Consider the following 144,179-nt stretch of genomic DNA (forward strand, 5'->3'; position numbering starts at 1 on the left):
AGTTCAAGAAAAGCCTGTTGGTGAGTTAGGGTTAGGCCAGTCACAGGCAGCCAAACCTCTATGTGTTGTGACATCACAACCACAGCTTACTGGCAGTTTGACACACAACGTACCGGGATCGAGCCTCAGGACAAAAAAGGTGGATGTTCTGGTCTTCTTGGCCAAACAAAAAAAAAGCCATTTAAATTACATTCGCAACATCAGCTGGAAAAAAAAAAAAAACACAATTAGGCTTTGTTCACATTACCAGACTGCAGTGGCACAAATCTGATTTTTGCCCTAATGTGACTCAGAAATGACGTTCTCAGGGCTGTGTGGACACAAGTCCCATCTTTTCAAATCCGACCTGAGCCACTTTCATATGTGGTTGTAGATCAGATACGTATCTGATTTGTGGCCATGAGACCTTACTGTGACGCTCAGATCAGAATTCATGCGCTTTTTCTCCGTCATTCAGCGTTACCATGGCAACAGCACCGAACAGATGTTAAAGCCTACAAATCTCACCTTTTTCCTCCTTCGTCTGGCTCTAATAATGAAGCTGAGAGCTGATCAGAGTTAATGATCTTATCAGCGAAGCTCGTTCTGCTCGTCAGTTTGTGCTGATGACGCAGTGATTCAGTTACGTGACGTTACTGAGCAGGATGAGCTCATGGGGGTCATGACCGATTTAAATCACTGACCTAAACGAGTGTGAACTGTTGTGTCAGTGAGATCTGATTTGAGCAAAAACGTCGGATTTGAGCAACGAGGCTTGTAACGTGAACGTCTAATGTGAAGTGAAGAAGGATTCCGTGAAAGTGCAGCATTTCTCAGGTTCGGTGTAACAGGCGCTGACATGAGAGCCAACTTTCTTCTCATCACCGTCCTGGCTGCTGAGTGTGGAGCATTGGGTTATGTAACCACTTCAAAGATAAATACATCAAGGTGATGGAGTGAGGAAGAAGGCAAGTGTAATGCTGAAAATACTCTGGCACTTGTGTGGTAGCTTTGAAAAGGGATACTTTACCCAAGCTAATCAGAACCAGTGAGCATTATGCAGGTCAGCTAATGCCAACTCGTTCCCACCAGCTTTCCCCAGTCATTCTTGCACTGTTTGGGCAAAGCAGGTCTTAGGACAGGATAAAGCTGGCATTAACACCAGGTATAATTGGGTTCTGGCTGCTTTTCAAGTCAGCACAGGTTTATGGCTCCTAGGCAAAAAAAACAACCACTGGACTAGTCCACCACAGACTGCTAGCTACATTGTCGAGCTCGGCTACTGTCAGAGAAGGCCTTCATTAGGCCTGTTGAGCGTGCATAGCTTATTCACCAATACAATGAAGTCTAACTTGGTGTGACAAAGGCTTGAGGTTCCCTAAATAATGCATGAAATCTGATATGATACTTTGGCAGAGAAGCTAATTTGACGGTCTTCTCTGTGTTGCAGTGTGAAAAAAAAAAAAAAAAGAATAGGGAAAAAGCGAGTTCAAGCTGTAAAATCCCACCACTGATACGCTGTTGTCTAAAAAACAAAATATTGAGCATTCAGGCATGTCCTCTTCATATTGTCCTTCAGGAATACATGGTGGTGCTACTAAATCAAATGGCCATTGTCATAATAATTTAGTGTAATAATACCAAAACAAAATCCAGCAAAGTCCGTCTCCCACGAGCCCCGTGGCCTCGGGCAAGCCTTCGAGCGTCCTTTCCCTCACCAGTGCGGTTCCCCACAAAAGCTTGTTCAATTCTCTTGTTCTTTTTCTTTTTAGATTAAAAGCACCTGTCCAAAATATATATATTTTTCATTTATATATATTGTGGTGAGATGGAGAGTTTCTTTAAAAAAATGTTTTTCCATTTACATTAAAATTTCTCCAAAAGTCTAAAAGGATCAGGAGAGAATGCTGATCTCAGGGTTGATGTCCTGTTTTGAACCTTTTCTACAGTTTAAAATCAGACCCCACTATTGTCTGAAAGGCTGGCCTATGTACAGTGTGCTCCATGCGTACTGGTACGACGACACAGGTGTGAGCCTCTAACCAGCTGAAACACTGCCCGGTTCAGATACATAATATTTATGCTCACCTAGAAAAGGTTTGACCTCAAAACGTGCTACATACTAAACAAACCACACAAGCCTAAAATGTTTTGAGTGTCATTTTGACATCATTGTCCCAGTACGTACAGCGCACACTGTTTCGACAGATCTTCTCGGTTCCTATACCGTACAGCACCTAACACAGCACCTGTGGGGTCGACTACAGGAAGAGAACGCACACTGTCAGGAAGGAAAGGTGATTGCCTGGCCTGGCCTGGTGATGGGAGGTTGCAGTCCAGCTGCAGTGGACCTTCATATGCGGATCTGGTAACCATCGTTCAGGGTACTGAGCTCTGCTGGTTTTCTGTCCAGGGCAGCCGGCCTAAACGCAAACAAAACAAACACATGCAGAATTAACGTCCGTTACATCATCTCCAGAGACAAGATCCTTGCAGAGCTGCTTTTGGGCCATAAACAAAAAGCTGAAAACAGTTCTGCCTTCGTTAGAACAGACCAGAACATCTGTGTGCTATATTGTGTTTTGGCATCACAACAGATTGAAAATTAATGACTTCAGTCATCAAGACAGGGCTGAGGGATAAAAGTGGGAGAGAGAATCAGAATCAAGCTTCACTGGCCAGGTTTGCGTACACATACAAGGGATCTGGTTACAGAAGCCCACAGTGTACAGTATCAGACATTTACATGAAGTAAATAAAAATAAGTAGAACCTATAAACCTTTTCTTGTGCAAATGTGTCCTGTATTTCAACCCCAATTCCAGGAAAGCTGGGACACTGTGTAAAATGTAAATAAATGTAAATAGAACAGAATGCAATGATTTCAAATCTCATAGACTAGATTTTATTCACAATAGAGCATAGAACAAATATCAGATGCTGAAAGTGAGACATTTACCATTTCATTAAAAACACTTGATGGCAGCAACGCATCTCAAAAAAGTTGGGACAGGGGCAACAAAAGGCTGAAAAAGTAAGTGGTTTTAATGAAAAACAACTGAAGGAGCAATTTGCAACTAACATGACTGAGTACTCACATGTACTCACATGACTGAGTATAAAAAGAGCGGTTTAGAGAGGTGGAGTCTCTCAGAAGTGAAAAACTGGGTCTAGAAATTGTGGAACATTTTCAGGAAAATGTTCTTCAATGTAAAACTCTGAAGACTTTGGACATTCCACCTTCTGTAGTACACAATATCATCAAAAGATTCAGAGAATCCATAGAAATCCCTGTATACAAGGGACAAGGCCGATGGTATTGGATGGTCTTGATCTTCAGGCCATCAGACGGCGCTGCATTTAAAACACGCCTGATCCTGTAATGCAAAATCACTGCAAGGGCTCAGGAACAATTCCAGAAATCACTGGCTGTGAACACAGTTCGACCTGCAATGCATAAATGCAAGATAAAGCTGCATTATGCAAAGAAGAAGCCATTATGCAAATGTCAACACAATCCAAATACGCTGCTGTCTTCTTTGGGCCAAACCTCATTTAAAAGGAAAACTGTTCTTTTTGGAAACCATGAAACGCCGTGTCCTGCAGACTCAAGAGGAGAGAGCTTGTCATCCAGCTTGTTATCAGTGCACAGTTTAAAAGCCTGCATCTCTGACGGTCTGGGGTTGTATTAGTGCATTGGTGTGGGCAGATTACACATCTGGAAAGACTATCAATGCTGAACAATGGATGGAGGTTTTAGAAACATCTGCTCTCATCCTTGTACACTGCTCAAAAAATTTACATTTACGGCATTTGGCTGACGCTCTTATCCAGAGCGACTTACAATTTGATCATTTTACACAGGAAGGCCAAGGTAGTGTTAGGAGTCTTGCCCAAGGACTCGTATTGGTATAGTGTAGGGTGCTTGCCCTGGTGGGGGATTGAGCCCCAGTCTACAGTGTGAAAGGCAAAGGTGTTAACCACTACACTAACCAACCACCATAAAGGGAACACTTAAACAACACAATATAACTCCAAGTAAATCAAAATTCTGTGAAATCAAACTGTCCACTTAGGAAGCAACACTGATTGACAATCAATTTCACTGCTGTTGTGCAAATAGACAACAGGTGGAAATTATTGGCAATTAGCAAGACACACTCAATAAAGGAGTGGTTCTGCAGGTGGGGACCACAGACCACTTCTCAGTACCTTTCTGCTTTCTGGCTGATGTTTTGGTCCCTTTTGAATGTTGGTGGTGCTTTCACACTCGTGGTAGCATGAGACGGACTCTACAACCCACACAAGTGGCTCAGGTAGTGCAGCTCATCCAGGATGGCACATCAATGCGAGCTGTGGCAAGAAGGTTTGCTATGTCTGTCAGCGTAGTGTCCAGAGGCTGGAGGCGCTACCAGGCCAGTACACCAGGAGACGTAGAGGAGGCTGTAGGAGGGCAACAACCCAGCAGCAGGACCGCTACCCCCGCCTTTGTGGCCAACCTGCCCCCAGACCTGAATCCGATTGAGCACATCCGGGACATCATGTCTCGCTCCATCCACCAACGCCACGTTGCACCACAGACTGTCCAGGAGTTGGCAGATGCTTTAGTCCAGGTCTGGGAGGAGATCCCTCAGGAGATCATCCGCCACCTCATCAGGAGCATGCCCAGGCATTGTAGGGAGGTCATACAGGCACGTGGAGGCCACACACAATACTCAGCCTCATTTTGACTTGTTTTAAGGACATTACAAGTTGGATCAGCCCGTCAAGTGTGTGACTCCAAATCCAGGCCTCCATTGGTTAATAAATTTCCATTGATGATTTTTGTGTGATTTTGTTGTCAGCACATTCAACTTTGTACAGAACAAAGTATTCAATGAGAATATTTCATTCATTCAGATCTAGGATGTGTTAGAGTGTTCCCTTTCTTTTTTTGAGCAGTGTATATTTCAGCAAGACACAACAAGATCACAACAGCATGGCTTCACAGAAGGAGCGTGAACTGGCCTGCAGTCCAGACCTTTCACCAATAGAAAGTGGTGCATCATGAAACAAAAAATCCAGCAAAGAAGACCCAGGACTGTCACACATCAGACAAGAATGGGAAAACATTCCTCTCCCAAAGCTCCAGCAAATGGTCTCCTCACTTCCCAGACATTTACAGACTGCTGTTAAAGAAGAGGGAAGGCTTCACAATGGTGAACACGACCCTGTACCGATTTTTTTGAGATGTGCTGCTGCCATCAAGCTCTAAATGAGAATGTTTTTCTTGAAATGGTAAAATGTCTCACTTTCAACACCTGATTTGTGATCTATCCTCTACTGTGAATAAAATATGGGTCTGAGATTTGAAATCATTGCATTGTTTTTATTACATTCATTTACATTTTACACAGTGTCCCAAATTTTTTGGAATTGGGGTTGTAAAAGAACATGTAGTGGCAAAAAAAGGATAAGTGAGGTAACAGGTAAGTGGGGGTAATAAGGCAGGCAAGTGAGGTACTAGGAGAAACGCTGGTCTGAAACGGTAATTACAGAGGTTGGAATGTTGAGTGTTACTATATACCATTTACACTATAGACCAATATATTTAAGAAGCGCAGTTGGAATATTTGTGCATGTGTGATATTATATAACTGTTAAAGAGAGTGACGGCTTATGGGAAGGGGAGAGGGAGGGAGAGAGAGGGAGAGGGAGGGAGGGAGGGAGGGAGAGGGAGAGGGAGAGGGAGAGGGAGAGGGAGAGGGAGAGAGAGAGAGAGAGAGAGAGAGAGAGAGAGAGAGAGAGAGAGAGAGAGAGAGAGAGAGAGAGAGAGAGAGAGAGAGAGAGAGAGGTAAAAAGAGCAGAGGGATCCTTGCTCATCATTTTTTAATGCTGCAGGGTTTCCACCTCCTCCCTGCTAGAGACAGGCAGCCCCATCTCACACAACTGGGATACAGAAATTCACTTATTCAGCATTATGACATAACTGGCTTAAAAAAAAAGTCCTCAGAAGTTGTGAGGGGAAAAGGCTGTGCAATGGACTCTTGGAAGTTTAAAACAGTTTAATAACTCATTCTATATATGGCACTGCTCCATGACACCAAGATAAAAAGGCTTCTCACAAAACTTGATTCTTAGATGCATCGCGATGCGGACATGGACAATTCTGAATCGATTCACAAATGTCAAGGATCGATTTTCTAAATTTTATTTATAACGTGATATAGGGTTTTAGGTGGATGAATTAGCAGCATTCATCCATCTGCCAAGCAGTGTCAGAACTTACCCCCCCAACTCAGAAACAAATTACAAACTCCATATACTCCAATATACTGAGTTACTGACATCCTGCTGATATATACTATATTTCCAAAAGTATTCAGTCACCCATCCAAATCATTGAATTCAGGTGGTCCAGTCACTTCCATGGCCACAGGTGTATAAACTCAAGCCCCTAGGCCTGCAGACTGCTTCTACAAACATTAGTGAAAGAATGGGTCACTGTCAGCAACTCAGTGAATTCCAGCGTGGTACCATGATCGGACGCCACCTGTGCAACAAGTCCAGTCGAGAAATTTCAAGCAACAGCAAGTCAGCCACGTAAAATGATAGGGCGGGTCAACACTTCTCCGTCTGGCAATCCGGTGAACGAGTCTGGGTTTGGCGGTTGTCAGGTACTTGTCTGACTGCATTGTGCTGAGTGTAAAGTTTGGTGGAGGGGGGGATTATGGTGTGAGGTTGTTTTTCAGGAGTTGAGCTCAGCCCCTTAGTTCCAGTGAAAGGAGCTCTTAAGGCTTCAGCACCAAGAGATTTTGGACAATTTCATGCCCCCAACTTTGTGGGAATAGTTTGGGGACGGCCCCTTCCTATTCCAACATGACTGATCCATAGATCCAAGGTCCATAAAGACATGGATGAGCCAGTTTGGTGTGGAAGAACTTGACTGGCCTGCACTGAGTCCTGACCACAACCCGATAGAACACCTTTGAATTAGAGCGGAGACTGCTAGCCAGATCTTCTCGTCCAACATCAGCGTCTCATCTCACAAATGCACTTCTGGAAGAATGGTCAAAAATTTCAATAACTCCTAAACCTTGTGGAAAGCCTTCCCACAAGAGCAAGCAAGCATGCAAAGTTTATTTTATACAGTGCTTTTTACAACAGGTGCAGTCACAAAGCAGCTTTACAGAACAATCAGTATTGAAGAAAGGAAAGAAAAATCTGGGTCCAAGACCCCATGAGCAAGCCAGTGGCGACAGTGGCAAGGAAAAACTCCCTAAAGAGGAAGAAACCTTGAGTGTAACCAAGACTCAGGAGGGGAATCCATCCTCCTCTGGTCAACACCGGATAGCAAACATTGTTAGTATAAAGCATTAAAGTACAATGTAGGTAAAACAGTGGTTAATTTGATTAGTTAATGATTATGCAGCGGCGGCAGCAGCAGCATCTAACAGTTGAAGCTGTTATAGCTGCAAAGGGTGGGCCGACATCATATTAAACCCTATGGATTAAGAATGGTATGTCACTCAAGTTCATATGCATGTGAAGCCAGACGGGCGAATACTTTTATAAATATAGTGTATATGTATCAGTGAAAACACTGGCAGCTATGGACCAATGATCTGTAACTTGTTTTAAATGGTAACTGATTGACGGGCAACCATTCAACTTCTGAGAATTTAGTGGTTTTGTGCTTAAAAAAAAAAAAAAAAAAAAAAAAACATGCAACAAAAAACATTTAAAATTCATCCAGACTTCACATTTAGTATAAGGATAACACAACAATCACCACAGCACTGTATTATTTGTATTACTTAAGTTTCTACTTTCTACTTTGAGTTTCTACTGTTTAAGTTCAGCCTTCCACCCAGTGAACGCTGGGATAAGCTCCAATGCCCCTCATGCTCCAGAAGGCTTTTGTGTATTGTGAAACAGCAGTCAGAGAACAAAGTGATTATTTTACATGCTGTGCTCTAAAAAAAGGAAATTGACAGTAAATATAGTTGAAATTTGACTGAACTGGACTTTATTGGATCTGATATTTAGTTGTTGACTGTATAAGATGTTGAAATTCCTACTTGGATACTTCAGTAAACAGTATATGGCACTGAGTCAGGAGGCAAGTTAGACTATTATGGTGATCCAGACCTTTACATGAGGAAACTGTCTTTAACTGGACCTTTTGGATTTTTAATTAAAGACCCCTGCACTACACCAATAAGAGTCCTTGGGCAAGACTCCTAACACTACCCTCACCTACCTGTGTAAAAACGATCACACTGTAAGTCGCTCTGGATAAGAGGATCTGCCAAAGGCCAGTAATGTAAAATGTTTATATCAGTTGGACATTAAGCACTATAAATACATATATGTATGCATATAACTCAGAGATAGATTTGATTTGAATTACAATGCTCAAAGGCCTTGGAGTGAATAAAAACATACCTAAAAAAGTCTTAGTTTAGTAGAATGTATTCTTGTTATTTTACCAGCTGGTTTGGGAGCCTGACTGTGAGAAATAAAGACAAGCTTGCCAGGATCATTAGCATTATAAGCAAGGAAGGCTTTTACTACAGTATGACACAAGCCTTTACATTTACAATGACTTTACGCTATTACCTTCAGGACTATGATGTTGTTTTATGTAGTACTGTGACAGAAGGAGAACAAAGACACATTTCCAACTTCATGGACAATAAAGTTCTATTGTGTTCTATTCTAATCCACATAAAATGGCTTAATAAACTCTTTCTGGGCAGCAAGCTTCAGTTTATATGATGATCATGCTAGAAAGAAACCCGTTTGCAGTTCATCTGCTTCTCCCACTCGCTGAAGCACATTCCCTGTGCTAAATCTCACTGGGAAACCAAGAAACAGCCACACGGCATCAAAGCAGTCCATCACATCTTCTCTGACTGTTACTCACTCGCTCAAACACGCCTTCAGCTCCCTGCACCATTCTGCCTCACCTTATCCAAGTCAATAACTCTCTGTCTTCATCCGAGTACAGCAGTCAATCAGGAACAGACTGTCCAACACCATGAGGTGTTCATACCACCTACAGCCTTTTTCCTACCAAAGCCGGCCTCTTGCAAAACAGTTTAACTCCTTGGGACCACTGGTGTTAAGGGGGCAATTATTTATTTACATAATACTGGTATATGATCCCTAAATGTAACTAAAGCCCAGCAGTGAGGCGCTGATCTTTACCCTCCTCTGCTGTCACTGCAGACGGGCAGGGTCGCCTACAGAGCAGCGCTAGTAGCTGTTAATGAAGTGATGCTCTTTTTATTTGAGGCTCCCATTTCATAGAGCAAGAAAAAAAGGGGCAGGTATAAAAAGAAGAAATGGGATTGGGCACATGTTTTGGCACATGGACCAAAGGAACAGGGACAAAAAAAGCAAGACTCAGTGACTCCAGAAAGCCTGCAGTGATGCCCTTTCTGGCTCCAGCCTGTTCCAGACACAGAGAGACTTTGCTGCTGGGGCACCCAAGGCCCAAAAAGGCACTGTGAGGATGTGTGGGAGTGTGTGTGATATAAACTGAAAAAGCTGGGTGATGCCTGTCCTAAGGAGAAAGGATGCACTCGGACAGGGAGTGGGTGTAGAGCAAGAGCAGCAGCGGCTTTCACACTGGGCCAAATGCCAGAAGGAGACTCCCTGCGCTCTGCGGCTGAAAGGCGTGAGGACAAGAGGACACTGACTGTAAACCTTCTCACCTGTTCTGTAGTAATGCACTTATAAACAAGTTCTAGGCTGAAATAATCACTACCCTGATGATAATTTCCCTTTAGAAATAACTGAAGGGGAATTCCACTGACTTTTTCAAAGTTTCCACATAATTCAACACTGAAATGTGAAGAAAGTAATTCACATTGTTTTGATGTGAAATGGTTTCCTGAAAAAACCTTCAGACTCCTATTAACATTACAGTGGTGGCGGTGGGAACTCAAACACAATATAGTCACTCTATTCACTCTCCAAAATTTCCATTGCAAGTGCCTTTGAGTTTGTGTGTAATGTTAATGATGGTGAAAAATAAGTTTTCTTTGGAGACGATTTCACTAACGAACACCCTGCATGTACCCGCATGGACAAATTTTAAACATATATAGGCCAAAATCTTTTCAAAACCATCATAAAATAATCTCTCAATTATCAGACAATTCATTACCATGTTGTGGTACAACTTTTGTGAGGGAGTATCCAGAGGTTCTGGCTCCCATCATCATCACCGTGAACTAAATTTTGAGTCAACAAGTTTCTCTAGAATAAAGCATTTCACAGAATGGACTTCCACTACAACAGCTTCTTCTGGCCAAACCAAAACTAAGGCCCAGTCCCATTTCACCCCTCTCCACTACCACTGAACCCTTAGCCCACTGTTTTCCCGTTCCACCTTAAATAGTCCAGCAGTTCTGACACCTGAAGCGGCAGAATGTAACTGCTGCACCATTTCAGGGGGAACGGGAAAATCAGATTCTCATTCGACTTATCTGACTTCAGCTTCATATCACTGAAGAATTAGGGGTGGGTGATAACAAATAATTGTCCCCCTCTTTCATAGCTTATGATCCCTAAATGTAACTAAAGCCCAGCAGTGAGGAGCTGAACTTTACCCTCCTCTGCTGTCACTGTTAGCAGCTGTTAATGAAGTGATGCTTTTTTATTTGAGGCTCCCATTTCAGAGGGAAGATCTCAACCACTGCTTGTAACTCAGTAACAAGGGGCAACACTCGAAAAAAAGGGGTACGGGTAAAAATAAGAAATGGGACTAGACCTAATAATTACATTCTTACTAAAACACACTATAGTACAGAGGTCACTAACAGGTGGAGCACGGTCCAAGTCCGGACCCAGATGGTGTCCTATGTGGACCTGGACCTATAACCGATAAACTATGGAGAACTATTTAATTTCGATGGTGGGATCCTAGCTTCAGTTTTGCGGCCCGGGAGACTCACAGACCAATTGCATGCATTCTAAATATCAGACGTGATGCTACTCAGCCAATCAGATCTGTGCATTACAATGAGCACTGAGACTTGAGTGGGTGAGGCCACATAGGGGAGGGACGAAGCAAGAAACAGCAGTCAGAGAAAAAAGTGAGTCAGAGGGAAGTTACTCCACATGATGTGATCTAAAAAGAGAAAACTGGCAGTAAATGTCATTGAAATGTGACTGAACTGGACTTTATTTGATCTGATATTCAGTGGTTCACTGTATAATATGTTGATATTCCTACTCGGCTACTTTAGTAAACAGTATATGGCACCGAGTCAAGATGAAAGTTAGACGTTATGATGTTCCGAACCTTCGCTTGAGGAAATTCTCTCTAACTGGACCTTATTGAACTTTAATTAAAAACCCCTGCTACAGTTTATACACTGCTCAAAAAATAAAGGGAACACTTAAACAACACAATATAACTCCAAGTAAATCAAAATTCTGTGAAATCAAACTGCCCACTTAGGAAGCAACACTGATTGACAATCAATGTCACAGCTGTTGCGCAAATGGAATAGACAACAGGTGGAAATTATTGGCAATTAGCAAGACAGACTCAATAAAGGAGTGGTTCTGCAGGTGGGGACCACAGACTACTTCTCAGTACCTTTCTGTTTTCTGGCTGATGGTTTGGTCGCTTTTGAATGTTGGTGGTGCTTTCACACTCGTGGTAGCATGAGACGGACTCTACAACCCACACAAGTGTCTCAGGTAGTGCAGCTCATCCAGGATGGCACATTAATGCGAGCTGTGGCAAGAAGGTTTCCTGTGTCTGTCAGCGTAGTGTCCAGAGGCTGGAAGTGCTACCAGGAGACAGGCCAGTACACCAGGAACGTGGGGGAGGCCGTAGAAGGGCAACAACCCAGCAGCAGGACCGCTACCTTTGTGCAAGGAGGAACAGGAGGAGCACTGCCAGAGCCCTGCAAAATGACCTCCAGCAGGCCACAAATGTGCATGTGTCTGCACAAACCGACTCCATGAGGACGGTATGAGGGCCCGACGTCCACAGATATGGGTTGTGCTCACAGCCCAACACCGTGCAGGACACTTGGCATTTGCCAGAGAACACCAGGATTGGCAAATTCGAAACTGGCGCCCTGTGCTCTTCACAGATGAAAGCAGGTTCACACTGAGCACGTGACAGATGTGACAGAGTGTGGAGACGCCGTGGAGAGCGATCTGCTGCCCGCACCATCCTTCAGCATGACCGGTTTGGCAGTAGGTCAGTAATGGTGTGGGGTGGCATTTCTTTGGAGGGTCGCACAGCCCTCCATGTGCTCGCCAGAGGTAGCCTGACTGCCATTAGGTACCGAGATGAGATCCTCAGACCCCTTGTGAGACCATATGCTGGTACAGTTGGCCCTGGGTTCCTCCTAATCCAGGACAATGCCAGACCTCATGTGACTGGAGTGTGTCAGCAGTTCCTGCAAGATGAAGGCATTGAAGCTATGGACTGGCCCGCCCGTTCCCCAGACCTGAATCCGATTGAGCACATCTGGGACATCATGTCTCGCTCCATCCACCAACCAGGTCTGGACTAAACACCACCTCATCAGGAGCATGAGCAGGTGTTGTAGGGAGGTCAAACAGGCACGTGGAAGCCACACACAATACTGAGCGTCATTTTGACTTGTTTTAAGGACATTACATCAAAGTTGGATCAGCCTGTCATGTGTTTTTCCACTTTAATTTTGTGTGTGACTCCAAATCCAGGTCTCCATTGGTTAATAAATTTGATTTCCATTGATGGCTTTTGTGTGATTTTGATGTCAGCACATTCAACTTTGTACAGAACAAAGTAGGATGTGTTATTTGAGTGTTCCCTTTATTTTTTTGAGCAGTGTATATAATCAATTTACACCAGCATGGCACCATTATAAAACAATGACATTATTTAGTGTATTTTTTAATTTAATTAATTATTTAGCACTATTATAGAGCTACTTACAGCAGAAAGAGAATGCCTGTTGAATGGAAATGCCCTTGTGTACAGTATGTACAGTGCTCAGAAGTAGTCTAGAGATGCCTTTATCATCATTTGACTTTTTAGAATTATTTTACTTGCTATTGTATTATGGAAAATTTCAGCTACCCTACAACTGATCAGTCAATACTTTGGGTGCCACTGAACAGCAAAGCAGAAATTTCCCTAAATAACCATTAAACAAAACACCTGGGAGGCTAAATCTAAGAGATTTGGTCTAAACATGAGAGGTACGCTTGATTGAAAGTCTCAAAATTTCCTGAACATCTTTCTGAATATTTTAAAACTAAGATGGAGTAATGAATCAAGATGGTAAGAAAATGTCTGAGAAATATTAAAGATACTTTCACAATTCCAAAATCAATCGTACACTGAAGGCTTTATAGAGACAGGAAAGGTTTTGACCTGCCGCCGGCAAGAGACCGAATCCAACAAGCCTGGTTGAGCACCAGTTTTTTAATTAATGAGTAACTCTGGAGATTAATAAAATGAAAAGCCTGTGGTTTAAGGGGTTAAAGAGATTCTGCTCATGCTGCACTGCTCAAAGGCCTAAACTACAAGGACAGTTGGACAGCTGTGTGGTCAGGAGTTTTGTATAAGGCTCCCTGTCAGGTGACATGACAGCTGCCCACTCTTATATCTTCACTGAGAATAATGCATTATTCATGCTCATATCCACGAACCTGACGGCAAGGACATCTTTTCTGACGCTTTGATTCTTTCTTTCTCTCCATCTACTCTCTATCTTGCTGCTGTCGGGACAAAATCTTGTGTCTCAATTTTTCTTGTTTTTCAGTTATTGCTCCATCTCCATCCATCCATCAATCCATTTTCTAAGCTGCTTCTCCGCCAGGGTCGCGGGGGGTGCTGGAGCCTATCCCAGCAGTCTTCGGGCGAAAGGCAGGACACACCCTGGCCCTCCTCCATTTTATATATATAAAATGTACACTGGCGCTCTCCTTTAAAAAGCACTCAGGCTTGCTCACATTTTGCATTGTTGACCAGTACTAATTAGTAAAGCAGGTGACTCAGTATTGTGTTGGTACTGTGTGACACAGTCAGCTGGGTCATGTTAGCCAGCTGGTAAAATCAGCAGATGGAGACTTTTTGCAAAGATACTGTTAGCTAGCATTACCAATGGCTTAAAGCCAGTTTGCTGAATACATCTCTGCAGAGCATCAACTGGACTTTCTATGCCAAGCGCCACTTTCAGCCACTGCTCTCAGTTCATAAAACAAGGTTGAAGTTCTGCTTCTCTTCCAAATTTTCTGTGAAGCCTTAAACGGTGCTGCTGAGGCAGAAAGCGTCAGCTGCTTCGCCACATGTTCAATTAACTGCTTTCTCAGGGTGTTGTGTATAAAGACTAAGCATCACAAGTGGCTGTAGTTCTCCTCTTCACCTCATCTGCTGATGTAAGAGCAGCTATAAACCTCTTCGGCCGCCATGTATTTAGTTAAAGCCATTTCTGCTGAGCGTGCTGTTGGCCCCGCCCTCATGGGATGATTGACAGGTTGGGGGAAGAGTGTTGAGTGTGGTCAAATGCATTTTGACACAGAATGAGGTAAGAATGTGTTAGAGGAGAGTCGCTGTTTCCCATTTACGTCCTCTTTGATGATGCAATTTCAATGCATTAGAGAGTAAAAATGTGTAAGATGATTAAAATGTAATTTTCAAACTGACACCTTTACTGCATAATCACATTTAACATAAATATGCAGTTCTGGAAATACATATCAATTTAAATAAAGCATTGAAAAGCATCAAGTGTGTGAGTGAAGAGCTCACATATAACAGTGGGAATTTGAATGCAAACATACCAATAGATCAATCAATTATTTTACATATTATATATTAATTATGATACTCATATGCTTCCCATCTGAATCCCCCTCTAAAATCATGCCAAAGCTTTTGTGGAACTTTCCTGTTAGCCTTGCTCTCCGTCCGGGTATAAGGAACAGTAATTGTAGGTGTGGACGACAGTAAAATGGGTGGTGTGCTTCTGCTGCGTAGGGAGCCTCAGCCATACACTTCACAATTAACATCTCCAACCATGTGACAAGTTTGAGTAGAGGGTGTTAAAGGAAAGAACCAAAATAGCACCAGTGAGGAAGCGAGTGATCTAAGAACCATCTGTTTGCCCTGAGCTGGTTTAAAAGCCAGCAGTGTTAAGACCTGAGCATGTCTATGGCCACAGAACAAGCTGACTGGAACACAGTGTGGCTACAAGTCTCTGGTACTGTACTGGAGGGATGGAACATCGTTCATGAGTGTGGTATAACACGTCAGTCCAAAATCTCTCAGTGGCCAACTGAGTTGAGGTCTGGTGGTGTGAAGACCATAGCATTTGATTTACTTTAATTTCATATTCATGAAACCTGGTGCTCTGTCAATGGGGGCATCAGTATCAGTCCCCCCCCACCCCGTGCTGCTGCACGGTTTGTGTTCGTCATAATCTAGTCCTTCATCAGTGGTCACAGGATGCTGTTGACCGGATATTTTTGGTTGGTGGACTATTTTCAGCAGTGGAGCTGATAAAATGGACAATGAGCATAGAAACAAGTAGGTGGTCAGAATGTTACGCCTGATCGGTGTACATGCACTAGCTTCTTCTAAGAACTCCGACTATCATGCAATTAATTTCTCTTTCTCCTCTCACTGCATTTGATCTGAGCCGCTTAGAGCAGAGGATAAAGCTTCATCATTACCAGGGTTCAAGCTGTGACAGGACGAGACACAGCATGAACTCTGGATTCATCAGGCAGATTAGTGCACGGACCTCTCACAAAGTTTGACACTGTCCGTTCTGCCAAAATCCACATCTGTCCTACTGCATTCAGCGTGCCAGGCTAATGTAGAGGCTGAGGCCGGCAGTAGTCGAGAGCACTCAGGCTTATTTTAAGCCTTAGGAGCGCGACTGCTTTCTGAATTCCGCTGTTTACAAACAACAGGGCAGAAACAGCGTTTTGAGTAGGGAGACGTCCTGTACCAGTACATGTGCTTCATTCATGGTACCAGGAATTGACAGTTAAAGGACGAATATCCTACACTTTATTTTTATTTTGTTTCCACTTTTATGCAGATACAACTCATTTTCATGTACATGTTTACAATACTGTAGTTTTATGAGAATAAAAAAGTAAACAATCCAGTATAAACATGCCATGTCAGGTTTTTAAGACATTATTTTAGCACTATTCAGGAAGCATGCTTTCATTGATGTATTAATGCAAACCTATTAATTTTATTAAAGCAAGATGAAATATGTCCACATATGCAGTCGTGACTGACGCGGCTTTTTTCTGAATTTATACAAACACCATTTGATTTTATAGTAAATTAGTTTGGGCTGGTTTATGTTTATGAACAGAGACCTACAGATCAATATAGTAAAGGAAACTCATTTGTGATCCTGAGTTTAAAGCCAGTTTTTATTAAACTGAAACTTGGAACTAAGTTGTAAATAAATCTTAAACTGAAACTTTGCTTGTTTGTAAAAAGTGATTTCAGAGCCACTCGGTTCTCCCTGATGGAAACTGTTTACCTTCAGTGTTTTGTGCTTATGATCATTTTAATAGACGTCAGCGTCACTAATTAATGATGTTCTATTAATAGACTGGTTTACCAAGAGAGACACTGGAGGACTTTCATGAAGTGAGTCTTGTTATAAAAATGATAACAGGACATTAGAGCCATAGTGAATCTTTTAATACTTTTACTTTTGATACTTAAGTACATTTGAAGGTAAATACTTTAGTACTTTTACTCAAGTGGAGGTCTTAAGGGAGGAACTTCTACTTTTACTGGAGTAATATTTTACCTTGGGTGTCTCTACTTTAACTCAAGTACATGGTTTGTGATCTTCGTCCATCACTGATCAGTATTGCCCAGGTTACGTTCTTCATACCGTTGACTGTTCAATCTTGTGTTCAATGCTCGGCCAGTCAGTGAATTTTTGGTCTTTTCTGTCGTTTTTCTCATTACGTTCAGTCATTCCATCACTTCTCTGCATACGACTTTTTAATGTCCTTTTCACTTTCAATCCCAGTTTATGAAGCCTTATAATTCAATTGGCAAACTGTGTCTTTACATGCTGATTTGAGACCAGTCTGACTCTTTTATAATGACTAAGATTGATATGGCAAACAAGAATAAATATTCTTAAAATTATATTTAAATCTAAAATGATCATTTTGCAGCACTGTTGCTCTGCCTGGTAAGAAGCTTAGATGCTCTTCCAACAACATTGTAAAGTGATCCACCGAGCAGCTGTCAGCATAAGGTAAGTGCTTATTATACCGCCCCAGTGTTCAACTGCACCAGTGGAGCCAAACGGACGTGATTGCACTGGGTTCCTCATCAACTGTAACATGAGAAGTCCCGTTAGGTTAGTGAGCTCTTAGCAAAATGATCTTTGCAGTGGGTGCCTTCTGCTGTCTGTACTATGGATCAGGCACAAACCCTGTACTTGAGATATCATTTTTATAACAAGACTCGCTTCATGAACTCATTTTAGGTGAAAGTCCTCCAGTGTCTCTCTTGGTAAACCAGTCTTTTAATAGAACGTCATTAATTAGTGACGCTGACATCTATTAAAATGATCATAAACACAAAACACTGAAGGCAAACAGTTTCCATCAGGGAGAACCGAGTGGCTCTGGAATCACTTTTTACAAACAAGCAGCTCAGACTAATTTACTATAAAATGTAATGGTGTTTGTATAAATCCAGAAAAAAGCTGCGTCAGTCACGACTGCATATGTGGACATATTTCTATATTGTGCTCTATTTACACAAAGTTAGGTTAGTTCATCATTTATGTTGAACAGACTCCCCAAAATTTTACGCTGCTGCACTGACGTTGAACCCTGTGCTGCACTGGGTCGGTATGACCAACAGGTCAAAACAAGCTCTAAACAAAGTGACCGCTGGGCCCTGATTGGTGTTCTTGCTTTGTGCTTCTTTCGTTTTGACATGTTACGTTTTTATACACACAGAAACCAAAAGGAACAACAGATTTCTCAAAATGTAGTGGAGGAAAAAGTCAGATATTAGACTTTGAAATGTAGTGGAGTGAAAGTAAAAAGTCGCCCAGAAAAACTTCAGTACAGATACACAAAAAAATACTTAAGTACAGAAATTAATTACATTTACTTAGTTAATGTCCAACCCTGGGATCTCTACATAAAACTTGGAATAACAGCTAACAAAAGGGGGAGAATAGACGACAAAAACAATGAACTAAATTTAATCCACTGTTTTACAACAGAACACAACAGAATGAAGACGCCTTCTATCACCACTCATACAACACCTAACAACCGACAATTAAATTCAAGCATGCCACAACCCAAAATTACAAAGTCCTCTTCAGATTCTCTGTTCAGCGACAGACGGGAATGTGTTAAATATTCCACTCACAGAAAATCCAGATTCAAAAGGCTCGTTTCCAAAATGTTCCCTTTTTAAAAATAACGCTTTGATAGAAGCTCTTCAACTTTTAATTACATCTCCAGGGCAATAATCACCACCAAATAAGATGATGAATGAAAAGATGTCAGCGTTAAATGAAATGACATTAATGGATCTCATGTAATTAACTTCTGAGCCTATTGGCTGAATTGCTAAGTGATCAGAAACAGCAGATGAGCTCATTTAATGCTGTTTAATTTAATTTAATAAATGTTAGTACGCCATTCTGAAGCATGGCTACTTACGATTTGTCCCTTCTGTGAAGGTGCTGTCGTCTTTGGGGGCTCACACCTTGCCGTCGGCGGGGTGATAAGGACTTCCCTCTTGCCCGCTCCTTAATTGGCGACTGGGCGCTCGATGACTTCAGTATCTGCAATGGACGCGCTCATTTCAATACAAACCAGAAAACAGCATCTGGATACATCAGCGTTGTGCACTCGAGTCACATTATAACTCACAACTCCGATTTAAGAAATAAGAATCAAAATATAAGAGATTTTCCAGAGATTTCACCCTGGGGAAAAAAAAACGGATTGAATGAGAAGCGCCAAAATTAATGCAGCAAATTAATAAAACCTTTTTAACCATGTCCTTAAGATCTGCTATGATCTTTACAGCTTTAAATAATGAGGCTCTTATTCTGGAAACTCCTTCAGTCTGAAGGATGGAGCTAAGCACTATATGCAAGTAAAAGACAATATTTAAAGGAAAAAGGCAAAACAACTAATAAAAATAAGAGACTTTGAGAAGAAAGTGGTGCTATTTGGAGGATACAGTGGGCTAACATAACGCACTGGGGTTCCGATTGCTGTACTGGTGCTGGAGTTCCACTCCTGCTCTGCTGTTTCAGCCAATTCTTATACTAATACCAGGCTGGTGCTGATGTGCAGGAGAGACAGGGAGACTGAGTGTTTCTTTATGGGGGAATCGATATGAAAGTTTAGCTCAACCAACTCAACGCCCCTCATTTAACACGAGGAGGTGCTGCTTCACTTCGCAAAGGCTTGGGCCACAATATTGTGACCTGTCTTGGTATTAATGCCACTTTAATGTCGTAATTCTAAAATTTCTTTTCTCTAAACACTGCGACTATTTTATTCACAGTGGCCCTAAAATTCCGTTGTAGTAAGTATGATGTCTAAAATTACTCTCCTTACTTTGGAAGTAAAAACGTTTCCTCGACAAAGTTGGTAAAACCTACGGTGTTCCTTATACAGTTTCCCCGAATTTTCCCATTCCACCTTAAATTCAGCTTAAGCTGCCAGAATGTAAATGTGGCACCATTTAAGGTGGACTGGGTCAATTCGAAAGAGAAACTGACTTGAGCTTCACTGCTTTTTAGTGTTTGACAGTCTCTCATTACAGATTTAACATTACAGGAAACCGACTAAGCTGCTTATAAATGCGAATAAGGACCTGGATAAGAGCCACACTGTATGCAAGTTGTGTCACTAAACTAAAATATTGTGGAAACGACAAACAACAAAGAATGAGAAATCATATTAAATGTTTCCACCCATTTTCCTACTGGTTATACTTTTGTTGCCAATGATTTGCGTCCGTTCTTGGTCGTTGAGAACCAGGGCTTTCGCGCCATGATGGACACGACATAATGGAGCCGCGATATAGCGCCCAGTCTCGAAGATATTTTACTGACACAGAGACCCCCCCACCCACCCCCAAGTCCATCACCACCGGATCTTATTTCATCCTAACAGCGCATTTTATCACAGATGAGTGGCAGCGGTGCCTCATGTGCTCCAAACAAGAGCAGTGAATGAGAGCCTTCCAGTTCACTCTCCACATCACTTCCAAGTGAAGTGGAAGTAAATTCATTATGGATCACTACAGATTAATTATTTTAAAAGTACCAGGTCATCACACGGTGAATAAAAAGAAATCCTGTATAGAAAAGAAGATGCGCTGATAATCATTTTATAACTGCATCACAGCCTCTGAAACCTAAACTAATCGTGAGGTGCCTAAAGATTCACACCCCGAATCTGCTCACCGATGTGCAACTGCTGCCGCACATCTCCTTCGGCCAAACCACTTCCGAACAAACATTCCGTTTATATTATAAAACCGACAGAACTTTCACTGCAGGTGTCGGAGTCTGAAAGTACTGACTATCATCAACTCTGTTCCATCCAAATCAAATTGGATTCCAATCTTTTATGGACTGATGGGGCCATACGCAGTTTACTAAAGCAAACGATCTGCATCTACTTCACACCACGGGGAGTGGAGTCATTAAGGGTTCCCCACGCATCTCCTCTCAGTAACAGCCCTACTAGCAGATAGAGATGAAGACTTTGCCCCTAAAGGCAGCTCATTAGCCTGCTGATGCACATCAGCCTAATCTAGTCTAACCTAATCTAACCTGCCTATTCATTAAAAAAAACAAAACAGTCAATTTCCACATATACCTCTCATGGGAGGATAACAAGCGATGTCTTCAGAGCGGTTGCTGGAAGCTCAGAGGAAGGTTCACTTTTGATATCAACTCAAAACATACTGTATTCACACAAGAGATGCTGGGATTTCAGGATGCGATACATTTCCTGCTTTGAATATGTGGAAAAGGGAGGCATTTTCCTTTCAACATTTCTCCACTGTCAGCTAAACAGTCTAAAAGCAGCCAGTTGTGTTTTGTGGGCTAGTAAGTGTCAAATGTATAAACTTTAAAACATGTTGGTCCATATAGTAAAATATTTTTTTTAACTGGGCAAAGAACAGAAATTCCTCAGCATCCATAAAAAGAAACGTGCATTCCTCATAGACAGCTGGAGTCCAGTTTCCACTCTCTGGTCACGTGATCTACATAAACTATGATGAGTTAGATGACTGCGGTCAGCAGCACGGTTCTGATTTAGGGAAAACATGGCCTACTTTTCATTCCCTACTGTCGAGGACTGTTATAGTCACAGCTATCGATACCAGAACAGTCTGGGGATTTTATTCTTTCTGGAATATTAAGAGTAACGGAAACAGAGATAAACCAAACAGAGAATGAAATACATCTATTCGGTAAAGGACATGTCTGGGTAGATGTGGTCCAAATACCATGGCTGTATTTCACATGAGGGGTAATCTGACCTTAATTAGCACTGACAGCCCAAATGAAGGCGACATGTCGCCCTGCTTACTGTGGGGACTGCAGGGAAATTCACAGCCAGATTCACGGTCACAAAATAAAACACAAACTTCAACAACAGTTAATACTTATGGATACTTATGGATCCATAAAAAGCCAATAAATATAATGGCCATCTAGCATTTTATGAGCGAGATCAGGTCATTAGCTCCCACCAACTTTCATTCCTGTCTGAATGACCCAAGTGTATGAGATGACAACCTGAGCTCCTTCATTCAACTTAAAACTACAGAAAGCATTTACAATTCAAATTAAACACAACTTAATAAAACCTTCTGCAATCTAGTCTGAGCCTAGCAGACGACTGGGTTTCTCTATTCTATCGTAGTAGTTTGAGAGTTTGAGTGGTGAACCGCAGTATATCTGACACTCGCAGTGTAAAAGCATTAACTGAATCTCACACACCAGACAAACAGAGCCTCCTTTTAGGAGCGTTTAAACTGAAATCGGTGCTTTTTTGGTCGTGTTTGATCTACAGTATCATCAATTCACCGTGTTTTCTGAGCGACAGAGCGTTGCTTCAAGTTAGCCAGCTGCTAGAAACAGCTAGGCTGGGAAGCTATAGTGCTCTCCCGCTCTCCAGTGCCTCACAGCTTCCCCGGCTTACTTTCGTTTAAATCAGGGCTGTAACTCACACAAACTCTTCTTTCGTTGCTTGTGAAAACACTAATACTAAAATATGAGTGAGCGCTGTTACAGGGCTGTAGTTGTGAAGATCAGACATGATTTAACGCTGCTAAAGCTGGTTAGGATGTACAGAAAGAGGCGGGTTCGCTGTAGGTCAGTACAGTTACGCCACTCGCCACTCACACTTGGTCACAGGAGAACAGCCGGTCGCTCCACTCAGACAGGGTGTATATAAAACTCCACGTTTCAGACGCTGCTAAAGTATATCTGGAGACTCATTTTACTCCTTGATCCCCTCTCTTTCTAATCATGTTGAAAAACTTGGAAGTGCGCCCTCTCCTGGCGACCACACAGTAGTGCCGCTTTCCTTTCAGTAGAATACGCCACCAGGGCTGTCACTAGAACGTGGAGGTGTGAGAGTGAAATTTACACACAATATAAATGACAACGGGCACTTTCATGTCAAAAACAGAAAAAAAGACAAAAATTGAGATACAAGGTTTTCTTCAGACAACATTGTTTTTATCTAGGGCAGTTATATCGTGATAATTATCATTATTGTTTTATCACACAGCCCTACCTGAGGCCAAGTTGACCACCTGGTGGTTTCTCACCTTCATCCTCATGTCACGGCCGTGCTTCTCCAGCTCCTTGCGCATGTCTTCGCGGCCCTGCCTGCAGGGGTTGAGCACCAGGTACTTCCACTCGATTGGCTGGAAAACGTGTGGGTTGTGAGGCACATACAGGCCAATCTTCACTTTCTTCATGGTGTGCTGATAACGGCGGTATGAGTCCTCGAACTCGAAGACCAGCTCGCTGAGCGTGCGGAAGCTCAGCGCCTTGTCCATCAGGTCAGCTCGCCGGCTCATGCCCAACGTACCGTAGCGGCCATTGCAGTAGACACCCAGCACCACGTGGTGGAAGTGGTGGCCGGAGAACTGTGTCTTGAAGCTGATGGGAAAGCGCTCCACTGAGGTCAGGCCATTGGTTAGGTAGCTGAGGAGGAGGTCAAGGATTCTGTAGCCAGCTTCTAAAACACTGTTAGACCTGGGTCTGTGGTGGTAAGACACCTTCACTCTGACTCAGAATGGCATGGAGTTTTTCTTTGATGCAAGATGCCCATGCATTTGTCCACTCATCTTAGTGTTAAATGACTGGCCGCTTCATTAACACTTGCTCTACATTCAGGTTGGTATGTGCAGGTTCGTAGTAGAAATTCAATTATTAATTTTGCACAAATTATTTTAAAATTAATAAGCAAATTATCTAAATATTTGATTGTGGCTGAGCTTTAACAAGTGTAGGTATAGGTTAAGTGTACCTATACTCAGCATAATGATTGTCATTATCCTAAAAAATTATATCACAGTTTACTTTTCTAAGCATATTGTGGACATCAGTATTTAACACTGACCAACTGCATGTTTCATTATGAAGAGACCATAATTAGTTCTATTTAATCTGATTTACTGCAGTTTATGCAAGTTAGTTCCGGCTACGCGAGCTAATCGGTTGAGAGGCGATCTTACTGAGCTGTTATTTCACCATAACATCACGTTTTTTCACAAACGCTGTATCACTGCGCTCAGACGCCGTTGCTAAGCAACAACTTTGATAACTGTAGGAGACGCTCAAGCCATCTGAACATTTTTACTTCTTACTTTGCCACAAACAGATAACAGACACTTAAGATCACATTTAACTGACAACCGATTTGGTCCGACTCGAAGATGAGACTAAATTCCCAAACTGTTGTCACCACTGAGCAGCTTTTCAGTCGGCAGCTGTGACTGAAGAACAGCTAAACAACCAGGAATCAGCCAGAAATTAACCCAATACCATTCGCCAAACTAAATGTGCTGTAAGAAGCTTTACAGACTGGCTGGAACAAAACAACATTAGTACTGATCTGGAAAAACTGACCAAACTGAGCTGAACCTGATATTGTGCCAGTTTTATGGTTCAGTCTGATTTGGTCAGACTCTGAAGATCAGATAATAAGCAAATAAGTGATGCAAGTTGGGTGCAAAGTGTTTTGTAAATGCCTCATGAATGGACAACTGCCTTTTTGCCAGCTTCCCAGACATACCCTCATTGTCTTTTTCAGCATGCCTGCTTCATAAATGAGAAGAGAGATTTATTCTCAATGTTAAATTGTTAATTAAGAATGTCTGGCACAGATAATTTATCGCAGTTCTACATCGTTTCTGTCAGAACCAACGTGCCAATTTTTATTTGCGCTGTTTAAGCCAATCAATTCATTCAAATTATGCTCCATCCAAAGGCTTCGTCTGACTGGCCACTGCCAGAAAGAATCAGAATTGAATTAATCCATTTATAATTTTAATTTTCTGATCTGAGCTGCCAATCGCTTCAGACGTCTAACCCCAGAATTTCAGGATAAAGCCTGCTCCTCCATCTCAACATCAGAAGTAACAGGAATGGGATCGTAGTGGGTCAGCAGACACCAGGCTAGACGGCTCCTTCCCTTGGGCCCGGTGCTGCGCTGTCTGCCGTATCTTGCCTATGGTCTTATGTAACTGCTGTCAGTGCTCATTGCAGCATGGACGCACATGATGCGGCAGCCCTGCCACAAGGAATAATCCAGACACTGAGGCAGACTTATCAGAAAACATTCACGCCAAGTTTCCTGCAACAAAACAATGGCAAAAAAGCCAGCAAGGACCAGAGAAAGAGTGTGAGGAACATCTGTGAGGAACAAGACGTCCAGGAACATCTTAGCAGCAGCGAGATTAGCAGCAGCACCTGCCTCTACTTTCATACAGTGATTTGAACCAATGCTTCAACCAAAAATGGCAGCTTGAATTAAAGCCAGTGCAGTTCTGTTAGACTAGTCTTATTTATATAGGGCTGTCAGTCCATTAAGGGTGGGCAATATGGCCAAAATATAACATCATGATACTTGCAGGCATATTCATGATAAACATTCTGTATGATATTTTGTTTTGCTGAGGTTCGATGAGCCAGAAGACACAAATGCACTGCCAGATTTAAAAAATTATTATCAAAAACTACAAGTATAAATGATGTTTAATCAACATTTCACATACTACACTGAACTTGCAGTTGCTCAGTGTTCTTTAAATACCGATATTCACAATATGCTCAGAAAAGTATACCGTGATATAGGTATGGGTATATTGTACAGTTAACCTATACCTACACTTGTTGGCTATTTTAAAGCTCGGCCACACTGCGAAAGAGGTGAGCGTGGCAAATCGAACATTTAGAAAATTTCCTTATAAATTTTTTAAATTATGCAAAATTCATAATTGTATTTTTTGTATACTGCTACAAATTAAAAGTATAAACATTGATTCTAGTACCTTCTGTTCAATTGAGCTGAAAGTAGAGCAGGTGCTAACAAAGCAGTCACGCAGGGGTAACTATAACAAATATAGGGCCTTTAAAAAAAAAAAGAATAAATAAAATAAATACATACAATTTAATGCAACTTGAACCAGACAAACCAACCAAATTACATACAAATATATACAGTATAAATACCACTAGTCAAATGTGGCAAATATATCTGTGACCATAGCAGAGCAGCAAATATCATAAGAATGAAAATGACATATTTTGTTACTATATCCTATATAAGTATGTTGAGTCTGGCTAGCTCAGGCTGAAAATTATACACTTAAAATAGTGGCATATTAATGCTTTCTGTTCAGGGGTTGCATCTCCTATCAGACTGAAGGGAAACATCTTCTGGTGACAGTCAGAAACTATGACCCCCTCTTACAATTGGATTGTGATTGGTTCCTCTGCACCTCACGGTTGTAAAAAAATATGGCACTTTCAAATTGGATGAATCCTTTTGAATCACCCTGTATGTCTTGTCAGTGATGGTCCTATGATGTTCCCTTTCCGTTGATGGACAGGGTTCAGGGTGGCTAATAAACTGTCCAGCAACAAATTAGTTACAGTCAGTAACTGTAAACCTGCAACATGCACTTACATGGTAGATCTGCCTGATAAAATGGCATGATACAGGCAGGTGTGACTAATAAAAGGCCACTGAAGGCTGCAGTAATATAAAGAGAACAACAATTAGTTGATTGGTTCTCACATACTGTTTTGAATTCCAGCAAGTCAAATGCGTCCAGCCTTTCGGCTTCCTAAAGCTGCTGACGTGACAAAATGCTTCTCCTCCCCAAGCTGCAATTAACTGAATTACAACAGCGACATTTGTGGTCGGCTGTCAGTTGCTCTGCGTTGTTTTCACGGTGGTGAACAAGCTGCTAATTCAGGCAAGAATGTACACAGCAGATCTGTTGCGCTAGTCCACAACACATGGCCCTGGACGACTCTGCCGCACCGGAGCTCTACCATCTGTTCCGGCAACATATGATCCCCAACTCCCTGAGTGCCTACCGAGTGTCCACACACAAATATGCCTCCTCACAACTCCAAGGCACCACACGGAAGACTTTCTTAAAGCTCTAAATACAGCTTATCAACAACTCTGCACATTTACAGTCAGAAATATACACCAGTCAGGCATAACATTCTGACCACCTCCTTGTTTCTACACTCATTGTCTATTTTATCAGCTCTACTTACACTATAGGTGCACTTTGTAGTTCTAGAGTTACAGACTGTAGTCCATCTGTTTCTCTGATACTTTGTTACCCTGTTCTTCAGTGGTCAGGACCCCCATGTACCCTCACAGAGCAGGTACTGTTTGGCTGGTGGATCATTCTCAGCACTGCAGTAACACTGATGTGGTGGTGGTGTGTTAGTGTGTGTTGCGCTGGTGCGAGTGGAATAGACACAGCAGTGCTGCTGGAGTTTTTAAAACAGTGTCCACTTACTGTTCACTCTATTAGACACTCCTACCTTGTCGGTCCACCTTGTAGATGTAAAGTCAGAGACGATAGCTCATCTGCTGCTGCACAGTTTGTGTTGGTCATCCACTGATGAAGGACTAGAGGTCACAGGACGCTGTTGGCTGGATATTTTTGGTTGGTGGACTAGTCTCAGTCCATCAGTGACACCAAGGTGTTTAAAAACTCCAGCAGCACTGCTGTGTCTGATCCACTCGCACCAGCGCAACACACACTAACACACCACCACCACCACATCAGTGTTACTGCAGTGCTGATAATGATCCACCACCCAAATGGTACCTGCTCTGTGAGGGTCCATGGGGAACCTGACCACTGAAGAACAGGGTAAAAGGGGGTAACAAAGTATCAGAGAAACAGATTGATTTCAGTCTGTAACTGTAGAACTACAAAGTGCACCTACTTCTATAGTAAGTGGAGCTGATGAGTATAGAAACAAGGAGGTGGTGCCTATATATTAGCAGGTGTGCAACGACATGATAGAGGACGTGATCATAAAAGAGCCTGTTATAATACATAGTTTTCTGACTGGAGGCTATTATTGATAAAAATGCGTAAGTGAGGTCATTAGAAGCAGATAGAAACTACGGAGTCTGTAAATGTGTGGATTCAGTAGTTCTGAGACATTCAGCAGCACAGTAAGGTCACACACAGTCCTCTACTTGCTAACAAACGAGCTACAGAGGATCACATTACTGATCAGCAGAGCCACGTGGTCCGCAGGGCAGCACCACTGTGAATTTCAACAATCTTATCCACAGCGCAGGCATTCTCTCACCTGCTGGGATTTACTGTTGCCATAGAGATGGCACACTTGTCAAAGTGATTAACACTGTCTGCATTTACAAATTCTACTCTGTAGTACAAGCACCTTTTTCCAAAAATTCCAAGACATATTTAATTTCAGCCTCTATGCAGAATTTGGAAAAGCAATAGCTGTTTTGGTTCTTATTAGTGATGCAATAATAGGAAATGTATTCATATGCAGCGCTGTGCAGATGCCAGAGACATTTAATTTCCAGTCAAAATGGATTTAAGACTAGATTTATGATTATCCACTTACATACACAAAGGGAACATCAAATGAAAAATAAATAGAAAGAAAAAAAAAAAAAAACTCCAAAACTGGAGTAAAAATGCACTGAAAGATAAAGATGGGACTTCCAACAACCATTCCAAGACATGGAAGACCACCAAAGCAGTCATCACCTGATACACAGTACTTAAAGCTTAAAGGAGAAAATCAAGCTGCTTCAGATCTGAAAACATCCACAGGTGTTTGTCCATCCTTCCATGTGAAACTACAGCCAAGCTTACATGCAGCCAAATAATCTGTTAATAATCAGACTAACAGCTTAATCAAAATAGAATACACCCATGTAAACAACTCAAATCAGAATATTCTAGTCCAACTGAGGCTATTTGGAATACATTTTCTATACGACTGAATGAGGTGTGTAATCCTGTGAATAATCAGTTAAATAGAAGAATAATATCCGTGTACACGCCTGTATCCAATAACATTCCCTATCGGAAAGTTTAAGTCCGTTCTGCATGTGCGTTTATACAGTTCAACAAGGCGGAGCAGAAACTGGTCTGCAGAGGAGACGAAGTTTATGCTCTGATCTTTAAAAGACGGCGGTGGGACAGATGTCCAGCTTATGTGTCTCAGAACAGGAGCTTATGTGTCTCTTCCTCTCGGCCTTCTTTAATAAGGACGTTAAGGACATTTTCCTGAGTCTGACGTAATTTTAAAGCAGTTAAAAGACACAAGCACTGCTCACTGCTTCTCATCTCACTCTAACTGGATGTCCGTGATGCACGTTGTCATGGTAACGTCTACACTAAGCACTACTCCACGTATCCGTGTCATTTTGGATTGGATTACTTGTAGTGAGCATGAAAACAGAGATTTACCATCAGATTATGGAGTAAAGTAAGAATAAACACCTCAGTCTTCATCTATAATCGGAATGAGTCTGAAAGGATGTGTAACCGTCAACAAACCGTTACTGAGAAAACAAAATCAGATAAAGAAGCTGCTGGTGTTCTCAGAACAATGGACTGAGTCCAGACCTCAACATCACTGAATGTGTGTGGGGTTACTTGGATTGTGAGAAGCAGGAAATGTAGCCAGCTTCTATGACTGAAATTTGGAGGTGTAGAATAATTCCCCTGTAAAATTGAAAGCAACTCTCCTAAAAAAGATTGGCCAAGAAGCGAGGCATGAAGAATATATTTTCACTCAATCCAAAAGGTAAAGCACAGTGCTGTGTATGTAAGAAAACCACTGTAGTATTTAAAGAACACAGTTTTTCTACATACATTTTGGCAAGATGCCAGTTTAAAACTAAAGCCCATTTCACACCAGATGCGACATCGCACGTGTTCTGATCCAGAACCACTTAGTATTTCACACCGGACGCGACACACAAAGCATCGCAAAGCAAGATTGGTTGCTGTTTGTGTTGCATTTTCACTTAATATAAACGTCTATATTGTCCATTTATCTCATATAAATGTGGTTGGTATAGTGTTGTGGGTAACACATCTGCCTGCTATGCAGTAGACTGGGGTTTAATCCCCACCTGGGTAAGCACCCTACACCAACAGAGAGAATAAGAGTCCTTGGGCAAGACTCCTAACACTGCCTTCACCCACCTGAGTAAAATGAAGTCAAATTGTAAGTCGCTCGGGATAAGAGCGTCAGCCAAATGCCGTAAATATAATGTATAATTATATGTAAATATAAACTTTCTCAACAGGTGGCGCAGCTCTAGAGGAGGAGACGCCTGTGTGTTCACAACATTAGCCGACTCAAGGGATTTCAGTCAACCTGTCAGAGTTAAAAATAGATTTGGTGATGTGTTTATTAGCCTAGATCAGAAACAATAGTCAGATTAGAAAGTGAGTCAGAGGGAAATTATTTCACATGACGTGCTCTAAAAAGAGAAGATGGACAATATACAGTACTGTGCGAAAGTTTTAGGCATCCAAGCAAATTTTTAAACAATTGACCTCCAGTGAGCTTATCACAATATACATTAGAATAAAGTCATATTCATAATTCAAATAAACATAATAACAATAAAAAGTAACGAATTTCTTGGGTGCATATACATATATGCGCACACACACACACACACACACACACACACACACACCACTTTATTAGGTATACCCTGCTAGTAAAAGGTTGGGCCCCCTTTTACCTTCAGAACTGCCTTGATTCTTCATGGCATACTTTCAGCAAGGTGATACAAACATTCCTCAGAGATTTTGGTTGGTTATATCTGGAACCAGTCTGCCCATTCTCCTCTCACATCAACAAGGCATTTTCGTCCATACAACTGCCACTCATTGGATATTTTCTCTTTTTCGAACCATTCTCTGTAAACCCTAGAGATGGATCAGCAGTTTCTGAAATACTCAGACCAGCCCGTCTGGCACAAACAATCATGCCACGTTCGAAGTCACTTAAATCACCTTTCTTCCCCACTCTGACACTCGGTTTGCACTATATCAAATCATTAGTAACTGATATTCTATAGATTTTGTTTATTCAAATATTAACACTTTTCTCAGCGAATAAACACAAACTACACAAATAAATAGATCTTGAAAATGTGTCTTGGGTTCCTAAGACTTTTGCACAGTACTGTGTTATTGAAATTTGACTGCAATGAACTTTATTTGATCTGATATTCAGTCGTTGACAGTATTAGATGTTGATATTCCTACTAGGCTGCTTCAGTAAACAGTATATGGCACTGAATCATGATGAAAGTTAGACATTATGATGTTCTGGACCTTCGCTTGAGGAAATTCTCTAACTAGACCTTACTGAACTAATTAAAGACCCCCGGCTTAGATTGTATAGTTCTTACTGCATCTGGTGTGAAATGGGCTTAACAGGTTGACCCTAAACTACACTTTGGCCGTCAAGACAAACATCTTCTGCACTTATTTTAGTCGCTCCTTGCTTTACTATGGCTGAACATTTGCTGTAAACTGCAGTTCTGCTAAAAACATTAACGATTTCCAGACCGCTGACATCTCCACCCTGCATCAGCGCATGACCAAACAAGAACGGCATCCTGCGTTATCACAATTTCAAGATCGCCTGATAAGAGTAAGTACTTTTATTCATTTGCACATGATATATCATCTGATGATCTACTGCACCACTAGGCCTGTTATGTTTGTAAAACACACATTTTACTGAGACACCCTAACTGCAATTTACATCCCTTCCAACATATCAGTGAAAAATTAGGTCATACCAAGGCTTAACGTAATCACTGAACCAGCTGCTGAACTTCTGCGTAACAGTACTTTTTTACAAATCTAGGATTTTTCCTCTCAGTCATAACAGTCCCAATACCACCTACCCCTAAAAATAAACAGATTAACTGATCATTAGTGGAGCGTATCTCCATCGCTGTTCTTGTTGTGTTGTCCATAATGGTAAAATGCTGCCTTATCTCATATCTTCCCCAAAAAGCATTTGCGATATATAAACCTACTGGCCTGATCACTTTTTCAACAGTAACAGCTCCTAAAACCACTCGAGCTCCTGCTGGCTTTAAATGGGTCGGCCCCATCCACTGCACGGCAATCCCAGCTATGCCTTCCTATAGGAGCTGACTCTACCGTCACCCCGACTCCTAGTTTCCTAGCAACAGCTGAGCCTGAGAAGCCTGAGGCTGCTGTAAACGGGCGGGGGGTCCATGAAGAAAGCGGGTCTTGATGATTTCAGGCCTACAGTTTCCACAAAAAAAAAAAAAACACGAGACCTGCCTGCAGTGGTGGGTAAGATGTTATTGTTATTGTGAAAAATAAAATGTCTTTGCTTTTCCATCCTGTTCTTTGCTTTTCTGAGTATATCTTATTTTTCTAGGGCACAACTGGATTTATATTTAATAAAAACAGGCTTAAGGGAATTAGAGAGCCTGTAAACGCAATATGTTTACAATAACTGCATAAAAATAAGTGGATGATTTGTATTCAGCCCATTATGCTTTAAGCGTGTATTAATCATTTATTTGTATTAGTCGTTTGATTTTTTTTCCTGTTTCTTCTCAAAATCAGCATGAATCAAAAAACAATGCATTTTCCTTCCATGCCGTGATGTATTTCAGAGTCAAACATGTTGATAGGGAGGGGCTAGCTCAATGTTTTCGCTCACGATAGGGTGGAGTGGTGGGAAGTGAAACATGACATTACTGGTTAATATTATTTTTCTCCTCTCGCTAGTGATGTAATCAAAAATCAGAAGACTTTTTCAATGGAAGATTGTGGGAAAACAATGTGTCTTTTAAATGTTACAGTATGATGAATTATGCTTAATATGACCATGGGCATGACCTAACAAGGACAAATTACACATACATATATTACACACACACACACACACACACACACACACACACAATATTGCTAAAAGTGTTGACTCACCCATCCAAATCATTGAATTCAGGTGTTCCAATCGCTTCCATGGCCACAGTTGTATAAAACCAAGCCCCTAGGCCTGCAGACTGCTTCTACAGACATTAGACACCACCTGTGCAACAAATCCAGTCATGAAATTTCCTCACTACTAAATATAAGTGGTCGGCCACGTAAAATGACAGAGCGGGGTCAGCGGATACTGAGGTGCATAGTGCGCAGAGGTCACTAAGTTTCTGCAATCACTACAGACCTCCAGACTTCATGTGGCCTTCAGATCAGCTCAAGAACAGCGTAGAGAGCTTCATGGAATGGGCTTCCATGGCCGAGCAGCTGCATTCAAGCCTTACATCACCAAGCACAATGCAAAACGTGGAATGCAGTGGTGGAAAGCGCCGCCATTGGACTCTACAGCAGTGGAGATGTGTTCACTGGAGTGACCGGCTCGAATCCTTAGTTCCAGTGAAAGGAACTCTGAATGCTTCAGCACCAAGAGATTTTGGACAATTTCCCACTCCTTCCTATTCCAACATGACTGCGCACCAGTGCACAAAGCAGGTCCATAAAGACATGGATGAGCCAATTTGGTGTGGAAGAACTTGACTGGCCTGCACAAAGTCCTGACCTCAACTGGATAGAGCACATTTGGGATGAATTAGAGCGGAGACTGCGAGCCAGGCCTTCTCGTCCAACATCAGTGTCTGACCTCACAAATACGCTTCTGGAAGAATGGTCAAAAATTCCCATAAACACACTCCTAACCCTTGTGGAAAGCCTTCTCAGAAGAGCTGAAGCTGTTATAGCTGCAAACATCATATTAAACCATATGGATTAAGAATGGGATGTCACTTAAGTTCATATTCGTGTGAAGCCAGACGAGAGAATACTTTTGGAAATATAGCGTATATCTTGCTACTACTCTAAGACTTATCCTCCAGGCCCTGATGATGGATGCCCAAACTCCGAGCGAGGATGAAGGAGAGGGAGAGGACCGCAGCTGAGTGGGGGACAGAGCACAAAGCCGAGCACCACCAAAGGACGCGAGTGATGGCAGGAGGAGGTCAGCCGCGAGAGGGGAACACAATGATGGCCAGAGAGAGAGAGAGAGAGAGAGAGAGAGAGAGAGAGAGAGAGAGAGAGAGAGAGAGAGAGAGAGAGAGAGTGTGAGAGAGAGAGAGAGAGAGAGTGTGAGAGAGAGAGAGAGAGAGAGAGAGAGTGTGAGAGAGAGAGAGAGAGAGAGTGTGAGAGAGAGAGAGAGAGAGAGTGTGAGAGAGAGAGAGAGAGAGAGAGAGAGAGAGAGAGAGAGAGAGAGAGAGAGAGAGAGAGAGAGAGAGAGAGAGAGAGAGAGAGAGAGAGAGAGAGAGAGAGAGAGAGAGAGAGAGAGAGAGAGTGAGTGAGTGAGTGAGTGAGTGAGTGAGTGAGTGAGTGAGTGAGTGAGTGAGTGAGTGAGTGAGTGAGTGAGTGAGTGAGTGAGTGAGAGAGAGAGAGAGAGAGAGAGAGAGAGAGAGAGAGAGAGAGAGAGAGAGAAGAGCAGAGGGATCCTTGCTCATCATTTTTTAATGCTGCAGGGTTCCCACCTCCTCCCTGCAGCAGCGACGACAGACTGAAGAGCTGAAAAGCTCCAGTGATTAAAGGTCTAAGTAAGTCTTGCTTGAAGCCACTGAACGTGACCAGCAGAGCTTCGGTTTGGTTTATGACTTCTTTCTGTCACTAGCAAAGTTACTTTCTTGAGGCAGACAAAGCACTTTCTGTAAGTCACTCTGGATAAGAGTGTCTGCTCAATGCTGTAAATGTGTGTTTTGGTGTAGAAAATTAAAGAATACAACTAAACCTAAACCCTGCCTCCAGCATCCTCCCTGAGCCCGGGGTAACAGGGTGTGATACATAGTCTTTTGCTGGTAAACTCTGCCAGTTCCAACTTATCTAATGTAATGTAAGCAACCTACACAATGATGAAAGGATACATTCCAAGGATAACTGCTTCAAGGCATTTAATGGGAAGGGATTCCCTTATCATTTCTCTGGCAGTCTCCATCAGCCTGAAAGAAAGAAGAAAAGAGGGAGATTAGCTACTGCACTGACCTCCAGTCTTGTCATTAGGTAATCGAACAGTGGACAAGCACTTAATATAACTGTGATGAAAGGCACTCTAACGTAATTTAGACTGATATACCTCATACCCAATTCACTTAAGGCATATCCTGAGGAAAGGAGCCAAAACGCACTGATATCATCCAATGTTGACCGCCTTAAGCTGCAGGCGTGGTTTTAAATAAAAGGTCTCCAGACTGAGGTTGACATACAAGTCATCGGGAAACGGTAATCACTGTGACACGCTGAGAACTTGCTGACCAGGTCTTGGCCTTAACATTTAGCCAGTAAATGTTAAAGATCATATTGGGTTTAACATTTATAAACCAAGCAGCATCACATTTCTACACCTGGCTGGGAAAAGAAAAAGGATAAATGGTAAAATACCACACTAAGGCTGAGTGACAGGGTGTAATTAAATTTAAATGTAATTAAATAAAGCTAAGTGATAAAAGTGATTAACAGGTAATAAAAGACAATATAGAAAATAAATAGAGAACTAAGGATGGTGAAGTAAATCAAATAATATTAGCATGTAATGTTTTATTCTCTTTCACTATAATTTTTTAACACATTAAGGAAATAAATAAGACAAAAACACAATGTAAACTACTCCACAGGCCATATTTTATTTAATTTTTTCCCCAGTATGTTAAATGAAGTAAATAGACAGTACCTGTGGAATAAATGTTGATGTGGGTGTTACTCAGTGGTCTGCTGGACCCACCACATTATTGTTTACTTAAATCAATACAGCCACAACAATATGTAAAAGTACCAGTTGTCTAAAATATCAGTGTCCAACATGGAGGTCTACTTTAGCAGCTGTAGCCAGTCAGCAGCCTGTCCATGTTGTCCGCCCTTACACACACACACACACACACACACACACACACACACACACACACACACACACACACACACACACACACACACACACACAGCAGGCCACGTAGGAGGAGAACATGAAGGACATAGCACCTCCAGGCTTTTACTCAGCCCAACACCACATGTGTAATATAAATGTGTGGGGGTGAACAGAGTAAAGGCATTGAAAACAGATTATTTTGTATGTTCTTCATAGAAAATGAGCAAAGACCAAGAACCTGAGGTTGAAATAATAATAAATTACATTATTTTTCTTTTGGTCAACAGTGAAAATGAGTCCCACAGACCTGAACACCACACAAAGGTTAAGCGTGACTGTAATATTTGGGTGTAATCAGACCACAAAACATTAAAATACCATTAGAGTTATTTTTTTTACCTAGACTCCAAGTTATAACTCCACAGTGAACATTTAGAGTTACAGTGGTTCTGCTTTGACAGAAAGGGGGATGAGGGCAGGACAGGAAGGCTTCCACACAGGAAATACAGGATGAATGACATCACTTACCCGCACAACGGCCTGGTTTTCCGAATCTCAAAAAACTGTGTTCCTGTGTGGTTGTATCTGTTAGCGGTTAAAGAACAAGACTCATTCGGCAAGTGTTTGCTCACATGTGCTTTCACTGTGACTCACTCGTGCACAGCAGAGGACAATATCCTGTTCTGAAGGCCTGCTTTTCTCCTTCTTATTGTACTATGGAAAAGGAGACACTGGAGTAAAGTTAACCCCACTTTAGCCTTCATATTGTACATTGATTTTGAGTATTAAAATATTTGTATTAAACACGCAACTCAATTTGTAATTAAAAATAATGCCCGTCTTGCTGTGTATCATAGTTTTAGCACTGAGCCTAAATCCAAGAGGACAGAAAATCAATGAAAAAGTATGTCTGTCTTATGCTAATTATTTATTTTTACTCATAATAACCAACAGAATGAATCCCCATCATAATTCCTGCACTTTCAGCTCACAGACACTCCAGACTAACGAATTCTGAAAAGATATCTACGACTGCACTCGTTTTCTAGATCTCTATCATTTCAAAAATACAAAACATTTAATAGGCACTAGGTAAATACATTAAATTTGAAAAATTTGGAAAATATGTAATTGCGAATTTTCCGACTAACATCACGGCTGCGATTTAAATTGCAATTCTGAGGCTCGACCCCTGAACATAGTGCACCAAACTGCAAGTAATTCATGGTTGTGATGTCCCAACACATGGAGGTTTGGCTGCCTCCGATTGGTCTAACTGGTCTAAGTTCCCAAACTCTTACTGAGTTCAGTTTAAACTCAAAACAGTGTTTTAAGATGGCTCTTCAAAAGGTTATTTAGTAAAGATGCTGGTTCTACGTAGAACCATAAGGACTCAGCAGCCCTTTGCATGCATAAAATGTTCTCTGTGTGGTAAAATGGTTCTTGAGGTTGATTGAGAATGTGTTGTATGTGGTTCTATAGAGAACCTTTTCAAAAAGGTTCTCTATAGGACCAAAATATTCTTCTGTTGTAATAAGCTGGACATCAACAAGCAAGAAAGCAACAGCACTAGAACCCTTTTTGATGTTCTCCAATCTGAAGAACCTTTTCACCAGGCAAAGATATAATATAATATATCTTTCAAGAAAATTACAGCTCTTGCAATTTGAAAATTACACCACCTTAAATTGTGATTTCGATATTAAAAAAAAAAGATTAATCTTTCAGCCCTAGAAATTCATAACGTTACCAAAGTTCTGTTCGCATTTCCATATCAGACAATGGCGTATCTGAGCAGCCCATGGTCTCCTGAAAATAACAACACATGGCATGTGCTGTAAATGTGTGACTGTCACACGTAAATACTTTATAATTGCAACTGTAATTTTAATTACAATTTAATTTTTTTAAAATCCCCGAAATTTTTTATTTCTAAGGGTTAATTCTTTTAGTCAATGTTTGCTGGCCTCATCCTGCGTACGTGAGCTGAATAATGCAGTAAACAAATTATTGTTTTCCATCATATGGATTAATTATTTTTTTATTTATGAGATTATTTTATTAAGAATACTGACTTTTTCATCTACCAAAGAAACAAAAAGCACGCAGAATCACAGCCAGTGTCACATTAAACTAAACCAGCAGTCCTAAAAAGTCACTTCAAGCAACACCAGCTACCTGAATGAATTAAACACAGCGACACTAAAACCCAGCCACTGACACTCAAAGGCAAACGAGCACCCATGAATGTGTAATGAATGTTGGGGAGGCCACGTTTTAGGCGAAGAAGCATGAGCCTGTAAAGGATACTGCAAGTTCTTCATGTAGTTCTGGACGGCGTGGAGCCAGTCAGGTACTGACATGGACGGCTTGAAGTTGGGGACCGATGGCACGGGCTGCTGTGAAAGGATCAAATGTGACAAAAACAGCTGAGATGAACACTCAAACACAATCAGTTCCAAAGCAGTTGGATAAGCACGTGGAAGACTAATAAAAATAGAAAGTAATGATTAGTAAATTCTACTTGGCCTATTTAGAAACGAGTACAAAAACCTTCATTGTTGTTTCTAAATACAGGGTGATTCAAAAAGATTAATCCGATTTCAAAATGATTTATTTCATTTGTAAATCATTACAGATCAATGCAGTGAACTGTAAATGGTTTAAATGAGCATAAAGTTTATTATGTAATTATACAAGGTCTCAGTCTGAACCTCCTCCAGCTGTGCGTTTATAACAACGTTGACGGAACACAAAAGGTGGAATGTGGAAGTGCGGAAGTGCAGCGCCCGGACAGTCTGTGGCTGCACATAAGAAAAACACAGCTGGATGAGCGAGAAATCTGACCAGCTCTGCATTAAAGACAGGTTCGGTCAGGAGTCACAAGTCGTTTCGTCCTTTCAACAAAAATAAAAAAAACCTTGGGAGCCACAACATTTAGTGTACAGTGCGTCTCAGCGTGTGCTGTTGTCATATTATAGGATAAATAATATAAACAAAAACACAGACTTACTTTGCTCTGCTTTAAGGCTTTAAGCTTTAGCTATAGCCGCTTTCCTCCTGTCTCCATGAAGATATTGAAAGTAAATTTATTACAGATCATTACAAATACTTTGCTTTAAAACAACCAAGTCCTCACACAGTGAGGCAAAAAAGAAATCCTGTATAGAAAAAAAGATGCATCAATAATCGTTTTATAATTGCATCGCTGCCTCTGAATCGTAATTGTAATCGAATGGAATCGTGAGATGCCTAGAGATTCCCACCCCAAATCATTGTTCTCCGTTTTTATTTGCAATTTTACTTACCATACCAACTTTTTGGAATAGGGCTTGTACACAAACTGCTTGCTCCATAATAAAAGTAACAAAGACAGTGTGGAGGGTGTAAGGAAAGAGATCAAAAGAATGAGGGACGGTTTTGTTTTTCACTGCCTTTCTTCATTATTACACCCCAAGGAGTTAAAGCAATGAGTCAAAGGCACAACCAACTTCTAAGCTGATCCTCAAATATCCCTGAAGCAAAGGACAAATCTTTTCTGATGTTGTCAGAACTCCAACTGACTCATCGCCTGGAAGAATCCCTGATGGATCAACGGCATCCCGGCACTTCTGCACCTGGATATCAAAGTCTTGATCGCTCGTGAACAACGTTCTCAGATAAGGACAAGCTTGCATTGAAAAACAGAAGAAATAAAACAATTAGACCTAATTTAAACCTTAGGACCTGGCCAAAATGATGGGTCAAAACTGCAGCGTCCCATTCAATGCAACAAGTGCACTTTCCCTCTTTCCCTCAAAATCACACAAACAGGCCCGAAAACACATTTTGACAGATAAATACCAATAAATATGACAAATATGATTATAAAATGAATAATATTGAGCCCTGTCTTTCAGTTTACACTGTTTTTGAGAATTAACTACATCTGATATTAAATACGCAACTCAATTTATAATTAAAAATAAAGCCTGTGTTGCTGAGTACCAGCGTTTTGGGACTCTGTATGAATCCAAGAGGATAGAAGATCCATAAAAAACATCTCCGCCTTATGAGAATTATTTATTTTTACTAATAGTAACATCTAACAGAAAAAAAAAAAATCACCATCAAAATTCTTGCACTTTCAGCTCACAGACATTCCAGACTAACCATTTCTGGAAAGATAACTGCGACTGCACTTGTTTTCAAGATGTTTACATGCAAATGAGCCAGTCAGAAATGAGCCAAATTTATAAACATATCACATTTCTGTTTGCATCAAACAATGGCATATCTGAGCAGCCCAGGGTCTCCTGAACCCAACATATGGCCTGTGTGACAGTCACATGTGAACAGTTTATAATTACAGTTGTAAATGTAATTGACCCAAATTAACAAATAAAATCCCCAATATATTAGGGTTCTAAGGGTTAAGAAATAGGCTCTGTGGATTCCTGCCTTCCTACGACTCCCAGAAGAAGATAAGCTTGAAGAGAAACACATTAAAAACATTGAGGTGCTCCATCAAAGCTTGCCAAACCCACGCAAGCCCAGCTTATTGCAGGGTCTTATTTTCAATAATAATCCTCCACACAATGAGACTCTATCCGATCCCCTGACAGCTGAGGAGGCAAATGCTCCTCCGCAGGGTCAGAAGATCCTTTTCGTCCTCCCCCATTGAGGTTCCTCTATAATTGATATTCAGGCCTGATTTCTTTTGGCCAAGAAGACCAGAACATCCACCTTTTTTGTCCTGAGGCTCAACCCTAGAACGCAATCTGTCAAACTGCCAGTAAGCTGTGGTTGTGATGTCACAACACACGAGGTTTGGCTGCCTCTGATTGGTCTAACTCACTTACAGGCTTTTCCCAAACTATAATTAAAGAAAATTGCAGCTCTTGCAATTTGGAAACTGCACAGCCTTTCGATATAAAAATGATTAATCTTTCGGTCCTACCAAACCACAGAGTAGCTCCTTGAAATGCTGCCTCTATCTCCGTGCCATCAAACTCTCAGCCTCTCGTGTTAAACAGCAATGTGCTGAAGCCTGAGGTGCTGCAAGCATCATAAGACATAAGAGTGCACATGGCTTTGTGGTCTCTGTGTCAGTAAAATATCTTCGAAACTGGACGCTGTATCTCGGCTCCCAAGTGCCCCACATGGTGCGAAAGCCCTGGTTCTCAACAACTGAGAACGGACACAAATCCTTGGCAACAAAAGTATAACCAGTAGGAAAATGGGTGGAAACATTTAATATGATTTCTCATTTTTTGTCGTTTGTCGTTTCCACAATATTTTAGTTTAGTGACACAACTTGCATACAGTGTGGCTCTTATCCAGGTCCTTATTCGCATTTATAAGCAGCTTAGTTGGTTTCCTGTAATGTTAAATCTGTAATGAGAGACTGTCAAACACTAAAAAGCAGTGAAGCTCAAGTCAGTTTCTCTTTTGAATTGTCCCACTCCACCTTAAATGGTGCTGCATAAACATTCTGGCGCCTCAGGCAGAATTTAAGGTGGAACGTGAAAATTCTAAGGAGTTAGTGAAAGAGAAGCGAAGTGCAGCCTCATAAAACGAACGTTGATAGACATTTTACAGTAAGGTGCTTTACTTTCGAGGAAAAGTTTCCTGCTGGAGATGCGAGAAAAGCAGCTATAGCTGAACCTTAAAGCAGAGCAAAGTCAGTCTGTGTTGTCGTTCATATACTATACTAGGACATTAACACACACTGGACATTAAATGATGTGGCTCCCAAGGTGGTTTGATTTGTGTTGAAAGGATGAAATGGCTCTTCTTAACATTTGGGTTGCAAATCCTGACCTAACCTGGCTTTAATGCAGAGCCAGTTGGATTTCTCGCACACCCAGCTGTGTTTTTGTTATGTGCCGCCACAGACTGTCCTGGTGCTGTACTTCTGCACGCCCACGTTCCACCTTTTGGGTTCCATCAACATTACGTTATAAATTAAAATTTAGAAAATACATTTTTTACATTGACTTGACTTGATTCAGAATTGCCTGTGTCCACATCATGATGCATCCAAGAACCGATTTTTTCAACCCACTCCTATTCACAACAACTTAAAAATGATCTTCTATACACAAATATGACATGAATACGAAATATAAAATTCTGTTAAACCCTTTTCTACATGATTACACTGAAAACATTCAATATACATATGTACGTATGTTTGTCTATCTTCTCTTTCATCTGTCACACTGACTAACACACACACGCACACCTGCAGTGACCACCTAATCTATTCTCTTGTTTATATTAGTTAAAAAAAAGGTCAGTTTTAAAAGTGAATGATTTTCTCTCTCTCTCTTCCTTCCCTTTCTCTTTTTTTCTTTCCTTATTTCTAATGGCGTAATAAAAATAAAGAAAAAAAGTCGGTAGTGGTGGGCCAAAAAAATTTTTAAATAAGGCTCTGCCTACAGACTACTCTTTCTGTATTCATTTACATAAAGATTTACAGTAGCATTTTTATGAATAATTAAAAAACGAAACCCAACATAAATCTAAATGTAAGAAAAAATAAAAAATCATTAATTAAAAAAATACATTTAAAAAAAATGCATCATGATATTTACTTTTTTGGAGATTTAATAAAGTGGAACAAACTCATGTTATGTGGCCACACATTTCCAACACTGTTCAGGGAATTCAGCCACTGCCCACTGCCTTCTATTATAAATGAGTTTGGTGTCAACACTTCATAACAAATGTGGAAGACAGACTGAAAAATGCTGGAATATTCCTTTAATAATAATAATAATAATAATAATAATAATAAATTACATTTATATAGCGCCTTTCACAAACTCAAGGTCGCTTCACATAGCATGAGCAGGAGGACAGGGGAGAGAAAAAAAAAGGTAAGGTAAGAGGTAAGAGTTTCACTGAGTGTCATTTCTCCCACCCAGCTGAGCCGTGGCCAACAGGTATTTACTCAATAGTACCACTGATGAAAGAGCAGAAACCAAAACACCAGCATGGAAAGCTTCCCACCACATCTTCTGAAGCTACTGGCCCTTCAGCAGGTCAACTGTTCACCACGACGGACGAGAAGAGCCCAGAACCCTGCTGTCTTCCCTTCCCAGAACTGAATCTGAAGGGTTACCATAAAGTTGTAGGCTTTGTAACAAACACCGACTTTCAAAAGCTTGCCTTCGTAGTGGTTTTAGTGAGGGCTGAGTTCAGGATGTCTCTAGTTTCTAGTCCCAACACTGATTCTGCTTGGGTCAGGTCCCAGAAAGTGGTTTCACTTACACCCGTTCTGCTTTCCCACTGCATCTTGGCTTGGACATTAAACCACAAAATGGACCGCAGCCCTCTAAACTGGCCCAATTAGCCGACCTTCACCCCAACAGGTCTTTATTCTTATTCCCCAGGACCAAATCATCATTCGTGACCAAATCCTAAGCTAAATTATTCAGTAATTGCATGAAATAAATGAAAAATTATTTTTATTCATTTATTTTTGGTAAAAGCTCCTCAAATTAACAGAACATGTGTTTTATAATCTACACGTCACTATATGCTTACAACTTACTGCTGAAAGCCAAAAATCTCAGGCGCTGTTTGTATTATTTTATAAAAGTAATGTTTACAGAGCAGATCACTGAAGAGTGACCAACCACGCCGTCTGTTTATAGTTTATAGTCACTGAAGAGTGACAAAAACCACGCCGTCTGTTTATAGTTTATAGCCCAGATTTGGGGGAAAACGGGTCGACTTTCAGTAGAAAAACAAACTGAGTTCAGCTTCTTTTATTATAAGGGTTTAAATTAACATCACGTCTATTTAACTGGAAAGAAGGGTTACAGCCTCATACGACGCCCAGCTTCTGAATGTAGCTTATGAAATATGAACGTCATGAAGAACATGACCAAGTGCGTTTTGGAACCACCGGTGTTCCCGAGGAGTTTAAGAGGTTAAAACTTCGAACAAGCAAAAGCATTAGTTTTTCCCTTGAGGAAACACTTCTTGACGGCTGATGTTCTCAATGAGAACACATCTAATCATCAGCTCTAACCTCATCAAATCATGGGTCAATACGATTTCCTCATCTCCCGAAAGGCTAGGAGAATAAAAGCTTGCTTTGTTTAGTGTGAAAACACAGCGTCTGGACAGAACAGCTAGAACAGCTATAATTAAAGAGATTATCCCCAAATGTGTTGCCAGGGAGTGGATTAGGTCAATCCTAAACCCAAAAGACTGGGCCATGTCATACAAACAAGGCAACATAATAATCTACGTAAAATGCATTCTATGCAAAATGACTTTCCCTGAAACTAGTCATGGTGTGGAATTAAAATGCGGGCTAGTCAATCGCACTGCGGACGCACTTGTGCTTTGTTTATATAGTGACAGCACTGTCCTGCCAATAATGGTTGAGGTCTGAAATAGTGCAGGCCGATGTACATCATCTCAACAGCTGGATCGGAATTCAAAGCCACTTTTATGTCAATCCAATTGACATTCTTCATACTTTCACTCTGTTGAGACTCAAACATCTGGGGTGATGTTTCTGTACAAAAATGGGAAGAGACTCCTCCAAAACCCTCCATGTTTGAAGAGATTTCTAAAGAAGCAGCAGCGTCAAAGAACAGTTAAAAGTCTGGAAAACTAAGTTTAAAGGATCTGAGGACATGAACCAAACAAGTGACGGTATTTGCCCATTTTACACTGAGCTGAACACATTCTGGGTCCTGAGCCCAGCTGTCAGTCAGTGAAGCTTCATGGAAAGGATTAACAGAATTTTTAAAAATCGACATGGATAAGATTACATCGGTTAGAGGCTCTGAATGTCGGTTTCGATTAATCGCCCAGCCCAAGTTTGACCCCTTTTTGCATTTGCTGCATTCCTCGATTCGCCTGCTGTGCCAACAGAACCGCGTGCGCTGTTTTTCTCTGCCGCATTCCCCCAGTCTTGCCCTCTCAGATCAGCTCTGCCCAATCGTCTTAATGAGTGCACTGCACACGTGAACCTGCGTAACACCGCCTGGTTTGACAGGAAAAGCCCTATTTAGGTCACTAGAACGTGCAGCCTTGGATTTACACTACTCTGCCCACCAAGAAGGTCTCCTAGCCCCACATATACATGACATGAGCATAACACACCGATAGACGGTACGTGAACAGAGCACTGATTAAAGAGATGAGCTGCTGGTACTGGCAGCATCTTCAGGGAGCGCTGTGTATCTGAGCTGTGAGGATTATACAGTCAGTGACTAAGAGTCACCTTATCCCCTCTGAGATACTTGCATTAGACTATCAAGCCGTTGGAATTATGCTCACCATGCAAGCCTGAGATCCGGTCTTCCTTTCGGGTTAATGCTGGGGGTCAAGGAGTCATCAGAGCGGAAAACATGATCGCGCTACTTTCAACGCTCATGGTTTCTTTTTTGGCCAGAAAGACCAGCACATCCACCTTTTTTGGCTTGAGGCTCGAACCCTGAACGTCTGGTTCCTGGTACTATAATGGTGAACAATTCTGACTCATTTCACACCATTAAATGACTAAGATGGAGTTTCCCTTTAATTCTATCATACAGTATATCTGGCTGAAAGCATCTGGCAGCTGTTTTCATCCAATCAGTCTTTTTAGGCGACATCAGGTTCCTAGTGATGATTGTGAATCCTAAATTTCTCTAGAAGGCCGCATTTCACACCAAACCACTCTGAATGGTTTTGTTTACATCTAAACAGTTGAATTTTGCAAAACTGGTGGAGCTCCCCTTAATCAACAGCAATGTTATGTAGACATCTGAACCCAATGACATCAGCGGTCTTCAATTAATAGCCATGTACACATCCTAGAGGTTGGTCTACACGTGCCCTACTGACTGACACTTAAACCCACACATGATCTTCTCTCAGTTCATCGAGGCTGTGCTGCTTTGCTCTGCTCAGTGACATCAGGTCTCAGTCACGCATGTTAGAGGCCGTGGGGACGAGCAGATGCCACAACATTTCATTCCCCAGCTTGGAAAGCAGGTCACATAGCCGAGGCTTTAAATGGACGCGTGTGCAGTTCTGACACCGCGCTGCAGAGCCAGTCACTGGTGAGAGGCCTTACTGACCATTACTGAAGCCTTCGTCGGTGGTCATCAAAAGTGGGGAGGCTGTGTGTCTCTATACTGACCAGTTATACCATTCAAACCACCTCCTTGCTTCTACTAACTGTCCAGCGGCAGTGTTGTAACTGATCCACTCAGACCAGCACAACACACACTGACATGCCACCACCACACCAGTATCACTGCAGTGCTAGGTATGGTCCACTACCCAAATAATACCTGCTCTGTGGGGGTCCTGACCACTGAAGAACAGGGAAGCAAAGTATGTAGAGCAACAGATGGACTACAGTCTGTAACTGTAGAACTACAGAGGTGGTCACTGACATGGTGGACGTGTGTTAGTGTGTGTTGTGCTGGTCTGAGTGGATCAGACACAGCAGTGCTGCTGGAGTTTTTAAACACCTCAGCGTCGTTGCTGGACTGAGAACCAAAAATATCCAACCAACAGTGTCCTGTGGGCAGCGTCCTGTGACCACTGATGAAGGACTAGATGATGACCAACACAAACTGTGCAGCAGCAGATGAGCTATCGTCTCTGACTTAACATCTAGAAGGTGGACCTGCAAGGTAGGAGTGTCTAATAGAGGGGACAGTGAGTGGACACAGTGTTTAAAAACTCCAGCAGCACTGCTGTGTCTGATCCACTCGTACCAGCGCAACACACACTAACACCCCCCCCTCCATGGGGCTCCTGACCACTGAGGAAAAGGGTAAAAGGGGGCTAACAAAGTATCAGAGAAACAGATGGAAAACAAACGCACTGGACACTCCAGCTTACCTTGGCCAGGTGGGCTGCGTTTCGTATCCTGTCCACCATTTCTTGACCGTCTGGATGCACTTTGGCCACGTGAGACCACATCCTCTCCCAGGTGACGCTCTCTATAGGGAAGCCGGTCCGGTTCACGTAGAATGGGACGCCGCCGTCCTTCTCGTCCTCTTCCCCGGAGGAGCGGCCGGCGTTGTTGGCCGTGGCCGAGGGCGCGGACTCTTGCCCCGCCCGCGAGTGGCAGCAGTACGTGCTGGTGCTCTTGGAGCGCCCGTGTCTGGCCACCTTGGCGGCAGAGCTGGAGCTGGAGCTGCTCGGCCCGGTCATCGTCCGTTACGAGTCTTCGTTCTGGTCTCGTTCTCTCCGACCTCCACAGCAACAGCTACAGCCTCCTCTAGTCAACGACAGGCATCGCGGGGAACGTGTTGCGCTTTAAACACTGCATAGTAATCCGGGTAACCCAGTCAGGAGCCCCGTGAACGCGGCTCTAAACAGGTCTATTAAGAGGAGTCACATTATTAAACCGACCCAACTCCGCTATAGTGAGGGAAAACAATGAAATATCAGCCGCTGCTCGCTGCGATACCGACGGCGTGTGAGCGTTCACGGGAGAAGCGAGCTGCTATTCTCCGTGTTTACCTCAGCTGTGTGTGAGAGAGTCCGGCTACGACCCAACTTCATTTCCCCCCCTCCTCCCCCTACTCCTCCACCACCTCGCCCTCTGCACAAAACACCGAGGGGGCGTCGGGCTCCTATGGCCACGGAAAACCGTCCCACCGCCTCCAAACGAGCTATTTTCAAACAATTCCCCTCAGATTTGCGCCTCCACCGCTGTTACCAGCCCCAGTTACCCTCGTCTATCCGCCCGTTCGACCGTTAATCCACATCGCGGTCCGCAGCGTTTGTTCTCTCACCGTAACCAAGCAGCCAACCACGCTCGCGCTCGGTCTCCATTGGGCGCGGTAACAAAGAGAGGCGGGGCTTGTTCCATATAAGGGTATGGGCTGCCTCTTTCATTCGCGGTGAATCCTGAAAAAAGGGGCGTGACTCCGGCTGCGCTGTCCAATCAGGGGCGTGATCAGAACTTCGCGTCTCCTGTTTCTCTTAAAGGCGCAGGGATTCCCGCTCTCTGCAATGGTCTCTCAGACGCTAGGGGGCGTTCCCGAGCGAGTCCAAAGTGAATGGGTTGATATGGAACATAGTTTATAAATGCTGAAGCATTTTTAATGTAAAGCAATGCAATAATTTCCTGAACAGCATAAAACATTTGAACACTATATTATATATTATATTATAATATACTATATTATATTTTTAAGAGATTTTAAAACTCGAGTTTTAAACAGCGCTGCATCTAGGTTCATGACAAACAGCCAATGAGCTGCTTTGCTCGCCAATCAATCATCACGGTCTAGGAGTAAAACCCGCCTCCTGCTGCCCAAAACCCGTTTGCTGTAGAAAAAGCGGAAATATATCAGTGAGATTTCTTAGTTTTTTTAGTGAAATATATTCTTATACTTTCTAAGATTAAAGGAAAGTTCTGGGAAAGTGATTAAAAACTATTTTAACTTTTCGTTTTAGCCAGTTAGCCACTCACATTCATTGAGGACTCGCTCGCGGGCGCCCTCTGCTGTTTAGCAGTCCTGTTTTTGATATAACGGAGGAAATAGGAAGTGGCCAGACACCTCATAAACCAGCTCTGCCCCTAATACGGTTTCTGCGAGTTTGGATGCAGTTATTTCAATGTGTTTATCTGTTTACATTGCTCCTCTAAACATCTGGATATCAAGCGTGCACAATGGTTAAGATGGATCTAAAATTACATTTATACATGTTAATACATTTACATTCACGGCATTTGGCACATGCTCTTATCCAGAATGACTTACAATTTAATCATTTTAAACAGGTAGGCCAAGGTGGTGTTAGGAGTCTAGCCCAAGGATTCTTACTGGTATAGTGTAGGGTGCTGTCCCTGCTGGGGGACTGAACCCCAGTCTGCAGCTCACTTTGTCCCATAAAGGAGTTTATTTGTCTAGCGATCATTCATGTAGTGGTCAATAGATAGTCGAAACCATAGATATACATACTTAGAAGCCATGTTGGGTCCAGCCAGGCATGTCAACGGTGCCGCCATTTTAGGGCGGTCAACATCGCCGCTGGACTGTATTCAGTACCATTACAGAGAGGCAGTTTAAGAAAGATACCGTCCAAAATGTTACACTATTTCAGCAATACTACACTCAGAAAGTGGGATGGGATTATATAACGGAGGGAACGGAGTGATCCCACGCTCAAGTCTGTGTGATGTTTGTGTAGATGTGGCCGTGTGGTTAATGAGGCCCAGAGAGCCTGTTGATGTGATTGTTTTCCCTCTGGTTTTATATTAAAGTTTGTTTGTTTTGTAGCGTTCAATTAGAGCATTATTAGCACCTTATACAAATCTAAAGTCTGCTTCCTATCCAGCAGCTTCTTATTCGAATTTTCCTGTTCCACCTTAAATGGTGCAGCTTCAGGCACCAGAAAGCGAATGCTGCACCATTTAAGGTGGAACGGGAAAACTCAACAAAGAAGCTGGTGAATAGGAAGCCGACTTCAGCTTCATCCTCTTACTGTGTTTGGGGGTTTATTTTATTTCTATGTGTATTAAGATTAGAAGTGATCCCCACACTGATGGATTTGCTGATGTGTGAGTTTGTGTTTTTCGCACTAAACTCGGTTTTTAGCATCCAGTACAGACTGAATACTGTCCTGCTGGTCTGGGCAGCTAATTATCACAATCAGTTATTAAAGAAATAAAAGCTGCTGAGAGAAGATCTATACAGCCTGGATTAGTCTGTGTCTGAGGATTATAACAAAATAGATTAGGTTTAAGGCCGATTTAATCCTGAGACTCGTCGTCTCTCAATACAAGTGAATCTGTTCACAAGTGGAGCTTGACCGCTCCAATATGGCGGACGCGCAGACGCATCGGCTCACTTAGAGAATAACAGCGAGTGCGGTATCTGGGTGTGTATATCTGTGGTTTGGCTGCAGCGATTTAAATATGCTTATCTGTTTATATCGCGCCTCTAAACGTCTGGATATCGAGCACGATGGTTAGGATGGATCTAAAATCACATTTATACGCGTTATTGTTACTTCGAGAACTATAAATGTCGCTTTGCTTAAACACAGTTTAGAATAAAACGACTTAGATTAACGGTTTAAAGTACTTTCTGTCCGAAAACGCAGAAGTTGAGGATGTGTTTAAACCAAAATAGTCCAATTCTTTTGTGTGATGGTCATTAGATAGTCGAAATTTACTTGGAACTACTGAAAAAAGCCATTTAAAGGGGAATTCCACCAATTTTCCTACATACATAAGTCAATACTTATGTGTAGACAGTCATTCAGAGTGCTCTGGTGTGAAACGCTTTCACTTTCCAAGTCGAAATTGTCCCAGACTACAACCCCCAGCATGCACTGCGACATAATGTGCGCTCCGACCCTAGTCCCCCTGCAACAGCCTGTGGGGCATCAGTTAAACCACAGAAAGGTTGCCAGGTATCTGGTTCAACCAAACAGGCAGGTTAAAAGGCATGTAAAAACGTTTAACAGTTGCACCTAGTATATGAATATAATATTTTAGTTTAGTTTAAGTATGCACGTAATATTAAAAAGGTCTACCACAAATGCTTGTTGTGCCGCTGCTGTTCTGGCATATTGCGGTTGTACTGCGACCTTTCTAAAGACCTTTCTTAGTGGTAGTTTTTTTGTCACGCTGTATCACATTTCTTCATTATCATTTTATCATGATCAACGTCACATATAAAAACGTGTTGGATTTCCACACAGCGTGGCCACTGGAGGGCGCTGGCGTACAGAGAAAAAACTCCATGTGACCCGTGAAAAAGGAATCCTTCTAATGTAGGGGTGTCACACTCAAGGAGTAAAAGGGCAAAAACAAGTTTTTATTTCATTTTTTAATTAATGTTTTGTTACAACCTGAGCTGGAAATTGTTTATTCAAAATATGCAAAAACATCAGTAGTAAGATACACTGATCAGGCGTAACATCATGACCTCCTCGTTTCTACGCTCATTGTTAATTTTATCAGCTCCACTTTCTGTATAGGTGCACTTTGTAGTTCTACAGTTACAGACTGTAGTCCATCTGTTTCTCTGATACTTTGTTACCCCCTTTTACCCTGTTCTTCAGTGGTCAGGACCTCCATGGACCCTCACAGAGCAGGTACTATTTGGGTGGTGGGTCATTCTCAGCACTGCAGTGACGCTGATGTGGTGGTGGTGTGTTAGTGTGTGTTACGCTGGTCTGGGTGGATCAGACACAGCAGTGCTGCTGGAGTTTTTAAACCCCTCGGTGTCACTGCTGGACTGAGAATAGTCCACCAACCAAAAATATCCAGCCTATGGCGTCCTGTGGGCAGCGTCCTGTGACCACTGATGAAGGACTAGACGATAAAACACACACGAAGAAGTTTGTTTTCTTTATTAATGAAGACCGAAAGACAGAAACAGACTATTGCCGTTTAATTTCAGGGATAAAATGCAGGTATATTGGATCATGAATGTCATATTGAGCAAAACACATACATTCAGCAACAAGTTCTGATGATGAAAACATGAAACGTCACAGCTCGAGGTGACGGAACAAACTGACATTATGCTGGTTTAAATACTGCTGATGTACAAAATGTCAGAACGGCGGGTCCGCATATCAGTGTCCTAATTCAGGCAAACAAATTAGACTAATAAATAAAAAGCCATTAAATTAACATGAACAAACAGTTGTCTAAAATACAAAATGTAGATAAAAAAAAATAAAGGAATAAGAAACTTTTATAAAAGTTTTCTGTCATTGGCTCCTGCTACCACTAAACACCTCTGAGGTAAAGAAATCAAATTTGGCCAGGACTCAAAAATCACAGCTTTGGAATGTCTCACCAGATCCACAGATGGTCACACGCCGTGGACACAGAGTGATTTGTGCTTGTTGTCCTGCTCCAAACCAGTGCCTTCCGTATTTCACCATGTAGACACTTCCTAAAGTCCAGGGTCCGTCACGATTGAGCAGAAGTATTAAAGGGCCCATATCAGGACAAAACTGAATTTCCCTCCCTTTTTCATAAAGGAAAGTCTAGTTAGAGTTCAAGGTAATATGTAAACACTGGTGAGATTTAAAAACATCCCATTCACTCTATACAGTCTATAATGGCTGGAAAAAACGGCCTGTTTTTTTATTCAATGCCACTTCCAAAAAAGTTGGGACGCTGTGCAGAATGTCAATATTATTTTAAATGTATTTTAAATGATAATACTACAAAGACGAACAAATCAAATGTTGAAACTGAGCAATTTTATTGTTTTTTGAAAAATATTTGCACATTTTGAATTTGGTATCAGCAACACATTCCAAAAAACCTGGGACGGGAGCCTGTTTACCGCTGTATTTCATCACCTCTTCTTTAACAGTGCTCTGTAAGTGTTTGGGAACTGAGGAGATGATTTGTCTTTGTACTATTTTCAATTAAATGCAGGGTTTACATTTTTTGCGTCATTGCATTTTATTTTTATTTACATTTTGCACAGCATCCCAACTTTTTTTTGGGAATGGGGTTGTACATCCATACATTCCTCCCACAGCAGTTTAGGTTACCCATTCATGCTGAAGTTATAAAGAATAGAGTGCTTTTTGAATGAGTACAGGACAACCAATCAGAAAACAGGTCGTTTACATCTTTCAGCCTTAAAGGCACGGTAACAAAAACAGCCTGTTTAATTATAAAGGATAAAGAGAGGATCTAATATGGACATGTAAAAATAAATGAGGACAGGTTTTGGTATATCAAATCAGACAAAGGTTAGAAACGAATATCATGAGCAAAAATTAAAATGCAGAAGTGCAGGGTATGGGCCCTTTAGAATGTTAAACGACTTCTGTCTTAATCCTGTGACCAAATTTAATTTACATGGTAAATCCTCACTCATAGTGACCAAACTTTTTTGCAGGGCAGAAAATTATGTGCTCTGGTGCAAAGACACTTTTCTGAGAAGTGCTTTAACCAGTAGTTGTGTGCTTTCATTTTCTAAGTGCTTCCTTTGCCCACAGTCTGTCATCATGTGAGCTGGTCAAACGCCTGATGTCTCATTTTTACATGCACATAATCAAATTTACAACTGACGCAAAAGTCCGGGCGAGGCTGGTCAGATGATGTTTTGCTGATTTTCTTAGAGAAATTAAGTTACATCCTCTACAGAGACACACTTCTGCATATTTTAGTGCACAATTCCTGTTTATTTTCCAAAATTAGCAAAAAAAAAAAAAAAAAAAAAAAAAAAAAAAACCAGGAAATACATGTGCGGAAATTATGGAACGTTTTTTATATTTTTATTTTTCCCCCAAATATCAACTCTGCAAATAGAAACTGTCCATTAAGATGTGCCTAAAAATGCTAAATTTAACCTCTTAAACTCCTCGGGACCACCGGTGTTTCCAAACCATTCAGAAGCTGGGCGTCGTATGAGGCTGTAACTCTTCTTTCCAGTCAAATAGATGGTGATGTTACTTTAAACCCTTATAATAAAAGAAGCTGAACTCAGTTTGTTTTTCTACTGAAAGTCGACCCGTTTTTCCACAAATCTGGGCTATAAACTATAAACAGACGGCGTCTCTTCAGTGATCTGCTCTGTAAACATTACTTTTATAAAATAACACAAAGAGTGTCTGAGATTTTTGGCTTTCAGCAGTGAATTGTAAGCAAATAGTGACATGTGTAGATCATAAAACACATGTTCTGTTCCTTTGAGGGGCTTTTACAAAATAAATAAAATAAAAATGTACATTTATTTCATGCAGTTACTGAATAATTTGCCATAAGATTTGGTCACAAAAATTCAGACGGACAAACCCAAATATGCCCTGGAGGGCAAGAGGTTATGTTTTTTTATATGGGACGTGTTCTCTTATTTTGTCTTGGCAAATCAACCAAACATAAAATTCGTCCAGAGGTGTTCAAACCTATGCATCCAACTGAACATTACTGTGCTCAGAGAAATGAAAGTGTGAGTTGATAAGCAGACACTGAACCTCAAGAAGAACTCGCTAACACTCCTTCTGTACTATCACAAGAATGCGCTCTATTCACATTACCAAATATAAAGCACTGCTATTTAGTACCAGGTAAAATGAACCGGTCACTGCTGTGCGTGAAATGTTTTCATGCATAGTTTCATTATTTGCTTTATTCAGGATTAATGATGAAATATATTTGGTCCATTGTTACTGATGTTAATGACTGTTCACACTACAGTTCGGACGCTCAGATTTTTGATATGAAACCAATTTGTTGAAGACACAGTGTAGTCCACAAGTCTGCTAGAAAAAGACCACAACTGGCATTTCTTTCTGATTTAATGCAAATCTTTAGAAATGATGTTACTTTTGAAATATGAATTTCAAAATGGCTGTTTTTGTGATGTTGCCCTTTTGTTTTAACGTGTGCAGTGCAAATTTGTAGCACCTGATGAGCATATCAGATCAGTTTTTGGAGAAAGGTCTTATTAGATTTTTCTATATGTTCCATATTTTCAAAGCTCTAAATCTTTCTTTGCTTTGTTTCCAGGTTTAGATAAAAAAACATTTTAATGTGGTCTCAGACTTTGTGACCCCACTGAACATGAGTAAAATGATTCTATTATGATTCTATTTAAGCAGTAGAAGACAGATCGTATTTTCATGAAATGACATCATGGCTATGATTTGGTCATCGTAGATCATCACAGTCGTGATGTTATTGGTGATAACACGCTCCTCGAGTGTTCTACTGCTTTAATACAACAGTTAAATAAATACAGTAAGTGAATAAACTGGGCCGTGAACACGGCGTTTAATGTGTTTTAATGTTCAGTTCTCTCCTCCAAATTATAGCTCCTTAACAAGCAGCTTGTTGCTACGTCAGAGTAACGGGCTCCGCCCACTCGCTGCACAGCCGGCAGTTCGTTCTCCAGCTCCTTGCACTAAATTCCCAAACTGTCGTCACCACTGAGCAGCTTTTCAGTCGGCAGCTGTGACAGAAGAACAGCTAAACAACCTGGAATCAGCCAGAAATGAACCCAATACCATTCGCCAAACGTGTCTGATCTTCAGAGTCTGACCAAATCAGACTGAGCCATAAAACTGACCCAATATCAGGTTCAGCTCAGTTTGGTCAGTTTTTTCCAGTTCAGTATTAATGTTGTTTTGTTCCAGCCAGTCTGTAAATCTTCTTACAGCCTGTTTAGTTTGGCGAATGGTGTTGGGTTAATTTCTGGCTGATTCCAGGTTGTTTAGCACTCACACCCAGGGGCAATTCAGCATGTCCAGTTGGCCTGACTGCATGTCTTTGGACTGCGGGAGGAAACCGGAGAACCCGGAGAAGACCGAAGGACCCGGAAGAAACTGGAGGGAATTGAAACCAGGCCCTCCTCGCTGTGAGGCGACAGCGCTACCCACCTGCCGCTTGACACACATGGCAGCGGACACAAATCTGATCTTTTCAAATCCGACCTGAGCCACTTTCATATGTGTTCCTAGATCAGATACGTATCCGATTCGTGGGCATGTGGCCTTAATGTGACACTCGGATCGGAATTCATGTGCTTTTTTCCCACTGTGCTATCATTCAGTGTTACCATGGCAACAGCGCCAAACAGATGTTAAAGCCTGTAAACGGTGGAAAAGCAGCTGAGAGCTGATCAGAGTTAATGATCTTCTCAGCGAAGCTCGTTCTGCTCGTTAGTTTGTGCTGATGATGCAGTGATTCAGTCACGTGACGTTACAGAGTAGGATGAGCTCATGAGGGTCATTTCAGGATGCCGGCTCGTCACATTAATGACAGATTTGAATTACTTGCCTAAACGAGGGTCGACCATCGAGTCAGAGAGATCGGATCTGAGCAAAAAAATTTGATTTCAGCAACGAGGCTTGTAATATGAACGTAGCTAAAAATTCTAACTATTTATTAGAGATAATTATGGTATATTAGTTAGAATTTAATAGCATCTTGTTCCCAACTTAAAATACGAAACTATTTGTAAATAAAGTAACATCAGTTATTAATCTGGCTGGTAATTCTGAACTTCTGAACGGTAGTGAATGAAGAATGTAAGCAACAATCAAAGCTTTTCTCTGCAGTGAGCTGTAATACGTCACTGTTAAACTGGCTAGAAAGGTTCTGAAAGAAATACAGCCCCATTCACATTGCTGTTAAACCCTTTCTGAGCTGATGGTAATGACAAGTGCAGTTGGACAAAGGGTCATTTAACCCATAAATCTTAGAGAATATAGCTTTAATGGTCACTATGAGAGGATTACAGCACACGGTGGATGTGATCAGCATGCTATTCAGGTTCTGAGAGGTCTGTAGGAGTCGAGTGGATGTTTCTCGCATGCTCTCACTTCACAATCTTAAAAAATATCATGTGCTGAAACTGTTCCACTGAAATGGTACCATGTGAAGTTCTGCACAGCCAAAAAAACTCTCAAAAACAATAATAAATAAAAAGAGACAATTTCAAGTAACCTCAGGAAGCTTGTGATGGTGGCGAGAGCTGCACAGTCACTGGCGTCTCAGCGGGCTTACAGTGAGGTCTCGTGAGACAAACTTGAGGAGGACCCCAGCTTTACACCATTGGATATCTTCTCTGAAGGGCACTCGGTAGGAACCTGAGAAAAGCAAAGTTGAAATTGGTTAAATTGATGTAATAAAAATCTTTTAATAAGTGCCTGCTGGCTTTATGTGAATGAGACCATGTTAACAAGCCCCCTAAAAATTATAACCCAGTATTGAAACTTGGTTCTTTAGCTTCATAGACCAAACCTGAAGAACAACCCCATTTCCACAAAGGTTAGGATGCTGTGCAAAATGTAAATAAAAACAAAATGCAATGATGTGCAAATCAGTTAAAGCCTAAATTTCACTGAAAATGGTACAAAGACAACATGTCCAGATGTTGAAACTGAGAAATGTTGTTTTTTGAAAAATACATTTTGAATTTGATGCCATTATTATTATTATTATTGTTTTTGAAATCAATAAACAGGATTGAAAAAAATGCATTTTATGCAGAAAAAGTGAACCGAATAGTTTTTTTAATTCCTCTCATAATGCGTGCAGTAGAGGGTTAATTATATTAAAAACTGAAGATAAGAGATAAGATAGACTTTCATTAACCCACTGAGGGAAATTTGCATTGTTATAACAGAATACACAGTAAGCAGATAAAGAGCAGTAAGTAGACAAAGATGTGCATCATACAAAATACAAAATATAAGATATACTATAGAAATAAATAAATAAACAAGGTGTCTGTTAGCAGAAAAATATAAAAAATAAAAATAGAATTAAGATACTATACAAATTTACAGTTTACACATGCAGTTGTATGGATATTGCACATTTCTGAGCAGGTAATGACTGGATATTGCACAGAAATTGTAGATATTGCACAGTAATAATTACAGATATTGCACAGAACTTGTGTATGTATTTCACTTGTACCGTTCTGTCAGCAGCAGATATTACACATTAATTAGAACTAGAATAAGATAGAGGTCTATGTGGTGTGTTTGTGATAGAGTGCACTATGGTAGAGTGAGGTATGTTCATGAACATGTATTAAGCTCACTAGAAAAATAGCAACGCTACTGTTTTCATTGTCCACCATAAAGTGCTGAGAATTGTTTTTACTGTGACCAAGGCTTCTGTGAGTGGTGTCTGCGGTTGCCTGTAGGAGAAGTGTTTTTAAATGTTGATTCGTCTATTCAACAGTCCTGTGAGATGAATGAACTATAAACCTGTAAAACTGTTATCTGTAAAACGTTTTTGGAGGTGTGACTTGCGTTCAAAGGTAATAAATTGTAATATACTTCATTTTTTCATTTTTAACATAGCACTAATCTTTAAAAAACAGAATTGTATCGTGACAATCTAGTGATTTCTACATGTACCAGCATTTTTTCCATTGTTAGTGTAGTGGGTAACACCCCTGCCTTCTATGCTGTAGACTGGGGTTCAATCCCTGCCTGGGTAAACACCCTACACTATACCAATAAGAGTCCTAACACTACCTTCACCCACCTGTGTAAAATGGTCAAACTGTAAGTCGCTCTGGATAACACACACATGCATATTAACAACCACCTGGGATACCATAGCAAAGGCCTAGCAACACCTAGCAACCACATGGGATAACCCAGCAATAGCTTAGCAACATCTTTGCAAACAGCTAGAGTACTATAGCAACAACTATGAACACCTTAGCAACCAGCTGGGATTCCATAGCAACACCTTAGCAACCACCTAGGACAACATAGCAATGGCCTAGCAACAACTTGGCAACCACATGAATAATGCAGCAACAGCTTAGCAACCACCTAGGATACCACATCAGCTGCCTGTCAAAACGTTAGCAATCACCTAGAACACCATAGCAACGGCCTGGCAAGACCTCAGCAACCACGTGGATAACACAGCAACACATTAGCAACCACCTGGGATTTTATATTCATGTCTTTTACTAAAACATTTATTAAAACTTTAACAAAATCTCACCAGTGTGCTCTCATTATTCTCGAAAATAGATGCAACTGAGAGCAGCTAGCTACCTATATATATATATATATATATATATATATATATATATATATATATATATATACATACATACATACACACCTGTCAGGCGTAACATTATAACCACCTCCTTGTTTCTATGCTCATTGTCCATTTTATCAGCTCCACTTACTGTATAGGTGCACTTTGTAGTTCTACAGTTACAGACTGTAGTCCATCTGTTTCTCTGATACTTTGTTACCCTGTTCTTCAGTGGTCAGGACCCCCATGGACCCTCACACAGGAAGTACTATTTGGGTGGTGGATCATTCTCAGCACTGCAGTAAGACTGACGTGGTGGTGTGTTAGTGTGTGTTGTGCTGGTACGAGCGGATCAGACGCAGCAGTGCTGCTGGAGACAGCAACTGCCTATCAGTACCTAGATTAGTTTACTCAAATCATAATGGAGTCTTACTGGTGACAAGCTAGTATATAAAGTGATAACATCTGTTTCCCTAAAGAAGCACATGGTTTCATAACAGTGTTAAAAGTGTCAATTATTCAGATAGCTTTACAGTACTGGAATATTTTGATAATCAAACATATTGAATATTAGTGAATATTCGTTGCAAGGCGACAGGAAATTTCGATTGTCAGATTAATCTCAATCCAGCAGTGACATTAAGGTGTATAACAAGGCCACACAGTATCATTAACACGACACACTATTTGGGGATGATCTTCGGGCTGTTAGACATAAATGAGTGAGTTACAAATCCAGATCCATGAGGTGCTTCAAATCTAAACTTCAAAGACAAAGGAACTGGTGGTGGACCTGAGGAGGGACAAGGCACTGGTGACCCCTGTGTCCATCGGGGGGTCAATGTGGACACTGTGGAGGGTTACAAATATCTGGGTGTGTATATTAACAATAAACTGGACTGGGCTAAGAACACTGACGCCCTCTACAGGAAGGGCCAAAGTCATCTCTAGTTTCTGAGATGCCTGAGGTCCTTCAACATCTGGCGGATCTCAGGATCTTCTATGAGCCTGTGGTGGCGAGTGCTATCCTCTATGCTGTTGCATGCTGGGGAAGCAGGCTGAGGCTGGCAGACGCCAACAGACTCAACAGACTGATCCACAAGGCTGGAGATGTTGTGGTTGTGGAGCTGGACTCACTGACGGCCGTGTCGGAGAGGAGGACGCTGTCTAAGCTGCAGGCCATTATGGACAATGGCTCCCACTCACTCTACGACATGGTGATGAGACACAGGAGCTCATTCTGTGCAAGACTCACTCTACCAAAATGACCACAGAGCGCCACAGGACGTCATTCTTACCTGTGGCCATCAAACTCAATAACTCCTCCCTCAATATGGAGTAACTCAGAGGTGCAATAATAATCTGAACTGTTTTATACAGTATGTCTCATATTTATTATCACAGTCACTGCCACATTAATGTATTCATAAGAACTTAAATCTCGTGTACCTTCTGCATATTTCTCTTTTTTGTCTTAAATTATTAAAGTGTTTATTCTTTTATATAAATGGTTGCAACTGAAATAACTGCAATTTCCCTCTGGCATCAATAAAGTCTTCTGATTCTGATTCTGATAACAACAAGAAAAACCACTGCATCTGGAGTTGACAGTGGCTGATAAACTGGGCAGCAACAGTGGGTGAGCTTGATAAAATAGCCCATGAGTGTGAATACAAGGTAATAAACTGGCAACCTACTGTAAAGCAGACCGACCTTCAAATCTCTGAAATGTCCATCACGTTACAGCGATACACAAGCCTGACTTTGGGAGAGATACATAGCAGTAAAGCCAGGCGTACACTGTGCGATTTAAGCCCGTTTTTGGTCAGAGCCGACTAAATTTCATGTTTGGGCTGAATTTCAGCGTCATCGGCCATCGTTTGCCATGCAGCGTGAGGGAGAAATGATGACTGATTAACTGCCCAAATGAGCTCTGACTGAGTTGGATGATTGGATAGATTTCTGACATGTCAGACAAACTGCACACAGTTACAGCCACCGCTCCTGTCCATGTCTGCGGCACCAGCGTCCGTGTATTCTGACTTTGCTCCATTTGACTGAGTTGAATTGTGAGGAATAAATATAGTGTTTTCTTGTCTTTGTAAAGCTGTCTGTCTACAGAGCCGCCTGCTCTCCAGCTTCAGTGCGCAGTGTAGCACCAGTTTGCAGAGCTGGTGTATCAGTTTGTCAGAGGCTGGATCTGACTTCTACACCAAAACAGTGCCCTGTTAGTCCAGTATGGAAGTGTGCACACACGGCTGCATCTCAGAAGGCTATTTATTAGACATGTGATGCACTTTATAGAAGCTACTTTAATACGTGGTGCACTATGTAGGGAGCAGGGAGCCGTTTGAGATACAGCCCGTGTTTTGATCAGGACATCAGAGGCACAGTGTGTTGTTTTGAATGAAACTACTTTATTGTGGACAGAGCGTCTGTAGGGGCTGCGTTTCACGCGCACAGTGTGAGCATGTAAATCGCAGACTTTGGCCGAACACGAGGGGCGATTTAAATGTACAGTGTGAGTCAGCAAAGAACAAGATTTCTAAAATCGCTGTCTGTCTGGCTTTATAGAGCACACTCTACCACAAGCAGAGGTTATGGATGAAGGGAAGTTCAGCAATAGAAGAAAACAAACTAACATCACACCAAGTTTGAGAATGAGAAGATTCTTACCATTTGACCTTTGCTATTGCCCATATTGGCTCCATGTCTTTTCAGCTCTGACTTTATTAGTGCTGAAAAAAAACAGTACAAGAAGTGTAACATACCTCACTTACACCAATATACAATTTTATATATATATATATATATATATATATATATATATATATATATATATATATATATATATATATATATATATATATATATATATATATATAAAGCCCACGGCTGCCCCAGTGCTGATTTGAGTATTTTTATAACTGCTGATCACCTGGAACTTTCACACACAACAGTCTCTAGAGTTATTATACCAATCAATCAAAGCTTGAATGCCACAGCCTATTTGAGTATGGTTGCTGGCTATGTGTATCCCTTCATGGCCACAATTCCCCTCTTTTTCTAAAAGCTACTTAAAGCATTATAATGCACCATGTCACAATGTAAAGGTAATCATAAACTGGCCTGATGAGCATATCGAGTTCAGTTTTTTCAGTGGCCTTCTCAGTCACTGGATCTCAATAGAACAATAGAGTTACAGCATGAAAGTGCACCTATAAATCTTAACATTATATGTGTGTGTGTATATATTATACATACATATATATATATATATATATATATATATATATATATATATATATATATATATATATACACACACACACACACACACACACACACACACACACACACACACAGCAGGGGGCCATTTCATGACTTCTTGTACCTGTTTAAATGCTTCTATAACAGCAGGCAGCAAAAAGCAATCAAAATGAGACAAAAAATAAGCTGCCTCTGCTTTCCACACATGCCTGATATAAAAAGCTATCGTATATTGTGTGCACCCATTAGTCTTATTGGCTGCATTTCACTCAATTCCTAAATAAATGTGGCTTTTCTGATGATTTTCTCCTGATTTATTTGCGGCTCCTTAGTTTTTTTGGGGTTTTTTGTGCATCAATTTGCTGCATCCCCAATATTTTCCACACCCCCAACACCCCTCTTCAGTTTTCAGATACCCCACTCATGATTTAGTCCTGTTGCCAGGCCTGTATGTCTAAACATCAGAAAAAGCACCTGTTAGAATGATGCCAAGGAATATCCAGGCACATATGAAGATGTTTCCAGCCTGTGGGTTGTAGTCTGTGGTGAGCATTCCTTGGATGAAAGTGAAAATGATTCCAAACACCTGCAATTTGCAAAGCCAGGCACTCAGGTTAATGCAGGACAGAGAACACCACACCATGGAAATTTCCAATGACATTAAGTCAACTAAACGTACTTATATCCGGAATCACTTCAGTAAAATATATGCAAAACAGGCTGCCTGACAGAGCCATGGCTACATGCCATCTGGGCGTGTATGAAAATGCCTGGAGCACTTTGGTGTGGTGGCAACTAGTAGCCTGGCTATTCAAATAAGGAAGCTAAACATTTCCAATCCTCTTACCTGAGCGAACGCATTGAGAAGACCAGATGAAGTGCCCTCAGACTCGGGATATGTTATTTCAACACCAAATTCAAAGCCAATGGGCAGATATCCAGTCATGAAGAACCTTTAAAGCAGAAAGAAACATCATGACAATGTCAGAGCAATGCAGCACAAAGAACAGCAGGTCTTTAAAATGAAAGAAAATTAAAGGAAAATTAAACATATCGCCGTTGATATGTTATAAAAGCATTTAAGCAGGTACACAAAGTCATGAGTGGTCATAGTGATCAGTTTGTAGGGAATTGCCCCTGTTAATGGTACCCTTATTATATATATATATATATATATATATATATATATATATATATATATATATATATATATATACACATATACACTGCTCAAAAAAATAAAGGGAACACTCAAATAACACATCCTAGATCTGAATGAATGAAATATTCTCATTGAATACTTTGTTCTGTACGAAGTTGAATGTGCTGACAACAAAATCACACAAAAATCCAAAAATGGAAATCAAATTTATTAACCAATGGAGGCCTGGATTTGGAGTCACACACACAAAATTAAAGTGGAAAAACACTACAGGCTGATCCAACTTTGATGTGATGTCCTTAAAACAAGGTAATGAGGCTCAGTATTGTGTGTGGCCTCCACGTGCCTGTATGACCTCCCTACAATGCCTGAGCATGCTCCTGATGAGGTGGCAGATGGTCTCCTGAGGGATCGCCTCCCAGACCTGGACTAAAGCATCCACCAACTCCTGGATAGTCTGTGGTGCAACGTGGCGTTGGTGGATGGAGCGAGACATGTCCCAGATGTGCTCAATCGGATTCAGGTCTGGGGAACGGGCGGGCCAGTCCATAGCTTCAATGCCTTCATCTTGCAGGAACTGCTGACACACTCCAGCTACATGAGGTCTAGCATTGTCCTGCATTAGGAGGAACCCAGGGCCAACCGCACCAGCATATGGTCTCACAAGGGGTCTGAGGATCTCATCTCGGTACCTAATGGCAGTCAGGCTACCTCTGGCGAGCACATGGAGGGCTGTGCGGCCCTCCAAAGAAATGCCACCCCTCACCATTACTGACCCACTGCCAAACCGGTCATGCTGAAGGATGTTGCAGGCAGCAGATCGCTCTCCATGGCATTTCCAGACTCTGTCACGGCTGTCACATGTGCTCAGTGTGAACCTGCTTTCATTTGTGAAGAGCACAGTGCTCCTCCTGTTCCTCCTTGCACAAAGGCGGAGGCAGCGGTCCTGCTGCTGGGTTGTTGCCCTCCTACGGCCTCCTCCACGTCTCCTGGTGTACTGGCCTGTCTCCTGGTAGCGCCTCCAGCCTCTGGACACTACGCTGACAGACACAGCAAAACTTCTTGCCACAGCTCGCATTGATGTGCCATCCTGGATGAGCTGCACTACCTGAGCCACTTGTGTGGGTTGTAGAGTCCGTCTCATGCTACCACGAGTGTGAAAGCACCACCAACATTCAAAAGTGACCAAAACATCAACCAGAAAGCAGAAAGGTACTGAGAAGTGGTCTGTGGTCCCACATGCAGAACCACTCCTTTATTGAGTGTGTCTTGCTAATTGCCAATAATTTCCAATAATGTTGCTTCCTAAGTGGACAGTTTGATTTCACTGAAGTTTGATTTACTTGGAGTTATATTGTGTTGTTTAAGTGTTCCCTTTATTTTTTTGAGCAGTATATATATATATATATATATATATATATATTTATTTATCTCTGTTGTCTGAAGAATCTCCAAAATGGTAACTTTACAGGAGAAGCCAAAAAAAAATTTTAATGTAAGTGGAACTATGGAATTTTTCCCAAGTCATTTTGGGCCGTTTCTTTTAGTCGATTCATCAGGAAATTTACACACAATGTAAAGAGAAACAGGCATGTTTAAATTATAGCAAAAACTGAAACAGGACCAAAATGGAAATACAAGGTTTTCTTCCGAGAGCAGTGATATGTATGTGTGTTTCAGTAATATTTTTAGTTATTTGTCTCTATTTTCTAAAGGTATCATTGCCAATGCTGAACGTTTAACATATCGCACAACAGCATTGCTGCAAAGTTTTGTCTCAGTGCACAGGAATTATAGCTAGACGATCTTAATTTCTCAAAATTAAGATCTCTGGTTATTTCTGAATATTATAATTCAAATTCAAAAAAAGAAACAGTCATTATCAAAATCTGCCTGATGTGTTTCCTTCAAAAATCTACTTTTCATAATTCAGCCACATGGTGGTGTTGAAGAGTGCCCCATTTTACTGAGAAGCAATCATGTCAAAAGGAAATTTTGAGTGATTTTCTTTGTAGAATTTCTGCAGCATTTCAGGAATAAAATCATTAAGATGCAAACAAAGTTATTCACAGTGGTGGATGAAGCACACAAACCATGTACTTGAATTAAAGTAGAGACACTCAAGGTAAAATATTACTCCAGTAAAAGTAGAAGTTCCTCCCTTTAGACCTCCACTTGAGTAAAAGTACTAAAATATTTACCTTCAAATGTAATTAAGAATCAAAACTAAAAGTACTAAAAGAGTAATTAAGTTAATGCAAGGGAGAACTGAGTGGCTTTGAAATCACTTTTTACAAACAAAGTTTCAGTTTCAGATTTATTTACAACTTAGTTTAATAAAAAATAAAAAAAATAAAACCTGGCTTTAAACTCAGGATCACAAATGAGCTCCTTTACTATGTTGATCTGTAGGTCTCTGTTCATAAACATAAACCAGCCCAAACTAATTTACTATAAAATGAAATGGCGTTTGTATAAATTCAGAAAAAGCCGCGTCAGTCACGACTGCATATGTGGACATATTTCTATATTGTGCTCTATTTACACAAAGTTAGGTTAGTTCATCATTTATGCTGAACAGACTCTCCCAAAATTTTACGCTGCTGTGCTTGAACCGTGTGCTGCATTGGGTCAGTATGACCAACAGGTCAAAACAAGCTCTAAACAAAGTGACCGCTGTGCCCTGATTGGTGCTCTTGCTTTGCGCTTCTTTCGCTTTGACATGTTTTTATACACACAGAAACCAAAAGGAACGACAGATTTCTCAAAATGTAGTGGAGGAAAAAATGAGATACTTGACTTGTAGTGAAATGTACAGGAGTGAAAGTAAAAAGTCGCTCAGAATGGAAAAACTTCAGTACAGATACACGAAAAAACTACTTAATTACAGTAAAAAACTAATTACATTTACTTAGTTACTGTCCACCACTGGTTATTCAGAGTGGTTTGGTGTGAAATGTGCCACTTTAGAGAAACCCACTCAGAACTGTTCACAATGGTGGAGATAGGAGCCAGATGTCTGAAGAGATGCATCTAAAACCTCCCTTACATAAATGCATTATATCAACTGGTTATAAATAAGCTCCCTGATGCCTTAAACCTTGTCCCAAGATAATTTTACAAGGTTTTTGGATTAAGATACTTTTAAATGGCAAACAGATACATGACAGGGATTGTAAGGCAAAATATTAACCAAAGAAAAGTACTTTTTCTGTGCCAGTTTTTTACCAACATTCAAACGGTATTGTTTCTCAGTCACAGACAGAACATGGCCCAGCTGGGACTTCGCTTGCCCGATGGTTCGAATTCTACTCTGGCTCATATAACGGATTGGAGTTGGTCTGGCCAATCCTTGCTAACCAGGGAGCTGCGTTTGAAGGCAGTCGTGGGCTGGAGGTTAGGGAATCAGCCTTGTGACCGGAAGTTCGCTGGTTCGATCCCCTCAGCTGAAGTACCCTTGAGCAAGGCACCAAACCACCACCTGCTCCCCGGACGCCATGGATAGGGCTTCCCACCCCTCCGGGCAAGTGTGCTCACTGCCCCTAGTGTGTGTTTTCACTAGTGCATATGTAGGGGGGTGAAGTCCCCCCTACATACACACTAGTGCGCCGCCTTAGGCAGTGAGGGGTTAAGTCCCTTGGGCACAACCCGGTATACCTTGCCAGTCATGGGATTTAGCCCGCAACCTTCTGGTTAATGGCTCACTACTTCTAGCACTGGGCTCTAATGCACTGGTTTGCATTGCTTTAAAGAAAACAACAGTGATGGATTTTGGTGACTAACAAATCAAGACATACCCCAGCACTCCAGCAGTGAAGAAAACCACAAGAAGCTGCTGCAAGTCCAGAGTGAACGTGAACACCAGCATTCCAATAAAGGAGAGGACATACACGATCAGCGTTGTCATTCTAAATGGGCAGAAAGAGACATTCATTACAATATAACCTGCATTTACTGCTGGCATCTTGACACTGAAAGCCCTGCCTTCACTTCTTATAATGTATATAGGAACTAATAACATAACATTTCACCCATAATACCATTAATCAATAATCACCATTTACCAAATTTTATCCAGAGGGAGCAGAAAAACATACAGTATGTCTTGTGCCTTCAAACAACGGCTCCAACAGAGGTATTAACGATGGGTTAATCCTCTTTGTGAAAAGTTCCTTGCACAGAAAATAATGAGGGCGTGGGAGAAATCTCCTTCCCTTTAATCTAACACAGATTAACGGATATTAAAAAAGAAAATCTGACAGTGATATGAGTGGCCTAATGTCACGATTAGCCCCTCCTGGTCCTCCATGTGCTTTTGTTTTGTTTTGGTCTTATCCATATGCTTTCTTTGTTTTGATTCTTCCCTGTCCTGCCCCCTTGTTTCTTGACTCCGCCCTTGATTGTTCTCACCTGTGTTATCCACCTGTGTCTTGTTAACCCTTGTTACTCCTTGTATTTAAGCCCTGTGTTTTCCCTTGTTAGGTTGCTGGTCTTTGGTGTTTGTTCTTCTGGTCTCCATTATATTCCCTAGTCTCTGTTATTGTGTTTAGTCTGTGTTTCTTTTCATTATGTCTATCCCTCGTTCTCGCTGTGTTGGCTCTCTGACCCTGGACTGTCTTGACCCTGACAATGGATTTGCCTCTAATATATCTTGCTTATCTCAGCGCATACGTCCACCTCCTCATCACTCTCCAGCGTTACACCTAATCAGATAATCTAACCAAATATTATTATTCAAGTCAAAATAAATTCATTTGTAACTGATTTTGGAGGACAAAGAAGTTGGTCGATCCGATATCGTTCACATACAGCTGTGTGCAAACATTTGAACACCACTGATCAAATGACATGATCTGATGATTTAGATTAAAATATGTTAAAACGTCATCTACATAGAACAAATGTAAGTATGACACTTTGCTGCCTATTTTTGCACACAATCTGTATTTATGAAAAAACAAATACTGGAAAGAAATTAAACTACAGAATTCTTCTTTCGGCTGCTCCCTTTAGGGGTCGCCACAGTGGATCATCTGCCTCCATCTTGCCCTATTCATTGCCTCCTCTACTTTCACACCAACCATCTCCATGTCCACCTTAACTACATCCATAAACCTTCTCTGAGGTCTACCTCTTCTCCTTCTACCTGGCAGCTCCATCTCCAACATTCTTTGCCCAATATATTCACTATTCCTCCTCAACACATGTCCAAACCATCTCAACCTGGCCTCTCTGGCTTTATCTCCAAACTGCTCCACCTTCACTGTCCCTCTGATCTGCTCATTTCTAATCCTGTCCAGCCTTGTCACTCCCAACGAAAATCTCAGCATCTTCATCTCCGACACTTCCATCTCAGCCTCCTGTCTTTTAGACAGAGCCACAGTCTACAAAATCATACATCATAGCAGGACGCACTACTGTCTTGTAAACCGTCCCTTTCACTCTTGCTGCTATCCTTCTGTCACACATCAGCCCTGACATCCTGCCTGCACCCACTCCATCCTGCCTGCACCCTCTTCAAATTAAACTACAGAATAAAATATGAAATAACTTTTCAATAATTTCTAATATGCTAATTTAACAGTATAATATAAACTGTAAATAAACAGTAATATTGTAAGTAAATGTGCAGGAGTGTTTTCTCTGTACAGGATGTGTTCATTTGTGTCACTGGTTTCAACAAAAACAAAATCAACAAATCATGCTATTTGACCGGAGACACCTAGACTTCTGCATACAATTGTATATATCTGAACATTGCCACTATATAAAATGCAGAAAAAGAACCACTGGAATTAACATTAACAAGAAATACAGGGAGATTCATTTGAAAGAGGCCCCGAATATTCTGTAATAACTCTCTCTAGGATGAAGCAATCTGAATTAATGCACTGAGCTCCTCAGAAGGCCGCAGCATCTGTTTGCAACCTCCAAGTGCAAACCTCCCATAACCCTTCATGTGTCTGGTGGAAAACGGAGATCACCTGGTGCATCACATGTACTATAATCAATTACACAACTTTGAAGATATGTAGAGTATTTTTTTGGTTCAGACTGCTTCATCCTAACAGGACTTACAGCAGAATATTCAGGGCCTCTTTCGAGTGAATCTCCCTGTATAATATTTATTTCTATAGGGTAGTTATCAACCACTACAGATGTAATTCTGACATCATATTTTATTCATATTAACCTTATCAGACTAAATGTCTCGCCAGCGATACACTTAGAGAGTTTGCCGTTTAACTCATTTAGAGCAGTTGCAGGTTGCAAGTTGCAAACGGAGGTTAAACGTCACGACGGCCATCCAGCGCCTACCTCACTGCTCCGACGCAGGGGCATCCCAGCTTGTTCAAAGCTCCATATACTGAGGAGCTCATTACATGTTGTTTTGTTCAGATTGATTCATCCTAGAGAGAGTTATTACAGAATATTCAGGGCCTCTTTCAAGTGAATCACCCTGCATAAGTTAAGTTTTCCATTTCTATATAAAAGAAGAATAAGGCTAAATCTGTTGGATGCACTGTGATGTTTTCCAAAAAGGTCATTCGTGACAAACTAAAGCAGATTAAATGGCAGAAATCAGCCTTAAAAAGTTAATACTTTGAAAAAAAGTGATGCATTTTATATGAATTGATTCAAATGTGTACATCATTTCCAACAGAACAAATTTTAGAACAACTTTATTAAACTGGAATTTATGTACACATTTCAATCAAGTGGAATTGATGCATCACTTCTTTCAGTGTAGGTGTCAGTGTTTGTAATTGATCTATTATTTTATTCCTGCAAGAAACACAATCATACTTATATGTTTTGGTGTGATCCAGCCACAGGCCACAGAGGATGGAGCCCACCATTCCAGCCACCACCAGGGTTAGACCAATTCTACCAGTGTTCAACTCCTCCCCCTGAAAGAAAAGATTCAGTTAGTGTTGGGCTGGTTTATGTTTATGAACAGAGACCTACAGATCAATATAGTAAAGGAAGCTCATTTGTGATCCTGAGTTTAAAGCCAGTTTTTATTAAACTTAAACTTGGAACTAAGTTGTAAATAAATCTGAAACTGAAACTTTGCTTGTTTGTAAAAAGTGATTTCAGAGCCACTCGGTTCTCCCTGATGGAAACAGTTGGCCTTCAGTGTTTTGTGCTTATGATCATTTTAATAGACATCAGCGTCACTAATTAATGACGTTCTATTAAAAGACTGGTTTATCAAGAAAGACACTGGATGATTTTCACCTAAAATCAGTTCATGAAGCCAGTCTGGTTATAAAAATGATAACAGGACATCAGAGCCATAATTACTCTTTTAATACTTTTACTTTTGATACTTAAGTACATTTGAAGGTAAATACTTTAGTACTTTTACTCAAGTGGAGGTCTAAAGGGAGGAAATTCTACTTTTACTGGAGTAATATTTTACCTTGGGTGTCTCTACTTTAACTCAAGTACATCTTTTGTGTACTTTATCCACCACTGATCTGGAGAAGGTGACCTGATTAACTGACCCTGAATGTCTCCTTGGAGTAATTGGATTATATAACAGAGGTAATACTATGTAATAAGCGTACAAGTGATGTCACATGTTAGGTGCAGTTAAGAGACCTAAGATTGGTGGGAAAGCCCTTGAATCAGGACGCCAGTCAGTCAGCTGACCTGGTCTGGCAGGGCAGGCGGCCTACAGAGAACACACAGAGCTTCTTCTCAACAAACTTTGCCTCTCTTTCATGAGTGCCAGGCATGCGTGAAGAAGCGGCTAATGAACTGCAAGAGTACAGACAATGAACCTGCGCTCAGACTCATCCGCTGCTAACAGTGAATGTCCGTCAGACAGGACTTCACTTCTGATCAACATGTGTGAGTTAACATTTCGAATAATCAGTTAACGAGGTCAGCAAACGTTTACTTACTGGATGATGGGTAATTATCATTTGATTGAGGAGTGTGGACACTGAATAGAAAGACCCCGTCATGATGCCTGGAAGACAGATTCATAAGTTACTTACAAAAAACCCGAAAATCTTTCAGATAATAAAAATTTGCAAGTAAGCAACAGCACAGAATCAATAATAAAGCCAAAGCCATATCAATAACAAGAAGCGCTGCATGTCCAAAAGTTTGTAGACACCTGCTGATCCAGCATTTCTGCTGAAACCAAGCGTATCAACAAGGAGTTTGTCACCTTTGGCTGCAGTAAAACTCTAAACTCTTCTGTGAAGGCTTTACACTAGATGTTGGAACATTGCGGTGAGGATGTGGTTTTATTCAGCCACAACATTAGTGAAGTCAGCTAATGATGTAGAGTGATCAGTTGTGGATCAAAAACTCCACAGCCCATTGCTGGGGCGGCTTTATACCCCTCTGGCTGAAGCTTGGCACTGGCCATGGTAACCTTAGGCTCACATGCAGCTGCTCCAAAACACCTCATTCTACTGCCTACTGATTCCTACTGAGTTAGGAATAGATGCACCTTAAAGCAGCTGAATTCACTAATGAGAAGGACCGCCCGATGACCGCTGGGATAGGCTTCAGAAGGGAATGCAGGATAGTGACCCAGTAGGATAAGTGGCTTAGAAGGTGTGTGTGTGTTTTAATTACAAAAAAATTCCAACTGCTATTTTTTGGTGAGGACATTAAAGGGTTAAAGAACAATTCCTTTAAATAAAACTATACTACAGCTTTTTTTAACTGAATGGACTCACACTGAACCAAAACTCACTTATAACAGAAGCCAATGTGCATTAGTTTCGTGCCCATTTGGGATGTGCATTTCAACTCATTCTGATATTTGATTATCCACAGAAGTTCATAAACAGACATCCAGCTAATGGCACAGAAGGAAAAGCAGCTTTTACTGTCACCTCAGCCCTGCAAAACTCCTGGACACTGGATCAGTGGCTTGATTTTTGCTAAATTCGGTCGATTAGTGGCTGCACTCACAATGCAGTCCAAGGTAAATAGATGTCACAGTAGCTACACAACCTAATCTCCACAGGTATCATTTTGCAATGCTGCTTGGTGTCTCCAACACTGCACCTTTCCGAAACAATTGTCTCTAAGTTGGGGGTAATTTGAACCAGTCAAACCCATTCTTTAAATTATAGCATTCTTTTGCCAGTGCTTTTCTAGGAAGACTACACAAGCTGTGTGTGTGCAAATGAACACCCGAGGAACAGATGCACCTTAAAGCAGCTGAAAAATTTAAAAGTCATTCCATTTCATGCACTCACATCTAACCACACACACATTTTCTAAGATGCTTATCCTTCTGGGTCGTGTGGTCACATTTTACCAAAACACACTTAACAGTGTTAACAGCAGCCAATGGGCATTAGCTTCAGTGCATGTCCATGTGATATGCCAATTAGGTGTATGTACTTCAACTAATTTTGATATTCGATTATCCAAAGAAGTTTATGAACGGATATCTGGCTAACAGCAGGGAAGGAAAAACAGTTTCCTTATGCAAGGATGTCACTTCAGTCCTGCAGAACTTCTGGACACTTAATCAGTGGCTTGTCACAACAGGTAGACAACCTAATCTCCACAGCTCCTTTCCTAAACAATCGTCTCTAGATTGTGGGTAATCCAAACCAGTCAAACCCGTTCTTTGTATGGTTTAACTAGATAAAAAGAAGCCATTTGAATTGGAAGTCTGGGCCTTGGAATGAATGGAATGAATTTGTCCCCTGGACAGACAGCCACAATCCCGGACGATATAAGGAAATGCTGCACACCAAGGCTGCCTCTTCAGATAAACTAATTAGCTAAAAGAACTAACCAGCTTTGTCACTGGATGCTGATCAGGAATCATTTTATTATACACAAGGTGTATTTTCCAGTGGTGGTCATTGTTTTTTGGCCTAGCCAGTGTAGTTACCCTGGTTTGTAAAACAGCTTCACCGTCTCTGTTTATTTTCTTTTCTTTCTATCTTCAAGTTACATTTACGACTTACAGTTTGATCATTTTACACAGGTGGATGAAGGTGGTGTTGGAGTCTTGCCCAAGGACTCTTATTGGTATAGTGTAGGGTGTTTGCCCAGGTGGGGACTGAACTCCAGTCTACAGCGTAGAAGCGTAGTGTTACCCACTACACTACACAACCAATCAAGTGATTAAATTGAACACCCAATAGTGTTCAATTGAATACCCAATTAGTGATTTCTTTATTCCAATAATGGCTCAAACGGTTAATCAACATCTCAAGTGCTCACATCCCTAACTGATGTTTACTGTAAATGTGCCTGTGGTCATTGTCAGCCCGCTGCAGTATTCCTTTAATCTGCACACTGTGATGCACTAGAGCTGATCGACTATCTCACCATAGCTGATAAGGAGCAACAGGAAGGGCTTGTTCCTGAATAGATTGATGATGGACTTCTTGTACGAATAGTCTTCCGCTGGGCCCGTGGGCAGAACGGCTTGAGCCTGACTGGGTGGCAGTGGAGGTCTGTCCTGAATGACTGAGAGAGAGAGAGAGAGAGAGAGAGAGAGAGAGAGAGAGAGAGAGAGAGAGAGAGAGAGAGAGAGAAAAAGAGAGTGTGTGAGAGAGAGAAAGAGTCTTTAAGGTCTAGGTCAAAGCAACATTTAATAATGTATCATATTCAGAGTTTTTGTAATGTTATTCAAAAATGAATTACGGCCCAAGACATTCTCGAATAATAAAACAGTAATTTTTAATGTTTTCTTCAGGGAACCAATCAATTAAAAGCACCACAGAAAGTTCACTTCTTTGTCAATTTGTAGTAATTTCATGTCAAAGTATGTGCTTCAACATTTGATGACCTCTTTCCCAAATCATTGTCATTTTTAAGGAAGCAGGTCTGTTCATCACTCTGGACAATTCACTTCAGTTCGTTAGTTCCTCACACCACTTAGTTCCAGTTAAATCCATTCTATTGCCAGGCATTTTGATTACTCCAGTAATCATCAAAATACAACCCCATTTCCAAAAAAGCTGGGATGCTGTGTAGAATGTAAATAAAAATAGGATGCAATGATGTGAAAATCATATAAACCATAATTTAAAGGAAAACACTACAAAGACAACAAATCAAATGTTGAAACAGATTTTATATATATATATATATATATATATATATATATATATATATATATATTCCCATTTTGAATTTGTCACATGTCCTGGGCTATTTTAAGGGCATCTTGACATCGTGGCCTGCACATGGCACTGCTAACAGACACCTTACCTATGACTGTTAAGATGAAAAGCAGGGTTGAGACGGCTGCTGTTCCATAAAACATGATGCTTATGTTGCGGCCCATGAGTTCTTTATCTGGCGTGTTCGGAACCAGCACAGGGGGCAGAAGGAACCCTATGGCAACACCCAGCTGAGAGAAAGAGTAACAGATCAGTTTCACAGTAGTCAACAAATAACTCATAGTAATTACTAGTACATAGTAGCAACTAGTTAAAGGGTAATTCCACCCATTTCCATTCAGAGTGGTTTGGCGTGAAATGGTTCAGATGTCTTTACAGTGGTGGTGATGGGAACCAGGCATCGCCATGACTACAACACAGATATAGACATTTTATTTACCATCCAGAACCACCAGAGAACCTACACGAGTCTTCTGAGTTTACAAGAATGTTGATGATGGTAAAATAGTGATAAATCTGATATAATACATTTTCTTGGGGGACACTTTTACCCTGTTCTTCAGTGGTCAGGACCTCCATGGACCCTCACAGAGCAGGTACTATTGGGGTGGTGGGTCATTCTCAGCACTGCAGTAACACTGACGTGGTGGTAGTGTGTTAGTGTGTGTCGCAGTGGTGCGAGTGGATCAGACACAGTAGTGCTGCTGAAGTTTTTAAACACTTCAGTGTCGCTGCTGGACTGAGAATAGGCCACCAACCAAAAATATCCAGCCAACAGCATCCTGTGGGCAGCGTCCTGTGACCACTGATGAAGGACTAGAGGATGGCCAACACAAACTGTGCAACAGCAGATGAGCTGTCGTCTCTGACTTTACATCTACAAGGTGGACCGACAAGGTAGGAGTGTCTAATAGAGTGGACAGTGAGTGGATACAGTGTTTAAAAACTCCAGCAGCACTGCTGTATCTGATCCACTTAGACCAGCACAACACACACTAACACATGTCCACCAAGTCAGTGTTACTGCAGTGCTGAGAATGATCCACCAGCCAAACAGTACCTGCTCTGTAAGGGTCCATGGGGGTCCTGACCACTGAAGAACAGGGTAACAAAGTTACCAGAGAAACAGATGGACTACAGTCTGTAACTGTAGAACTATATATATTTATGTACTATTTTCAATTTTCATAGTTTCAGTATCAGTATTTGTATCGTGGTATTATACCATCTCTGTTACGCATTACTACGCTGCCATTGTTACATATAGCACCACATAGGGTTCTGCTATTGTTATAAGCTTGACATAGTATTTATAGCAGAACCCTTTGTGCGGTGCTTTATAGCACCACATTCTCCATCCATCTAATGCCAAGAACCATTTAAAATCAAATGGTTCTGTACAGAACTTTCTGCATCGATACAGAACCACTACCTTTCCTAAAGAACCTCCTCAGCACGACTGAAGCGCTGCTGTGTGTTACCTGGTTACCCAGCACTGCCGTGGCACAGGCGGTGGAAACCTCTTTGGGTCCGAACCACACTGACGCGATCCTGGACGGCAGGCCGAGGATGAAGACCTGGGCCACGGAGCAGACGATCTGGGCCACCATGGTGACCCAGAAGAGGTGGGGCCCAACGCTGGCGCACTTCAGCCATGCGCCCACGCAGTTCAAGCCGGCGCCCAGCAGCGCCGTCACCCTCAGCCCCTTTCTGTCCAGCAGCCAGGTGGCGGGGAAGATGAGGGGCACATAGGCCACCATGTAGACCACGGAGAGCCAGTCGACCATCACGCTCGACACGCTGTAGTAGTGCATGAAGATGTTGGCGATGATGCTGTACTGGATCCACTGGAAGGCGTTGACCAGCGAGTATAAGCTGAATATGGTCAGCACGACGAACCTCCGCCAGTAGAGCCTCGTCTGCGGGGTCTGGCTGCGCTCGCTGGGAAGCATCGCCTCGTTCTCGAGCTCCCTGTCCGCCTGCGGCGCGTCCGCCACGGTCACATGGATCGCACCGTTCGCGAGATCCTGGTACTGCGTCTCTGCTTTGTCCGCCTCAGCCGCCTCGCAGGGAGCGCTGCCGGGGCGAGCGTGTTCCTGAAGCAGCTCTCCCGCCACCATGATGCAATCAGCCTTCCTTTCTGCCTAATTAGGATGTATTTAATCCTCACATGCGCTCAGTCGGCTTAAAATTGATCAATGAGAAATAAAACCTCCCTTAATAACGGGTGTAATTACGCGTCGCGGAGCCGTGTAACACACATGGGGGAGCGCACTCACTCCACAGGCGCGGTGTAACTCTTACATCCGACTTCGCGTTGGAGGTGGCAAGGCCTCAACATCTCGGCATTTTTTAATATCCCACCCGTATTCCGTCCACACCTGGTTCCCTACGCTAGGACCGACGCCTCCCGCTGAGCTGTGATTGGCTGATGTGGAGACTACTGTGTCGTAGAGCAGGGTGGGTGTGACAATGAGCTGTTTCCTGCGCTGTGATTGGCTAGAAATCGGCGGGTATAAACTGCTGCTCAATGGTGGGGTGGGGCGTGGCGGAATATGGGTGGGAAAAACCCATGATGCGTAGGTTCTGTCAAAGCCTTCCGATAAGGACGAGACCAATGAGACGGAGGACAGGGAGGGTCCGTCGAAACAGCCACACTGCCCGAGACTTCGGTCAGGCGAACAAGTTCAAGAACAAGGAGATAAAATGAACTGCGGAAGGGGAACTCCACCGATTTTACAGAATTTCTGCATGAGTGACCGAGATCAAAATCATTAGTGAAATAAGAGGAACTAGGGGGTCGCCATGTCTACAGCACAAATATAGCCATTTTTGTTTAATATGCCAAACCGCTGGTGGACCAAAACCTAAAATAGAGGTAAATCTGAAAAAAGTAGGTTTAATTTGGGAACTATTTTTACCTTCATGTATCCCTCCATCGTGCAATAGATTAGAATAAACTATTTACAATGCGTTTAAGACCAAAACCTTATCATAAAACTGTCGAAAAAGCAAAGTCTCAGAGATGAGACATGAGTATTCATCCCCATTTCATCTAGTTACGTTCTGTGAGGAGCTTTTAGAGGTGGACGTCTGGTTCTTATCACCACCACTGTGAACAGTCCTCATCCAGTAAGGCCTCTAGAACGTAGCATTTCACACCAAACCGCTCTGGCTGACTCTGTTTACATGTTAATGATTTAATTACAAAGAATTCTTGAAAAATTTGTGGAGTTTCCCTTTAAGATTACTAAACAAAACCTTTAATGAGTATTTTCTTTTAATGATAAACCATTTGCGAAGAAATGAATCTACCTTTTAGTTTGATTTTTGTCGTTCATATTTAGTTGCTCACTCCTTTGTTCTGTTTAATTTCAATATGGTGGGTTAGTGACAGCATGTGTGCTGTGTTAGACCTGGTACTTTTGTAATTCTAGAGTTGGTTTTATTTGGAGAAGTATGTTTACGTTTAGTACCTGAGTTCAGGATTAGGCTACTCTCTCCAGTAAGTGGTGGTTTAGTCTTAAGATTTAAAATAGAGTAATAGGTCAATGGTTCAATGGGGTTAAATGCTTATTAGGCTTGGCACTGATCTGATATGAGGTGTCAGTATCTCAGTGGTGGAGTTCCCCTTTACAGTACTACTGATTTTTATCGGTCATGAAATGATTGTCTATGAATCCAGCTTTACAAGCAGAAGGCTGGCTAAGAAAGATGAATGGAGTCCAGGTTAGCTGTGTGCAAGGCCATATGGCAAGTCCTCGCCACTAATCCATAATCTTCCTTTAACCCGGTAGAGCCACGTAGATGCATATTCCCTGTTTGTGATAGCCGTGCTGTCCTGAAATTGCTCTGTTTTCACATCATTTCTCACAAAACAACACATGTTCTGCTATTCACAGGTGCACAAGCCAGATATACACGCCTAGATGCCATATTGCCTGTTGTTCTCTGAGGCGATACGTCTGTGCGTCCGCCATCTTGGAGAGGTCAACATCAGCTAGTAAATAAATTCACTTGTATTGAGAAACGAAGAGTCTCAGGATTAAATCGGCCACAACTTCCTTATTACTCAACCGATTCTCACCTAATCTGTTTAGTTATAATCCTCAGACTTTATTAGAACTGCCGCTCTGTAATTGTACTGAATGCGGCGATGTTGACCGCCCTAACGTGGCGGCGTCGTTGAGGCGCCTGGCTGGACCCAACGCGTGTTTGATCATACGGTTGCCAGGGACGCTGAACCTCCGGTTACCATGGAGCTCGTAGCAACGGCGCTAGAACCGCGGTGACATGTCGAAGCGCACAGCGGACGCGCTGTTTGAGCTGAACATGCGGAGAGAGACGTGGTGCTGTGTGGAGGCGGACAACGGGATCTGGCTGAGAGCTCAGCGGAGGCACTTCAACTGTCACCTGAGAAACACCTGCGACCTCCGCGCCGCCCAGACGGCCACAGCCGAGGAGCGCTCCGCTTGGATGGGAAGTCCCGCGACACATCGCGAGAGGAGGCATTTTGAGGAGAGCTGTAAGAAAGCGTTAGCTATGTGGCAAACCCTCACTTTTAAGGCCTCAGTGTCCATCTTACAGCCTAATTCCACCGACATGTCTTCCTAATTAAATCGTTAACATGCCAACAAAGTCATTCTGAGTGGTTTGACGTGAAACGTACACAACCTTTCACTGTAGTGGTCAGAGGTGTAAAACTCCGTCCCAGGATTTTGTTCCAGCGGCCTGGCTTCTCTGGTTAGATCGCACCAGCTCTGCCAGCTGTCCAGACAGTTTGAACAAAATCCTGGGAAGGAATTTTACTTTCTGGACCTGAATTTTACACCGCTGCTAGTGGTGCTGATTGGAACCAGACGTCTGAAGCATTTAACGTCCCTGAAGGCTAATTTAAAGAGAGTTAGTCACAAATACACTGCCCGAGATACTGTTTTAACTTCTGTGATAAGGTTCCCTGATAGAAAGAGGATAGTGGACCACTGCTGGCTCACTGATGGCAAAGTTGGCGGTCCACAGTGTTTTCCGAGCGACCAACCGGTGTTTACAGAGACGTAGACACGATTCCACTAATTGTCACTCATTTTACATTTACAGTCCGGTTTACTTATTTTTCCTTCCTTCTTTTCTCTAATTATACTTTATAAATTAATTTAGTAAATAATTGTAATCTAGCTCAGCTTCAGCAACTGCATTTCCTCCAAAATCATTTTATATCAGGCCTAATTATTATTTTATTTCTCTCAGTTGTTTATAATGTACAGAGTCTTGCTGGTGACCTCCTGTATTAATAAAAAATAATGCGTGGGAACGAGATCCTAATGCGTGGCCACACTTTATTTTTTATTTATACAGGATGTCACCAGCGGGGCTCCATAGTAATGGTTTTAATTAGAGTATATTTTTCAAAATAAAAGTTTAAGAAGATTAAAAACTAGTTTGAGCTTGTTTGCAGGCAGTAATCTGGGTGGTCCGAAGGTGGACCAGCAGTGGGAAACAGCCAGTGTGGTGCTGACCTTATCAAGCCAGGGGACCCATATATGCTTGCTATCAGGGTTTGGACCTAAAGCACAATCCCGATACATGGGAGGGTTGTGTGGTTGGCTTTGGATAGTAGGCTAATATACTTAAAATGGCTGCATTTCACTGCTGTCAGAAGAAAACCTTGTCTCCATTTATGTCATTTCTTTGACATAATTTGTTATCCTTTACACTGTGTGTAAATTTCATGATGAATGGACCCAAAGAAATGGACCAAAATGACTCTGAAAAAATTCTGGTTCCATTGACTTACATTAAAAGTGAAGTAGGTTTTTTTCTTCTCCTGTGAAGTTGCCATTTTGAAGATACGAGGTTTTCTTCCAACAACAGCGATTTGCATTGTAGACGTCACAACCCCTGCTTTCTATCAGCACCGCTGTAAAGAAATCTTAGCCACTACCCAATGTGGGAATGTACAATGTACACCACTGTTAATGTTCACCACCGTTAGCCTGGCACTAACTTAACACTGCATATCCAATAGAATGCTAGCAGAAAAAAGCATTACTGTACTGTAGTGTAGAATTAAAGAGTGAAGGGCATAAACAAAATTGTATAACATGTTATTAACACTACTTATAATGCATTACAGTAATAACGCATAATGTATAATAAACAAGGATATAAAACGTAGTTCAGTGTAATAAATTTTGATAAGTATTTAAAACCATGTTTATAGTGCCTAATGAATCATTTATAACGTTAACATATAATATGTGTTTATAGATGCTTACAAACACGACATTCATAGAAAGTGTTACTGAAAGTTCTTATACAGACCCATAAGGCCTACACCTAGTCCATTTTTAGTTTATGTGAAAGACAGTGCTGGTAGGGTGAATAGCTGTCAAATTGTACTACAATTCTTCAGATCGATTATATTATTATATTATATATTATAATTTTATAGGCCAGTTCCTAGACATGGATTATGCCTGGTCTAGAAAATTGTAACCTAAATATTCACCCTTTTTTTAGTGTAGGCCAAAGGTTAATCTCAGTCTGGGACACATGTAAGTGTTAATTTATCAGCTCTTTCAAGTGTCATAAAGTTGCTCTTGGTAAGACCAGCCTGTTGTGAAATATTTAAACACTGAACGCCACGGTGGATCCTCATAACACTCCTTCATTTCCTACTTTTCTTACAGATAAAGCTCATCTTGTGTGAACACCTGTACATCACGATCCAGAAAGCATGGCAGACAGTTGCAATGCAGACGCTCATTAAAAAATGTGGAAAAACACTTTATTTCACTTTTCTTTCTTTCATTTTTATTTTAAATGCTTGTGTGTCATGGGAAACACTATTAGAAATCTTATGCTCCCAGTTTCCTTAAATTTATTCTGAGCAAAAATCCCAATCCCATACTGGATTGAGCATGTCAGGCGTCGCTGCACTCACGGCTCTTTCAGTGCGATTTCGGAGATCATCCAGTGCTGTGGAACCAACGCCGAACACTCTGAGCTGTTGGAGCTTCACTGCCCACGAATATCACACTGCACAGTTATGACGGATTCACTCTTATTGAAGTGGAGAACGCAGAACGCTTTCTGCTCAGGGGTCTCATCTCCTCTCAGACTGAAGGGAGCCCGTCAAATACTCTATGACCCCCTCTTACAATTGGATTGTGATTGGTTCCTCGGCACCTCACGGTTGTAAAAACATGCCACTTTGAAATTGGATGAGCCTTTTTGAATCACACTGTACTTCAATGGCCCTAAATTACTACATCTTCAATTTGGGAAATAAGCACAGAGCATTTTGTGTAGTGACCTCAGCAACAATCTCTGTACCTATTCCCTTCACTTTGGCAATGTACTCGCAAGAGATGGTAATATTTTTAGGCTCGTTCCTCACCTACAGGAGCGAGAAGAAGACACTAGCTGTAAACTGCAGTTTCTCATTCGTAGAACATACATGGATAATATATTCATGAAACTCTGGTCATGACTTACATGTTTTTCGGGCCCCAGGGCTGGTGAGTCTGTCTCTAAACAAATGCGTTCCAGAGGAATCTGTTTGATGAGTTTGGTTCTCTGCAGTGGAAGAACACAGAATATGACTCACCATTAGGTCACACAGAAGTATTTATTCCAACAGTTTACAGTGTGTTAGTTCAGTAAATCTAACTGTGTGACTATGACTGATCATCACCACAGCCACAGACATACAGCTACATGAATAACTGGATCACTCTACAGAAACGTCCATTTTTGTGTCCTTAGCGTTTACAGATATAAAACACAATAGGGTTACTATTTATATTTTAAAATAGAACATTTAGTTATTTTAACAATTCCACCTTCTTGAGCCTCAATTTAGCAATATTGGTTTTTAAATCAATCATATAGAATTCCAAGCACCACAGAAGAGCTCGTCCCCACAGTCATTTGTGAAGGCTGAGGCCATATTTTGAAGAAAAAACATGCTTTTCTGCTATTTTAACTACAATAATCTATACATGACTATGGAATATATTAATTAAATGACAAAGAAAACAAATGGCAAATAAATATAAAATATATAATGAAAGTTCCCCAGGAGTCATGTCACTGGTGTTACTGGGTAACAAAAAAAATCTCTTATTTTGAAATAAAAGTCACACTGATGACGTCACTCAACTTCCTTTGGCCTGTTTTCTGAGGATCTATGAAGAAAAGCTCATGGTGAGTCCACTGAGTTTTTGAGTTCTCAGAGGTTTTCTCATTTAGCTCATGATCTCATATGAAGCTTTTAGCTGAAGTCACTGGTGTGACCGACTTTATTCTGAGGTCATTGTGAAATAATAGAAAACCAATGGATTAAATTCCATATTTTAGTGGATTTTCCATGATGGACAGCATGTGGTTTGATGTTCTGTAGCAGCCGTTTCAAACGCATGTTTCATTAAAAATGTCTCTGGTGTTTCCTTTATTATGGGTAACACCAATGACGGTCAGTAACACCAGTGACTCCTATGGAGAGACAGAAAAGTGGACATCTCTGTAGAATTACCCATCTTCAATTTTAAGCATGTTTTTGTAGCAATGCTTAGAAATGCAGTTGAAAGGTTGACTCCTTGTTGGCATGTAGCCAACAGTGAGTCCTTTTATTGGGCACACCTACCTTGTATCTACACTCATTGGCCGTTTTATGATATATATACCTACAGTACCCTGCAACAACCAGAGACCACCTTTCCTGTAATTTGTATTTCATTTACAATCAAAACTTTAAGTGCAAGCAGAAAACATATTTAACAGAATTGTTTCAGTATTCAGTGTGTCCACTTCCAATCTTTTCAGCATCAAAATAACTATATATTATTATAATTCAGTGTTGCTGATGTCTGGACCCTGTGCTGGTCAGTCTGTAGTTCTGCCAATACCAGCAGCTTCTTTGATTGATTTGCAATGTTTCTTCTATTAAATGTCTTTTTTCTTTTCTCGGTAAGAGCTTGAAAATCTCCCAAAAGTGGAAGGACAGACAGAAATGTGGATTTTTTTTAGATGTGAAGAAAGAGTAGAGCTTTATTTTCTCTTTTCTCTTCAAATTCTGTTAATCTCCTGAAAAATAAATCATATGTACTTAACGGTCATTCTGGCTGGAAGTTAAACAAATGAAGGGTGGTCTCTAACTTTGGACAGTACTGTATATATCGTTGCTGTCGGAAGAAAACATTTTAGTTTTTCACATAATTTGAAAATGCTTGTTACTCTTTACATTGTGTGTACATTTCATGATGAATGGACTAAAAGAAACAGCCCAAAATTACTTGGGAAACGTCTGGTTCCATTGACTTACGTTATAAGTAAAGTATGTTTTTTCCTTCTCCTGTAAAGTTACCATTTTGGAGATACGAGGTTTGCTTGCAACAACAGTGATATGTAAAATACCTGTTTATCCATAGAGTGTTATTAGACAGTTCCCACAGCTAATGCTGGAGGGCTTTAAACCCCTCTAGCCAACACTTGGCACTGTGCTCGGTTATATTAGGTTCCTGTTTGGCAACTCCAGAGCAGCATACACCATTGCCATTGCTTTCCTATGGAGATTATATAAGCTATACAGTGGTGCTTGAAAGTTTGTGAACCCTTTAGAATTTTCTATATTTCTGCATAAATATGACCTAAAACATCATCAGATTTTCACACCAGTCCACACCAGAGAACCCAGGTAAACAAAGGACACAAAAATATTATACTTGGTCATTTGTTTATTGAGGAAAATGATCCAATATTACATATTTGTGAGAGGCAAAAGTATGTGAACCTTTGCTTTCAGTATCTGGTGTGACCCCCCTGTGCAGCAATAACTGCAACTAAACATTTCCGGTAACTGTTGATCAGTCCTGCACACTAGCTTGGAGGAATTTTAGCCCATTCCTCCATACAGAACAGCTTCAACTCTGGGATGTTGGTGGGTTTCCTCACATTAACTGCGGACTTCAGGTCCTTCCACAACATTTTGATAGGATTAAGGTCAGGACTTTGACTTGGCCATTCCAAAACATTAACTTTATTCTTCTTTAACTATTCTTTAGCAGAACAACTTGTGTGCTTAGGGTTGTTGTCTTGCTGCATGACCCACCTTCCCTTGAGAATCAGTTCATGGACAGATGTCCTGACATTTTCCTTTAGATTTCTCTGATATAATTCAGAATTCATTGTTCCATCACTGATGGCAAGCCGTCCTGGCCCAGATACAGCAAAACAGGCCCAAACCACGATACCACCACCACCATGTTTCACAGATGGGATAAGGTTCTTATGCAGGAATGCAGTGTTTTCCTTTTTCCAAACATTTCTCGGCTCGCTTTTCATTTAAACCAAAAAGTTCTATTTTAATCTCATCTGTGCATGAAACATTTTTCCAGTAGCCTTCTGGCTTGTCCACCTGATCTTTAGCAAACTGCAGTCGAGCAGCAATGTTCTTTTTGGAGAGCAGTGGCTTTCTCCTTGCAACCCTGCCATGCACCCCATTGTTGTTTAGTGTTCTCCTGATGGTGGACTCATGAACATTAACATTAGCCATTGTGAGAGAGGCCTTCAGTTGCTTAGAAGTTACCCTGGGGTCCTTTGTGACCTCACCGACTATTACACGCCTTGCTCTTGGAGTGATCTTTGTTGGTTGATCACTCCTGGGGAGGGAAACTGGTCTTGAATTTCCACCATTTGTACACAGTCTGTATGAGCATCAACAACTCTTTTTCTCAGGTCCTCAGAAATCTCCTTTGTTCGGGCCATGATACACTTCCATAAACTTGTGAAGAGCAGACTTTGATAGATCCCTGTTCTTTAAAGTAAACAGGGTGCCCACTCACACCTGATTTTCATCCCATTGATTGAACACACCTGACTCTTCAAATTAACTGCTAATCCTACAGGTTCACAGACTTTTGCTACTCACAAATATGTAACATTGGATCATTTTCCTCAATAAACAAATGACCAAGTATAATATTTTTGTGTCCTTTGTTTACCTGGGTTCTCTGATGTGGACTGGTCTGAAAGTCAGATGTTTTAGGTCATATTTATGCAGAAATATAGAAAATTCTAAAGGGTTCACAAACTTTCAACCCTGTATGTGCTCAATTTGATAGCATAAAGCTGCAGAGTTCACTAAATAGAAGGGATGGAGTAGGCGCTCATTTTAAGCACACACAAACGAGCTCATCTGTTATGCACAACCAATCAACTGACCATTCCCCCATCCATCTATGCTTCATTCATGCAAAGAACAACTATATGGTAGCTGTATCTGATAAAATGGCCATTGAGTGTAGATACAAGGTAGGTGTTTCTAACAAACGCAATAACGGCATAGGCATGGGTGTGAAAGGTGCTTTTGGATGGGAATAGCAGAAATTCCAAAAAGACAGTTAAAGATCTTCTTCTAACCTGATCGTTCCTGCTGACTGCAGGGGGAAACGAGAAGTAGTATCCAGCCTGAAGCCCCTCCATAGCAACGGATGGCCTCCCGGCAAAATTATGTAATAGTGCATGTCTAATTCCTAAAGGTCAAAAACCACAAGACTGATTTGCAGACGTCCAAATAAAGACACCAAAAAAGGTCTTGGCTCGGAGTGCTTACCTTGCTCCTTCATCGTAGCTATGGTGACCTTGGCAGCGGAGCGGGAATGCACATTCCTTGTAAGATAAGGCCGGAGTCATTTTATTACACAGTGAGCGGTTTGGCTAAGCAATGCTTAAAATGGGCCACAGTGGAAACGGTTTAACATGCACTCTTATTACTTGTATGTTCAGATACTATTCTATGAAACTCATTAGAGCCGTCAGAGGCATTTCTGATAACTTAATGGTGCAAACAGGCGCACTCACACGGGCAACTCCAGCTCTTTGGATATTTCCAGCTGCCTTTTAAAGACCATTAACTGCTCGTCACGCTCCAGAACAGTGGGCGCGTACCATGGAGTAAAGTCGAGTCCAATCTGAAAACAGAGACAAGTGTATGATATTAAACACACTGAAATGCCAGGATGTTAGATAAACCCAGACGTTTATGCCTTTCCACCCTCAATAAAGTCGATCTTGAGAGTTTTATCAATAAGCATTATCATCCACTTATCACCGTATCTTTGGACTTTCAAAAAGACGAGGTAAACAGCTCTTCATTAACGGTGGATCACTTTAGTTCAAAGGTTTGGAATCCCTTGCCATAGCAGCAGTTTTTGTTTATATATTTTTTATATACAATAATAACATACAATGAGGATTTGAATATTACAAACCAAATATGTTCAGATGTTTTATTCAACATTTCAATCATTTATTAAATCATAAATACACTGTAATTTTTGTCAAGTTTTTTACTTTGAGGTTTAATTTCTGCTTTTTAAATACACTATATGGCCAAAAGTATGTGGACAGCTGACCATCACATGGATATGAGACTGCTGGACATCCTGTTCCAAAACTGTGGACGTTCATATGGAGTTGGCCCCAGTTTAGCATGAATAATAGCTTTGACTCTTCTGGTAAGGCTTTCCACAAAATTGTGGAATGTGTCTACAGGACTTTGCGCCCATTCACTCAAAAGAGCATCAGGCACTGATGTTGGACAAGAAAGCCTGGCTCGTAATCATAGCCCAAGGGTGATAAATGGGGTTTATATATAGGAAATTGAGGGAATTCACACTGTAAAAATGAGAAGTCTGCTCAACCTAAAATTATATAGCATTAAAAATGTTCATGTTATTTATCCAATGCAGAACTAAAAAATGAGAACTTATGACTCAATGAAGAAGTCTTAGTTGTGTGAACTCTTGTGTTAAGCTGGCTCAACTCAAGAAAAGCCATGTAACAAATTTCATTAAAGTTCAATAAGGTCCCGTTAGAGAATTTCCTCAAGTGAAGGTCCAGAACATCATGAAGTCTGACTTGCATTATGATTCAGTGCCATATACTGTTTACTGAAGTAGCCGAGTATAAATATCAACATCTTATACAGTCAACAACTGAATATCAGATCAAATAAAGTCCAGTTCAGTCAGATTTCAACAACATTTACTGCCAGTTTTCTCTTTTTAGATCACGTCATGTGGAATAACTTCCCTCTGACTCACTTTCTTCTCTGATTGCTGTTTCTCGCCTCATCCCTCCCCTGTGTGGCATCACTCACTCGAGTCTCAGAGCTCATCGTAATGCACAGATCTGATTGGCTGGGTAGCATCACGTGTGATATTTACAGCGCATGTGATTGGTCTGTGAGTCTCCGACCGCTGAATCCGTACCATAAAGGCTAGAAAAATTACGCAGCTTAAAACAGGAGCACCCAGTCATTTTATCAGTTATAGGTCCAGGTCTCGGTCCGGGTTTGGACCACGGTCCGCATAAAGTGACCTTTAGTATAGGTAAACATAGCTGTTGAATAAAGCTTTTCAGGTTTGCAGATGCTGGCACTAACTAGCTTCGCAGTGCCAGCTAAAGGCGACATACTCAGCTGTTTGAATCAGTGTTTATAAGCCCTGCTTCTGGAGACCCGCAGCCCCACATGGTCTCAACTATTCCTTACTTAAAACCCCTGATCCGGCTCATCAGCTGGTTATCAAGCCATTCATGAGCTGAATCTAAAGGGTGACGATTTAAGATATAACAATTATTCTATGTTCACTTAAAGGGATCTGATCTCTGAAGACTCGCTGCTATAGCTAGTATCTGATTGTGTTTACGTAACTCTGGTAAAGATGTTTTTTACTCATTTTAAAGATGAATTAATTATTGTGGGGCTCTAGGCATCAGACAGGAATGGGGCTTTTAAAAATGGGAATTTTAAAACTAATTTATGCTCCTAAGAGGTGCAACTACACTGCAGAATATGATACCTTTACAAGTAACATATCATGAGTAGTTAAGTGTGAGTAACTACATTACTTTTTCCAGAAAGTAGTAAAACAGTTCCAGCACTCCAAACTGTTATGACTGAAAAATGAAGTTAGTGTTAGTGGTTGTGCACTGTCAGAAATGAAGGTTCTGATCAGATACGTTTCATTCATCAAGGTACAAACAGTGTAAATGTTCCCTCAAAGGTTCTAGAGTGGGTTTAGGGTCTGATTGTGAACCTTAAATCAGCTTTTCCAGGTGAAAAGTTGGTATTCGTACCTTTTCATAACTGAATGTTTTATAACAGAACAGTAGAATAAAAGCCTGGAGGCGAGGCGGGGTGTGTGGAGTCAGTACAGCTTAGAACATATAATTTCAGTGGATTATGGTTCAGTTATGTTCCCTGGCTAAAGGCTCCGTTCACATTTCCACGCTGAAGTGGCACAAATTTTTTTGCCCTAATGTGACTCGGATCTGATGTTTTCAGGGCTGTGAGTACACAAATCTGAACGGAGTCACTTTCATACGTGGTCCTAGATCAGATACGTAACCGATTTGTGGCCATGTGGCTTTAATGTGATGCTCAGATCGTAATTCATGTGCTTTTTTCCACTTGTGTGCACCATCATTCAGCATTACCATGGCAACAGCACCGACCAGATGTTAAAGCCTGTAAACGGTGGAAAAGCAGCTCATCTCACCTTTTTCTCCTTCGTCTGGCTCTAATAGTGAAGCTGAGAGCTGATCAGAGTTAATGATCTTCTCAGTGCTGATGATGCAGTGATTCAGTCACGTGACATTACTGAGTAGGATGAGCTCATGAGGGTCATTTCAGGACGCCGGCTCATCACATTAATGACAGATTTGAGTCTCTTACTTAAACAAGTGTGAACCATTGAGTCAGAGAGATCGGATTTGAGCAAAAATATCAGATTTGAGCAACGAGGCTTATAATATGAACACAACTAAAAGGTACTGAGATGGACCCTTGAGGGTTCGACCCTCAACCCTTTTCTTCTCAACTCTTGGAAAATCACACTGAAGAACCTCCTCTGCAAAATCTAGTTCATCACTTTTATTGCTTAATAACTGCCTTGTTTGTAACAGTCCGTCTTTACGCTGCTATGTCCTTACATAATAACATGGAACAGTCCATTACAACCATGCTTGGGTGACTGCACTGAAATCACTGAAAATCTAGGCGGCTGCCTTTGATTAGTGCGCAGACTGCCGCTGGCTGCTGGTGGATATTAACCTAGTACTGTGTGTCTGTCCTTAGAAGGCAATAAAGGTGAAAAGAGTCAACTTTCCAACTGCCATGTGGAACAAATGCTTTCAACATGAATTCATCCGTCGTATGTTAATTACAATCTGGAAAGGGAATTAAACCCAAACTGTTTTTCTTTCTTGACTGAGTTATCACTGCTGTCGGAGGAAAACCTCGCATCTCCAAAATACTAATGTTACAGGAGAGGCAAGAAACCTACTCTACTTTTAATGCAAGTCTATGAAACCAGAAATTTTCCAAAGTCATTTTAGGTCACTTCTTTTAACCCATTCATCATAAAATTTTCACACAATGCATAGGGCAACAGATCTATGTAAAAAAAAAAAAAAAAAAAGACAAAAATGGAGATGTGACATTCTTCCGATGACAGCTATTTAAAGGCATCTTGTTGATTTTTTTTGTACTAGTGTTTGTCCATGTTGGGGGTCTAAGAGAGATATTAATTCCATACAGTGCACTTAAAATTTCTTCTGTTGATTTAAGCATGTCCTTGCAAATGATTTCTGTGTGTTCTACTCAATTAACTGTTCAACTAACAGTTCAAGAGAAGTTATTATTACTGTACTGGACTCCTGTGGTACCTACGCCAGCAGTGCTGTTTATGCCAAAGGGCACTGAAACATATTTTGGGCGTGGTTTTACTTTGTCATCACTGCAGGATGACGCACAAATAATGTGTTACACCCATAAAGCTGTGTAAACCTGTTTGGGTACAAGTGTGTTTGGATATTCATGCCTGCACATGAATCACATCAAAAGAACTTAATCATGAATAATTTTCATGTTTTCATCTCAGCGCTTCTCATGGTGTTTTATGACACAGCAGCTCTTCTGAGGTTAAAGTAGAGATAGGTAAAATATTACTTCAGTAAAAGCAGAAGTTCCTCCCTTTAGACCTCCACTTGAGTAAAAGTACTAAAGTATTTGCCTTCAAGTGTACTTAAGTATCGAGAGTAAAATTACTAAAAGAGTAATTAACTTGAACTTTAGGTGAAAATCCTCCAGCATCTCTCTTGGTAAACCAGTCTTTTAATAGAACGTCATTAATTAGTGACGCTGACGTCTATTAAAATGATCATAAGCACAAAACACTGAAGGCAAAGTTTCCATCAGGGAGAACCGAGTGGCTCTGAAATCACTTTTTACAAACAAGCAAATTTTCAGTTTCAGATTTATTTAAAAATTAGTTCCAAGTTTCAATTTAATAAAAACTGGCTTTAAACTCAGGATCACAAATGAGTTCCTTTACTATATTGATCTGTAGGTCTCTGTTCATAAACATTAACCAGCCCAAACTAATTTACTATAAAATGAAACAGTGTTTGTATAAATTCAGAAAAAAGACTCACGCCACGCCGGTCACCATTGAAAGCATTTGGCACATTGTAAAATGAAAAATACGACAAAGGAGACGCTGAAATTCGATGTTAAGCAAGAATGGAAAAACATTTCACTTTCAAATCTACAGCAGTGTCTCCTCAGTTGCCAAATGCTTAAGCAGCGGTAAACACGCCCCTGTGACGACTTTTCTGGAATGTGTTGTTGGCATCAAATTCAAAAATAGAATATATTTTTCAAAAAACAATAAAATCAACATTTGATATGTTCTATATACACACACACACACAATATATATATACACCTTGCTGTCCTGCATAGTTTTTCATATTTCTTACAAACAATTTCTTATATTTTTATGTCTGTCTATGCTGTCTAGTAAGTCTACATGCAGTTGCCTTTATGTTGTATTTATGTATATTTTGGGGAAACGCAAACTCATTCAGCTGTGCACTGCTTGTTGTATAGTCTGAATGACAAATGACACAAAAGTTCACGTTGGCTTTGACTTTAGTTATACAGTTCCAATGTAGAGGAGTTATTTTGGGGAAGGACAATAAAGCCTTGACTGCAGATGGGGCCTTTGTTATCCAGGAATTTCAGTACTTCCATCTGCAGAAAAATGGTCTAAGATAATAAGATGAAAGTCATGGGTCAGAATGTTTTTGCACTGACCTGCTGAGACCCTTCCATCTAAGGAGAAAAGTGGACCCAAACCAGGCCAGCAAAATGTTTCTTAGTGCCAAATAGAGCCACCAGCCCTGTTCACTGATGTCTTTACTAAAGATCTAAATGCAGATGTCACTTTAAATCACTGCTCTTACTGAAACACTGGCCAGACGCTCCTGTCGTGGCTCCACAGCTGAATTAGATTAGTAGGTAATAATAAAATAATCCCCCTTTACAGTAAAATAAAGCTCTGCTGGTCATTCAACACAGTTTAACAGTAAATGGTTTTAAATGCTGGAGTTAATGTAGAACTGCTGATTTACCCTTTAACTCTGAAGATCAGCGCAGACGGCTGATCAGCACAGCAACATAGACAACAGTCTCGCCCAGCTAGTAGCTACAAAATGGAAAAGAAAGAGATTTAAGACGAATGCCGATAATTTGGAGACGAATGGATTCATTAGTGTTTATAATCATTCCAGCTGGTTTCCTGATACGTTTAATCTGCAACATGAAACGGAAAATTCAAACAAGAAGATGGAGAATGAGAAGCGACTTCAGCCTCGTAAAAACGTAGAGATATTTTAAAAGAAACTGTTCTACTGTTGTGGAAATGTCTTGCGAACATGCGAGAAAAGTGGCTATAGCTGAGCGAAAGCTTAAAGCAGAGCAAAGTAAGTCTGTTTTTAAGTCTGTGTTTTCGTTTATATTAGCTAAATATGTTAGCCTACACTAATACTCTCTGTTACGGGACAACAGGGAGGTGGACCCAAGTGCAGAAATGAAAGCCAGTTGAGGAAAAAAAAAAAAAAGGAACAAGGAGATTTATTTGTGGTTGTGTAGTTTGGTGGGTAACACCTCTGCCTTGTACGCTGTAGGCTGGGGTTCAATCCCCTGCCTGGGTAAACACCCTATACTATACTAATACGAGCCCTCATGCAAGACTCCTAACATCACCTCCACCCACCTGTGTAAAATTATTAAATTGTAAGTCGCTCTGGATAAGAGCGTCTGCCATATGCTGTAAATGTATTGAGGCAATGGAGTGTGTGCTTGTGACGTTGCAAATGAGGTGAACTGCTGCCCCCAGGACGCACAGGCAACAATGGGTAAAGCACCTCAATGAAGGGAAAAGAGAAAAAGCAGGAACGTCAAACAAAGGAGACGCTGAGAGCGTGCTCAAACAAAGGCTGCACTAGAAATGTGAGATAAAAGATAATGAGAAATCAAACTTTATGTGTCACTTGTTTGCTCTTACTGGAACAAACACTTCTTACAGGGCTTGGAGCAGCCTGTAGCTCAAGCCTTCTTGTGGGTTATAAGTAGTTTTGGGGCAATTTCTTCTCTCAGCCCTTACAACTATCAGCACATACGGAGACATATTTACAGCCAAGACGGTAAAACGGGCACAAAAAGTGTGGCTCCCAACGTGGTTTGATTTTTGTTGAAAGCACAACGGCTCTTCTTAACATTTGGGTTGCGACTCCTGCACTAGACCTGTCTGGAAGCAACTGCACTCATTATGTTTCTCAACTCATTCATTCAGGTTTTCCTTTAGTTCGTGACTCACCTGTGTGTACTTGTTTAGTGCTGTTATGCACTATAACAGCTTTTGAAGATGAACTGCAAGTACTTGGGAATCTTCCTGAGAGGTTTTTTTTTTTTTTTTTAAGTGCACATAACTCACATCATTCTTCTGGATTCAGCATTTTTAAAGACAACACTTAATATCTGAAAATGGTTTAAATAATATTGTTTTAAGGTAACCGATTGTGTTTAAGATTATTCCAGAAAAATGACACGGTACCTCACCCACAGCAACTATATCGTCTCCATATGTCTGGAACAGGGGAAGGACCGTCTCCAAGTCCTGTGAAAACGAATAACAGAGGGGCATCAGAGACAGCGTATTTATTTAATCCATCCATAAACATAGTAGTTTCCTTTACCTGAGTCCTCACGCTGTGCAGGGCCTGCTCCGAACCCTGAAGAGGGTGAATTCCAAAACATGGAAATACAAGACGCGGGTAGCTGATATCCAAAAGAAAGAGGTTATGAAAGCAACTGTATGTGTTCACTGGTGGTGTCAATGAAACTTCAGACCTTCCTGTTTGGATCTCAAACATGTGAAATCAGTCAGTGCACTACATGTCCAAAAGTATCTAAGTAGTCAATACAGCTTAAGGTTAGGGTGCTGACAGAGCAGCGCATAGAGCTTGTATAATCTCCATAAACAAGCACTGCAGATGGAAAAGCTGCACATGAGCCTAAACTCACCAAACCCAATGCCAAGCATCGGCTACAGGGGGGGGGGCTACTGTATAGGCTACAGGGGTATACATGTATTTTTATGTATTTTATTTATATACTCTTCATGTATTTTCAAATTATGTCAAAAACTGAAAACCAACAAAAAATGGAGATACAAGGTTTTGTTCCAACAGCAGCAACATACAAATGATCTCTTCCTGTTGTTCGGAAGAAAACCTTGTATCTCCATTTTTGTTGTTTTTCAGTTTCTGACACCATTTGAAAGTGCCTGTCATTCTTTATATTGTGTGTAAATTTCATGACGAATGGACTAAAAGAAATGGCCCAAAATTGCTTGGAAAAACGTCTGGTTCCATTGACTTACATTAAAAGTAAAGTAGGTTTTTTCCTTCTCCTGTAAAGTTACTATTTTGGAAAAACAAGGTTCTCTTCCAACAACAGTGATATACTGTATATATGTGCGTGTGTATATATATATATATATATATATATATATATATATATACACACACACGCACACACACACACACACACACTTAGGGACTCAACACTATGGATGTCTGGGTCCTATCACTACCACTGTAAACAACACTGTCCCACTTTATCTGGAAGACAGCATTTTGACTTGTATTTTAAATTCACAAGCTTTTCAAACTATGCAAACCTAGTGATATTATGAAACAGCTGTATAAAGAAATTATATAATCAAAAAATGACAGAGTGAACAATTAACCCATATAGAAATCTGATATATGGCAATAAATTGACTTGTTATATGACATATATTAGTAAATATTTCCCCTTTATCCAACTTACATTTGTTACATTTGGACATATTTATGGTGTATATATGCCAGTTTATTTGAAATTGGCCATTTTCAACTATGGGACATTTCAGCCATATAGCAGCATATACAAATATATATGTGTGACACGTTTAACAATATATGACAGAACACTTTACTCATACTTTGAAGAAATATATATTTATATTATATAGGTATTTACTCACAGATGCTGATATAATAAAATATCGTTTTTATCACATTTAATTTATGCCTGTTCTTTGTTTTTCCACATACTTCCAAGTGCAGTGAAAATGAATTGAATAGCTTCAAAACTAAACTCTAAAACATGCACATTGTATGTTGAGTGAAGTGGGTGAAAATATTGTCCAATGCCAATCATCAGCCAGAGGTGTATAAAGCCCCCCAGCATTGGGCTGTAGAGCAGAGGAATTGCGTTTTCTGGAGTGATGGAGCTTCATCCGATACCTCTGGGATGAGCTGGAGTGAAGCTGGCAATCCAGATCTAATCATCCAACATCAGTAGCCGACCTCACTAATGCTCTTATGGCAGAATGCAATCAAATCCTCACAGTATTGCTGTACAGCGTAGTGTAAAGCTTTCTCAGAAGAGTAAAGGCTGTTACAGCAGCAAAGAGGGACAAACTCCCTATTAATACTATCGATTTCAGAAGAAATGCTAGATGAGCACGTGCCCAGAAACCTTTCAACACACAGTGCACCTCTAATCTGAGCTCTTATGGATTAATAATCAATATAAATATTACATCACCTCTGTGAAATACTTACATCTTTGACAACTGAATGACTCTTCCAAACTCACTGGCTCCTTCTGTAACCGCTATGAGAGCCTTAACCCCGGCCTTAGAACGACAATAGATTCTGATCAGTGAGAGTTGCAGCATTTGGGGGTTTCAGTCAAACAAGCATAGCAATGTTTTGTTTTGTTAAGGTTTAATAACAGACAGAAAAGAGTCTGTAGTGTCACATTTCAAAAATCCTATCAAAAATGAAGAATGCACTGAATCCAACTAAACTAATCATATATATTTTTAAAAAGTAGACATGCAGTTGTTCAGAGTTCTTTCATTACTAAAGATCAGACTCAGAAAAGCATTTTGTGATCATTGTGTATCACATTAACAATAAATGTTGTCATATTGCTCAACTTTGGTCATTTGTGTCATGAAAACATACCTGTTGTGCTCTTTCAATAACATCGTTTAGGTCCTGCGGAATAAAATGAAAATAGAGAGTTGTTGAACTTCCTGATTTTATATATAATATATTGCCAAAAGTATTCAGTCATCTGGCTTCACACGCAAATTAACTTGAGTCACATCCCATAATTAATCCATAGGGTTTAATATGATGTCGGCCCACCTTTTGCAGCTATAACAGCTTCAACTCTTCTGGGAAGGCTTGCCACAAGGTTTAGGAGTGTTTATGGGAATTTATGGACCGTTCTTCCAGAAGCACATTCGTGAGGTCAGACACTGATGTTGCACGAGAAGGCCTGGCTCGCAGTCTCCGCTCTAATTCATCCCAAAGGTGTTCTATCGGGTTGAGGTCAGGACTCTGTGCAGGCCAGTCAAGTTCTTCCACACCAAACTGGCTCATCCATGTCTTAATGGACCTTGCCTTGTGCACTGTGTGAGTGATGTTGGAACAGGAAGGGCCGTCCCCAAACTGTTCCCACAAAGTTGGGAGCATGAAATTGTCCAAAATCTCTTGGTGCTGATGCATTAAGAGTTCCTTTCACTGGAACTAAGAAGCCGAGATCAACTCCTGAAAAACAACCCCACACCATAATCCCCCCTCCACCAAACTTTACACTCGGTACAATGTATTCAGACAAGTACTGCCCTCCTGGCAACTGCCAAACCCAGACTCGTCCATTTTCCAGACAGAGAAGCGTGACTGGTCAGTCCAGAGAACACGTCTCCACTGCTCTAGAGTCCAGTGGCGGTGCTTTACACCACTGTGTTCCACGCTTTGCATTGTGCTTGGTGATGTAAGACTTGGATGCAGCTGCTCGGCCATGGGAACCCATTCCATGAAGCTCTCTACGCTGTTCTCGAGCTGATCTGAAGGCCACATGAAGTTTGGAGGTCTGTAGCGATTGACTCTGGAGAAAGTTGCTGACCCTGCTCTGTCATTTTATGTGGCCAGCCACTTCATGGTTGAGTTGCTGTCGTTCCCAAACGCTTCCACTTTGTTATAATCCCACTGACAGTTGACTGTGGAATATTTAGTAGTGAGGAAATTTCACGACTGGACTTGTTGCACAGGTGGTGTCCGTTCACTTCTTCTTCTTCTTCTTTCGGCTGCTCCCTTTAGGGGTTGCCACAGCGGATCATCTGCCTCCATCTTGCCCTATCCACTGCCTGCTCTACTTTCACACCAACCATCTCCATGTCCACCTTAACTACATCCATAAACCTTCTCTGAGGTCTACCTCTTCTCCTTCTACCCGGCAGCTCCATCTCCAACATTCTTTGCCCAATATATCCACTATTCCTCCTCAACACATCTCCTCCAAACCATCTCAACCCGATCACAGTACGCTGACATTCACTGAGCTCCTGAGAGCGACTCATTCTTTCACTAATGTTTGTAGAAGCAGTCTGCAGGGCTAGGGGCTTGGGGCTTGGTTTTATACACCTGTGGCCATGGAAGTGACTGGAACACCTGAATTCAATGATTTGGATGGGTGACTGAATACTTTTGGAAATATAGTGTAGTTTGTCTAATAAGTTCTCTTTATATGCCATTTGTTAAAAACCAAACTAAAGACTTAAAAACACAACAAAGTGCTTTACACAACGCACAATCGCCTTGCGTCACTCATTATTACCTGAGCAAACTCATCCGCTGACATGTGGCAGTGGCTGTCGACCAAACGTCCATCCATGTGGCTAACAAAACCACGCAAATAAAGCCACGCGATAGGTCATATCAGTATTCCAGCTTATCAACTTCAAGAACATTCGGTTTTATTATCTCTTTTGCGTTTTCAGTACAAGCTATCACATTTATACAGTTTGACCGAGTTTGTTTACTACCAGAAACTGTTTCATGCTACAGTCTCGGCGCTAACGCTTTGCCTGAATCCCAATTGGTGCCGTACTTCCTAAGTAGTGCACTATGTAGGTCATGAATGGTTGCTTATGCACCCAAATACTGTTTTGTATGTCGAAAAGAAATATATTTCTGTTAAGCGCTTAGCTGCACGACTCTGTATGTAACGTTTAGATCAATGTTTGGGTGCAGAAGTCGTATTTTCCTGACTTACGTAGCGCACTTTATAGGGAGTATGGAGTCATTTGAGAGACAGCCCTGGAGAAGACGGACGCTTTATGCAGCGCCGTTCCTTCAGGGTTTATTTTGGTGGAACACATCGTTTTGAAGGCTTGGCGGTAGAAATGGAGGACGCGGAGAAGGAGCCCGATTACAGGGTGAACGTTAAGTCCAAGAAAGTCGTTCTTCAGCAGATTGCGAGGTATAAGAGTTTGCTCAAAAAGCTGCTCGATGGTCAGTCTCAGCTCTGCGAGGACGACAAGGAAAAGCTGTGCCAGGAAATGCTGACGGTGAGGCAAATTAAGCAGCTGAGCGGAGCTAAAGTTGATATTTACGCCCGATCCTGATTCTCATTTTTACCCCTAACTGGGATCCAAGGGGTAGTCGTTGAAATTTTGCCTTACGAAACGGGACAAACTAGCGCGGCTCTCTAGCCTTCAAAGAGGGGGCGATTATTTATGATCACCCCCGATTCCTCATTGATGTGAAGCTGAAGCTCAGATATTCTCCAGCTTTTTGTTCGAATTTCCCCGTTCCACCTTAAAAGGAGCAGCAGCTGCGTTCTGGCGCTTCAGGCGTCGATTTGAACTGCGGGATTATTTAAGGTGGAACGGGAAAAGTAGCTAGCTGGCTACTGAGACATCAGCATGCTGTTAGTGATTTCTTAATCGGTCAACCTTTATTTAATGAGGGCGACCCTCATTCACAGTGTTGCCGAGTTGGTACATATTTGATATGTTAAAAACGTGTCTAATAATAAAAGTAAATTTAATTTTATATATATATATATATATATATATATATATATATATATATATATATATATATATATATATATATATAATCTCAGATCAGGTATCCATAAAAAAAGAAACATTAATAATAGACATACAGAAAAAAATATCAAACAATAATTAAAACGTAGCTAATAAAATAATAATTAAAATAGTAAATAATCAAATAAGTAAGAAAATAATGAAAATAAGACAATAATAGTAAAAAGGCAGTTAAAGCAGTGTGAGGCAGAGTGGAGGTGGTGAGAAAGTAATAGTGTAAAATGACTGAGGGACCCAGAGAGCTGTGCGGTAGTGAGGGTCCAGTTCGCTGGTGCTGGAACTTCAGGCAGATTTTCCCAGCTCAGTAAAAACTCATGGTGCCTGGCATGTGATTCAACCACTGGAGCAAGTCTGATAAACACCATTATTTACAGACATCACTGAAGAAATATAATCGCTGTTGTGGGAACAAAACCTTGTATCTCCAAAATGGTAACTTTACAGGAGAAGGAAAAAACCTACTTCACTTTTAATGGAAGTCAGTGGAACCAGACATTTTTCCAAGTCATTTTTCATCATGAAATGTACACACAATGTAAAGGGTAACAGGCATTTCAAATTATAGCAAAATCTGAAAAATGTCAAAAATGGAGAAAAGGAGCCTAATACATTAAAACAACATTAAACTAAGACAATATGATGGTTACTATCATTTTCTAATGGGGAAAATTTTCAGATTTGTGGGCCAGGGGTGGAATGGGACTGAGCCCTAGACTTATGGGTGATAAATCTGTTGTCATTCAGTGTCTGCCATAAAATATTGATATTAAAGGTATCAGTAGTGCTCGCCGTGTCATTAGTGGTCTTATATGAATTCATGCTTCATCTGTCACTTATTTCTTTTTCAGAATTTTGAAATTGTAGTGCAAGAAAACATCATTGTTGATGGTTTACCGTGGGAGGAGGCAGCAGAAGAGGATGGGGACGGTATGTAAATCAAGAGGTTTTAAAGCCTGACCTCACTGCTGTTGGGAGGACCGTGTTAGAACAAAGCCAGACATCCATAATATCTTCTAATAACAGCACTATTACTATGACATGGGATAGCTGTGGTGATAACTCTTTTAGAGGAACTTAGTGTGCCTTATAGTTGATGTTAAAATGCAGTGGAATAGTGTAAATATGTTTTTCACCAGATGTACATTTTAATTATTAAAACAAAGTTTGTCTGTGAATTGAGTTTCATTGCCTGATCTGATCAACTCTGTAATGCTGCATACCTAAAGGGATTTATTTGATCTCTAGATTGTGAGTTCGGTGCACTGGATGACATGCTGGATGAGAAGATTGTACAGACCACCAGGAAACGCAGCATTTACCCAAAGAAGATCCTTCCATATGTTGTGCGGTCATTGAAGGCTGAGCGGAAACTCATGGTTGGTCTTTTACTTGACAAAGTACACAAACCATGTACTTGAGTTAAAGTAGAGACACCCAAGTTACAACATTACTCCAGTAATAGTAGAAGTTCCTCCCTTTAGACCTCCACTTGAGTAAAAGTACTAAAGTATTTACCTTCAAATGTACTTAAGTATCAAAAGTAAAAGTACTAAATGGTTAATTAATTCAATGCAACTTAGTTCCAAGTTTAGTAAAACCTGGCTTTAAACTCAGGATCACAAATGAGTTTCCTTTACTATATTGATCTGTAGGTCTCTGTTCATAAACATAAACCAGCCCAAACTAATTTACTATAAAATGAAATGGTGTTTGTAGAAATTCAGAAAAAAGCCGCATCAGTCACGACTGCATATGTGGACATATTTCTATATTGTGCTCTATTTACACAAAGTTAGGTTAGTTCATCATTTATGTTTAATAGACTCTCCCAAAATTTTACGCTGCCGTGCTGATGTTGAACCGTGTGCTGCACTGGGTCGGAATGACCAACAGGTCAAAACAAGCTCTAAACAAAGTGACCGCTGTGCCCTGATTGGTGCTCTTGTTTTGCGCTTCTTTCGTTTTGACATTTTACGTTTTTATACACACAGAAACCAAAAGGAACGACAGATTTCTCAAAATGTAGTGGAGGAAAAAGTCAGATATTAGACTTTGAAATGTAGTGGAGTGAAAGTAAAAAGTCGCCCAGAATGAAAAAACTTCAGTACAGATACACAAAAAATACTTAAGTACAGAAACTAATTACATTTACTCAGTTACATTGTAAAATAGAATAACAGGTATTTTAAAAGTGATTTGTACCACCACCATTCAGCCACTAGATGTATGATGTATGAATGAGTAATTTTTTTTGGCCAGTAAAATTATTTTTTGGCTGCTCAAATGTATTTAATATCCTTTATATTTGGTTCAGGGTTTGTTTGAAAACACAGTTAAGCCGCAAGAAGTGAAACGAGATCCTGCGCAAGGTGAGTGTTTATGTAAAAACATCTAATAAAAATTCATATTTTTCATGCCGTTGTTCATAGATTTGATGGCTATGTCCCTCTTTTTTTTTTCTTACAGACACCTTCATGAGCAAAGTGTCTGCGGCTGCGCCCGAGATGTTCAGTCAAGCATCTTTAGTCATTAAGGTACCAGTAACTGCTGCTCACTGACTTCAGCCTAATGCATTGTTTTATAATATGCTCTGTGCATTCGCGTCATTTCTGCAGTCTTGCATTTACTGAAATGTTTTTAACCAATCCAAAAGTATCATTGTAGACTTATTGAAGTTACAGTAGTGAAGTACTCGATGTACTCACATGCACATGTTTTGAAGTATCAGAAGGTTCCTTGCTCTATGCAAGTTACATGCTGAGACAATAAGGACAAAATCATCGATCTAGATGTTTTCACTACTGAGTAGTGGTTGAAATTCTTCCTAAGACGTTTTATCATAACCGTCATATCGATATGCAACAAAGAGCTGTTCAAGTTGTGCAGACTAGCCCCTTTAGGGTTCCAGCACGAATGTCTGTAATGACTGTGACCGATGCAGCAGTTACATTCAGGTGCCTGTACAAGTCACAGCATGCACTGCTTCATCATTTAAGGTGGAACGGAAAGTTTCAACAAAAAGCTCTCGAATTCCAGTCTTGTAGAAATGTGGATGAGAAATAAGATGTAGCTGAGTTTTTGGGACCGTTCATTCGTTCTTTCGGTCATTACCCACAGCTCATGACCATAGGTGAAGGTTGGGATGTAGATCGACCGGTAAACAGAGAGCTTCGCCTTTTGGCTCAACTCCCTCTTCACCACTACAGTCCGGTACAGTGACTGCATTACTGCTGCCTGTCCCAGCCTATGGCCGATCTCACGATCCCTCTTCCCGTCACTCGTGAACAAGAACCCAAGATACTTAAACTCCTCCACCTGGGGCGGGTCCTTTCCCCTTACCTGGAGTGGGCATGTCATCCTTTTCTGGGCCAAGACCATGGACTTGGAGGTGCTGATCCACATACCAACCGCTTCACACTCAGCTGCAAACCGCTCCAGCGAGCGCTGGAGGCATCCATGTGATTCCACCAAAAGAACAGCATCATCTGCAAATAGCAGAGACGCCACCCTCCGGCCTTCACACATAATGCCCTGCTGACCTCCTGTCCATGAATATCATGAACAAGAGTGGAGACAGGGCACAACTCTGGCGGAGTCCAACGCTAACACTGAAAGAGTCTGACTTAATGCCTAGTATACGGACACAGCTCTCACTCTGGGAGTACAAGAGATTGGATAGCCCGGAGTAGTAGCCCGGAGTAGTAGCCCCGGCACCCCATACTCCCGGATGACCTCCCACAAGATATCTCGAGGAACATGGTCATAAGCCTTCTCCAAGTCCACAAAACACATGTAGACTGGGTTGGTAAACTCCCATGCTCCCTCAACAATCTGTGAGAGGGTGAAAATGCCCTTCCTGGATTGGGGCCTTGTCGTGGCGGAAGGGCTTGTGTGGTCTAGGGATCTTCACAGCTAAGTCGTCGGGAGCAATATGCTCCTGATAGGGTCTCACAGGGCGATCAGGTCTGGAGTGAAGACCCAGACTAACACGATCCAAAGTTTCCGGCCAGGCTCAGCCCGAATCCGGCCAGGCTCAGCCCGAAGAGGCAACGTGGGGAGGCCATGTGGGCCCACCACCCGCAAGGTCCAGCATGGGGGAGCAGTGCAGTGCCATATTGGCAGTGGGAGATTGCGGGGAGGCCCTAGGTGGCCTAGGCCCCTGCAGCAGAATATATAAATATATTCTAAAATAAAATCACATAACACAGGTGCAAAGGTGAGTGAAGATCTTGGGTACAAAGGCCCATCCATCCATCCATCCATCCATTTTCTAAGCCGCTTCTCCGTCAGGGTCGCTGTGGGGGTGAGGGTTTGGGGGGGGTTGGTTGCTGGAGCCTATCCCAGTGGTCATAGGGCGGTATGCAGGACACACCCTGGACAGGTCGCCAGTCCATCACAGGGCAGACAGACATACACTCACACAGACACAGGGAGAACATGCAACCTCCTCCAGAAAGGACCCTGGTCACGCAGTCGGGGAATCGAACCCAGGCCCTTCTGGCTGTGGGGCGACAGCGCTACCCACCACGCCACCTACCTCTATCTACATATAAAAATATAAAAAAGGGCTGCAACTAATGATTATATTGATTATTGATTAACCTTTACTTATTTTCTTGATTAATTGATTAGTTGTTTGGTCTATAAAATGCCCAAGATGACCTCAAATTACTTTTCTTGTGCATGCCATAAAATATATTCACAGAGTAAAGAAACCAGAAAATATTCAAATTTAAGATATACAAATCAGAGAATTTTTACTTTTAGTATCTCGAACCGATTAATCGATTACAAAATAGTTGGTGATTAATTTAATAGTCAACAACTAATCGATTGAACGACTAATTGTTGCAGCTGTAACATATATATACACACACACACACACACTGTTAGAATCCTCCTGTTCTTCCTCAGGCAGCAGCTGGTGCTCTCAGTCAGGAGATTTGGGAGCTGGACCCCAGTGATGTGCTGGGCTGTCTGCACCACCCTCTGCCCTCTTGCTCCATGGCATTGCAGTTCACCTACCAGAAATGGTTTTATTTAAAAAATTATATACACCCACTACTCACTACAGGTGTATTACGGCTGCATTTCTATATAGTACACTTTACATTTGTCCCAGAAGGGGGCGATGAATCCCCATAAGGGCCAAGTTCTACAGTTGGGGGTGTCCCACATGAACACATCAGACTTGATGTGAAAGTTTCAGTGCATTAAAAATGCTTTTACTTTTTCATTTGTAAAAGCTGAGGCTGCATAAAAAGGCTTTACATCGTAAACCTGAAACCTGGATAACTTCAGCCCAGAATGCTGATCCATAAAAAACAAGAAAATTTGACATATTTCATGGCCATTATTAACAATGGCTGATAAATTGATAAGTGCTCCCAGCCCAAAATTATACCTAGTTAAAATTCTCAAAAAGGTAAAAATATTCAGCAGAATTATTCCAGATTACGTGGTTTAATCAAGTTACATTGAGGCAGCAAAGCTTTTCCCAGCTGCTGGTTCGATATATCACTCTGTGTTAGTCAGTATACTCTGTCTTTTTATCTTAGGATAGATCTTATTGCATAATTTTAAATATTTCTCATTCTATATAAGCCTGTAGATGTTGTATCACCCTTATTATTGTAAGTGTGCAACTGATACTGGCAGCTAAATTTCCTTCAGGATCCATCCATCATAATATACTAACCAGCTGTTCGTAGTGAAGTTAGTTAAGGTTCCTGTTACGACAGTTTCATTTGAGAAATGCTGTATATTTGATTTTCCCATAAATCTAAGAAAAATAATTTACATCCTAAATATTTTTTTAAAATATTATTTGGTCTGTTTGCAGTCACTGAAAACGCTGAAGCAGACAGCAGAGGGTCTCCATCAGGTGCTGAACATGCAGCCCTCAGCCGAGACCGTGGAGGTCTACAGGGACGTGTTTGGCAGCTCTAATGGTGAAGGCTGCCCGGGCCTGTGCAACAAGGCGCCTGTCCGCAGACAGACCATCAGAAGAGCTGCATCTGAGACAGAATACAGCATGGACTACATCCCTCTGGCCAAGATTCCAGCCACATCTGCTGAAGACTAAATCAGGCATGTCTGTGTGTGTTAATTCCCAAGGACTGAATGTAGCGTAAAAAAACAAAATAGCTTTTCATTTAGAGAATCAGTGTTTATTCCGTTTCCTAAAACTGTACGAATATCTTAAACTCTTTAAAAATGTCAGTGGATTAAAAAGTTTTCTGAACTCAATGACTTGTGTTAGTGTCGTCGAGTTGATTCCCGCTCCTGGAGACCACATGGACGGTGTTTCTCCACAATATCCCATCCTCTGTTTGGGTCTTTAGACTTTTTAAAGGCTTGTTCATGATTTTTTTCTGATTGTATCAATTCATGCATGATGGTATTATCAGTGAATTAGTTCTTCTCGTAATGGCTACATTCACAAAGCAGGTAAAAGTGGCCCAAATCTGATCTTCTCACCAAATCTGATTTTTTTTATTTGTCTGTTCAGATTATCTTTTAAATGTGATCTCTATGTGACAGTCTGACCAGATCAGCTCCTAAACTAACCCGCGTGAGTGTCACACTGCATCACGCGGGTCATCCAGAGGTAAACAATCACGACCGCCGATGAACGCCAGTCGCTCCCGGAGGACCAGCTTCATCTTCACCATCATCACTGCAGCCATCATGAAGCTTCACTGACTGACAGCTGGGCTCATCACCCAGAATGTGTTCTGCTTGCTGTAAAAAGGGCACGGTCATTTCTTTGGTTCACATCCTCGGATTCTTTAAACTTTGCTTTGAGACTTTTATCTGTTTCTTGACACTGCAGCCTCGTTCTCCTGCGGCCGTGTTCGGACATTTCTTTAGAAATCTCCTCAAACACGGAGGGTTTTGGACGAATCTCTTCTAATGTTGTACAGAAATATCAACCCAGATGTTTATTAAGTCTCAGCAGCACAAAATTATGACAAATGTCAAATGTGATGGACGTAAAAAACACATTAATTGCGTTCTGGCTGTTCAGACTGAGTTGCATTGCCACAGATCAGATACGGATTGGATTTCAGTACCACATATGAAAGCTTCTCAGATCGGAATTGTGTGGCTTAATTTGATTGAGGGTCCATTTGTTAGTTTGCTTGTTTGTTTTTTGCTTTTCAAGAAACTCGAAAATACTTTTTCCTGTCTCTTCTGTTTATTGTCCAGCTTTCACATCCCACAAGAGCCACAGAGAAGACTAGAAGACCACAGCCTGGACAACTCTTATCTTGTAAAGATAAATCATTGTGTTTACAGATCTTTTCAAGCTAATCTGCATTGTATTTCTTGAGTGTTGGATCCTTTCTTGTCATTAATTTATCTGAATAGGCCAAAGCTGTCCACCACTTCTACATCATCACCATCGGTGGTAAAGTCATGTTAACAGAAGTGCAGTACCCTCTAGAAGTGGTGCCCCTGGATAAAAACAGGCTAATTAAAAATGTCTGATCTTTCTTACATTGACCAATCTGATCTTTCTCTATAGCCAAATTATTAAATTATATAAGGTGTTGTAAATGAAAATCTAAGTGTGACAAGTATGGTCACCCCTAGAAGGGCTTATGAGCAGCAACTGACTCGCTACATGGCCAAAAGTATGTGGACATGCAAACTAAACATTCATATGTGCTTGTTTAATGTCTTATTCCAAAATCATGGGCATTGGTATGGAGTTGGTCCCCCTTTTGCAGCCTCTGCCTTTCTGGAAAAGCTTTGAACTAGACTTTATAACACGTCTGCAAAGATTTTCATCCATTCTGCCTCAGGAGCTTTAAGCACTGATGTTGGGCAACAAGACCACCTAGTTCACCTCAAAGATGTTGGATATAGTCCATCACTTCTTTGTAAGTTCTGTGTGGGTGCACCATCAGTCAGGACTCCGTGAGTCTTTCACACTAAAACTGACCCATTTATTTAAAGACCTTGTTTTGAGTAGGGAAGCACTCTCAGGCTAAACATGAAAGGGCTTTCCCCAAACTAATGACGGATTTACAAGCACAAAGTTCTCTAGAATGTCATGTCTATGATGAAGTAGTACTGTTTCCCTTCACTGGAATTAAGATCCCTCAACCCAAAACTACTAGATACCACCTCAAACCCACCAGTTTAGAAGGCTGCTGTTGACATGAGCTGGAGCACACCACTACAGATACTTTGAGGCTGCTTTCTATGTTCAGATTAAACAAACAAGAGATTTTTGGTAACAAACATCAAGTTTGACCTGTTACCAATGTGACAAACACCAGGCCCACAATACAATTCTATGCGGCCTACAAAGTTTTTAATTTTCTATTAATATTAGCTTAGTTTCACAGTGCTCTGCACTACAGTCCCCAGCATGCACTGCAACGTAATCTATGGGACAGTGGTTACACCTCAGTTCTACACAATTCCACATATCACCAAATGGACTAACTGCATTTGAGCTGCACTCAAAACCAACAGTAACGCTCAACGTCAGCTCAGAAACTGATGTCTTAATGAACTTGGAGCAAAGAAAGGACGTCAGGAGTCGAGTTCAAACTAATAGGCAAGTTTAAATGACTGAGTACTTGAATATTTCAAGTATTTATGTAATGTTTTAATGTCTACAAATGTCTGTATTTTACTGCTGAAGTTTTTACGTATTTTGAATAAACACTGATCAGTGGGCTTTCTACCAAAATGTTAATTATAAATGAAATAAAGACACAGTTGTTCTCAGGCCCATGGGTTTGTTGAGATTTTTCAATGTGGCCCTTTCAGTGATTGAGTTTTTCACCCCTGATCTATGATGTGGAGCAAGTTTCAGTCCAAAGCCTTGGAAATCTTGTTCGGATACACAACGTTGTGGAGTAATTAATACTGGGTTGTGTACTAAATACAAAAGCTCCTAGAGGGCTTCTTTATAACAGGGCCATAGAAGAAGCACTTTTGGTTCCTTAGAGAACCTTTCAGAGGACGACTGTGCTTTGTGTAAATGAATGAATAGTCTGTGTAGTTGGATCTTCCATGAGGATCGTAACCTAATGGGCACCTTCAAATCCAGACAAAAGCCCCCTGTGTTGAATAAAAAAAATAATAAATTACATACACACACACATTATATATATATATATATATATATATATATATATATATATATACATATATATATATATATATATATACACACACATATGTGTGTGTGTGTGTGTATGTGTGTGTATAGTTCTACAGTTACAGACTGTAGTCCATCTGTTTCTCTAATACTTTGCTAGCCCCCTTTACCCTGTTCTTCAGTAGTCAAGACCCCCGTGGACCCTCACAGAGCAGGTACTATTTGGGTGGTGGATCATTCTCAGCAGTGCAGTAACACTGATGTGGTGGTGCTGTGTTAGTGTGTGTTGTGCTGGTGCGAGTGGATCAGACACAGCAGTGCTGCTGGAGTATTAAATACTGTCCACTCTATTAGACACTCCTACCTTGTTGGTCCACCTTGTAGATGTAAAGTCAGAGACGATAGCTCATCTGCTGCTGCACAGTTTGTGTTGGTCGTAATCTAGTCCTTTATCAGTGGTCACAGGACGTTGTTGGCTGAATATTTTTGGTTGGACTATTCTCAGTCCAGCAGCAACACTGAGGTGTTTAAAAATGCCAGCAGCACTGCTGTGTCTGATCCACTCGCACCAGCCTGATCGGTGTAAATCGGTGTTAACCATAACTTGTAGATAAATAGTCCATCAATTTTACTCAAAAATAAGAAAGACAGAAAAAATATACTTTTATATACAATTATTAAGATGTATAATATAGGCCTATTTTAGAGTTAAATACTTAACTATGTATTTATATATACTTATATATCGCTGCTCTCAGAACAAAACCTCATATCTCCATTTTTGTCATTTTTCAGATTTTGACATAATTTGAAAGTGCCTGTGGTGTGATATATTGTGTGCAAATTTCATGATGAAAGGACCAACAGAAATTACCCAGACTTGCTTGGAAAGATGTCTGGTTCCTTTGACTTGCAATAAAAGTAGAGTGTGTTTTTTCCTTCTCCTGTAAAGTTACCCTTTTGGAGATACGAGGTTTTGTGTGTGTGTGTGTGTGTGTGTGTGTGTGTGTGTGTGTGTGTGTGTGTGTGTGTATGTACTCTTTAAAAGGATAAAGGCAATGTTTCTGTGCCCAACACCCAAAGAACCATTTGCATGTCAACTATAAGGGGTTGTTCTACTGCTATAAGCTCATAAAAGCAGCAGTCTTTTCTGGTGTTCTCAGAAAGGTTACATTTAGAAGCATTTATCTGAAGAACCATTTCACTATTTCACCATGTATAGAACCTTATTAAGCAGGCAAATGTCTCTTTCATGAGTGCTCATGGTTCTATAGAACCACTGTCTTTCCTAAAGAACCCTGTATGTACACACACACACACACACACACACACACACACTCACACACACACACACACACACACACATTTTCTAAGCCACTTCTCCCTCAGGGTCGCGTGACCTGTATGTACATATTTATGTAAATAAGCACTAAAAACGAACCCCTTGGTAAAGCTGGAGCATCACTGACCCCCAACCGGCTGTTTGTTCTTCACGTTTGCTGAACTCGTGGAAAGGAAACGAGCAGAAATCACTCATTTATTCTTGGAATGAGTTCTTGAGCGCAGCCGTTGCGTCAGTCAGGCCTTCCTCTCTGCGCTCAGCTCAGCTCCAGCAGCGGCCGCCGGAGGAACTGCAACGCTCAACAAGTGCACCACGTGACTTAAAAGAAAGTGAGTGATGGGTACAATGACGGTAAAACCAGAGAAAGCAGCGCGCTGGTCAACGTTGCTGGGCAAAGCTGCTCTTAGACAAAAGATGCATTTAGTTCCGCTGATCAAAACATCGTGATTCCTCAGTTCCAGCTCTTTCATCTCTCATTTGATCTCCTGATCCTCCGTCCACACGTGCTGGTTCCACCTGCCATGGCGCTCCACAGCGCTTCAGACCGCTTTCCTCCCAGCGATGCTCCAGCTGAGCGCTTGTGCCGAAGGAGCGAGGTATGAGACCCTTAACTCAGAACTTCAGACCAAACTTTCTGAGGGACTAATTTAGCCTTTACTGCTGATTAGTAAAGATTTCTCACCTTATGTAGAAAAAAGGTTCCACTTATTTAGCACTATAACTAACCGCTGTATCTAGAACCGTGCTTCAAATCATACTAGAGTCACTGTGTGTTTAGAGTTCTGGGACTGGAGCTCCTGTTTATCCGGCTTTCCCCCTGAAATCAGGAGCATTAATAAAGAGTTTGTCCCTCTTTAGCTGCAGTAGCAGTAACAGCCTCTAGTCTTCTGTCACCACACTTTCAAAATAGAGGGTTCTTCAGTATATATAGAACTATATAGAACCATGAAAAGTGTTTTTCAAAAGATTTCTATATAAAAAAAATATCAAAAAAATATCCTGCTTCAGTCTGAAGAACCCTTTGATCATGCAGTGGGTTCTTTGAGTGTTCATGGTTCTAAGTAGAACAATTTTCTTTTCTAAAGAAAACTTGAACGCTCAAAGAAGCCTTTGCATGAACAAAGGGTTCTTCAGATTGACAGAGAATGTGCTGTAGATGGTTCTATAAAGAACCTAGCACCAAAAAAGGACTCTTCTGTTGTTCCCATGTCAAGTGTGTGACAATAGCAGAACCCTTTTGGGTGCTATATTAGAACCTTTTTCCAAAGATTTCTATATAAAAAAATCATCTAGAAAATATCCTGCCTCAATCTGAAAAACCCTTTGATCATGCAGTGGGTTCTTTGAGTGTTCATGGTTCTAAAAAGAACCATTTTCTTTTCTAAAGAACCCATGAGCACTCAAAGAAGCCTTTGCTCATGCAATGGTTTCTTTGAGTGTTCATGGTTCTAAGTAGAACCATTGTCTTTTCTAAAGAACCCATGAGCACTCAAAGAAGTCTTTGCATGAACAAAGGGTTCATGAGATTGACAGAATGTGCTGTAGATGGTTCTATAAAGAACCTAGCATCAAAAAAGGCTACTTCTGTTCTTCTATATTAGAACCTTTTTCAAAAAAAGTCTATAATGAAAATCATCTAGAACATATCCTGTTTCAATCTGAGGAACCTTTTGATCATGCAGTGGGTTCTTTGACTGTTCATGGTTCTAAGTAGAACCATTTTCTTTTCTAAAGAACACTTGAACACTCAAAGAAGTCTTTGCATGAACAAAAGGTTCATGAGATTGACAGAATGTGCTGTAGATGGTTCTATAAAGAACCTAGCATCAAAAAAGGGTTCTTCTGTTCTTCTATATTAGAACCTCTTTCAAAAACATTCTATATAATGAAAATCATCTAGAACATATCCTGTTTCAATCTGAAGAAACTTTTGATCATGCAGTGGGTTCTTTGAGTGTTTATGGTTCTAAAAAGAACCATTTTCTTTTCTAAAGAACCCATGAGCACTCAAAGAAGCCTTTGCTCATGCAATGGTTTCTTTTAGTGTTCATGGTTCTAAGTAGAACCATTGTCTTTTCTGAAGAACCCATGAGCACTCAAAGAAGTCTTTGCATGAACAAAGGGTTCATGAGATTGACAGAATGTGCTGTAGATGGTTCTATAAAGAACCTAGCATCAAAAAAGGGTACTTCTGTTCTTCTATATTAGAAACTTTTTCAAAAAAAGTCTATAATGAAAATCATCTAGAACATATCCTGTTTCAATCTGAGGAACTTTTTGATCATGCAGTGGGTTCTTTGACTGTTCATGGTTCTAAGTAGAACCATTGTCTTTTCTAAAGAACACTTGAACACTCAAAGAAGTCTTTGCATGAACAAAAGGTTCATGAGATTGACAGAATGTGCTGTAGATGGTTCTATAAAGAACCTAGCATCAAAAAAGGGTTCTTCTGTTCTTCTATATTAGAACCTCTTTCAAAAACATTCTATATAATGAAAATCATCTAGAACATATCCTGTTTCAATCTGAAGAAACTTTTGATCATGCAGTGGGTTCTTTGAGTGTTTATGGTTCTAAAAAGAACCATTTTCTTTTCTAAAGAACCCATGAGCACTCAAAGAAGCCTTTGTTCATGCAATGGTTTCTTTTAGTGTTCATGGTTCTAAGTAGAACCATTGTCTTTTCTAAAGAACCCATGAGCACTCAAAGAAGTCTTTGCATGAACAAAGGGTTCATGAGATTGACAGAATGTGCTGTAGATGGTTCTATAAAGAACCTAGCATCAAAAAAGGCTACTTCTGTTCTTCTATATTAGAACCTTTTTCAAAAAAAGTCTATAATGAAAATCATCTAGAACATATCCTGTTTCAATCTGAGGAACTTTTTGATCATGCAGTGGGTTCTTTGACTGTTCATGGTTCTAAGTAGAACCATTGTCTTTTCTAAAGAACACTTGAACACTCAAAGAAGTCTTTGCATGAACAAAAGGTTCATGAGATTGACAGAATGTGCTGTAGATGGTTCTATAAAGAACCTAGCATCAAAAAAGGGTTCTTCTGTTCTTCTATATTAGAACCTCTTTCAAATAAATTCTATATAATGAAAATCATCTAGAACATATCCTGTTTCAATCTGAAGAAACTTTTGATCATGCAGTGGGTTCTTTGAGTGTTCATGGTTCTAAGTAGAACCATTTTCTTTTCTAAAGAACACTTGATCACTCAAAGAAGCCTTTGCATGAACAAAGGGTTCATAAGATTGACAGAATGTACTGTAGATTGTTCTATAAAGAACCTAGCACCAAAAATGGTTCTTCTGTTGTTGCCATGACAAGCGTGTAACAATAGCAGAACCCCTTTTGGTGCTATATTAGAACCTTTTTTAAAACATTTCTGTATAAAACCATCTATAACATATTCTGCCTCAATCTGAAGGACCCTTTGATCATGCAATGGGGTCTTTGAGTGTTCCTGGTTCTAAGCAGAACTAACACTTTTCTAAAGAGCCCTTGAAAAATTGCCTTTTTCAAGAGTGGAGAAGTTGCAGCTGTGAGGATTTGATTGTATTCAGCCACAGGAGCGTCAGTGAGGTCAGGTCCTGATGTTGGATGGTCAGTTCTGGATCACTCCAAGTCATCCCAAAGTTACTGGATGGAGCTCCATCACTCCAGAGAACATGGTTCCACTGCTCCACAGCCCAATGCTGGGTTGGTCTTTATACCCCTCCAACACTTGACACTGAAGATGTGCAGCTGCTCAGCATCGCCTCCTTTTGGCAGAACGCTTCTATGGAGATTATTCAAGTCGAACACCTGTATCAACAATAGGGGAAACTTAAAGTAGCTGAATTTACTCATTAGAATGGGTCTAGATACTTCTGGACATACCATGATTGCAATTAATCACATTTCTTAACTGTTCAAAAAATATAGATAGAATCATTCACTAAAGAATCCTTGAAGAACCATCATTTTTAAGAGTGTACCTCATCTGAACGCCGCAGATGCCCTTTACATAGTGTATTTCATGCTGACTGGATCAATAGAAATATTATGAAACTGGTTACATTGAAAGTAAAGACGTTCTTTACGCTCTCAGTGAGGAAATGCAGTCTTATGATATTTCTCTTAACTAATGACAGAGTTCTGACGATGATGACAGGAGGCTGAAGAGAAGAGAAAAGAACCGAGTGGCCGCACAAAGGAGCCGCAAAAGACAGACCCAGAGAGCCGATGAGCTACACGAGGTGAGTTCACACTTGAGCTCATCGTATCCTGTCAATACCACACAGCTGAGACATCCGCTACCCCTTATATGCTGCCCTGTGGTCAGTCCTCATATTCAGCTGTGTAGAAAAGGTTTGAACACCACTAATCAAATTCTACAAACCCATTTTCAAAAAAGTTGGGATGCTGTGCAAAATGTAAATAAAACAAAATGCCATGATATGCAAAGCATTTAAACCCTATATTTAATTGAAAATAGTAAAATAGTAATAGTAAAGACAACAAATGTTGAAAGTGGGATATTGTATTGTTTTTTAAAAAATGTTTGCCCAATTTGAATTTGATGACAACAACACGTTCCAGAAAAGTTGAGATAGGGGCGACAAAAGGCTGGTAAAGATGTGTAATGCTAAAAAAAAACACCTGGTGGTTGAATGACATTAGGTCAGTAACAGGATTGGGATATTAAAGAGCATCTCAGAGAGGCCGAGTCTTTCAGAAGTGAAGAAGAGGAGGGGTTCACCACTGTGTGAAAGACTGCACCATCAAAGAGACCAACAATTCAAGAAGAACGTTTCTCAAAATTAAACATCAGAGAACTTTTGCTTTTCACCGTCTACGGTACATAATGTCATTTAAAAGATTCAGAAAATCTGGAGAAATCTCTGCATGTAAAGGACGAAGCCAAAGTCCAGTATTTGCTGGCTGTGGTCCTTGGGCCCTCAGGCAGCACTGCATTAAAAACAGACATGGTTCTATAGCAGAAATCATTGCATGGGCTCAGAAACACTTCTGAAAAACACAGTGAAAACAGTTTATCACTGCATCCACAATTCCAAGTTAAAACTCTAAAACACAAAGAAGAAACCAAATAGGATCCAGAAATGCTGCCACCTTCTCTGGGGCTGAGCTCATTTAAAATGGAAGTGGGAAAGTGTCCTTTGGTCCAATGAATCAACATTTGAAATTCTTTTTGGAAATCATGGACACTGTGTCCTTCGGGCTAAAGACCACTCAGCTTGTTATCAGTGCATGGTTCAAAAGCCAGTATTCATGATAGTTTAGGGAGGCATTAGTGCACATGGCATGGGTGATGTGCTCATCTGTGAAGGCACCATTAATGCTGAACAATATACATATGTTTTGGCAACTTAAGCTGCCATCCAGACAACGTCTTTTTCAGGAAAGGCCTTGATTATTTCAGCAAGATGATGGCAAACCACATTCTGCATGTATTACAGCAGCACTACTCCATATTAAAAGAGTCCAGGTGCTAAACTGACCTGCCTGCAGTCCAGACTGGTCACCACTGACAACATTTGGCACATTATGAGATGAAAAATGCAACAAATGAGCCCCTGAAACTGATGAGCAGCTGAAATCCTGTATCAAACAAGAACAGAAAACATACCACTTTCAGAACTACAGCAGCGTCTCCTCAGTTCCCAAACACTTACAGAGCGCTGTTAAAGGAGAGGAGATGAAACACAGTGGTAAACAGGCCCCTGTCCCAACTTTTTTGGAATGTGTTGTTGGCCTCAAATTCAATATGGGCAAATATTTTGCAAAATACAATAACATTTCTCAGTTTCAACATTTATTATGTTGTCTTTGTAGTCATTTTTAAAATATGGTTTAAAATTTGGTTTATATGATTCACACATTACTGCATTCTATTTTTATTTACATTTTGGATACCACCTTTTTCGGAAATGGGGTTGTAAGTGAAAATGATTTAACACATCCTCTACAGAGAACACACTGTTAAAATAAAATATAAAATGCTCACAGCCAACATTTAACATTTACCCAAATATGTTAAGTTCAGCAAATAAACAGTATTTGTGCATTAAAATGTACAGAAGTGCGTCCTCTGTATAAAATATATTCACTTATTTTGAATTAGAAAATCAACAAAACATGTCATTTGACTGGATTGTACAAACCTTTGCACATGACTGTGCAAAGGCCTTATGATGATTAATCACTGTATGATTAGAATTCGTACGGAGGAAGCTTTTCATGTCTCACCATGGAAAGGCAAGAACATCTACACAAGAACATTTCATTTAAATGACTGCACAATTAAGACTAAATTTAATTAACTGAATTGAATTAAGACACTTGGATGTTAACCCATGTATGGTGTTCAGGTCTGTGAGATCCGTTTTCAATGTTTACCAAAAGAAAAAATTATTTATTATTATTTCACCTTCAGATTCTTGGTCTTGCTCATTTTATGTGAGGAACATATAAAATAACCCGTTTTCAGTGCTTCACTCTTTCCACCCCCCCCACACATTTATACTACACACATGGCATTGGGCTGAACCCGCAGGGAAAAAAACTTGTTACTTCATGTTCCTGGTCATATTAAACATGATCCATCATATCACATCATTTACACGACAAAATTCTTGTTTTCCCATAATCTTTAAAAGGGGCTTGCCACCAATTTTAGAAATTTCTGCATAATTCAATTGTTAAGATGTAAATAAAGTCATTCAGAGTTGTTTGAGTTTCCTCAAACTACGTTAAGACGCTGAAGGAGAATTCCACAGAGTTTTCTAAATTTCTTCATCATTCGGTCACTGAGATGTAAACAAAGTCGTTCTCTGTGGCTTGAGGTGGGTCCACCATGGCTTGATGAACAGTTCTGTAAGCTGAGCATTTCACATCAGACCACTCTGAATGACTTTGTTTACATCTTCACTAATTATGCAGAATTTTTTTAAAAAATGGTGAAATTGCACTTTAACTAATGAGAAATTAGATTGACCATATTTTGGCTTTTAAAAAAGAAAAAGAAAAAAAAGGGCACTGGGGGCAGGAGGGTGCCACAGGTCAGACTGTTGAGAGTTCACACAGACATTTTAGCCAGTTTAGAAAGTTACAGGTTCACTTTGTGTTGTACTCCTGTGCATTTTAATGGATTACTGTATGTACTACCAGGTCAGGAACCACATCAGCAAATGTTTGAATCTTCTGTTAAGTTTCCATTGCTTGTTTTGCTGTATTAACATCATCTAGTATAAAAAAGAATAATAAAGAATTCAGCCATGGCAGTCATGTTCGGAGTTAATGTGTGAAAATGCATTCATTAGATTTTTAGCTTTAACAGTGGATATCGCTGCTGTCTGAACAAAATCTCCTATCTCCAATTTTGCCATTTTTCAGTTTTTGACATATTTAAAAAAAAAACTATTGTCCTTTATATTGTGCAGAAATTTTAAAATGGATGGACCAAAAGAAACAGCCCAAAATTCTATGGTAAAATTGTGGTTCCATTGACTTATGTTATAAGTAAAGCATGTTTTTTGCTTCTCCTGTAAAGTTACCACTTTGAAGAAAAGAGGTTATATAATATATATAATATTATATATATATATATATATATATATATATATATATATATATATATATATATAATACTGTGCAAAAGTCAGAGACCACTCATCATTTATTTGATTTCCAGTCAAAACGGCCATTAAGCATAAGTCATTGATTTTCAGGAGATAATTTAAAGAAAAGATAATCCACTGGAGAGAAAAAAAAAACAGTTTCCAAAACTGGATTTATTAGAATTTGTAGACAAAATGATTTTCCCCCTTTAGTTTTCTCCACAGTTTAGTTGAGTGAGGAGGGCGAAGGCTAACACAGGCTTCCTCTGAGACCTGTGAAGCTCCACCGCATCTTTTCACTCATGCAACACACTGAACAGCCGAATGTGCACAGAGGAAAGAGTCAACTGCCACATCAGCTGACAGACGCCTGGGCTGACTAACATCATACTGAGTGATGGGTGGGAGATGGGGGGCCATCCTGTCTCCCCAGAGAGAGCAAGGACAACTGTGCTCTTCTGGACTCCCTTCCACAGCCAGCTGTAGCATCACCAGGGATCTCCTGATGACAGGGCCAGCTCAGAGAAAATGAGACTCCTAACAACAGCTCAACCTGTTTGGCCACCAAAAGTGTCACCATCAGATAAATAGTCCTAAAAGCTTTCGTCTTTGAGAGATGCAGGGAAATCTGTTTCAGATCTATAAAAATCCACAGGTGTTTCTGTCCATCCTTCCACTGTGAGAAGAACACTCAGCAAAGAAAACAAAGAACATTTGCAGCTCAAACAGAAAAGCTGCTGGTGACCACTCCAGAGTCCAGACCTCAACATTACTGAATGTGTTTGGGATTTTTTGGGTGATGAGAAGCTTAAAATGCAACCAACTTCTAAGACTGAACTTTGGAAGTGTGAAAAAATATCTCCAAACTGAAAGAAAGTCTCCCGAAAGGATTGGAGATAAATAACAGCAGCCTTAATAAAGGCTAAGGGTGGTGAATTATAATTCATTTCTGAGGCTTCTGTCTAATATTCTGTTCTGTCTTAATGGCTGATCTGACTGGAACTCAAATAAACGGAATGTATTTTGTTTGAACTGATATGAGTGCATATGTTCCCTCTTAGGCGTATGAGTGCTTGGAGCAGCAGAACAGCTTGCTGAAGAAGGAGGTTCAGCTGCTGCTTGAGGAACAGAAACGTCTGGCGGAGGCCCTCCAGTCCCATGAGCCTCTGTGCCCTATTCTAAACAGTGGCTTGCTCTCAGCACCAAGGACCATTGATGTAATCTCTCCTTGAATTTATTGTGAGACAAGATCATTTACCATCTTCAGTGTCTTCATAATGTTTAGTATTGTTAAGTGCACATGTTTATGTACTAATGACCAGTTGCCTTTGTAAATGTTTTGCTGCTTGAAAATGCCGTTTGAAATGTATCTGGATTGTGTCTAGATGTTTTCACTTTTAGACAGTGGTGGATGAAGCAAAAACCAGGTACTTGAGTTAAAGTAGAGACACCCAAGGTAAAATATTACTCCAGTAAAAGTAGAAATTCCTCCCTTTAGACCTCCACTTGAGTAAAAGTACTAAAGTATTTACCTTCAAATGTACTTAAGTATAAAGTAAAAGTACTAAAAGAGTAATTATGGCTCTGATGTCCTGTTATCATTTTTATAACAAGACTCGCTTCATGAACTCATTTTAGGTGAAAATCCTCCAGTGTCTCTCTTGGTAAACCAGTCTTTTAATAGAACATCTTTAATTAGTGACGCTGACGTCTATTAAAATGATCATAAGCACAAAACACTGAAGGTAAACAGTTTCCATCAGGGAGAACCGAGTGGCTCTGAAATCACTTTTTACAAACAAGCAAAGTTTCAGTTTAAGATTTATTTACAACTTAGTTCCAAGTTTAAGTTTAATAAAAACTGGCTTTAAACTCAGGATCACAAATGAGTTTCCTTTACTATATTGATCTGTAGGTCTCTGTCCATAAACATAAACCAGCCCAAACTAATTTACTATAAAATGAAATGGTGTTTGTATAAATTCAGAAAAAAGCCGCGTCAGTCACGACTGCATATGTGGACATATTTATATTGTGCTCTATTTACACAAAGTTAGGTTAGTTCATCATTTATGTTGAACAGACTAATGTAGTAAGATATTTGACTTTGAAATGCAGTGGAGTGAAATTAAAAAGTCGCCCACAATGGAAAAACTTCAGTACAGATACACAAAAAAATGCTTAAGTATAGAAACTAATTACATTTACTCAGTTACTGTCCACCACTGTTTTTAGAATAGAGTGTCAAAAAGGAATGTCAAATATTTTTTCTTTCATTTTGACCGAATGACGTGTGATATTTCAGTTTCGCTTTGACACAGCAGGAAACACGTTGTGTCAGATAGTATTCCAGCTCACGTGAAATGAATTCTTTATTATGACTGAGCTCTGACGGACCACCTAACCACTAACCAGTCTGTCTGGTGCACCGCTGCAGTTTAGATGCTTTGGACGAGCGCCACAAGTAAAGAACACTTCTGCTTTAGACAAAGCAGCTCGACCAAAATATCCTTTCAGTGTTTCGGGACCTCATGAGCCGCGTTCACAGTGTGATTGGCTGCTTATGTTACATTTGCTTTTGAAATGAATTGTGCAGAGTTCAGAAATGAACCAGTGAATGAATGTTTTAGTCCTTTCTCCATGTTTGTCAAGTGCAACACATTGGTGCTCATGCAAACCTCCAGATTACATGAAGTATATATTTGTATTTTTTAATGAAGTGGATTTTGATTAAAGGGCTCATATCCTACTTTTCTTGCATCTTGTTTTGTTTCTCTCAGATCCACTGATGTCATTCGTGTGGGGTTACAGTGCCTTTTGAACGTATTCAAAGTCGTTGGATTTGTCTGGATTACAAACGGCGCTTGTGCAGAATATTCCAGCCAGCATTTTTATAGCAAAGCAATATTCTCATTTGTACAGCGTTTGAAAGAGATTTTCACACATTCTTCTTGGCAGATTTGCTCTAGGTTGTTCCTGTTGGTTGGGTGGTGCTTATGGACTGCAAATTGGACTTTGACTTGGCCACTGTAGAATGTCCACCTTTTTATTGTTCTAGTTCTGCTGTGAAATTTCTCCCTTGTCTTGTCTTTAGTGTTTAGCAGACTGAAGCAGGTTGTCTGCTTATTTTACACTGTCCTTCTGACCTTCAATTCTAACAAGATCCCCAGGCCCCACTGAGGAAAAGCATCCACGCAACATGATGCTACCACCACCATACTTCACTGTTCAAAATGTGATCTTTATTTTCCACATTTTTCCTTCAGATTCACAGTCTGATTAATGGTTCTTGAATTAAAGGGGGTCTTTTATGCAGTAAAGGCCAGCTGGAAGCCAACTGTTTCCTCATCAGGGCAATATTTTTCATCTGTGTAAATGTAGAGCTTTCACAGAACAGGGGTTGAATACTTATGCATACAGCATTTTTCAGTTAGCCATTTTTATCACAGAATATGTTCTTACATGAAACCAATATGACATTAATTTTGAGGACGAGTCTTTTAAAATAAAAACGTGACAGCACGAAATATCAAAGTGTCATTTGTAATCCAGTCTAATCTGATGATTTTTTAAGGGGGCTGAATACTTTTTTCAAGGCACTCTAGGAACCGAAACCAATCATAACTAATTTTTCCATGACCGTATTACAACTTTTCTCTATCCCTCAGAATTAAAAAGGCTGTTTGTTACTGTGCTTTTAAGACTAATATGTAAATGAGCTTTGTTTTCATTCAAACAGCACTTGAGTTAAAACTCTTCAAATAACTTTAGCATGAATGGGTGAACCTGCCACAGCCTGAATAACTGGATATGTGTAAATGAGTCAAAGCGGATGTTTTTACAGGTTAATTTCCTTATATGGGCCAGATGAAAAAGGGAATGTAGAGGTGGAAAATTTTAACAGTGTTTACATATATTATTTTCAAAAAAGGAGGGAAATCCATGATGAATTTCCATGATATGAGCGTGTTAAACTCAAGTAGGGTGACCATTCAGGGAGACATGGGTTCACTTTACATCAAAACAACACCGAAAATGCAGCAGGTCTAAGTTTAGTTGTGTGGGCACCTGTCTGCTCAGGATGTTCCCTCAGTGATACTATGTTTGGGAGGAGTCCAGCGTATCGCTTCTCCAAACCCACATGGATGCATATACACTGAAAGAGTGTAGAGCAGACACTTCTTTGTTTCTCTTCCAGTTTTCTCTTCTCATTTGATAAGTTCCTGAGTGGGACACAGCTAAAGTTTACTTTCATTTTAATTCTATAAACTCAAAAGGGGCAGAAGTCGTGGAATGTGAAATTATACTATCAGATTGCATGTGCTGCTCATGCAACCCCACCACCCTCAACTCTCACCCCACGCACATTTCCACTGAAACCTTCGGTTTACAACATGTTACTGGAGAAATACACCAGAATGATTAGAGTGAAGATAAGGGTTGTGAAATCGGGTTGAAAGAACACAATCAGTGTTTGGAATCTGAAACTGGACTCTAATGTTACTCTACCCTCTAGTGGACATTGTCCGCAAGCACTTCTGACCAACATCCTTGTAGTCTACTTCCAGTGTTTGGCTTTGTGTATACTGCACAAAATGTATGTTCACTGTCAAAGTGCAGTAAATTGGTATATTTTCTTTAAAGGTGAAATGCATGTAAATAAACCCTACATATTATTATCCATTGTGAAATATAGACTCACAAAAAACTAATTATTTCCTTTAATACTGCAATATCAAAAATACTGTATAATATTATATTTAATAGAATAATTAGTTGAACCAGTGAAACTGGTCTTTTAAAACAGATAGTTCAAGTTCTGAAATATGATTGGTGGAGCCACAATCAGCTTTAGCTTAAGTTTTAGCTTAAGTTTTAGCTTAAACTGAGGGGTTGACGACTTCTTAACTAGAACCAGGCTGGTCAGCTGGCTAACGGGCTAAAAGATAGCAGCCTAAACAGCTCCATCATTAATATTACAGGCTTGAAGGAGCTACATGATCACATCAGCTCACTTCAGAACAAGCACCCGGAGTCATTTTGCGTGGTAGCTGGGGATTTTAACCACGTAGACCTGACAAACACTCTGGTAAATTTTATCAGCATGTCACCATACCAACACGGGGAAATAACACACTGGACCGCGTGTATACAAACATATGTGACGCATACAGAGCCGTGCCCCGCCCCCACCTTGGCCTCTCCGACCACATCTCCTTCATGCGGTCCCTGCCTACCAGATGCAGAGGTCCGATCTCTGCTGAAAGTCAGAGATGCTGCCTTCAGGTCTGGCAATTCACAGAGACTCAGGAGAGCTTGACGGCAGGCATATAGAGGGCCAAAGCTGCGTACGCTTGGAAGGTCCAGGGTCATTTTTCTTCCCAGGATCCACGGAGCATGTGGAAGGGCATTAAGTGCATCACAGTCTACAACACCAGAGATGCACAATGCACTAGAGACCCCTCACTACCTGATGCTCTCAATAAGTTCTATGCCCGCTTTGAGAACCCAAATACACCCCCCAGCACCAGACTCACTCCAGCACCCGGAGAACAGCCCCTCAGCGTGACCCAAACTGAAGTGAGGAGGGTCCTAAAGAAGATTAACCCCCGTAAAGCTGCTGGCCCAGATAACATTCCGGGGCGGGTGCTGAAATGCTGTGCAGACCAACTCTCCGAGATGCTGACAGATATCTTCAACTCCTCTTTTATCCAGGCAGTTGTGCCCACCTGCCTGAAGACCGTCACCATCATCCCAGTCCCCAAGAACTCCACAGTGACAGAACTGAATGACTATAGTCACAAAATGTTTTGAAAGACTGGTTATGACCCACATCAAAGCCAACATCGATGTCACTGGGGATCCACATCAGTATGCATACCAGAGAAACCGATCCACAGAGGATGCCATCTCCTCTGTGGTCCACACTGCCCTCACCCACCTGGAGAGTAAGGATTCTTACATCCGTATGCTCTTTGTGGATTTCACGTCTGCCTTTAACACCATGATTCCCCAGACCCTGGATTACAAACTCCACACACTTGGACTGAGCATCTCTCTCAGCAATTGGATCCTGGACTTCCTGACTAACAGGCCACAGTCTGTGAGGATCCACAACATCTCCTCTTCCACCATCATCCTCAGCACCGGCTCCCCTCAGGGCTGTGTGCTGAGCCCCCTCCTGTTTACACTGCTCACATATGACTGCTCAGCCGTCCATCCAGGCTGTCATATTGTAAAGTTTGCGGACGATACGGCAGTGGTTGGATGCATCACAAATAGTGATGAGTCTGGCTATAGGCAGGAGGTGGAACACCTGGAGAGTTGGTGCAGTGAGAACAATCTCTGCATCAACGTGAAGACGACAAGGAAGACAAGAAGAAGACAAAGGAGATGATTGTGGATTTCAGAAGGGGCAACACCATCCCTCCCCTCCCCCTACATGTCGGCGGATCTGCAGCGGAAGTGGTCTCCAGCTATAGGTACTTGGGCGTACACCTAAGTAACAATCTTACCTGGAGTAATAACACTTCCAGCCTGATCAGGAAGGCACATCAGCGCCTATACTTCTTCAGAAGGCTGAGGCGTGAGGGACTTGGGAGCTCAGTCCTCACCTCATTCTACAGATGTGTGGTGGAGAGCGTTCTGTGCTCCAGCATCACCGTGTGGCACGGAAGCTGCTCTGTGGCAGAAAGGAAAGCTCTGCAGAGGGTGGTGAAGACTGCACAGAGGACTGTTGGAGTCAGCTTTCCCACCACCATGGACATTTACACCTCCAGATGCAGGAAAAGGGCCACTGGCATCATGAAGGACCCCACCCATCCAGCACACACACTTTTTGTTCCGCTCCCCTCAGGAGCAAAACAACCAGACTGAGGAACAGCTTCTACCCTGAAGCTGTAAGACTCTTAAATTCCAATTAGACAATCGCTGCAATGGCACTTCATGTGCACTTATTTATTGCTGCTTTACTGAATCAGTGCCTCCACTATATCATCCACACATGTCACTTTATACATTACCAGCATTTAGATGTACACCTTTTTCCACAACGCTGTGCAAACCTCACCTGCGTGAACTGACCCTCCTGCTGCTGCTGAATAAACTCAGACTATCTAATTAACCATTGCTCTGCCTGTTTTTCCCCATTTTGTATTCTAATATTTTATACTAACACTGTTTGCTGTCCGGTGTGGTCCAGAGGAGGATGGGTTCCCCTTCTGAGCCAAGGTTTCTTCCTCTCACTCTTAGGGAGTTTTTCCTGCCACTGTCTCCACTGATGATGCTCATGGGGTCTCAGAGCCAGATATTTCTATAAAGTTGCTTTGTGACAACACCTGCTGTAAAAAGCGTTACATTAATAAACTTTGACTTGACTTTGACAAATAGGCAAAAATAGAAGAAATTTGCTAATACTTTTTCACAGCACTGTCTATTACCCTGGCACATCATATATCACAAAAAAAACTCTAAAGTATTGTGATATTGCATTTTTGCCATATCCCCCAGCTCTACATCTAAGCCTTGGCCCTATCATCAGGGGATCCCAAGCTTGGCTCGGAATCCACGAGAGCATAACTGGCATCACTCAGCGCAACGTCAGCCAATGTGGGCGTCTTTCAGGTGACATCACTGAATTTGCAGTAACTGTTCTCTTCCAGCTTCCAAGAGCTGTCCAACTATGGTTCTGCACGTTGAAAAGATGTGGTGGTATGTCACGTGTCTCAGAGGAGGTAGTGGCACTTATTAGTACAGCCAGTATGTGTCAGCACAGGAACTTCAGTCTGCTGGGTGCTGTTCTACTCTTGCTGGTCTAAAACGAAGTGGTAAAGCGTGAAAGTGAAAGTTAGCAGGTGGAACTGAACATGACTAAATTAGATAACAGCCAAAAAAAAATGTAAACTGTCACTGAGGTCACTGGGTTGTCTTTGATTTATAAGACCGCACAGTTTCAATTTTGGTTTTCTCTCTGAACTACATCACCATTTTAATCTACTTATGCTTTTCATGCTTTCCCAAATTATATAGATATTCAACCCTGCTGATGTTATGTGCTTGCAGAGGAACCCTTTTTGGTGCTATGTATAGAAGAATATTTGTTAAAAGACCCATAAACAACATGCTTTCCATCACATAGAACTATATAACACTGTAAAGGACTATTTACATTTACAGCATTTAGCAGACGCTCTTATCCAGAGCGACTTACAAGAAGTGCTTTGTCTGTCTAGAGAAAGTATCCTTTTCAATCCATTTCAAACTATATTCAGTTGAATACACTACAAAAACACGATATTTAATGTTCAAACGGATAAACTTTATTGCTTTTTTTTTTAATTTTTTGAATTTGATGCCTGCAACACGTTCCAAAGAAGTTGGGACAGGGGCAACAAAAGACTGAGGAATGCTCAAAAAACACCTGTTTAGAACATTCCACAGGTGAACAGGTTAATTGGAAACAGGTGAGTGTCATGATTGGGTATAAAGGGAGCAACAGTTTAAGAACAACATTTCCCAATGTGCAATTGCAAGGAATTTAGGGATTTCATAATCTACAGTCCATAATATCATCAAAAGATTCAGAGAATCTGGAGAAATGTCTGCAAGTAAGCAGCAAGGCAGAAAACCAACATTGAATGCCTGTGACCATTAAAAACCCACATCATTCTGTAACAGATATTACCACATGGGCTCAGGAACACTTCAGAAAACCATTGTCAGTAAACACAGTTCGTCGCTCCATCTACAAGTGCAAGTTAAAACTCTTCCATGCACAGTGAAAGCCATAAATCAACAACACCCAGAAACGCCACCGGCTTCTCTGGGCCTGAGCTCACCTGAGATGGACTGACACAAAGTGGAAAAGTGTCCTGTGGTCTGACGAGTCCACATTTCAGATTGTTTTTGGAAATCATGGACGTCGCGTTCTCCGGGCCAAAGAGGAAAAGGACTGTCCGGGTTGTTATCAGTGCAAAGTTCAAAAGCCAGCACCTCTGATGCTATGGGGGTGTGTTAGTGCCCATAGCATGGGTAACTTGCACATCTGTGAAGGCACCATTAATGCTGAAAGGTACATACAGGTTTTGGAGCAACATATGCTGCCATCCAAGCAACGTCTTTTTCAGGGACATCCCTGCTTATTTCAGCAAGACAATGCCAAGCCACATTCTGCACGTGTTACAACAGCGTGGCTTCGTAGTAAAAGAGTGCGGGTACTAGACTGGCCTGCCTGCAGTCCAGACCTGTCTCCCATTGAAAATATGTGGTGCATTATGAAGTGCAAAATACGATGATGGAGACCCCGGACTGTTGAGCAACTGAAGTTGTACATCAAGCAAGAATTGGAAAGAATTACACCTACAAAGCTTCAACAATTAGTGTCCTCAGTTGCCAAACACTTATTGAGTGTTGTTAAAAGGAAAGGTGATGTAACACAGTGGTAAACATGCCCCTGTCCCAACTTCTTTGGAACGTGTTGCAGGCATCAAATTCAAAATGAGTGAACATTTGTGAAAAACCAAGTTTATCCATTTGAACATTAAATATCTTTTCTTTGTAGTGTATTCCATTGAATATATATTGAAAAGGATCTGCAAATGATCGTATTCTGTTTTTATTTATGTTTTACACAACATCCCAACTTCATTGGAATAGGGTTTGTATATAAGTGCAGGACAATATATCACAATAAATATTTAACTCAGAGCTCATTTAAGTGCTGTATAAAGAGTCTTCAGTCTGTGTAGGAAGGCCGCGAAAGACTCCACTGTACAGACAGCCAGTGGGAGTTCGTTCCACCACTTGGTTGCTAGTACGGAGAACAGTCTCGATGCTTGTCTTCCATGCCTCGAAATGATACCAGTCTGTTGTTGTTGACATCAGAGCTGTCAAGCGTGGCTTTCTTCAGGATGGGAAGTACTCTTGCGGTCTTGAAAGTTGATGGAACTTCACCTGATGACATGGACTTGTTGATGAGAAAAGTGATGAAGAGCAGTAGGTCCTTGGAGATTGACTGAAACAATGAAGATGGGATGGGATCTAGTGGGCAGGTGGTTGGTTTACTGGATTTGATCAGTTGAAGGACAGCATCTTTAGAAAGAGAAGAAAAACAGTTTAATGGATTGAGAACGAGAGGAGGAGGTCTAGTTGAAGTAGTGGGGAGAGAGGTAAAAGACTGGTGGATTCTGTCAACCTTCTCCTCAAAGAAGGTGACAGAATCCTCAGGGGTGAGAGAAGAGGCTGGAGGGGGAGGAGGAGAGCTAAGATGAGAGGAGAAAATTCTGAAGAGCTTGCATGGATCTGATGCTGATGCTTCCAGTTTCCCTCTGTAGAAAGATGACTTTGCAGCAGTAACTTCGAGTGAGAACTTGGAAAGGAGAGATTGGTAGGAGTGAAGACCCAAGTCGAGCTGAGATTTCCTCCACCTTCTCTCAGCCTTCCTTAGCTCTTGCCATTTGCAAGAGGGTGGTCAGGATAGTAGAAGTGAAAGATGAGGAAGGAGTGGAGTGCAAGTTGTGTCGAGATGTTCCAATGTTTCTATAAGTGTTTACAGTTCTATGTATCCTTTACATAAGAACCACTGAAAAACGTTTATAAGGGTGTACCTGAGTTGATTTGTAAATATGGACTTACCTGTCCAAACAGGTATGGAAGCTGATTGGCCGAGAGTGAACTCTGTTGTCCTTTTTATCTCTCAGGAATGTGGCCAGATACAGTCTCTTAATGCCAGAGGGGAACTTTCAAGGCCTTCAGAGAAAACATGAGAAAATACATTTCTGTCTATTTGTGTTCATTTTTTGCTGTCCTTTATGCTGTGTGAGGATTTCAGGATGAATGGACCAATGCTCTAAAATCGAAATGCTCTAAAATCACTTGGAATAAAATCTCCTTATATTGACTTACACTGAAAGGTACGAGTGTTTTTGCCTTCTCCTGTAAATTTATTTTTACAGGATCCTATTTTACTCCTATTTTGGAGACACTTGTTTTTCTTTGGACAGCGATGACATACTTTTGGTCAGTTCTCTGACAAAAATTAGGTGTAGGCTGCTCTACCCACCTCTGCTTATCAGGTTTCTAATGTCTGACTGTATGAAATAAAAACTTCTAAGAGGAATAAAGATTCAGGCCGACACTACGTGATGGACAATATAATGGACACATGACTGATCTCACCTTTAGACCACATGTCCAATTCAGTCTTCCTTCTAGAAAAAAAATTTCTTCCTTGCAGCTCCAAAAATAACCTGCGCAATGCCGCAAGTGCACATAAGGAAGGACGAGTGCTGAAAAAACCCTGAGAATTTTCTTGATGCCACCTGTCAGACCATGACGTGAATTAAATCAGCTCTGAAAGCTCTGCACTATGCAAATGTGGTTGCTTGACTGAAGAGGAGGGGAACGTTGAGTCCTCCACCTTGAAAAGCTTTTCTTTTTGGCATAATTGTAAATAATACGGCTCTTTCCTGTTCTGTGAGTTCCTGGTAACATCTGTAGGTGTTGCCCCCACGTTTCCGGAAGCCTTCTGGACCTCTGGGGACTTTTACAGGAAGTAAATGAAGAATGTGGACCATGTTACAGAGCTTGAACATTTCCTGAAGAACATCTCCATAGGCAGAAATAGAGAGCTTGTTGCTTTTCTGCCCGGAAGGATGTTGTCTAGACATGATCTTTAAATGATGAGAGTGAAGATTCTGCACCTTGGCTGACAGCTGAGCCACGAGTTCATCCCACCTTGATGTAGACGTTTTTGGGAAACTTCTAGGATCACATTTCATATATCATCACTAATGCCCCCCCACCCCAATTTTATTATTATTATAATTATAGGCTTATTTTTATTTAAAAAAAAATATATAGGCTTATTTTTATTTTAATTTTTATTTAATTTAAGTGTAAAAAGTAACACATCTTTGGTAAAGAAAACACATTTTAATGCACTATTTCTGTTTATTTGCTGAAATTACCAGATTGGAAAAAACAATAAATAATCAAATGTGATGCGTGGAAAAGATACAGCCCATTTTATATCCTATTTTTTCTGTTTGAGTATGTTAAGCTCAGCAAATAAATAGAAACTATGCTCTAAAATGTGCTGATAAATGTTGTTGTTCTCTGTAGAGAATATTTGTTCACTTATTTTCACTCAGAAAGTCAATAAAATGTATAATGTGACTGGGATTGTTCAAACATTTATGTATGACTATATCCTCTCTCTAAAACTTCTCCACTTATAGTGTAATTTAAAGGGGAATTCCACCCATTTCTGGAATTTTGGAAATTTGGGGAGTTTCTGCATTATTCAGTGTGTTACTATGGAAACACAGTCATTCAGTGGTTTAAAGTGAAATACACCTTTCTAGGCAGAACTGCTCTGATAGGAACCAGCCTCATAGAAAGATATTACAAGACATTACATGGCTGCCACATTGTTTTATGATAGGTTTAAGACGAGGTTTTGGTCTAAAACATAATTCTTAGATACATTCACATTATTAACTAATTTCAGGTGAAAGTCCTCCAGTGTCTCTCTTGGTAAACCAGTCTTTTAATAGAACGTCATTAATTAGTGACGCTGACGTCTATTAAAATGATCATAAGCACAAAACACTGAAGGCAAACAGTTTCCATCAGGGAGAACCGAGTGGCTCTGAAATCACTTTTTACACACAAGCAAAGTTTCAGTTTAAGATTTATTTACAACTTAGTTCCAAGTTTAAGTTTAATAAAAACTGGCTTTAAACTCAGGATCACAAATGAGTTTCCTTTACTATGTTGATCTGTAGGTCTCTGTTCATAAACATAAACCAGCCCAGACTAATTTACTATAAAATGAAATGGTGTTTGTATAAATTCAGGAAAAAGCCGCGTCAGTCACGACTGCATATGTGGACATATTTCTATATTGTGCTCTATTTACACAAAGTTAGGTTAGTTCATCATTTATGTTGAACAGACTATCCCAAAATTTTACGCTGCTGCTCTGACGTTGAACCGTGTGCTGCACTGGGTCGGTATGACCAACAGGTCAAAACAAGCTCTAAACAACGTGACCGCTGGGCCCTGATTGGTGCTCTTGTTTTGTGCTTCTTTCATTTTGACATGTTACGTTTTTATACACACAGAAACCAAAAGGAACAACAGATTTCTCAAAATGTAGTGGAGGAAAAAGTCAGATATTAGACTTTGAAATGTAGTGGAGTGAAAGTAAAAAGTCGCCCAATAATGGAAAAACTTCAGTACAGATACACGAAAAAATACTTAAGTACAGAAACTAATTATATTTACTCAGTTACTGTCCACCACTGCTCCTGGATTATGTTATTGATATCTGGATTGTGGTTTTGGACCTTCTGCCTTATTTCATGTGAAGCTCTTACGGTTTTGACACTGTCTGTGTTTATGATTCTTCCAATTCTATAATATATGGGAGGTTCATATCTCAGTCATGTTATAAAAATGATAACAGGACATTAGAGCCATAATTAAGCTTTTAGTACTTTTACTTTCAGTACTGAAGTACATTTGAAGGTAAATACTTTAATACTTTTACTTTCGATCCTTAAGTACTTTAGTACTTTTACTCAAGTGGTCTAAAGGGAGGAACTTCTACTTTTACTGAAGTAATATTTTACCTTGGGTATCTCTACTTTAACCCAAGTACATGATTTGTGTACTTCGTCCACCACTGTCCAGGAGCAAGGGGTCAAAACCAGAGAATACATACAAGGAATATACTGCTCAGAATTGTTAGGAAAAGCCTTAACAAGACTTCATACTGAGGTGCTCAAGGTGCAAGTAGCACACTAATTGGCTTCTGACTAGAGACAAGTGTCAACATGATTCAGTAATCGAATGAGACCTCCGTTGGCATTCAAGGGAACCGGCACCAGATGTGACAGCCTTCCCACTAAAAAACGACACTACATATAAAAACTCAACACCTCTAGAGGCGAGTCTGAGTCAAGACCAAGACCTGGATACATAGAGACTGAGCCATGATCAAGACTTTGTAGTTGATGAGTCTGAGTCAAGACAGATACCAGACCGAGACCAGGTTACGATGTTTTCAGCATTTTAAAATAAAAAGAAACTAAGATTTATTTGTAGTTCAATGTCCATTCTCAAATCATTCATTGTACATTATATATAAATAGTGTTATATTTTATATTGTTTAGAAAAATAATATAAAGTCAAAATTATCAGTCATTATTGTTAATATTATAGTTTTAGGCTGTAACTTTTGCAAGGCAAATGATGCTGAGCTTCTTCTGTTTTTTCCTCCCTTAAACTAACTCTGCCCTAAACTAACGAACAGGGCAGTAAAAGAGTCGCATGACCCCTGGTTCCTATCACCACCACTGTAAAGGAGGGTTGGTATGTTTTTTCGGGTGAATGATGCTGAAATTTTGAAAAATCAGTGCACTTCTCCAGATGATCCAGCAAGGAGTTTTGGACCATTTCTATATGTAACTACAAGCATCACCTTCAAACACTGTACAGAGCAGCTGGCGTCATCAAATGATGTTTTGATATGACAGTGACCTTTTATCACATTACCACATCAACCGTTGCGTAACACTCTGTAGGCTGTGTGCTTTGCAGGTGAAATTCCGTGTACTTTTGTTTATTATTTTCACTTTTATCTGCACTGTATACTGTAAGCAGTGCCCGTGCTTTAAAGGCCTCTCACCGCATGTTACAACACGGCAGTCGCCACCCCTGAGCTCGGTCAGAAAACATTACATCAGAGCCAAAAAGTTTCCAATGATATGCTTGTGTTTGAAACCGGGACAGTGGCCAAGTTGACTAATATCCTGAAAAGGCCAAAGTGCGGTTATGGTGCACTGAAAGGCAGCAAAGGGCCGACATTTAAGATCCTTCACAAGTATTTATTGCTGTCTACACATGTGTTATAAATGCAATTTGGACGCCACCTTTTGAAAGCCTGAGGTTTTTCAATAGACTAATGAACCACCTGAAAAGAAGCTGATTTGTTCTTCATCAATTTCACTACATCTTCTTTCAGTTTTGGTTCACTTTATGCGCTTGTGTAAATGTTGAGCTTGCATAGCTTTTTGGACAGTTCAGCAGAAAGCCTGCTTGAAAAGGAACACTTGAAATTCCACACCGAATTCCAGGCATTGGTACATATTTGAGGCTCTGATGTAAGCAAACGTATGCAATCATGGGCAGAGTCACCAGTTAGGGGAGATGATTCGGGTAGAATGTTCGGAACCATAGTGGAAGTTGACACACACACACACACACACACACACACACACGCACACTTCTCATGTTTCTCATCCGAGGCTCTTACAACACACGCCTTACACTTCATCAGCTGTTATGGTGCAACGTGTGGCACCACCGACTCGGTTGCATCATAAATGTGTTTTCCTGCCATAAATGATAAGAGTAAATAAAAGAACAATTTCATCAGAAAACAACAGGATGAAGACGATAATCACATACGCAAATGCTTTTGTTCCAAGAAAGATAAGGGAGGGTTTATAATTAGAAACCATTACGGCTCTTTCATTATTACAGAGTTCTTCTAAAGCTTCAGACACGTAAGGAAGACGTCCTGTTGTGCAAGCATTCGTTTAACTCTTTAAACCTTTGAAATCTCAGGTTTGTTATTTCTTAAGGCTTTAAAAAAGGCAGCTTTTAAATAAAAAAAAAACCTGAACTCTGACATCCTCAGAGACTGTTACGCAGCCATCACTTTAACTGCTCCATAAGCTCAGTCTAACTGCACTACTGTTCATATTTGCACTATTTATACCCACAGACCTTAATCTGAATGTGCCTTATGGCACTTTAGTGTTCATTTCAAGACCTTCTTATATTTATATTATTATTTTATTATTCTATTTTTCTATAATTAGTGTTTATTTTTACAATTAGTGTTTTTTAGTATCTGTATGAATTCACACTTTTCCTGTTTACCGTCTATTTAATGTGATTGTGAGTAACGCAGTTTCAGTTCACTGTATGTCCTGTACATACTGTAGTATTGACAATAAAGCTGACTTGACTTCAAAAAGATTAACTGGGTTAATTTGAAATTTCACTTGAAATTTTTGAGTTCAATTTAAATTTTGAATTCACTTGAATTTTTGAGATCACTTGAAATTTTTGAGTTCATTTGAAATTTTGAGATCACTTGAAATTTGAGTTCAATTTAAATTTTGAATTTATTTGAAATGAACTTGAAATTGACAGAAGAATCATTTGGGTTTTACATTTGTTAACTCTTCATTTGAAGTTTAGAACGAACTTTGAGTCATTTCACTGATGGGTGAATTCCTATCATTTACTTGCTTACTGCGCTTCTTATTGAATAATTTAAAAATGCTTTTTAACCTGCTGACAGATTCTTTAGTGAACAGATTTGTGAGTGAAACCAAAACGTGAACCACATTAATGTGTTAATATGTTATCTGTCCTGCTCCCTCCAGGCAAGAGAAGGAAGGTAATATTGAAAGATAACTTGAGAAGTTCACGGCCACCATTTTCCAACCTGGAAATTACCGAACAGCCTGTTGCGTAGTTAATTCCCTGTGAATCAGAGCCCCACCAGCCCTGTGCCAGTGTTTCACTATCACTTTTCTAGGTTCTGTGTAGTTTCTGTGGAATTCCAAAGGGCTAGAGGGAGTGAAATGGTACTTTTTCAGAGCTGCAGCTCCTGAAATTGGTGATTTTTTTTGTTTTTGTTTTTAATGGGAAAGGGATGAGTCAGATGTTACTGACTGGTTTTCTCTTTAATTGAAAGATAACGACCAGTGATTCATGCCAGGCATGACTGGCTTAAAATGCTTATTTAGCCTCTGACCTGAAAACCTGCTTGTGTCAACATGTACACAGGGATAAGTGTTCACTGCCCATTTAAAAGAGTTCACATGACACAAATCAGCTGCTTTCACATCAAAACCTCATTTCCATGAAGTAGTAGCTTCACTTAATAAAGTTAGACACCCTTCATTTGTTTGATTTACTGTCAAACTGGCAGTTAAATACACATTTTTTACATACATATTTTTAAGATAGCCCACTTGCATGAAGAAAGAGGAAAGTCAGGGCAGAACAAGGAGTTTCTAAAACTTGAGTTCAAAAAATTATTTAAAAATACAAACCGGAACTGTCACAACTAGATACAGTCTATTCTAGGTACAGTCATTATTATCTCAGGTTATAGATCTTATTGCATAATTTTGTATATAACTTTGGGGCAGTCGTGGGCTGGAGGTTAGGGAACCGGCCCTGTGCCCGGAAGGTCGCTGGTTTGATCCTCTGAGCCGACAGTACGTGACTGAGGTGTCCTTGAGCAAGACACCTAACCCCCAACTGCTCCCCCGAAAGGGCTGCCTACCGCTCCGGGCAAGTGTGCTCACTGCCCCCTAGTGTGTGTGTGTGTGTGTGTGTGTGTGTGTGTGTGTGTGTGTTAACTAGTGTGTATGTGGAGGTCAAATTTCCCCAATGTGGGACTAATAAGGGTCACTTAATCTTAATATACCTTTAAATTATTTATTATAGATTTATTATCTAAATTGCTGACATTTAATAACAAAAGATTCGCTGAACTCCACAAATAGCAGTTACAGACTCATACAAGGTGTATTTTTTAATGTTTTATTATTAAAGTGTCAAAAAAAAACCACAAATAACCAAAATTAGTCATTAACATCACTTCAGGTTACACTTTAATATGATTTTAAAACCAAGCTTCATATGAACAGTTCTTAGAAGTGCATGTGAACAGCTTGAAGTAGTGAAACAGGGCTGGGAACAAAAAAAGTCTGACCACCAAAAGCTTAGCTTCAGATTGAAAATGGCAGACAGTAGTTCTGTATTCTGTTCCTTTTCAAAAGTACGACCCGAAACAAACAAACAAACAAACAAACATAAAAAGCTGTTGACGCCTGCGTCTCTCATCCCACATGAATAAATACATTAAACTTTCTTCTAGTGCTCAGTAGTTCGCTTTGAAACTGTAAAAAAGCCAGATTCTCCTCGTTTTCTCTGCCATTCTGTTTGAAACTGAAATTCAGTGTGTTTCAGTTGGGAAATGCTTGCCACAGGCTTACACTACCCAGCTACCAACTGCAGGCCTACCAAGGGGATTTCTGCACCACAGATTCTTGCAGAGCAACACTGAAATAGTTTGACAGGAGTGCTAAGACCGTATCTGCAAACATCTTAAGAGCTTTATACCATGAAATACCTTTTAAGGTAGCAGGTTTGTGCATTTAGGTCAAACCACATATCTACGTTATGTAAAAAAATACAGTATAACATTTCAAAACACGTACACGACTTAATACGGACACAAAATAGCTCCAAATACTCATTGGACAATAGGCATAGCCGGGCTATCGCACTCACAGCACTCACTGTAACAAAACATATTTGGACTTCTGAGATGATAAGAGGAACAAGCTGAGTGGTGGAAGTTCAACAGAAGAAACCGGCTTCTACGTCACTCGCTCTTTGCTCTAATCCTCCATTAGCCAGCAGTGGCCTGCAAACACAGAGTCCACTTCAGCCCCATTTCCTCGTTCCCTTTTTCTGCCCGAGTTTCCTGCAATACATTGTGCATGTCCTGAGAGATTAGTGTAGCAGCTTTGAGTACTTTCATGTGGCAGATTATAGCGACATTTAACGTAGCAGAAGCCACACATGACTATGGAACTATGTCGATAACGTCATACTTCATTCACTTCAAATTATCTCGTTCTACATCAATGAGCTGGAGCATGACTATCCACCACATCCCTCACGAAACACAGTGAGCTCAGTTTTGTTTTGCCTCACTGGACTAGCAGTCCTTTTTGCAGGGACGCCACCAGGATTACAGATGCTATAAGAGTTGGCTTACATCAATGAAATCACGCCGGACAACGTGATGCCATGCTTTGGTGCGCTTACAGAGGTTCCGTCATACAACAGTGTACAGTTTTAAATAGCATACAAAGTAAAAACACATCGAATGTCCTTCAATGTTAGTGCTTTGACAAAAGAGTTCCATCGTGAGCATGTGGGACGTGCCCACCTGCTCCTTAGTCCTTAGTCCCTTACCGCAGGCTCCAGTCGGATCCTGCGATACTCCTTGGCAGAAACTTGCTGAAACTTTATCACAGGAGCCGGACGCTTCTGAAGTCCTTGCCTCAGAGATGGCCGCAGGAGGTCGGCACGGCGGAGGGGTGTGCTGGTCCGACGGTGGTCAGGTTCAGACCTTGCAGGGTGGACTCCTTGATCTGCTGGATGAAGAGTTTCCTCTCATCCTCTGGCGTCTGGCCGTTCTGGGCACGTACGATGCAGGTGGGCCGGTGGAGGTTGAGCATGTAGACCAGCTGCTGCTTCTGGTTCTTCAGCTCCTCAATCTGCGCCTTCAGCTCAGCATTTATAGACTCCAGCTTCTCGGATTCCTGCAGAGTTGAGTCGACAAGAAAGATAAGAATTTTATTTAGGACTGTTTATAAATATTACACTAAAATTTCACTTGATTTAACCCTCTACACTGTTAGAAATGAAGGTTCTGTTCAGGTCCGTTTAAATTCATCAAGATCAAACAGTGTAAATCTTCCCTCAAAGGTTCTACGGCAGGTTTAGGGTCTGATTGTGAACCTTAAATCAGTTTCTCCAGGTGAAAAGTTTGTATTTTTACCTTTTCATAACTGAATGTTTTATAACAGAACAGTAGAATAAAAGCCTGGAGGCGAGGCGGGGTGTGTGTAGTCAGCTTAGAACATATCATTTCAGTAGATTATGGTTCAGTTATGTTCCCTGACTAAAGGTACTGAGTTGGAGCCTTGAGGGTCTCACCCCACTGACAAGAGGGGGACTGATCCAGTGACAGTGTATGTTATTTGAAATTGCTTAAATAATGGAAATTTTTCTAAAAAAGAATATTTGTTTCTTAAAATTTTGTGAGTTACTTGATCTCATTTTTCTCTAAAAACATCCTTAATCCCAAGAAAAAAACAAATCCAACTTACACTCGGTGGAATATATGACCCGACATTTAAAATATTGGAAATTAACACCATTTCAATTGGTATTTGGAATGTATTGTAATAACAACATCATAATAAGAATTCCTGGTCATGTGATGCCATGAACTATTTGTCCTTTCAAAAGTAAAAGACCCTTTTTACACAACTAAATAATAAAACAGAAATTTTATATCACTGCTTATGAAGAAAATTAAGATAAAGTAATTGTTGCCATGTGACGACACCGTGCAGTAGAGGGTTAAATATGTGCTCCATTTCCATTCGAACAAACTACGACAAACACACATTTTTAGCTTTCGGTTAACTTTATAAATGTCTAATAATGAGATTTTTGGGCTGTTTTTCTCCCAAATTCATTCATCACTAATTCACACCTGTTCAAAAACTCAGTTATTAATTTCAATGTGTATTATTTAATATCTACCTTAAGACTAATATGTAACGACATAGTTATAAGAACGGAAATGTGGCTTTAAGAGTTTAACCAGTTGGTCAAAACTCTTTCCCCCTTTTTATATCTTGAAAGACGTTCCTGACCGACTCTTACCTTTTGCAAACCGTCCGTTTTCTCCTTCTTCTTGTTTCTACATTTGGCAGCAGCGATTTTGTTTCTTTCACGCCGTCTTTTCCTCCGATCAAGCTCTTCAGAGCTAAGCTGGGGGGAGGAAAGTACTGGTTAAAAAGGTCAACGTAGATTTCCTACCATAAATGAAGATTTCACATGATTTTGCTTTTAAAAGTTGAAGCTTTTCATAAGGCTACATGACACCTACATAAGATTGTCATTACAACTGACATTACCCCTTCATACCTGTTTATAAATGCTTATTACAACAGGCATCATCTGTCATAAAGGCTACTTTAGCTGGTTATGGCAAGTCAAAATTGGCAAATGTAACTTTGATATAGAATGATGCTTATTTGAACAAGCATTTATAAAAAGTTATGTAGAGTTATGCCAGTTGTAATGACAGGCTTATGTAGGTGTCATGCTGCCTTATGAACAGCGCCCTACAGTAAAGTGTCACCCAAAAAAGTAAAGAGGCTATTTAAAGTTGAAGAGTAGGAAAAGTTCAGGCAGCACTGGTTTAATAATCAGTTCAGCTCCCAGATTAAGCCGAACTAAGCAGTGCGCACGTTTTCTGCTGTCGGAAGCTGTACCTATAATCTGTCTTACTCAGCAAACTGGCCTCAACCACTGACAGCACCCTAATCGATTCCTCGGGGAACATATCCGAGTCGAGGCAGCCGAGAGCTCAAACGGAGGAGGAGTGAAAGGGGCTGAGCTTACCTCTCTCCTGGCGGGGGGCTCGCTGGGGGCAGCCGAGCTGGAGCTGCTGGAGCTCGGTGCGGCGCTCATGCCGCTGGAAAGCCGCTTGGTGTGGATGGCGTAGCGCAGCTCCTCCTTGACGAGCGGGCTGAAAGTGGCGAAGTCGTCCAGCGTGAGGGAGCCCGGCGGGGACAGACAGGGCACCAGAGCGGACGCGCTGATTTCTGAAGGACCCAGACCCAGACCCAGCCCAGGGTGCTGAAGCATCATTCTGAGACCTACACACAGCGACAGGTTTCCCGGTTAACACGGGAGGGGATTTTACACGTTCCCCTAAAATAAACAACACATAGAATAAAAACGGCGCGCTATACGCGAGTCGCTTTCGAGGAAGGTGGATCGGCTCTGCCAAAGTCTGCAGTATGACGGATAAAACACCATCTGAACGGACTGTATTTGATTTAGGCTGGTCAGCGTCGGTCACGCTGTCCACGCGTTAATCCGGTCCTGGTTTACCCTCACCTTCACAGCGGCTTCGGTGTGTTTTAGACACGGTTTCGCTGGACTACCTGAATGAAAGTCCTCCCTAAAGTCGTCGCAGGTCCAACGGAACCGGCCAACACGGAGAAATAGTTCGAAAAACGCGCGTTCGGTGCGCGCGCTTGGAGACGAGAGCGCGCCGGAGCGCCACAATAACAATGCCCACGAATCAAACTTCACGTCCACGATCAGTTTAGCAGCCCGAGCTGCCCCCCCCCCCCCTGCCCGGTTACTCACCTTGGTCCGAGCGAGCGTTTGACCTGAACTCAGCCCTCGACTTCTTCTATACTCGGCGCGCTCAGCTGGGAAAGTTGCCGCTCTCGCCGGCGCGTTGCATCACCCCTGTTTTATAGTAAGACTCGTCGAGGCATCCTACTAGTAAAAAGGGGGCCGGGCCAGGCTGACGTCATCCTATTTATAGCCCTGAGAGCTGCTTTGCTCTGCGATGATGCAATCAGGCAAACCCTCTGCGCACACACCATAAGTGGACAGACGGGCTCAGCCCCTAACCCCCCCCACCCCCCCAATCCCCCCGCCCCTAACCCTTAACCACCCTCCCACCCACCCACCTCTCACTGCGAGGGAATGTAAGTCGTAACATTTCACACTAATGAGCAAATAAAGGCATGCCGGTCTAATGACCTGCGATTTCAGGCATGTCCTCTTGAATCGTTACCAAAAGCAGCTTCGCTAGAACGAGGCCGGCTCAGCTCCGGCCTCCCTCCACAGCCACACTCGTTCCTCTAAGCACATGAGATGAACCCGCGAAGCAGCTCATATAGACCGCTGACTGACCAGACCCTGAAAACGAGCCACAAGTATAAGCAGGGATCTGAAGACTGAGGGTTTCTCGAGGTAACAGCTGCGTTTCTGTGGATCTATTTTTGCTGGCGGAGGTGTAGAAACGACACGGGAACCTGTTACTTAAAGAGACATTTGAGCTATTTCTCAAAAGGTCTGTTTAATGTAGGCGTTAAAGTGTAAACAAAGGGGTTGAGAGCGGTTTGGCGTGAAGTGCTACGTTTTAGAGAAAACTACCAAGTTAGAACGGTTCACAGCGGGGGTGGTAGGAACCAGACCTCAGAAGCGGTTAATCCATCTGCAATCTGTCTCATAGAAGTTATTACACAAAATTGTGTGTAACGTGCTTCCATAATGACTAATATATTGATTTACGATGACTGAGATCAGGTTTCGGACTAAAAATGAGATTTTAAAGGCAAATTCATGGTGCATTTAGGGCGCTGTGAGGCTAAATAGTCTCTCAAAATAGTATTTTTCTTAGTTTTACCGTTATTAGCATTAAATATAAAAGTCAGAAGATGCGTGTAGGTTCACTGGTGGTTTTGGATGGTAAATAAAATGGCTATATTTGTGCTGTAGACATTGTGACCTCTGGTTTCTATAAAGAAATTCCCCATGGCAAAGAAAAATGATCTAAATAAAAAAGATTTTAATATTTTTGTAGTTTCTCCCAGGACAGATGTACAGACAAAGCTGCTCAGATTTGCCAGAATAATAACATTCATCTTTATATGTGACTAAAAGAGCTGTCCTTATTTTGATGCCTCTTAGTTTGGATAACTTTTATAACTCTGAAATTTTGAAAAATTGGTGGAATTCCCCTTTAATGAGCCACTGTTTTTGAAGCTCAGCAGTGCTGTACTGTATGCATTACTGTGCTGTAAACTCTGAGGCACCTAAGCAGAACATATTGCTACTGTCGGAGGAAAACCTTGTATCTCCAAAATGGTAACTTTAAAGGAGAAGGAAAAAACAATGGAACCAGAATTTTGAAAAGTAATTTTGGGTCGTTTCTTTTGGTCAATTCATCATGAAATTTACACATAATGTAAAGGGCAACAGAGATTATCAAAGTATGCCAAGAACTGAAAATATATAAGTGCCTGTGCTTGTAAAAACACGATATAACATTAGAAAAAATTCAATAATTGCAACATTATTGCAGTAAAAGGTAACAAGAATTTCTTATTTTCAAAAATTGTAGTTGATATTTTGTGAGCAAGTTTGAGAAGCAAAAGTTTGGTTTCAGTCATAGATGTGTTATCTTCCAACAGCAGCTCCTTGATTTCATATAGCACTGATAAGCCAAACCAGATATTGGATGATAATCATAAATAAGATTGGGCTGCTGCAAGGAGAGGTTTGGAAATGGTGAAATGAACATGATCACATGCAAACAGTCATGGTTGTATTAATGCTATTTGTGTTTATTCTAATATTAGTTTTTCTCAGCAAATATGAACTGACAACCCAGTTAAATAGCTTTAAAAATATCATTTTCCCAACCATTTGAAACTTTTGCCCAGTACTGTATAGATCATTCTACTGAACTGGTTCAAACACATTTCAGACTTTTAACTGACTTGGACTTTAAACTAAAATCCTTTTGAGTGACTCTGTACCTTAAATTATATTTGTTTTATTAAAATAAATGATTGAACATTTCATTTTGTCACTACCAAAACAATCCTAACACCATATAGACTATCAAATGGTTCAGTAGTGACTGTTTCAGTGATGACAATTGTAGGTAATTTTGAGTAGAACTCAAAAATGATAGCCAGTATATAATAAACAGATGCAGCTTTGAACAGCCTTACACATAAAACCAGAATATTTTTTATTAAAACACAAAAAAAGTTGACTTAATTGAAAGAAATGTGTGTTTCAGCAGTGACCATTCTTGATGTAACACAGTGACTTTCAGACTTTGGGACACAATTATCTCAAAGCAGTCATATCTGACCATGAGTGACTCTAAAATCCAGGGGTGGGGCTAAAATAAGTCTAATAATATGATAATATCTATAATAATATCTATAATGAGTCACCTATGGAATGAAACAGCATTTTTAAAATTAAACTCATGATAAATCTAAACCTTTCAACATTTAAATAATCATTAAAAAGTTTTTTTACATGTTAGAATTTAGGACTAGGGCTAAATACATACAGCATTAGGGATAAACTGTACAGACACCTCACAATGATGATATTGTTTATATTTAGCTTATTACTATCTCAATTAATACCTTGTGTTAAAATAGATAATAACATAACTCAATATCTAAATAATCAATATCTAAAGATTTGAATACTTAACTGCTTTTTTTATGTTTGGCCCACTGTTTGAACTAATTCCATATGCACAGCAGGGGCCAAAAAAATCGATCTGATTGATTGACAGTTGCCTGAACCACAGTGAGGCTCCCAGATATACATTATTAGAGCAGCTACAACACTTCATAGAGGATCTGATCAGATCTAATCAAAGGAAAAAAGAAAGCCTTAAAAGCCTTGATCTCTAAAGGTTTCTGTAGAAGGTGTGAATCTGCATGTGCTCCCTCTGAGATGTTGAGGAAGGACTAATCTGAGAAGGATGGTTTAGGGAGTGGAGGCTGGCACAGTCCACATTCCTCCACTAGCTGCGAAGTGAGGGTTTCTTGCTGTTTGGTGTCGCTCCCCTCCCCGGTACATGCTCTTAACTCTGCGTTCTGGAAGTTTCCTGTCCTCTCCCTTTACCATCAGCACTATAGAGATACATACACACACACACACACACACACACACACACACACACACACACACACACACACACACACACACACACACACACACACACAGTGTTACCAGGGAACAATACCATAGCAATCAAAACAGGACATTGTTGATTTTCCATGTCTTGTTGGCTGCCAGGATTGGAACGGTTACCTCAGAGGCCTTTATGATTTTAAAAAGAATGTTGATAGTATAATTATTGGTTTCCCCAATTATTTATGTGCTTGACTGATTGGTACAGGAACCTGTAGGACAGTGATGCAGTTTTCCTTCAGTGACCCCAATAGAAATGAGATAAAGTGTGTGTTGTTACTGGTGAATATTGGTAACCAGTGGCCTGAGGTTTCTGAGTGCTGGACTGTTTTTCTGAGGAGGAAGCAGTAATTCTCTGAAAGGGATGAGAGGGTATTTATATATATATCACTGTTGTCAGAACAAAACCTCATATCTCCAAAATGGTAACTTTACAGGAGAAGGAAAAAACCTACTTTACTTTTAATGTTAGTTAATAGAAACAGAATTTTGTTGAAGTATGTTTGGGCTGTTTCTTTTGGTCCATTCATCATGGAATTTACACACAATGTAAAGTGTGAATTTATATATATATATCGCTGTTGTTGAAACAAAAACAAAAAAAAAATACTTTACCTTTAATGTATGTCAATGGAACCAGACATTTTTCATGTGGCCCATTTTCATCAGACATTTCTTGTGGCCCATTTATCATGAAAGTTTGATACAATATAAATGACAAAAGGTATTTTCAAATAATGTAAAAAAATGAAAAAACTGGAAAATGACAAAACTGGAGATAAGATTTTGTTCTGACAGCAGTGATATATATATACATATATACATATATATATATATATATATATATATATATATATATGTATATATATATGTATATGTATGTATGTATGTATGTATATGTGTATGTATGTGTGTGTGTATGTGTGTGTGTGTGTGTGTGTGTGTGTGTGTGTGTGTGTGTGTGTATGACATATATGTATATGTATCTGAATCTCCTGTTATCACATAAAACTTACTTTTCACATAAAACCTTTTTCAATGTGATTTTGGTCCATTCATCATTAATTTTAAATGTAAAGGGCAACAGGCATTTTCAAATAATATCAAAAACTGAAATTTGAGAAATGAGATTCAAGGTTTCTTCCGTCGTAAGTGTTTTTGTAATGTGGTGGACAGCACGCAAAAACCATCAAACTGCTAAATTATTGAACAGTAAATGCAGTAGGTTCCTTGTAAACAGCAGCTCATTTAGTCTGTAATAGTAGGACTATTTTTTGAAGCCTAAAATAATGTAAATATGTAACAATGTCTACATAGTCACTGATTTTGGATTAAGTATCAACAGCCTGAGACACTAAACTCTCGGAGAGGTAAATAAACTATATTCGAAAATGTAGAATCACTTGTGATCTTAGTAATTGCTGATATTTTATGCAATAATAACTTGTGCAGTGTAGTCTGGAGCATCGTAATACACTCATTATTTATTTATAGTAATTTCTTCATAAGCTAATCAGCTGTAAGATTTAATCAGGATCAGAATTCTGGATGTTAATTGTGATCTAACTTAACCATCGATGTTCTACAGCTTTCTCAGTCATTATGCGGTCATCTACAGCTCTGGTCATCCTTTTATACACAACTTATATATTTTACAGCTTCCTATAAATTGGCTGAAAGGTGAAGAAGAGTGGTGGCATCATAATATAACCATTCTGTCAACGTGTTCTCAACAAACTGCCTTAAAATGACTGAAAACAGTTACTCTGAATGGTGGTTCTAGACTTTCACACAGTAGAGTGCATGTAAACATGTATACAGCGCTTAATGCGGTAGTATGACCGTCATCTGCTCTTTACGAAGTCGACCAACTGACAGGCCATAATCACGTCATGGAGACCGATTTTACTTTGTACGGAGCCAGACAGCTGGCTAAAGGTCTGGGGGCCAATGCTGTGTCCTCAAAAAGATATTGAGGCATAAGTACAGCTGTTATTAAGTCAATACTGACCTATTAGCTATTAATACACTATGAGGTTCCACGGCAAACTACTTCACCTTTTGACGAGCAGCTCCAGTCACCGTTTTCTGTCTTTAATCTTTATAAATGGAGATTGATGGCAGATTTATTTAGATTAATAATGAACTCGCAGAATAATCAGATATAATTCCAGACAAAGTTTTATTATTCTTTCTCAGTGGCGCAGTTACTGTATGGTGTGTGTGAGACAAGCAACACGGTCTAAGTTTCACATTCCTTCACCTCTGCTTTCGTTTTTCTCACATGAGTGTTCACACAAGGGTCACGTGGACTGAAATAGCTATAGCTGTAATTACTGATGACTTACGGATGAACTGGCCATCAATTCTTCTGAGATTTAGAACCACAAGTAAAAAGTTCACGTTCGAGAATTTAGCGCAGACCTGAGTTGTTTTGTTATTGTAAACCTACTACTTCACTTCATGTGAGAACATATTTTAAACTATAGACATGTTAAATTCTGTATTTGTAAAGTAAAATATAGTGTAAAATATTATAAAAAAACAAGGTTTCTGAGCTCTTCCACCTCAAAGTCCACCTGCTTATCACTAGAAGGCAGGGAAAAAAAAAATTGAAAATATGAAAAAAAAAAATATATATATATATATATATATATATATATATATTATATAAATATATATTTTTTTTTTTCTTAAAAAACTTTTTTCAACACTGCAGTGTTTCGGTGCCAGAATATGTGGTGTGAATTACTGA

At 40.7% G+C, this 144,179-nt stretch overlaps 7 protein-coding genes across 11 annotated transcripts; 3 read left to right on the top strand and 4 right to left on the bottom strand.

Annotated features, from left to right (window-relative positions):
* Positions 1-1,427: 1,427 nt before the first annotated feature.
* Positions 1,428-47,242, bottom strand: vash2 (vasohibin 2). 2 transcript variants are annotated; one of them, XM_017701054.2, is made up of 7 exons: positions 46,337-47,242; positions 37,799-37,884; positions 36,017-36,073; positions 34,494-34,568; positions 22,822-23,203; positions 18,669-18,793; positions 1,428-2,402 (listed from the first exon to the last, which is right to left on the bottom strand). In XM_017701054.2, the coding sequence occupies exons 1-7, from the start codon at positions 46,649-46,651 to the stop codon at positions 2,333-2,335; spliced, it is 1,110 nt and encodes a 369-aa protein (XP_017556543.1). In that variant the 5' UTR covers positions 46,652-47,242; the 3' UTR covers positions 1,428-2,332. The 2 variants fall into 2 exon arrangements, with proteins under 2 accessions (XP_017556543.1, XP_017556541.1); XM_017701052.2 differs by having other exon boundaries at positions 37,799-37,887.
* Positions 47,243-50,800: 3,558 nt separating this feature from the next.
* On the bottom strand, positions 50,801-75,866 carry flvcr1 (FLVCR heme transporter 1). 2 transcript variants are annotated; one of them, XR_001858001.2, is made up of 11 exons: positions 74,999-75,866; positions 73,606-73,747; positions 72,718-72,858; positions 70,305-70,372; positions 69,199-69,302; positions 66,189-66,299; positions 62,077-62,182; positions 61,704-61,815; positions 60,636-60,697; positions 55,887-56,029; positions 50,801-51,444 (listed from the first exon to the last, which is right to left on the bottom strand). XR_001858001.2 is itself a non-coding variant. In XM_017701055.2 (10 exons), exons 1-10 carry the CDS (start codon positions 75,635-75,637, stop codon positions 55,943-55,945), a joined length of 1,572 nt encoding a protein of 523 aa, XP_017556544.1. In that variant the 5' UTR covers positions 75,638-75,866; the 3' UTR covers positions 55,637-55,942. The 2 variants fall into 2 exon arrangements, 1 of the variants encoding a protein (XP_017556544.1); XM_017701055.2 differs by lacking the exon at positions 50,801-51,444 and having other exon boundaries at positions 55,637-56,029.
* Positions 75,867-76,008: 142 nt separating this feature from the next.
* On the top strand, positions 76,009-80,307 carry LOC108429363 (spermatogenesis-associated protein 45-like). The gene is made up of 2 exons (XM_017701056.2): positions 76,009-78,042; positions 80,207-80,307. Exons 1-2 carry the CDS (start codon positions 77,811-77,813, stop codon positions 80,224-80,226), a joined length of 252 nt encoding a protein of 83 aa, XP_017556545.1. The 5' UTR covers positions 76,009-77,810; the 3' UTR covers positions 80,227-80,307.
* A 287-nt stretch (positions 80,308-80,594) lies between these two features.
* On the bottom strand, positions 80,595-97,044 carry tatdn3 (TatD DNase domain containing 3). Its single transcript, XM_017701057.2, has 10 exons — positions 96,610-97,044; positions 94,950-94,982; positions 94,542-94,615; positions 92,625-92,706; positions 92,483-92,545; positions 85,380-85,489; positions 85,132-85,187; positions 84,939-85,051; positions 81,015-81,095; positions 80,595-80,916 (listed from the first exon to the last, which is right to left on the bottom strand). The coding sequence occupies exons 1-10, from the start codon at positions 96,664-96,666 to the stop codon at positions 80,785-80,787; spliced, it is 801 nt and encodes a 266-aa protein (XP_017556546.1). The 5' UTR covers positions 96,667-97,044; the 3' UTR covers positions 80,595-80,784.
* Positions 97,045-97,105: 61 nt separating this feature from the next.
* nsl1 (NSL1 component of MIS12 kinetochore complex) lies at positions 97,106-104,137 on the top strand. Its single transcript, XM_017700991.2, has 6 exons — positions 97,106-97,342; positions 98,737-98,815; positions 99,134-99,264; positions 100,203-100,257; positions 100,355-100,422; positions 103,731-104,137. Exons 1-6 carry the CDS (start codon positions 97,112-97,114, stop codon positions 103,971-103,973), a joined length of 807 nt encoding a protein of 268 aa, XP_017556480.2. The 5' UTR covers positions 97,106-97,111; the 3' UTR covers positions 103,974-104,137.
* A 4,573-nt stretch (positions 104,138-108,710) lies between these two features.
* batf3 (basic leucine zipper transcription factor, ATF-like 3) lies at positions 108,711-118,897 on the top strand. 2 transcript variants are annotated; one of them, XM_037537729.1, is made up of 4 exons: positions 108,711-108,950; positions 112,495-112,599; positions 117,042-117,197; positions 118,761-118,897. In XM_037537729.1, exons 1-4 carry the CDS (start codon positions 108,876-108,878, stop codon positions 118,767-118,769), a joined length of 345 nt encoding a protein of 114 aa, XP_037393626.1. In that variant the 5' UTR covers positions 108,711-108,875; the 3' UTR covers positions 118,770-118,897. The 2 variants fall into 2 exon arrangements, with proteins under 2 accessions (XP_037393626.1, XP_017556482.1); XM_017700993.2 differs by lacking the exon at positions 118,761-118,897 and having other exon boundaries at positions 117,042-117,479.
* Positions 118,898-133,601: 14,704 nt separating this feature from the next.
* atf3 (activating transcription factor 3) lies at positions 133,602-138,635 on the bottom strand. Of its 2 annotated transcripts, none has more exons than XM_037537546.1 (4): positions 138,452-138,635; positions 137,291-137,547; positions 136,547-136,654; positions 133,602-135,411 (listed from the first exon to the last, which is right to left on the bottom strand). In XM_037537546.1, exons 1-4 carry the CDS (start codon positions 138,465-138,467, stop codon positions 135,151-135,153), a joined length of 642 nt encoding a protein of 213 aa, XP_037393443.1. In that variant the 5' UTR covers positions 138,468-138,635; the 3' UTR covers positions 133,602-135,150. The 2 variants fall into 2 exon arrangements, with proteins under 2 accessions (XP_037393443.1, XP_017556547.1); XM_017701058.2 differs by lacking the exon at positions 138,452-138,635 and adding an exon at positions 138,047-138,257.
* Positions 138,636-144,179: the final 5,544 nt, after the last annotated feature.

Source organism: Pygocentrus nattereri, chromosome 4 (assembly GCF_015220715.1).
Source record: "Pygocentrus nattereri isolate fPygNat1 chromosome 4, fPygNat1.pri, whole genome shotgun sequence".
In the NCBI taxonomy this organism is placed as follows: Eukaryota; Metazoa; Chordata; class Actinopteri; order Characiformes; family Serrasalmidae; genus Pygocentrus; species Pygocentrus nattereri.

Bases quoted from the DNA above. Each gene is read 5' to 3' on its own strand.
- LOC108429363 (XM_017701056.2), top strand. From the start codon at position 77,811: ATGTCGAAGCGCACAGCGGACGCGCTGTTTGAGCTGAACATGCGGAGA. The intron at 78,043-80,206 runs GTAAGAAAGCGT...CTTTTCTTACAG, and splicing joins GAGGCATTTTGAGGAGAGCT to ATAAAGCTCATCTTGTGTGA.
- flvcr1 (XM_017701055.2), bottom strand. From the start codon at position 75,637: ATGGTGGCGGGAGAGCTGCTTCAGGAACACGCTCGCCCCGGCAGCGCT. The intron at 66,300-69,198 runs GTATGATTGTGT...CTGCCCATTTAG, and splicing joins GATCACACCAAAACATATAA to AATGACAACGCTGATCGTGT. The intron at 61,816-62,076 runs GTAAGAGGATTG...TGCAAATTGCAG, and splicing joins TTCTCAATGCGTTCGCTCAG to GTGTTTGGAATCATTTTCAC.
- vash2 (XM_017701052.2), bottom strand. From the start codon at position 46,651: ATGACCGGGCCGAGCAGCTCCAGCTCCAGCTCTGCCGCCAAGGTGGCC. The intron at 37,888-46,336 runs GTAAGCTGGAGT...ATCCTTTCACAG, and splicing joins ACGCAGCCCACCTGGCCAAG to CAGCCCGTGCCATCGGTCCC. The intron at 34,569-36,016 runs GTAAGTGATGTC...TCTTTCTTTCAG, and splicing joins AAAACCAGGCCGTTGTGCGG to GCTGATGGAGACTGCCAGAG.
- tatdn3 (XM_017701057.2), bottom strand. From the start codon at position 96,666: ATGGATGGACGTTTGGTCGACAGCCACTGCCACATGTCAGCGGATGAG. The intron at 94,616-94,949 runs GTATGTTTTCAT...TGTCGTTCTAAG, and splicing joins TTATTGAAAGAGCACAACAG to GCCGGGGTTAAGGCTCTCAT. The intron at 85,490-92,482 runs GTACCGTGTCAT...CTCTGTTTTCAG, and splicing joins ATATAGTTGCTGTGGGTGAG to ATTGGACTCGACTTTACTCC.
- atf3 (XM_037537546.1), bottom strand. The intron at 136,655-137,290 runs GTAAGCTCAGCC...TCCTCCCCCCAG, and splicing joins AGCCCCCCGCCAGGAGAGAG to CTTAGCTCTGAAGAGCTTGA. The intron at 135,412-136,546 runs GTAAGAGTCGGT...TCAACTCTGCAG, and splicing joins AAACGGACGGTTTGCAAAAG to GAATCCGAGAAGCTGGAGTC.
- batf3 (XM_017700993.2), top strand. From the start codon at position 108,876: ATGGCGCTCCACAGCGCTTCAGACCGCTTTCCTCCCAGCGATGCTCCA. The intron at 108,951-112,494 runs GTATGAGACCCT...AACTAATGACAG, and splicing joins GCTTGTGCCGAAGGAGCGAG to AGTTCTGACGATGATGACAG. The intron at 112,600-117,041 runs GTGAGTTCACAC...GTTCCCTCTTAG, and splicing joins GAGCCGATGAGCTACACGAG to GCGTATGAGTGCTTGGAGCA.
- nsl1 (XM_017700991.2), top strand. From the start codon at position 97,112: ATGCAGCGCCGTTCCTTCAGGGTTTATTTTGGTGGAACACATCGTTTT. The intron at 97,343-98,736 runs GTGAGGCAAATT...TTTCTTTTTCAG, and splicing joins TGTGCCAGGAAATGCTGACG to AATTTTGAAATTGTAGTGCA. The intron at 99,265-100,202 runs GTTGGTCTTTTA...TATTTGGTTCAG, and splicing joins AGGCTGAGCGGAAACTCATG to GGTTTGTTTGAAAACACAGT.